The 126,065-nt window shown below is 43.3% G+C and overlaps 1 protein-coding gene and 1 pseudogene across 2 annotated transcripts; both read left to right on the top strand.

Moving 5' to 3' along the window:
* Positions 1–16,791: 16,791 nt before the first annotated feature.
* On the top strand, positions 16,792–59,145 carry LOC122544390 (polyunsaturated fatty acid 5-lipoxygenase-like). 2 transcript variants are annotated; one of them, XM_087982810.1, is made up of 14 exons: positions 16,792–16,981; positions 27,750–27,945; positions 29,042–29,120; positions 32,715–32,837; positions 37,200–37,303; positions 39,115–39,284; positions 41,057–41,200; positions 47,650–47,853; positions 48,659–48,745; positions 49,897–50,066; positions 53,807–53,928; positions 55,691–55,791; positions 57,033–57,203; positions 58,035–59,145. In XM_087982810.1, exons 1-14 carry the CDS (start codon positions 16,832–16,834, stop codon positions 58,215–58,217), a joined length of 2,004 nt encoding a protein of 667 aa, XP_087838936.1. In that variant the 5' UTR covers positions 16,792–16,831; the 3' UTR covers positions 58,218–59,145. The 2 variants fall into 2 exon arrangements, with proteins under 2 accessions (XP_087838936.1, XP_087838937.1); XM_087982811.1 differs by lacking the exon at positions 16,792–16,981 and adding an exon at positions 24,713–24,949.
* Positions 59,146–90,096: 30,951 nt separating this feature from the next.
* Positions 90,097–123,987, top strand: LOC122544391 (polyunsaturated fatty acid 5-lipoxygenase-like; annotated as a pseudogene).
* The last annotated feature ends 2,078 nt before the right edge of the window (positions 123,988–126,065 follow it).

Genomic DNA, 126,065 nt, shown 5'->3' with positions numbered 1-126,065 from the left:
CCATCTTGCCATGATTTGTGATGGTACTCCACTGCTGGTCTTACTGCAAATAGGCCTCTTGATGCACACCTTATATCCTCTTCCTCTCAACTCTCATGCTAGAGTACTTCTTGCTGTTAGTTAAGCCACCTCTGTCCCACTTTGCAATGAATTCCTGATAGAACTAAATTTCCAGTTCACTCACTCAGCCTCTCTCAATCGGCTGAAGTCTCCTTCACACAGAGCATGCACCTTGATCTTTCTTCAACGGTAATTTTGCCAGTAGTGTTGTCAGGTGGATTGGTGAACCCAATTTACTTGGCTATGAATGGACATGATTAAAAAAGTGCTTTTTGAGGCCTATTTCCCCCTTCAGGGCAGGGAGAGGCCATCAGCTGATCAAATCTGCACCAGTCCCAGCATTAACCATGGATAACCCACCTGACCTGCACATTGCTGGATACTGTGGGGAAATTTAGCATAGCCAATTCACCTAACTTGCACGCGTTTGGACTGTGGGAGGAAATTGGAGCACCCAGAAGGCAGAGGGAGAATGTGCAAATTCCACACAGTCGCCCCAGGCTGGAATTGAACCCAAGTCCCTGGTTGCCACTGAGCCACCTCACAATGGAATTAGAATCCCTACAATGTGAAAACATATCCTTTGGCCCAACAAGTCCACACCGACCCTCTGAACAGTATCCCACCGAGACCCATTACAGTACGTTTTCCCCTGAATAATCCACCTAACCTACACATCCCTGAACACTATGGCCACTTCAGCTTGGCCAATTCACCCAAGCTGCACATCTTTGGACTGTGGGAGGAAACCAACGCAGACACAGGGAGAATATGCAAACTCCATACAGACAGTTACCCAAGGCTGGAATCGAACCCAGGTCCTTGCCACTATGAGGTAGCAATGCTAACGACTGAGCTTCCATGCCACCCTAGTTTTGCCTTACAGGATAAAGCAGCTATCAGGTGGCTACTGTGGGTGGACAGGATGACATTAACCTTATTCTGAACACAATAGTTTACCATCAGGTGCCAGAACGTGCCAGATTTCTGGAGGAATCAGATCAATGAGTTCCCATTGGTGGAAAGGACCTGCAACATGCCCTGCGCCACCCACGATTCTATCAGTGCTCTAGACCTTGCCTCTCTTCCTTTCAGGAGTGGTCCCATTTCTCAAAATTAGCCACAGGGTGTCCTCCCAGCTCAGTCTCCATTGTCTGCATCCTCCCTTTGTCCTGCATGTAATGCAAATGCAAGTGCATTTCCTAGGCTCCAGCACCCTTTTCAAGAATTCCTGTGACTTTAAATTACAACTTGTAATTAGTGGTGTGCTACAAGGATTAGTGCTGGGGACACATTTACTTACAGTGTACATTGAGCAGAAAGTGAGGACTGCAGATGCTGGAGATCAGAGCTGTAAATGTGTTGCTGGAAAAGCGCAGCAGGTCAGGCAGCATCTAAGGAACAGGAGAATCGACGTTTTGGGCATAAGCCCTTCTTCAGGAAGAAGGGCTTATGCCCGAAATGTCGATTCTCCTGTTCCTTGGATGCTGCCTGACCTGCTGCGCTTTTCCAGCAACACATTTTCAGCTTACAGTGTACATTAACAACTTGGATGAGGAAAGTGAATATACTATCAACAAATTTGTGGATAACACAAAAATTGAAGAGGGAGGGGAAGACGGTGTGTGCAAAGAAGAGAGGATGACATGACAGTCAGCAGAGAGATATACACAGGTAAATGAATGGGCAAAAACTTGGCAGATGGAATCTAAAGTGGGAAAAGGTAAAGTTTGGCACTTTGGCCAGAAGAATACAGGAACTGAATATTATTTAAGTGGAGAAAGATTCCAGAAAGTTACAGAACAAAGGGATTTGGGAGTCCTCGTCCATAAGTCACAAAACAATTAGCAGCTAAACTTTACAGGTACTGGTCAGACCCCAGCTGGAATACTGTGAACAGTTTTGGGCTCCTTATGTAAGGAAAAATAGACTGACGTTGGAGGCAGTCCAGAGAAGGTTCACTTAGTTAATTCCTAGTATGGAGGGATTGTTTTATGAGGAGAGGTTAAGTAGATTGGGCATGTACTCATTGGCTTTTGCAAGAATGAGAGACAACACAAGATTCTTAGCAGACTTGACAGGGTAGATGTGGAAAGACTAGTTTTCCTTGATTCCTGGCAAATATATATCTCTCATCTGATACCACTAACAAAGATAATTGGATCATTATTCTTGGGAGCTCACGATGGATGATTACACTTCAAAATACCTCATTGGTTGTTGACAGGAGCTACTGGTTGCCCTGCTCTAGGAAAGATATTATTAAATTGCAGAGGCTGCAAAAAATATTTGCAAGAATATAGCCAGGATTAGATGGTTTGAGTTATAAGGAGAGGCTGGGACGTTTTTCACTGGAGTGTAGGACACTGAGGGATGACCTTATAGAGGTTTATAAAATCATGAGGTGCACACAATAAGGTGAATAGCAGATTTCTTTTCTCTCGGGTAGGGGAGTTCAAAACTAGAGGGCATAGGTTTAAGCTTAGAGGGGAAAGATGTAAAGGGACCTGAAGGGCAACTTTTTCACACAGAGGGTGGTTGAAATGTGGAATCAATTAGAAGTGGTCGAGATAGGTATGATTATAACATTTCAAAGACGTTTGGACTGATACATGAATAAGAAAGGTTTAGAGGGATATGGGCCAAATGCCAGCAAATGGGACAAGTTCAGTTTAGGAAACCTGGTTGGGAGGGATGAGTTGAACCAAAGGGTCTGTGACTGTGCTGTATGACTCTTATGACCCTGTGGCTTTGAAAGCTGTAGCTGCATTATTTCAATGGGTCGACTTTACCGAGGAGGGGAGGGTGAATGAGGCTCACTATGATTTATGGGGCAGGCATGACTGGTCTTCCAAGATTGGAGAGACCTGGCTCAGTGTTTCTCGGTTTTCACCATTCGAGAGGATTGAGAGTATTTGAGTCTGATAGTCTGAGTCTGAGTGAAGACTCTACAAACGTGACCATAAGCGGTTGGTCACTTGTCCCTCACTGTCCTTAACTCCTGAATGTTCTTTCCCAAAAACCACCAGAATGTATAATATCTCTGAGTAGGATTTACACAAACACAATTAATCTTTACATTCAATCTCTCCTACGTTGTTACGTTTCTCGGCATGGTGGCTCCATAGTTAGCACTGCTGCCTCACAGCACTAGGGATCTAGGTTCAATTCCACCTTTGGCTGACTGTCTGCATGGGTTTCTTCCCACAGTCCAATGACGTGCGGGTTAGGTGAATTGGCCAAGCTAAATTGCCCATAATGTTAGGTGCATTAGTCAGGGGTAAATGTCGGGAAATGGGTCTGGGTGGGTTACTCTTCGGATGGTCAGTGTGGACTTGTTGGGCCAAATGGCATGCTTCCATACTGTAGAGAATCTAACCTAATCTCCCCATTCCAAAGGGGTCATTCTCGTTCTTTGATGCTTCACGCTTATTAAAACGTGTGGAATATTTCCAAGTCTCAAATTTTGTAATGGACCAAACAAGTAAGTTCTATTTTAATTCAATGTCATCTTTCTTCAGTCGGATTCCATGGCCCAACATCCATTGGAGGTCAGTCTTCTCAGTTCCAGGACATCTCTGCAGGGATTTCTCAGGCTAGTCTCTGAGGCCAAACCATCTTCAGCTGCTTCAACAATGACCTTCCCTCCAATGGAAGGTCAGAAGTGAGAGTTTGTCAAAGATTGCACAATGTTCAGCTCCATTTGCGATGCCTCAGTTACTGAAGCAGTCCATGTTCAAATGCAATAAGGTCTGGACATTATCCAGGCTTTGACTGAAAAGCGGCAAGAAACATTCACATCGCGCAAATGCCAGACAATCTCTGATAAGAGACAATCTAACCACTGCCCCTTGTCATTCAATGTTACCATTACTGATTCCCCCAAATAGGGACAAGTCAGGAATGTGATGGAGTACTCCCCACTTGCCTGGATGGGTGAAGCTCCAACAACACTCAGGAAGCTCATCATTCCTAGGAGATTTCAAAACTGGGGACACGTTTTTAACATGACAGAAAGACAAGGGGGCATTTTGATTTTACACAGAGCATGGTTGACCTGTGGAATAAACTCCCTGTGGAAGTGGTAGATGTGGGCACAATTACAATGTTTAAAAGACATTTTGATAAGTACATGAAAAGGAATGGTTTGGAAGGATATGGACCAGGAGCAGGCAAGTGGGAATAATTTAGTTTGAGATTATGTTCAGCATGGGCTGGTTGGATTGAAGGGTCTGTTTCCACGCAATATGACTCTGTGTCCATCTAGGACAAAGCAATCTGCTTGACTGGCATCACATACACACTCATTTACTCCCTCCATCACTGATGCTTAGGAACAGCAGTGTGTACCATCTACAAGATATACTGCCAAAATTCACCAAAGGTTCTTTACAGCCCCTTTCAAACTCACAACGACTTCCATCTAGATGGACAAGGGCACCAGAAACTTGGGAACATCACCACCTGCAGGTTTACCTCCCAGCTGGTCACCATGCTGAGTTGGAATTATAATTGGCTGTTCTTCAGTGTCACTGGGTCAAAATCCTGGAATTCCCTCCCTTAGGGCATTGTGGACTGGAGCAGCTCAAGAAGGCAGCTCACCACTACCCTCTCAACAGTAGTTAGGGATGGGCAATAAATACTGGTCCAGCCAGCGACACACATGTCCCATGAGTAAATCAAGAAAGAACTTCCAGCTTATGTAAAATGGCATCACCAGAGCATAAACAGGCTTATTCAGGACATGCTACCTGGCCTTGTTCAGCTACTTGAGAATGTCATGTATTATAGCACAAGGAAGTTTCTGAACTTCATAAAAATGAACACCTCTTTCTCTTGTAGGGACCCTCTCTCCTTTGTAGCCTTACACATGGAGGAAAAAAACCACCATTTCGACTGGGACAACACATCTATCCTGGGACAGGCTAAGCAAAGACATGCCAGAGAATTCCTAGAGGCCTGGCACTCCAACCACAATGCCATAAACAAACACATAGATCTAGATACCATCCATCAACCCCTCAGAAAATGAACAGGAAATGACATCACCATAAACCCCAGGAACCCCATCCAGGACAAACATATAAATAGAAATCAGGAGACAACAGCTTCGATTCACTTGGAGGTCGCCTCTGATGATGTTACCTAGCCAGGTAATGAAATGTCTGGATATCAAACCTACAGCTCAGAAGCAAACATCCACCCCTTTTTTTCTTGTATCAGGGATTTGCAATCTGTGACTCCTGAATCAACAACAACACCACAGCGACACATGAGTCCACACTCACCAACGATTCCACACTCACCCAGGACTCCAGAGTCACCAACATCTCACTTACAAATCTCTAATTTTGCCTGGTCGATTGCAGTAACATGGAAAAAGACTAAAAAAGATGTCAAGCAAAGTAAAAGCTATGCCTTTATTGTGGGAATAAAAAGTCAGTGAGTTAAAATGAGTTTTTCAAATGAATACTTTAATAGCAAAGATCATATTGCTCTAAATAAATCTATTCATGCAATAAAACTAGACCAAAGTTAGGGTGAAAGAGCAGTCATTAGTATTGCAATGATTATTATTTCTGACATAACTAAGATGATTAATTAATCCGAGTATGCCTTGAGAAACTACCTTTTATCATGTGCAGAGCTAGGAAAGTTGTCTTAATGCTAGCCATCTTACATTAGTAGATAACTACTGACCAAATTGTACATAAGGAAAGACTGCTCTGCCCATCAGATGGTGACGGCTAATCTCAATGTCATCAGGATGCATCTATTCATATTTCAGGGCCCGGTTGTCATCATATTTCTGGATCATACTATCGATTTTCTTCAACTCTTCTTGAAATTTCCCAATGATGTTCTGCACCTGCTCTTTGGTGAAATACTTCTCGTTGTATTCGCCCAGTTTTCTCTGCAAAAAAAGTAAATAGCTTGTGATTAGTTGGGTTCTTGCACTTTCAGAAATGTAAGGTATACGGTTAAAATTGTGCAGAATAAGGGAATAGGTGTTGCTTCTGCAAAAGTTTACATTATAAAATTAGGCTGAGCATGCCAGTATTAAACAATGAGAAGCGAAAACAGGTAGAATTATCTATGACTAATAGGGCAGAGTGACGGTGTAGCAAGATATACCAGTAACAGGAGAATAGTGTGCCAGTCTCAGGAGGGATGTGGCCAACGGATGGAATTTAGTTTGGCAGGATGATCGCACAATGACAGCAAACTATGCCAGGATAGTCACAAGCTTAGAGTAATGGGAGAAGTAAACAGAGGCGGAGAGAAGCTAGACAAAAGTGGAGTGAAGCTAGAGCCTTTGATAGGCTACGCGCTACAGCAAACGTAACCATTGGGGTGAAAGGGGAGGACCGAGAGATGCAGCTGAAGTGCATCAATCAGAATGTAACCCTCAGATCGGGTGGTTACTCGTTAGGAACCTGTTCTTGCAAGTAAGTATCAATACAATTTGCTGCTTCAGAATTTGACTCGGACTGAAATTTATTAATATGTGAGTTTTGCTTCTCACAAGAAATAACTTGGTAAGCTTGACAGTGGAGTTCTCACGCTCTTACCAACCTATGAAATACAAGTGGGCCATTCGGCCCCTCAACCCTGCTCTGCCCTTCATTTCCATCCAACCTAATAACCCTTAATCCCCCCACCTGACAAGAAACTATCCACCTCCTCCTTAAAAACCGTCAAGGGGCTGAGTGGACTACTCTTGTTCCTCTGATGAGGAGATGACAGTGTTGTGGTTGTCTCACCTGACCAATAATTCTCGCAGGACACGGGTTCAAATGCATCACGGTGGCTTCAGAACTGAAATTAAATTAAGAAATCTGGAAACGTACGCTAGTCTCATTAAAGTAAACCCTTGTTCTAAAAGCAGCGTTTGTGTCATTAATGCCCTTTTAGGGAAAGAGCTTTCATAGAGTGGAGCTGAGGGAGAAGCTCGCGAGCAGTTCGGCTCCCGCCGTTTGTGACGGGCACGTGACACGACCGTTGGATTCAAATTTGAACGTGGGCTCGAGGGCAGCGCTTAACGGTCAAGATGGCGGTGAGTGAAGGGAGGGAAATCTGCTGATAATAACAGCGGGTTTGGGCGGCTGATGAACAATCACGGGGTCCTCTCGGTTTAACCGCCGACGTCGAGTCTGGGGGATCCGGCCGGAGTGGCTTTTCGATCTCCCATCGCGGGGTGAGGCTTCGGCCTGGAGCAAATCTGGACAATTGAAATAAAACGAAGGGTCGGTCGGTCGGTCAAAGGGAGGTAGGCGCCAGAAATTGGGCAGCACCGGTCGCTGTTCCTTAAAGCAGGTGAGCCAGATTCTGGCTCTCTTTCTCGTCTCCGATGGGACGGATTGAAAGAGACTGATGTCTTTCTCCACTTCTCCATTTGTATGGGATTGTGTCAACCGACCCCCAGCAACCCCGCGGGGAGTATGATGGACGATTGAGTGGATTTGAGAAGTGGGGAATCTGGAGCCGAATCTGTCTGTGGGTTATTTTTCTCACATGCACACACAGGAGAAAGTCTTTGAGCCAAGCCCAAGTCCTGAACAGGAATCTGCTGGAAACCGTACATGGCAGATCCACCTGAAAAAGCTGGTGGCACCTGTGCCCTTGAGTCTGAAATGGAGAGGCATTTGAGCTTGCCCAGGCTTAAGGATTGCAATCCCAGGATTGATTTTGTGCACCATGTCTTGGTGGAAGGGCTTGCTGGAAACATTGCCAAGTGAATGTGCTTCATGATCGCTCCAGGATGTCATGTTGAGATTGTACAGGACATTGGTGAGGCACCATTTGGAGCAATTCTGATTGTTCTGTTATAGGAAGGAAGTTGTTAAATTGGAAAGTGTGCAGGAAAGATACTTATCAGGATGTTAATGGGTCTAAAGGGTTTGAGTTTTGTGGGATATAGGTAAAGTATGTTACTTCTGCAATTATAATTACTTATGCAAGGTAAATGAACTCGCACCAGTGTATAATTGTTTCAGCCAAGAGCTGAGTCAACAAGAATGAAAACTATGTGAAAGAAATACATAATTGTTTTTGTATTAGCTGAAATGTGCCTGCAAAGAATGATAGATGTTACAGACAAATAGCTAAGGTGCTGTGAGGGGAGGGGGTTAAGCTAGATATGCCTGTACAAACAGTAGGTATAAGCATCTGTTTTCCGCTTCTGCAAAAACAAGAACAAACCACAATCAAGAAGTCATAAGGTCATAACAAGTAAGGGAGAATATACCTAACAATGGCCCACAGCAGGATGTGGTCAAACGGCCTTGTGAGGTCAGAAATAAGCATTTTGTCACAGACAAGGCCGGATAAGGTAAGAGATGAACCAGAGTAATGGGCGCCGGTCTTAGGTGGGAGATGTCAACAGGGGAGGAGCAATGGGATGAAAGAATAGGAACCAAATTACATAAATGTTGTGTACTACTTGAATTCAGTGTGTGTGTGTCCTGCCTTGTGGACAGTGGACACCACACCGTCTTGCAAGAGTAAAATAAATGACACCACTGATTCAGATCTTGTCTCGGACTGAAATTATTGAAGTGAGTGAGCTTTGTTTCACACAATTGGGGGCCGTCCGGGATGTTCTTCCATCGCCGGGGGGGGGGGGTATGGCTGGCCCTGGACACTGGGAAGACACGTCCCGTTCCCGATTGTGGAGTGGTCTCGTGTCCCGGTTTGGTCCGCTCCCTTGGGCGACTGGTACGAATCCCACAAGGGAGACATCTGAATCTGACAGTGAAAGGAGGTTGTTAGGAAATACAGCAAAAAGGAGCCAGGCAACTCTGTGCACAGACCAGGGTAAGAAAATTGACTTTTAAGTACTGCTTTGGTGGCCGGGATTGAGTTTTAGTAGTTAATAAGGGATTAATGAAGGAACTCAATATGGGCTGTGCCGTGGGTAAGGAAATAGCCTCCGGGAGAACAAAAGAAGACAAAGGCAATGGAAATGGAGGCGGGATCCCTTACAACATACCTCCAGGAAGTCCGTTGGGCAGGATGTTGTGGAATTGGAAAAATAATACTTGTACAAGGGAAAAAGATGATTAAATATTGTTGCTTTGTATGGACTAAGGAATCCATTCTTTGTCCCGCCGTCTTCTGGCCAAAGAACGGGTCGGATGAAGACTGGGTTGGTAAATATTTGAATTTATATGTCAATGAAAAACAGCCTTACAGTCAGGAGGAATCTGGTTATGCTTCCATTTGGAAGGGCTAGTGGCTGAAGGGCTACTGAGGGTACACTTTGTAACTAAATCATGGTCAGACATCCAGAAAAATATTCAAAAGATAGAGGGCTGAAGCGAGGAGCACCCAGAGGTGTTGTTGCGGGAAGCTCAGAAAGTGTCTATGAGATATGGTGTGTGAGAGAGACAGAATGAAAAGAGCTGTACAGTTGGTAGAAAGTTTAACCCTTTGTGATTTGGTTTGAATGCACATTTGTTTGTTGGTGATTGAATGTTTGCGCTTTATTCCCTGAAGCTTGAGTTCCAGGACTGTTTTGAATCTGATTTTTATTATGGAAACTTAACATGATTTCTTTTAAGGTTAAGGATTCTATAGTGATTATAAAAAAAAGATAACTCCTGTTCTTTTTACAGGTCATGACTGCTTTACTATCAGTTTCTAACTAATCTCTTTTATCCTTACATAAAAGCGATTTATGGAGGACAGTTGAAGTTTCAGTTCAATATTAGATTGTAGTAAAAGCAAAATCCTACGTTTAATATCTGTGACATTGGATTCGGCCATTGTTCATGCATTAGAAGTTTCATTTTTAACTTGAATAGACAAATTCTTTTAAGGCAGCTCCGATTATTTCACGATCTATAGTATTGTAATTGAGCAATGATTGGTCAGGACTACTTAAGAAAACTAATTTTCCTGGGCTGGACACTGCCGCAGGACATAGCGAGCAGGGTAGAGGTAGACGTCCGGTACATGGCCACCACCATCCGACCCCTTAAAACGGTGGTGCTCGGACCCGACGTAGTGCACCAGTTGGAGGACGCTCAGGTGTGCGGTGGGATCCCGTCCGCGCTCACCCCAGCCCGGACGGAATTTCACATTGGCCCCAAGGTCCCGTACTTCCCGCGGGAGCCTGTGCCCCACAACCTGAGCCACCTCTGGAATTTTAATTTTGTTCCCTTTCAGGGGGTAAAAAGGTGGGCCCTGTATAGACTGCTGCTGCACACCGTCCACCTCTTCTCCCTCATCCACCGTCCGCACACGCCTTGGCGTGCCCATTTGCCACCGGGCGGTGGGGATCCCCAGTGGAGGGCTCTCGACGCGGGAGTTCTCCCCCTTTCTCTCGGGGATCTGGGGTGGAGGGTGCTGCACGCAGCAGTCCCCTGCAACCGCAGATTGCGGTGGTTCACGGACTCTCAGTCTAACTGCTTGTTCTGTGGCGCTATGAAGTCAGTGGACCACGTGTATATTGGGTGTGGGCGTTTGCACTCCCTTTTTGATTTTCTTAAAAACCTCTTCCTCTGCTTTTGATTGCACTTCAGTCCCACGCTCCTGATCTTCGGGCACCCGGTACAGAGGAGGGAGGGCAGGTCCGAAGACCTCCTCGTGGGTCTGCTCCTGGGCCTGGCCAAACTGGCCATCAACAGGTCCAGGCAGCGGGCCATGGAGGGGATCGTTAGGGCCGAATGCCTGCCCCTCTTCCGCGGTTACGTTAGGGCCCGGGTGTCCTTGGAGAAGGAGCACGCGGTGTCCACCAACACCCTAGAGTTGTTCAGGGAGAGGTAGGCGCCGCAGGGTGTGGAGTGCATTATTTCCCCCTCCAACTCTATTTTGATTTAGTCCCTACCCTCCCCTTCACTGTTTGATCACACAGCATTGCCTTTTGTGAAGGGTACTGCTTGTCACTGGCCACCCGGGTGTTTTCCAATCTTCCTGGTGGTGGAAATTGAATAAAGATTTGTGCACCTTGTGTCTCTCACTGTGTCTCACACCTGCACACACACACCATGGGTGCTGGGGAAAAAATAAGCACTGCTGCAGTTAGGCGGTAGTGTGGGGGTTAAATATTAAAAAAGAAAAGAAAAGAGGAAAAAAAAGAAAAAATATAAACAGGGGAGTGGCCACGCGGGGAAAAAAAAACAAACTAATTTTGGATTTAAATTAAGGGACTAAAACTGGGTAATTATAGGTGGATTTCAAAGTTGGGAACTGTATGCATTTTACATTTTAAATATTGAATACTGAATCAATGAATATAAATATATTTACAAGTTAGGAACAGGCTTTAAAGTTAGTCAAGCATAAATTGATGAATTGGTATTTGAAGTTATGGGGAGCAAGAAATATTGCAATATTTCTTTAAAAAATTCTCAAGTTTTAAATAAAACATTGGGTGATGAAGAACGGCCATTAGGTGGCCCTAAGGCTGTTCAGTTGGTTAAATCGGGTCAGCAATTGATCTGGCAACGTAACATGAGAAGTGGAAACATAAGGCAAAAATAATGATAGCCACGGTTGATGAGATAATAAAGAAAAGGACAAAACTAAAAGGAGAAAGAAACCGGAATGGTCAGGGAGGAGATGTTAAGGGGTCTAGTGGACAGGAACCAGGATCGAAGTGGAAATCTCCACAGGTGGGATGTTATTACTGTGAAAGGACGGGTCACTTTAAGAGAGAGTGTCCAGATTTGAAAAAGGAAGTGAAGACAGTACCGTTTATGAACCTTGATGAAAAATAGAGGTGTCAGGAGTTCCTGCCCCCAGGGACCCACCAGGAACCCTTGATAAATTTAAAGGTGGGACTTTATAAAGAGGACGGAGTTTTCCTAGTCAATACAGGGGCAGCAAGGTCATCCTTAAAATTTAAGACCAAGACGGGGAACGAAAGAGTTAATTGGATTATGGTGACAGTTTTGTGATGAGAGGCACGAAGCATCAGTTTTGCGCTCATGACAAAATACTGCCACCAAATTGGGACTGAAGTAACTGCAAATGGTGCTATGAAATCTGTTGAGGTTCTTAAAAATGAATGTACTTGAGCAAAACAATTACAGAAACAGAATGAGAAAGCACAAGTGACTGGTAAATAAATAGAACTGCGCAATTACAGTTTTAAAAATGTTTTGGTCATTTGTTGCGTTTCCACCCTGAATTACAGATAATTTTTATATTTATATAATATATAATTAATATTTACAATAAATCGATTGTGGTGCTAGCCTGAATCAATATTAATTGGCAGGATCCCTTCACGCAGTCTCAGTGACCTGTCATATTTATTCAAGGTTAATTTAAAACATGACTGCATTAATTCATTGTTAATTAAAGAATGGAAAGCTACATTACTGGCTGATGAGGTAACGAAAGAAGCAGCTCTGAATCCACAGGAAATGGAGGTTTATTCCCTAATATCTACTGTCCCAGGTCCTCGGGAAGTTCCTATCTCTGGCCACCTTAAGGGGATTGACTACCTTAGCTGAGGAACTGGCTGAGAAGTCAGGAGTAGACACATCTCTCACAGGATGGCTTGAGTCATGTTTTGGAAAATTGAAGGGGGTGATGGTTTCCATCATTACTTCCCTGAGAGTAGTAGCAGAGGTATTGGTAGCCATTGGCTGTTGAATCATACCCTGTATACGAGGGCTAACCCAGAGACTGATTGTGACGACCTTAATGAAACAAATGCCCCGAAAGAGCATTCGGAGATTACATTTTTAGATTACATTACATTACAGTGTGGAAACAGGCCCTTCGGCCCAACAAGTCCACACCGACCCGCCGAAGCGCAACCCACCCATACCCTTACCCCAACATTTACATTTACCCCTTACATAACACTACAGGCAATTTAGTATGGCCAATTCACCTGACCTGCACATCTTTGGACTGTGGGAGGAAACCGGAGCACCCGGAGGAAACCCACGCAGACACGGGGAGAACGTGCAAACTCCACACAGTCGCCTGAGGTGGGAATTGAACCCGGGTCTCTGGCGCTGTGAGGCAGCAGTGCTTGCCACCGTGCATTGAAGGAATAAGTGACCTCAGGGAGATTTCCAAAATAAATGAATTTTAAGGTAAGATGCTCGTCAATTTGGAAGTGACATCAGAAAAATGCAGAAGGTAACAAATGATAATTAAAGAAAAAAGGGGAAATTGTGGGATATAGGTAAAGTAGTGTTATTTCTGCAATTATGATTACTTATGCAAGGTAAATGAACTCGCACCAGTGTATAATTGTTTCAGCCAAGGGCTGAGTCAACAAGAATGAAAACTATGTGAAAGAAATACATAATTGTTTTTGTATTTGCTGAAATGTGCCTGCAAAGAATGATAGATGTTACAGACAAATAGCTAAGGTGCTGTGAGGGGAGGGGGTTAAGCTAGATATGCCTGTACAAACAGTAGTTATAAGCATCTTTCCCGCTTCTGCAAAAACAAGAACAAACCACAATCAAGAAGTCGTGAGGTCATAAGGTCATAACAAGTAAGGGAGAATGGCCCACAGCAGGATGTGGTCAAATGGCCTTGTGAGGCCATAAATAAGCATTTTGTCACAGACAAGACCAGATAAGGCAAGAGATGAACAAGAGTAATGGGAGCCGGTCTTAGGTGGGAGATGTAAACAGGGGAGGAGCAATGGGATGAAAGAATAGGAACCAAATTACATAAATGTTGTGTACTACTTGAATTCAGTGTGTGTGTGTCCCTGCCTTGTGGACAGTGGACACCTCACCGTCTTGCAAGAGTAAAATAAATGACACTACTGATTCAGATCTTGTCTCGGACTGAAATTATTGAAGTGAGTGATCTTTGTTTCTCACAAGTTATAAGGAGAGGCTGAATAGGCTGGGGCTTTTTTCACTTAAGTGTAGGAGACTGAGGGGTGATCTCAAATAGGTTTTGGGGGCATAGATAAGGTGAATAGCAAAGATCTTCCCCAGGATAGGGGAACCCAAAATTGGAGGGCTTCAGTTTAAGATGAGATTGGAAAGATTTAAGAGGGACCTGAGGGGCAATGTTTTGTTACAGAGGGTGATTTGTGTATGGAACGAGCTGCCAGGGGAAGTGGTTGATGCAGCTACATTTACAACATTTAAAAGATAGCTACATGCCTGGGAAAGGTTTAGAGGGATATAGGCCAATTGTAGACAAATGGGACTGGTTTAGTTGAGGGAAATTGGTCAGCATGGATGAATTGGACAGTCAGCATGGATGAATTGTTTCTTTGCTGTATGACTCTATGACCCAGCCTCCACCATTCCATGGAAGAAAAAATATCAGAAATCCTGAATGAGAAATGGTTTTTTCCTTGTCACTATCCTGAAAGTTTGACCACTCCTACTGAATTTTAAGGCAGTGCGCCCAGGTCTGGAATGACCCACAGTGGGAAATATCCTTTCACTCTTCTAACCTCTAGTGGAAACAAGCCAGCCTGTCTGACCTAACCTCATAAGACAACCCAGGCATTCCAGGTTCAATCCAGGAAACCTGCCCAATCTCTACCTCTGATGCTGTTATGTTCTTCCTTAAATAAGGAGAACAAAACTGCATACAATATTCATTCATAAAAAGTTGGAGTGAAACTGCCAAGCTCTCAATTGACAGTCAAGAGGACTGTTGGGCTAGGTCATTAAGCATACTCTAGGCTGAGACAGACAGATTTTCAGTCAGAAGGAATCAAGAGTTTTGGGAAAAAGCAGGAAATTTGAGTTGATTATCAGATTGGCCATGATGTCATTGAATAGGGAGCTGACTCAATGGGATAAATGGCCCACTTATGTTTCTGTGCCTTGCATTGTTTAGCCATGCAGGGATCTTGCATCCAACCGGACCAGATTATTTGCAGCTTTGGGGTCATGCTCAAGCCCGTGATGACCTCTTGAGCTGGTCATCATTGTAATTATCCATATCTAACTCTGTATCATCACCAGCTAAGCCCCTGTCTCAGCTCATCGACTGCTGTAACCTTCATCCTTACTTTTCTTTCTTTTAGACTTGAGTATTCCAAACCCACCTAAACTTGAGATCATCCAAAACCCTCCTTCCAACTTGCACCAAGTCCCTTTCACCCACCACCCCTGATGTTCGCTGACCCACACTGACCCATTGCATTGACCCCACCACAACCTCACTTCCTTTGGAACCTCCCCCAAGTCTGACAATTCTCTGAAGTCTCTGTGCAACTCCAAATCCTGCCTCTTGTGCATTCCTGATTTCATTGGTTGCACCAAAGGTGTGTCTTTGACTATGACCCCAACCTCCTAACTCTCTGAGGAACAGCCTCAGCATGTGCTCCACAAAGAATGTGCATGTTTCATCCTTCTGAAGAACAGAGAGGATAGATCTCTTTGATGCAATCACTCCTCTGCAGTCAACGCTCTCATCTCTGTAGTCAATGCAGTGAGCGTTAAGATTTCATTTTGGATTCCTAATTGAACTCAACTGCCTTTTACTTCAGAAATAGATAGTACCTTGACATTACTCATCAATTCCTTACCATCTTCCACTGCAGGTGATTTAAGGATCTAGAGAAGTGCCATCTGTAGGCAGGACTGATGGAGAGACGGCAGTGAGACCATGATGTGCTCCATGGTCACAATCCCTTTGGTACTGGGAGGAGGCTTCCTCGTGGAGCAGGGTGAATTAGGAACTTGGGCACCCCAATCATACTGTTTGTGAAAAGGAAATCTAATTCAGTCAGGCAGAAATATGGAAAGGACTTTTTTTTACTGCTGCATCTCTTCCTGCCTCAAAATGCTTCACAGCTTCTCAATCCATCTGGAATTCTCTCAGAACAGGAGACAGTCTTGCAGGACAACCAATCTGATGGGGCATTGCTGCTCACAGCAACAGGGGTACAGTTCCTTGCCCATAAGCTTAGGTATCTCACCACTGTAGCAGATTTGAATTTACACCCTGTGTTTATTTAGGAAAACTAAAATGAGTGGTTGAAGAAGGCAGCTCATCTGCAGCTTCTCAAGGGTAACTAGGGATGAGGTGACGTCCATAAGTCACAACAGAATAAAAGAAACTTGCCTCATTAGGCTCCTACCTTACTCAATACACAAAACATGCTAGACATCTGGAAAACTCAATATGGAAATCAGAGCAGGTACCTGGCAGATTCAGTTCTCAGCTTGCTGTGGGGGGAAAAAGATCTGTGATGTCTACAGCCAAATTGTAACTCTGGTCACAATCTATGAGCATAGCCATGTGGATCTGCCTTCCATTGACATTGGCATACAGTAGACAGCAACACCTCATAACCATGCTGGCACTACTCTGGAAGCACAGGTCTGTACTGTAGGGCTCACTGGAATTAGCATTGAAAATCTGCAGTGGGAACACTTTGTGTTCAGGCACCCTGCTCACAGTTCAGACTGGGCTGCATGTCAGCACTGTTCACTTGCCCTGTTAGTGCATATACATTTAGCACCGATGTTTGGTGCTCAGAGCATCGGCATTTGCACTGGGCATAGAGCTGTATAGATTTCCTTGCCACTTTGACTTAGTCACTATTAATTATTTTCTTAGTATTATCTCTTTTTAATAAGGGTATGGAATTTGAACCAAAGTTTCCTCTAATCTCTAAATGTGAAAGATTGAATCTAAGGTAAAAATCGCAGGCCTGTCAAGACCTGTATCATAAATGGAATTTTCTATCAGATTATAAGTCAGCTGGTTTCCCAGAAAAATCACTTTTTTTCTTCATGTATAAACATTGCATCCGCTTCCTTGTCAGTCAGTTTTGCCACAATCAAAGATCTGAATTTCTCCCACTGCTAAAATGAATGCCTACAAAGTGACCATTGAGACTGGGACAATTGGGGGTGCAGGAACCCAGAGTTATGTTTACTGCACCTTGATTGGAGAGAAGGGAGTGAGCCACAAGGCCAGCGTCAACAGATGGCTGCATTGTGATCTGAAGCAAGGATCTGTGAGTATACATTCGACAAGGGGTTTGAGAATCTTAGAGACAGCAGCATTGTACTGTAGGCAGGATGTTATTAAATTGGAAAGGGTGCAAAAAAGATTTACAAGGATGTAACTGGAGGGGGGACAGGGAGCAGTTTCAGTTATCACGAGAAGCTGAAGAGGCTGGGACTTTTCTCCATGGAGTGAAGAAGGCTGTGGAGTGACATTGTAGAGCTTTATAAAATCATGAGGGCATAGATAAGGTGAATAACAAGATCTTTTTCCCAGGGTTGGAGTCCAAAACCAGAGGGCATAGGTTTAAGGTGAGGGGGGTATAATTCACAAGGGATCTAAGGAGCAACTTTTTCTTACAAACAGGGGAACAAGCTGCCAAAGGAAGTGGTTGAGATGGGTACAATGACAACATTTAAAAGACATTTGGACTGGAACATAAATTTGAGTTATATGGGCTAAATGCAGGCTGTTGAGGCTAGTTCCAGTTAGGAAACCTGGTTGGCGTGGACAAGTTGGGTTGAAGGCTCTGTTTCCATACTGTATGACTCTGACTTTAGCAGCCTATTGTAATTGACATTACATTAGGTTGTGCCAGTACATTGGAGAAATTATTTCAAAGATAAATACATGCATTTACACTACATGTTAAGCGGCAATTGGATAGATACATGGATAGGTGCTTAAGCTAGGACAAATGTTCGGCACAACATCGTGGGCCGAATGGCCTGTTCTGTGCTGTGTTGTTCTATGTTCTATGTTCTACGTTCTAAATGCTTAACATCTAATGAAGTTTACACTGCCGAAACGTCGATTCTCCTGTTCCTTGGATGCTGCCTGACCTGCTGCGCTTTTCCAGCAACACATTTTCAACTATGCAATAGCACTGGAATTACAGACAAAATTGCATGCTCAATAAAAGCCTGGGTGTGGGTTTCCTTCCATCAGCATGAAATACTAACATTGTGGCAAATCCAAAAATGCTCAGGCAATCTGGGGCAGTAAAGGTCGAGGTTGGTGTTGTGATGTTGATTGAAGGATGAACACACTGACCAGGGCATTAAGGAGATCCTGCTTGCTGATCTCCAAAATAATGCCAGAGGAGGTTTCACATCCATCCATGCAGGAATGGGGGCCTCTGTTTATCATTTCATCTGGGAGGCAGCAGCACTAACAACACAGCTCTCCCTCAATGCTGTACTGTAGTTCCAGCCTTGGTTTTTCTGCTTCAGTTTTGTAGTACAAAGTGAATGCAGAATCTTGTAACTTTAAGATAACCATGCTACCAATAAATTAGCCAGAACTTATACTTTGGTCTGATGAAAGGCCAATTTAAAAAAATATAGTTATTTTCTCTTACAGTGACGAATGTTGGTCATGCCAGTGAACATAACAATTCAATCTCAACAACTGCATCCCAATCTTTATATTTGTCCCACGCTCTTGACTTTGATTCTGTTGCCTTTTCTTCTTTCAAATTCTGTTGTGTTGGAAACTCCTACCACTTAAGAATTTTGTGAAGTTGTTTCTGTATTGTTGCCGGTCTTTATCCATTATGTAGAGGTACCACGGAATTTTCTGCCCTACTTTGATCGGTGTTAGACACTTATTCAAAAGATTGCAAAAGAAAATCTTGTTTGTGGTTTTAAACATATGAGCATCTGGGAAATGGGGGCAAATACTTGCCAAGCCAGTAACATCCATATTCAGCAGAGTACGGTAATAGGATAGTTAAGAAGGCATATGGGACACTTAGTTTCATCAGTTGCGGCATAGGATACAACAGCAAGGAGGTAATGTCAGAGTTGTACAGAGTGTTGGTCAGACTGCAACTGAAGTACCGTGTGCAGTCCCGATCACCTCCCTATAGGAAGAATGTGAGAGCGCGAGAGGGGGTACAGAAGAGGTTCACCAGGATGTTGCCTGGAATTGAGAAATTGAGCTATAAGGAGAGACTAGATAGGCTTGGATTGTCTTCTTCAGAGCAGTGAAGACTGAGGGAGGGACAGGATTGAGGTGTATACGATTGAATGGTATGGACAGGGTGAACAGAAAGCAGCTGTTCCCTTTAAGTTGATGGGTCAATCACGAGGGGCATAACTTTAGGATAAGGGGCAGGGGATTCAGAGGGGATTTGGGAAAAGTCCTTTTCACTCAGCAGATGGTGGGAATCTGGAATGCAATGCCCACAAAAGTAGTGGAGACTGGAAACCTTAAAACCTTATAAAAAAATTTGGATCAGTACTTCAAATATCATAACATTTAAGGATCTGGAACGAATGCAGGAAATTGGGTTGCCAGCTTTCCAGTGAAAACCATTCCAGTCTTTTTAACCTTTCCTCACAGCCAATGCCCTCGAGACCAGGCAACATGGTGGTGAACCTTCTGTGCTCTCTCTCCAAAGAGGCGAAGGAGTATTGCTCCGAAAGCTTGTGATTTCAGATAAACCTGTTGGGCTATACCTGATGTCGTGTGATTTGTGACTTTGTCCTCCCCAGTCCAACACCAGCATCTCCACACCATGGCAATCATATGCAGTGAAAGTGAAAGACCAGATATAAATCATGGCCACAGGAACATATGCATAACTGGAGAGGTTGTACCTCAAGGCCAGGTGACTGAGCAAGATGTGAATTCACCACCCGCACAGACACAAGTCAGCCACTGATACAGGGGTCTACTGTATATTTCCATTAATGGAAATGGAAAAACAACAGCTAACACAGCAGTAACAAATGATGTAGGAATGACACTTCCCAGGGAAGAAACATTACTCTAATGAACATCCAATAACAAAGTGCACGCTTACACTATCTGGCCAACCAGATAACGGGCAGCAGATTTAAAACAGAGATTAGGAGGAATTACTTCTCTCAAAGAGTCGTGAACCTGTGGAATTCACTCCCCCAGAGTGTGGTGGCTGCTGGGACATGGAGTAAATTTAAGGAGAAGATAAACAGTTAGTAATGGGTTAAGAGGAGCGAGCAGGAAAGTGGAGTTGAGGCTGGAATGAGATCACCATGATTGTAATAATTGTGGGGCTGTAATCAGATCAGCCACGGCCTTATCAAATGGTGGATCAGGCTGAATGGCCTTCTCCTGTTCCCAGCTCTTACATTGCTATGTGCTCTGTTGTTCTATGCATACGTTGTTAAACTTGAGAGGGTGCAGAAAACATTTACAAGGATGTTGCCGGATATGCAGGGTTAGAGTCAGAGATAGAGGCTGAATTGGCGGGCTTTATTTTCCCTGGAAGATTGGAAGCTGAGGGGTGACATTATACAATCATGAGGGTCAAGACAAGGTGCATAGCCAAGGTCTTTTTCATAGGGTAGGAGAGACCAAAATTAGAAGGCACAGGGTTAAGGTGAGAGAGAAAAGATTTAAAAGGGACCTTAAAAACAACTTTTTCACTGAGAGAGTGGTGTGTGTGTGGAATGGGCTGTCAGAGAAAGTGGTGGAGGCTGGTACAATTACAACATTTAAAAGGCATCTGGATGGGTATATGAATAAGAAGGGTTTAGAGGGATTTGGGTCAAGTGCTGGCAAATGGAACTAGATTAATTTAGGATATCTGGTTGGCATGGACGAGGTGGACCAAAGCATCTGTTTCTATGCTGTACATCTCGTGACTATTTCTCCTGCCCACACCAGAGATGACAGAGCTGCCATCAATCCTTCCCTTTCTTGGATTGTGAGAGAATTAGACAGGACGGCCATTGGGATGTCAAACATTCAGCACTGCACCCGCTATGAGAAAATGCCCAGGGACCATGGCAGGTCCTGTGGAGACCCAGAAACTTCCATGTCACAGCAAAGCAGCAAGAAACATTATTTATTGAGCTCTGACATGGTGTCATCTCAGATTCGAGACGTTAACTCTTGTTTTCTCTCTCTTCCACATACTCACAGTTGACCTTGGCTGGGATAGGAATCGAATCTGTGCTGCTTGTTTCATTCTGTGCTATAAATCAGCCATCCAGCCAACTGAACTAACTGCTCACTGCCAGTTACTGCTACTGGGAATGTATTCTTAACATGCCAGAACCTCCACCTCTTGTATACCGTTAGACTCCAGCACGTATGGGTGGCATGAGCACAGATTGTATAGTAAACGACCACTCTCCCAGATTGAGAGGCTCTGAAATGTATGTGAATTGGCCAAGGGAGAGGAGAGGCAGTAAACAAAACAGATTGAATGGAATCAGCATGTAAAGGATTGTGATGGAAGGTGCTGAATAACTGTGTAAAAACCTGAAGGGGAAAGTGAGAACATTGTAACCCAACGGTCTCGTGGCACTGCTCTGCTTCACAGTCATTTTTCTGCAAGAAAAAGTAAGAAATGGGAACAGAAAGTCGACATAGAAGAGACTTTCCAAGAAACGACAGTCCCTGGACAAAGACCAGATGATCACAAGTTATCAAAGGCTGATCTTAGTGTATTTTTGCACAATTTCTGACAATGACCACTGTACCAGTTAGAATCATAGAATCTTAGACAGGACATTCAGACCATTGAATTTACACCGACCGTCCAAAGAGCATCTTATCCAAGCCCATCACTGCATTTCCCATCTGTGGTTAGCATTGCTGCCTCACAGCACCAGGGACCCTGCCTCTGGTGACAGTCTGTGTGGAGTCTGCATATTCTCCCCATTTCTGTGTGGGTTTCCTCTGGATGCTCTGCAAATGTACATGTTCCCTCTTCAGAAATGGTGCGATTTTGCTGTGATGAGAGACTGGATAAGCTCGAGTTGTTTTCTTTAAAGCAGAGAAAGCTGAGAGGAGACCTGATAGAGGGTCAATCGTGAGGGTGCTTTAATTTAAGGTGAAGGCCCCTCCTGCTCCCCCATCTGATCTATATAAACCTTCACCTCCCTACTTTACCTGTATTGAGTAAACATATCAGGTTAGTAGTTCAAACTGTCAGTGACTTCCCAACTCCGTATTACCCCTTTTCCTTCAATGCTCTACCATCCACCCCACCTTATATTTTGTTGCCCACCCTTGACAACTGTAATATCCCCTGCATCCCAGCATGGTATTTCCAATCGCCACCAAATCAGGACAGGTCTTATACACTCAATGGTAAGGTCCTCGGGAGTGTTGCTGAACAAAGAGACCTTGGGGTGCAGGTTCATGGTTCCTTGGTGGAGCCACCGGTAGACAAGGTGGTGAAGAAGGCATTTAGTTTGCTTGCCCTTATTGGTCAGTGCATTGAGTACAGGAGTTGGGAGGTCATGTTGTGGCTGTACAGGACTTTGGTCAGACCACGTTTGGAATACTTGCGACATGAAGGATGTTGTTAAACTTGAAAAGGTGCAGAAAAAAATGTTTCTGGGGTTGGAGGGTTTGCGCAACAGAGAGAGGCTACCTCAGGCTATTTTCCCTGGAGTGTTGGAGGTTGAAGGGTTACCTTATAGAAGTTTATAAAATCATGAGGGGCATGGATAGAGTGAATGGCCAAGATCTTTTTCCCAGGGTGGGGGAGTCCAAATCTAGAGGGCATAGGTTTAAGGTGAGAGGGGAAAGATTTAAAATGGACCTAAGGGGCAACTTTTTAACACAGAAGGCGGTGGGTGTGTGAAATAAGCTGCCAGAGGAACTGGTAAATGTGGTTACAGCTGCAACGTCTAAAATACACTTGGTCAAGTATGTGAATAGGAAAAGTTGAGAGGGATATGGGCACAATGCTGGCAAATGGGACCAGTTTAGATTGGGAAATCTAGTCAACATGGATTAGTTGGGCCTAAGGCTCTGATTCTGTGCTGTATGACTCTGTGGCCACTCCCCTCAGATTTTGAGACATGACCATTTTCTAAAAGCATGTGCAGTTTGTTTGCCACGTAGATGCAAGTGCGGGAAGGAATTGAAGGATATGGTGGCGAATGAGATGAAAGGGGTGTGAGGTGAGGTTGGTGAGGGTATCCCCCAATGGAAAACCCCATAAAATTGGTGAAGGCACCAACCTAATTTTGTACACTTCAAAATGGAGGATCAGTCCCTTCATTTCCAAACATTACTGCTCTCTCCCTCTGGGCCACCATCGACTGGTTGGGAGTGGCGCAGTGTCTCAGTGGTTAGCACTGTTGCCTCAGTGTGCAAGAGACCCAGGTTTAATTCCATCCTCGGGGATTGTCTCTGTGTGGAGTTTGCACGCTCTCCTTGTGTCCGTGTGGGTTTCCTTCCACAGTCCGAAGATGTGTGGGTTAGCTGGATTGGCCACGCTAAATTGCCCATTGTGTCCAGGATGTTCAGGCTCGGAGGATTAATCATTGGAAATGTAGGGTTATAGGGCGGAGGGATGAATCTGGGAGAGACCCTGTTTGGAGGGTTGGTATGGACTCGATGGGTGGAATTGCCTGCTTCAACATTGTGGGGATTCTATGATGGGGCTGGTGTGAGATGAATATAGCCTGAAATCCTATAGCAACATGTCCACCCTCTTGACTGATACATTGCCTGTTGTTGTGTCTATGCTAAAGTGCCAGGCACAACAGAAACACCGTTAGTCTTTTAGCTCAGGCTGGGTGACACCAGAGCAAGGATAGGCAAGGAGGAGATTGTAAGAGAATCTAGGTAATGCATAATCTAGGTAAGGAGTGAGTGCCAAGAGGAACCCTGAGCTGCAGCCTGGTCCAGGAGCTGGGTGCCACTCCCTGCCTGCATTGAGAAGAGCTGGTCCAAAGTGCGGCACCGTACATGAATCAGAGAGGTGCCAATCAGGATGCATTTAGACTGGTAGCTGCCTGATGCCAGACTCCATGCACATGGGGTATACATGGTCACTGCCTGTGGAGTGTGTCCTGAGATGTTGCTAGTGGGTATCCAAGCTGGAGGACTGTAGGAGCAGGCAGTTGCCCAGTGACCATTCCTGGCTTTCACAAGGAGTTCTCAACCTCTAGTTTCCTGGTGGTGGGCGGTTGAATGGGCAACTGCAAATCAATGAAGTGAGATTGATCAATATTGAGGATGGTAATGCAAGACAATTAATGCAAATAGGTCTCTCGCCACTCACTAGCAAGAATCTGATTGGAAATCAGAACTTTATACTCTTAACAATGAGAAGCTCATTGTTGGATACTCATCCAATTTTCCCAACTATTTTCCCAACATCGTATCATTCAAGGCTTGTGAAGATTCTGCCCTATCACTCCAAATCCTGATCACTTACTGAAGAGGAGATTTGTCTCACGTTGTTCCTGGCTGTTGGGCCAATTTCCTTATATTTGCAACCTTGGATTATCGGACCCTCAACTGATTATTCGCAGGGGCAAGTGTGATGCAGTGGTAGGGTCCTTACTTCTGAGAGTTCCAATGGTGGTGGTTTAGCCTGAGGGTCACCATGCCAAGGGCAAGATTGAGAAGGTGGGACCTTTGTATTGATATGTGATTATTATGGCTCAGAGACAGGGTCCTGGTGGTAGTGCCCATGACTCTGAGCCAGGAGGTCCAGGTGCAAGACCTGTGCATGATATCCTTGAACAGGCAGACTAGGGGAAAAAGATCGATTCTCAAAACAGTGATGGTGGGATAGGAGGGCGAGATTCAGAAAGCAAATGTGGAGAAGACAATGATAAAGGAAGGGGCAGGGTCCTACCCACATTTGAGGGGCACTCCAATATCGAACGCACAACGTGAACCACCTCTACTCTGTCCCTCCTCCCTGCCTGATGTCGAAACAGTTAGAACAGAATTTCCTGTGAGATGGCATGTCAGCTGTTTCCCCAGAAAAATCCCTGGTTTCCTTTTCTGTTTCATATATAAACACTGCATCTGCTTTCCTTGCCACACCGTCAGAGGTTGGAAGTTCTGCCAGTGCTAGAATATGATCACTTACAAAGTCATGATTGAGACTGGGACAGGCTTGTATGCAGGAACCGAGAGTTATGTCTTCTGCACCCTGATCGGAGAGAGGGAGAAGAGTCACAAGGCTAGTGTGAACAGATGGCTGCACAATGACTTGAAGCAGGAAACTGTGAGTATATATTCCAGCAGAAATCAGCAGCTTGTTGCGATCAATATCATTCGGTGCTTCGATTGGAGAAATAATTTTGAATTGAAAGATTTGCATGTGTGTCACAATAGTCCTTAGATGCAATGAAATTCTAAGGTGAGAGGAGAAAGATTTAAAAGGGACCCGAAGGGCAATTTTTTTCAGAGAGGGTAGTTCCTATGTGGAATGATCTGCCAGAGGAGGTGATAGAGGTGGGTACAATTCCAACATTTAAAAGACATTTGACAGGTACATGAAGAGGGAATGTTTAGAAGGCTATGGATTAAATTCAGGCAAATGGGACTAGTTTAGTTTGGGAAACTAGCATTGACATGGATGTGCTCAACTGACCTACACGAAGAAATATGTTTCCTCATCCACATTAACAAGACCGTTTAGTATCTTATACCCTTCAATCAAGTCAACCCTCACTCTTCTATATCTCAGCCTGTCCTCATAACATGAGAACAGAGAGGCTTAGGGGTGCAATTACGTCATTCCGCGAAAGTGGTGTCACAGGTTGATAGAGTGGTGAAGAAGGTGTTTGGCACATTTGACTTCATCGTTCAGAGCACCGAGAACAGGGGTTGAGATGTCAGATTACCACTGCACAAGACATTGGTGAGGTTTTTATTTGGAGCACTGCACATAATTCTGGTCACCCCCTACAGGAAGGGTGTTATCAAACTGGAATGACTGCAAAAAAGGTTAACAAGGGTGTGACAGAAACTGGAAGTTTTGAGTTATAAGGAGAGGCTGGATAGGCCAGGACTTTTCTCACTAGAGGTTGGAGGCTGACGAGTGACCACATCCAGGTTTATAAAATCATGAGGGGCATTTTTAAGGTAAATCGCCAAGGTCTTTTTTGAAGGGTAGGGGAGTTCAAAACTAGAGAGCACAGGTTTAATGTGAGAGGTGAAAGATTTAAAAATGCGTGAGGGGCCTAAATGGAACAAGCTTCCAGAGGAAGTGGTAGAGATGAGTACAACTGCTATATTTAAATGACAATTGGACAGGTACATAGATAAGAAGAATTTAGAGGGATATGGGCCAAACTCAGGCAAATGAGACTAGTTTAGTTTAGGAAACCTGGTCAGCATGAATGAGTTGGATGGAACTAATTCATCCCATGTATCAATCTAGTAGATCCCTTCTGAACTGTCTTCAATATATTTACATCCTTCCCTAAATAAGAAGGAACAGTGGTCCGAAAGCTAGTGCTTCCAAATAAACCTGTTGGACTATAACCTAGTGTTGTATGATTTTTAACTTTGTCCACCCCAGTCCAACACCAGCACCTCCACATCATGTAATTTCCTGGTTCATCTTTACTACCTCTCTTAAAAAGTGGAACAACATTAGCTGTTTTTCAGTCCTCTGGCACCTTCCTTGCGGCCAGAGAGGAATTAAAAAATTTGTGTCAGAACCCCTCCAATATCCTGCCTCACCTTCCACAGCAGTCTGTGAAACAATTCATCCAGGTCAGGATGATTTTAAGGCCGACAGTGCCTCCAATACATCTCCACATCCTAAGTTAAACTGTGTATGTTCCTCACAGTTCCTTTTTCTGAATTCCATACCTACGTTCTCCTCTTCTAGAGTGAGGACCAAAGAGAAGTATTCATTCAACCCCCTTCTAATATACAGTGGTTTCACACAGGTTGCCCACTTGGTCCCTAATGGGTCCTACTCTTTCCTTGGTTAACTTCTTTCCTTTAATGTATTTATAAAACATTTTCTTTTCTCCCTAATCCCGTTAGTAAGTCTTTTATCATGCCCCCTTCTTGCTCTTCTAATTGCTTTCTTAAATTCTCTCCTGCACTTCCTGCATTCCTCTAGGGCCACAGCTGAATTGTTCCCTTTGGACTTGCTACGAGCCCTACTTTTCTTTGTCCAGTCCTGAATTGTCCTAGAACTTACTGCTCATGCATTTCCCTTTAAAGGACCTGTATACACCCCACCTCCTTTTTGAATGCCTCCTCTCCTCCCACCATAGCTCCACTGTAGACTTATCTGCAAGGAGCTGTTCCCAGTCTTCCGTGGTCAGATCCTGCTTTAATTCAATGAAACCTACCCTCCCCCAATCTAAAGCCATCTTTTGCAGACCTCCTTTTTTTCAGAACAAATTTGAACCTTGCCATGTTGTGGTCGCTATCACTTAAATGTTCTCCTGCTGCCACACCAAACATTTTTCTGGCTTCTTTCCCCAGAACCAGATCCAGCACTGCGCTGTCCCTTGTTGGGCCTTCTATGTGTTGATGCAAAAAACTCTCTGGATACATTTCAAGAAATATGCCCCCTCTAAACCCTCTACATTATGACAATCCCAATTTATGTTGGGGAAAGTTGAAATCCCCTTGTATAATTACCTGGTTATTACTCTTAACTAAAGAATCCCCTATCACAATTGCCCTTCCTTTCTCCTTCCTCCCACCCTGTGCAGTCAAGCCGTTTGTGCTCCCAGAAGCTTGGCTCTGACTGCATTACTCCGAGTTACCAGCGCCCTCATCAGCTTCCAAAATGGAATAGTGGTTAGTGTGTGGGACCCCAGGAGACTCCTGCACTACCTACCTGTTCTTTCCGGACTGTCTGCATGAAAGAGGTAAATATCTTTCCAGCACTCCTTGTGAGTGAAGAGAAACAGACAGCTGGTCCCAGCATCCCAATTTCTTCCGTATAATCAGAACCAACCTCACGACGGAATACCAACCCGACAATCAGAATCCAATTTGTGACTGGAGCTTCTTGACATGCTATTCGCTTCCTCACCCTCACTTTCCAGGTGGATCACTATGAAATTGCAAGTGACTGGGACCTTGGGAGCATTAATTTTGTGGAGCTGCAAGTAACTCCATTCTACTTCCAAGATTACTGGTTCTGCTGCTGTGTGACGGTGGAGACCCCCGAGGGAAACACCTTCCATTTCCCCTGCTACAAGTGGCTGGCCAACTGTACCATAAGCCTCCGGGAAGGAACAGGTAAGTCGGAAAATCCAGGGATTGTTGAGGAGAAGCAAAGCATGGAAGTAACATGCATCCTCATAGAGCCCTTCCCAAAACAATTTACACACAGCATGTTCCTCAGGGAGAGAATGACCAGACAATCATTCTTTTGTTGATTCTGGTGGAATAATAGATATTGACAGGATGCCAAAGAGAACTCCCCTGCTCTTCATAGATGTAGCACCATGGGACCTATCACACCCATGTGACATAACTTTGGTTTAAAGCCTTATCAGAAGGGCAACACCTTTGAAGGCAAATCTTCCATTCCAGGCATGTTACAGGACATTTTCTCTACACCACCTAAAGTAAGCTCCTGGGCCTGAAATTTATTCCAAAGGTGTGCAACTTTATTTGTCACATTTCTCTACAAGTGCAGCTCCCCTGAGTAGTGGCACCGATTTGCCAACACATTCAATTGGTATAATTCCATTGTTTGACTGCCTCACGAAATTGGAGTTTGTATGTAACCCATTCCAAACCCATGATTAGATTCGGTTTGCCACTCTACATTCCCATTGCCGGGGAGGTGGTGCTGTAATGGTCATGTCACTGGCCTAGTAATTCAGAACCTCCACTACCGAAAGGGTCAAATCTCTCAAAGGTGGACGAGGAAATTTAAATTCAATCAAAATCTTAAGCACAAAGCTAGCGTTATGGGGACCACTGTTGTTCCTTAAAAAAAGCATCTGATTCACCAATGCCTTTTAAGGAAGGAAATCTGCTGTCCTTACTTGGTCTGGGCTACATGTGACTCCAGACCCAATGTGCTTAACTCCTAACCGCCCTCTGGGCATTTAGGGATGGTTAATAAATGCTGGCCTATCTGACAATACCCATGAATTTTTAAATAAAGTTTCTGAAATGAACCATTCAGTTGGCTTTAGTCTGTAACTCATTCCCGAGTGTCCATTATTCTGTGTATAAACAGTCTAAACATCTGAATTAGATTTAAAGTCATAACACCTTCCTAAAATCCATGATTCTCTTTGTATAGTAGTTAAACTTCCCAAGTTCTCAGTCTTCCTTGGTTATTGCCTTTTGTAATTAACATATGCATGTTCTGTTTCAGCTAAAAGAATCTATGATGATGGACCCGTGTTCCAGTGTCATCGTAAGAATGAACTACGGGAGAAACAACAGCTCTATCGGTAATAGAACATAGAACATAGAAAAGTACAGCACAGAACAGGCCCTTTGGCCCACGAAGTTGTGCCGAGGGTTAATCCTAATGTAAAATAAAATAACTTAACCGAAGCACCCCTCAACTCACTGCTATCCATGTGCATGTCCAGCAGTCACTTAAATGTCCTTAATGACTCTGCTTCCACCACCACTGGCAACGCATTCCATGCATTCACAACTCTGCATAAAGAACCTTCCTCTGACGTCTCCTCTATACCTTTCTCCTAATATCTTAAAACTATGACCCCTCGTACCAGTCAATCCTGCACTGGGGAAAAGTCTCTGCTATTGACTTTATCCGTTCCTCTCATTATCTTGTATGCCTCGGTCAGGTCACCTCTCTTCCTCCTCCTCTCCAGAGAGAAAAGTCTGAGCTTATTCAACCTCTCTTTATAAGGCAAGCCCTCCAGTCCAGGCAGCATCCTGGTAAACCTTCTTTGTACCCTCGCCAAAGCCTCTGTATCTTTCCTATAGTAGGGCTACCAGAACTGGACACAATATTCCAAGTATGGTCTCGCCAAGGACTTGTAGAGCTGTAGCAAAACCTTGCAGCTCTTAAACTTGATCCCCCTGTTAATGAAAGCCAAAACACCATATGCTTTCTTAACAACCCTATCCACTTGGGTGGCAACTTTGAGGGATCTATGTACTTGCACACCAAGATTCCTCTGTGCCTCCACACTGCCAAGAATCCTGCCTTCAATCCTATATTCAGCATTTAAGTTCGACCTTCAAAAATGCATCACTTCGCATTTATCCAGGTTGAATTCCAGCTGCCATTTCTCAGTCCAGCTCTGCAACCTGTCTGTGTCGCGCTGTAGCCTACAGTAGCCCTCGATACTATCCCGGCACCTCCAACCTTTGCGTCATCTAACTCACCCTTTGACCTCATCAGCCAAGTCATTATAAAAACTACAAAGAGCAGAGGCCCAAGAACAGAGCCCTGCAGGACCCCACTCAACACTGACCTCCAGGCAGAATACTTTCCATTTACAACCATTCTCTGCCTTCTGTCAGCCAACTAATTCTGAATCCAGACAGCCAAATCTCTCTGTATATCATACTTCCTGACTTTATGAATAAGCCTACCATAGGGAACCTTATCAAGTGCCTTGCTGAAATCCATATACACCTCATCCACTGCTCGACCTTCGTCGACCTGTCTTGTCACCTCCTCAAAGAACGAGCCAAATAAAAGCACAACACTGTGAATGCTGAAGATCTGAAATTAAAAGAATTGCAGAAGTGCTAAGGAAACTCAGCAGCCACCAGTGGCTATTCATTCTCCTAGAATTCATCCTTCTGGAACATTGGAGGCGGTGGGGTGACCTTATGGAAGTTTATAAAATCATGAGGGGCACGGATAGGATGAATACTCTAGGTTTTTTTCCCCAGGGTAGGGGAATCCAAAACTGGAGGGCATAGGTTTAAGATGAGAGGGGAAAGAATTAAAAGGGATCAAAGAGGCAATCTTATCGTGCAGAGGGTGGTGTGTGTATGGAATGAGCTAGAATTAGAATTCCTACAGTGTGGAAACAGGTCCTTCGGCCCAACAGGTCCACGCCGACCCTCCGAAGAGTAACCCTCCCAGACCTATTCCCCTATTTGCCCCTGACTAATGCACCTAACCTACACATCCCTAAGAGTAACTTAGCATGGCCAATTGACCTAACCTGCATATCTTTGGACTGTGGGAAGAAACCAGAGCACCCGGAGAAAAGCCACGCAGACATGGGGAGAATGTGCAAACACCACGTAGACAGTCACCCGAGATTGGAATCGAAAGTGGGTCCCTGGCACTGTGAGGCAGCAGTGCTAACCGCTGAGCCACCATGCAACCCCAGAGGGTGGAGGCTGGTACAATTACAACATTTAAAAGGCGTCTAGAATAGTATATGAATGTGAAGAATTTAGAGGGATAGGGGCTAAATGCTGGGTTTTGGGACTAGTTTAATATATCTGGTCAGCATGGACAAGTTGGACCTAAGCGTCCATTTCCGTGCTGCACATCTCTATGACTCTGTTTTTCTGTCTCATTATGCTCTATCTCCCCCTATAATATACTCTTCCCCCTTCCCAACATCTATCTTCTTCAGGAAAAGCATGCTTTTCTTCGCTACCATCAGCTCTGAAGAAGGGTCACTGGAAGTGAAAAGTTAACTCTGATTTCTCTCCACAAATGCTGCCAGTCCTGCTGCAACTTTCCAGCAACCTCTATTTTTGTTAAAGGACATTGGAACTGTTTGGTCATTTAATAGAATATGGATGATGGATACAACTGAGTTAACATTGTGCATATTGAAGCAATATTCTCATTCTATGATTCAGTTCTATTCAAGTTATCATCAAGGATAAGCACCGATATAAATGAATCTCAATGCAATTAAGAATTCATTAGAAAGCGGTTAAAACAATAAATCTCACAGGAAAGCAATGTAATCAGAGTATAACCAATAATCCTGAGAAACAATTTGAATTTCCGAGCAATGGAGTGGGAACATTGGTTCCTGGTGTTTTTCCTCTACCATTATACACCAATTATACCTAGTCAAAGAAAGAGGAATGGGGGGAGCAAACTGCCCTAACCACAAGGTAGCAGCATTGGCTTTGCAACACATGCAACAGTCTCTAGACAGAATCTTGGAATTATTATACAGTGCAGAAGGAGGCCATTTGGCCCCTCCTACCTGTACTGGCTCTATTATCTAGTCTGGCTTGATTACCTTGTGCCAATCCCTTTATTCCTTTTCCCTTTATTCCTGAACATTATTACTATCCAAATAACCATCCAATGCCCCTCATGAATGCCTCAATTGAACTTTCCTCCACCACATTTCCAGGGAGTGCATTCCAGATCCTTACTACTTGTAATGTTACCAAGTCTTTTCTCACATTCCTCTTGCTTTGTTTGCCCATCACTTTAAATCCATGCCCTCTCACTCTTACAAGAGGGAACATTTACTCAGTCTAGCCTGCTCTTGCTTTTGGAGACCTTAATCAGATCTCTTCTCAGCCTTCTACTACTCAGGGAGAAATGTCTGTCTTCTTCAAAACTCCCAACTTCTTCAATCTATCCTCATATCTGAAGTTTCTGTTTCCCGGAGCTCTCTGCACTCTGCACTCTTTCTCCATTGCATTCGCTTCTTTCATATGCCGTAGTACTCACAGCTATACACAATACTCCGACTGAGTTAACTGAATTAGACTTAATCAAGCCAAGTGATTGAACCAAATAATTGGGCTCAGAGTGTTGTAGTCTCATTGTAAGAAAAGTTTAAGAAAGAATGTGAAAGTGAATGGACAGGTGAACTTTTTAATAGATAACAATGATTAAATAGGATGAAAAACTTAACTTTATATAGAAGTAATAATGTCTGTTATAATTTAAAATGTGTTCATTGGCTTCAGTTCCCTGGGACTTGCTATTGCCAGAAAGTGTTTTCCATTTAATTTTAAACCTTTATTAACGCTACCGAATCCTGGTCTAAATTCGATAATTTGATATTTATACAAACATGTCTCCGCCTCATGATTGAATGGTTCCTCCCTTTGTGTTCTAGGTGGAGGGAATTACCCTCGATATTGCCAAAGTGTATTGATGCTCGATCAGTGGATGATCTCCATATGGATTTGAGGTTCAGTTGTGTGAAAGAACTCGGTTTTGAATTCTCCGTGATAGAGAGGTAAGTATCACAGTCTGGATGAAAGGCAGCATAGAATCCTTACAGTTTGAAAGCAGGTCATTCAGCCCATTGAGTCCACACTGACCCTCCAAAGAGGATCCCACCGACCTACACTATCATCGTAAACCTGCATTTCCCATGGCTAATCCACCTAGCCTGCACATCCCTGGACACTGCGGGGCAATTATAGCAAGACCAATCCACTTAACCTGCACATTTTTGGACTGCAGGAGGAAACTGGAGCACCCGGAGGAAACACAAACACAGGTAGGATGTGGCTCGAATCAAGCCCTGGCGCTGTGAGGCAGCACTGCTAGCCACTGAGCCACCGTGCCAAGCCACCATGGAAAGCACTTTATGTTAGGGGGGTGGAGAACAAGATCAAAGAGATTACATTGAGCTTGTTTAAGACACTAATTCAGCCTCAACTGAAATATTATGTCCAGTATTGGCCACTGGAGAAGGTCCAGTAAGATTCGCAAGAATGATTCCAGGGACAATTAACTTCAATGATGTGGATAGATTAGATTACTTACAGTGTGGAAACAGGCCCTTCAGCCCAACAAGTCCACACCAACCCTCCTTTCCCCTAAATTTACCCCTTCACCTAACACTACGGGCAATTTAGCATAGCCAATTCACCTAACCTGAACATTTTTGGACTGTTGGAGGAAATCCACACAGACACAGAGAGAATGTGCAAACTCCACACAGACAGTTGCCCGAGGTGGGAATTGAACCCAGGTCTCTGGCGCTGTAAGGCAGCAATGCTAACCATTGTGCCACCATGCCACCCCTAGTTTGGAGAAGTTGAGACTGTTTTCCTTAGAGAAGGTTGAGAAGAGATTTGATAGAGACGTTCAACATCAGGAGAGGTATTGAATAGGGTGGATAAGGAAACACTCCATGAAAGGAGCAGGAATCAGAGGGCATGGAATTAATGTATTGGCAAAATAAGCAAAACACACAGCGAGTGGTTAGGATCTGGAATGTGCTGCCTGAGAGTGTGGTGCAAGCAGTTTCAACTGGAGATTTCAAAAAGGAGTTAGACAGTTAACATGAGAAAGAGGAATGTGCAGGATTACAGGGAGAAGGCAGGGGAATGTCACCTCCTTCTGCGCTGTAACGATTCTGCGATTCTGTGATGACAGGTTTACTGCTGCAAATTTAGCACCGAAACCAATGGTCAGTAAAATGTGACCTGGTACTGACTGATGTGCCCTATAATCGCTGGAAATGGACTTGGTACTGGGCCCAGTATTCAATAGACAATAGACAATAGGTGCAGGAGTAGGCAATTCTGCCCTTCGAGTCTGCACCACCATTCAATATGATCATGGTTGATCATTCTTAATCAATATCCTGTTCCTGCCTTATCTCCATAACCCTTGATTCCACTATCCTTGAGAGCTCTAGCCAACTCTTTCTTAAATGAATCCAGACACTAGGCCTCCACTGCCCTCTGGGGCAGAGCATTCCACACAGCCACCACTCTCTGGGTGAAGAAGTTTCTCCTCATCTCTGTCCTAAATGGTCCACCCCGTATTTTTAAGCTGTGTCCTCTGGTTCGGCACTCACCCATCAGCGGAAACATGATTGCTGCCTCCAGAGTGTCCAATCCTTTAATAATCTTCTATATCTCAATCAGATCCCCTCTCAGTCTTCTAAACTCAAGGGTATACAAGCCCAGTCGCTCCAGTCTTTCAGCGTAAGGTAGTCCTGCCATTCCAGGAATTGATCCCGTGAACCTACGCTGCACTCCCTCAATAGCCAGAATGCCTTACCTCAAATTTGGAGACCAGAACGGTACACAATACTCCAGGTGTGGTCTCACCAGGGCCCTGTACAGCTGCAGAAGAACCTCTTTGCTTCTATACTCAATTCCTCTTGTTATGAAGGCCAGCATGCTATTAGCCTTCTTCACGACCTGCTGTACCTGCATGCTTACATTCATTGACTGGTATACAAGAACACCTAGGTCTCTTTGTACTGCCCCTTTACCTAAATTGATTCCATTTAGATAGTAATCTGCCTTCCTGTTCTTGCCACCAAAGTGGATAACCATACATTTATCCATATTAAACTGCATCTGCCATGCATCTGATCGCTCACCTAACCTGTCTAGGTCACCCTGTAATCTCCTAACATTCTCCTCACATTTCACCCTGCCACCCAGCTTAGTATCATCAGCAAATTTATGTTACTACTGTTACTACTGCCACCAAATCCTGTTACTACTATTCCTGAGTTCTCAGTCAGTCAGGGTCTGATACTGGATACCTTTGTAAACCCGCATTCACTTTATACAGCATTCCCAGATCAAATCCCAAGGAAGATACCCAATAAAGATAGATCAATAATCAGAGTAATATCGAAACTGAAGTAGTTATTCAGCCTGTTGTGTCTGTGCTAGCCCTTTGAAGGAACAGTCATTCTCAGTCTCACACACTCGGATTGTGTCCAAATCAGTTTTAAAACCATTTATGAAATCTGCTTTTGCTACATTTGTACATTCTAGAATGCAACAACTCCCTGAGTGAAATCAATTTTCCTCATCCCCTTTGCAAATCAATTTAAATCTGTTAAATGCCCCGGTTCTTAGCTCAGTCACCAATGAATCATTTTCCTGTCCACAAAACCTCCCACCATCTTGAAATCCTCTATTTTGTCAATGTTTAAACTTTGTCTGTTGTGTTTGTTTTAATATAATCCCAGCGGCTGGTAACAATACACAAGTCAGATTTGTTTTGCAATTTGTTTACAGTGTTGGTCAGTCATTGAGAATATTCGCATGAGGCTGCCAGTGTACTTTTAACAAAAGCACATCAAAGTTTATTACACAAAAATAAATGCTCGTGAATTACCAAAGGTAGGCATTTTTAGACTGACATGAGAAGAAAGTTGGCGGCACAGTGGCTAGAGCTGCTGCCTTACAGCACCAGGGACCCGGGTTCAATTCTCAACCTTGGGCGACTGTGTTTGTGCAATCTCCCTGTGTGTGTGTGGGTTTCCTCTGGGTGCTCTGGTTTCCACCCACAATCCAAAGATGTGCAGTTTATGTTGGATTGGCCATGCTAAATTGCCCATAATGTTCAGAGATGTATCGGTTAGACGCATTAGTCAGGGGTAAATGTAGAGTAATAGGGGAATTGTTCTGGGTAGGATACTCTTTGGAGGAGTGGTGTGGATTTGTTGGGCTGAAAGACCAGTTTCCACACTGTAGGGATTTTGAAAAAAAAAGGTTTTTACTCAGAGAGTGGTGAGCCTATGGAATTCTCTGCCACAGAATGTGGTTGAAACCAAAACATTGCATATTTTCAAGGAGTTAGACATAACTGTTAGGGATAACGGGATCAAAGGGATGGGGGAGAAAGCATGAACAGGATACTGAGTTAGATGACCACTATGATCATATTGAGTAGTGAAATAGGCTAGAAGGGCCAATATGGCCTCCTTCTCCTCCTATGTTCTAATTTTCCATGTTTCTTTAAGAAAAAAAAAACAGTTATATATCTATAAGACTCTTTGGAAAGATCTTTTCATGAACAGCAACAATAAAGGTTTAACTCTTTTCCCGGAAATGTTCATAATAGATACTCAACCCCCATAAATTATTACTCTTATGTTAACTCTTCAAACTTACTTCCTCACATATTACTGAAAGAAAAACACATCTTGTCAAAGCTTTTTGTCTTGCATTCATTATGTCAATGATCAAGGAGCCAATTTATGTGGAAAATTAATACTAATACCGATACTGAATGAGAAGAGAGTTCTGATTGGTTGGCAAGTGCATTTTGATGCCATGGACAATAGACCTTTTTATTCCTACTTAACCTACTTCCTGCACATTCACCAAATGTGATTTTTTTCTTTCTCTCCCAGAGATACATAAATATAGATGAACTCACAACTCTTTCAAGCTGCCCTGATTGGACTACTGAAACAGCTTAAGATTTATTTCCAGCACTGATAGACTGGAGATTTCTATCCAATTCCGACAACTTGGAGATTCTTAGAGCCTGGAGACATCTAGAAATTAAAACCGACATTCTGATTGTATGACATCTGAATTCAACTTACTGGTAGCACTGACTGTTCATTTCGCTAGATGATAAAACTCAACAAATGATCTGCAATTAACTCCCCAATATAGCAGATTGAGTCATTTAGCTTAAGTCTCTTTCTTGGAAAGATTGCCTTTATTTCACAGTTTAAGGCGACTTTCTGACCCTTTCTTGAAAGTTACAAGTCACCTTCACGGAGCGGAAAACTCAGATTCATTTTTCTCCACTTTTGAATTCAAATTGCAAAGTAATGATAATAATATACTACAAATAGCTCTTATCACAATTTCTTTAGCCTTTCAGAACTCACGCTGAAGGAGAAAGTGAACAAGTTGGAATGCTCTTGGACCACCGTTGAGGACTTTAATCACATTTTTTGTGTCAACCCTTCTAATGCAGGTAATGGAAATTGGCAATATTTAGGAGAGGGGAGGTTGAGCTTGTCATTGCAGGTAGTACCACTAAAGTATCAACAGTACACTTATGATGAGCAAGTGACCAAATAGAAAGAAAGAACCTACGTTGCTGTGGAACCTTTAATTACCTCCTGATTTTATTGCCAATTAAATATTCTTTAGAGTAGCCATTGTTGGAAAAGAGGTACTGGGCAGGTTTACACGCACTGATGACCATATCTTTCTGGCTTTGTACCGTGTATTGTTTCCCCTCCAAAACATACCTCATTCATAAAATTCATAAAAATACATTATAAAACATTTTGAATAGAAAATTATGGAATGCAGTCAAATTCAACTTGTCTCCATTCAGCTTTGCCAGTCTCAGGTGCCTCCATACAATTGAAATACTCTTGACATTTACATTGTACACTTACTGTACTGTAGCTTCGTAGTTGGCACTGCTGCCTCACAGCACCATGGATCCAGCTTTGATTCTACCCTCAGACTACTGCCTGGGTGGAGTTTGCATGTTCTGCCCATGCCTGTGTGGGTACTCTGGTTTCCTCCTACAGTCAAAAAGATGTGTGGGCTAGGTGGGTTAACGATAGGAAATGTAGGGTTACAGGGAAGGGGGTAGACTGGGTAGGATGTTCTCCAGAGGTTAGTGTGGACTCGGTGGGCCAAATGGCCTGCTTCCACGCTGTGGAATTCAATGATTCTATGTCAAAAATACAGACAGACTAAGGGCAAAACATTTCAAACACAAAACTAAGACCCCATTTGCCCTCTCAGATGGATGCATAAGATCCCATTGAACTGATTCAAAGGATATTTAAAAGTCATTTGGGTAAGTTCATGCATAGGAAATGTTCGGAGGGATATGAACCAGAAGCAGACAGTTTGGGATTATGTTTGGAATGGACTTGTTAGACCGAAGGGTCTATTTCCATGCTGTATGATTCTGCGATGTTGAAGGTGACGACGAGAGCAAGGGAGTTGTTCAGAAGGTCACAAGATCATAAGAAATAGGAGCAGGGAAAGTCCATTTAGCCTATCAAGCATACTGCATAAGATCATCGCTGATCTTTGGTCTCAACCCCAGATTCCTGCATGCCTAACTCCTCCAGAACTGTAGACTCCCTTGTTGACTCTATAATTCAGCCTTGAATATGCTGAACTATTTATCTTCCACTGCTCACGAGGTAGGGAGTGTGGGGTAGGGGGGGTGGGCGTCAGCTTCAAAAGGCTCAATAGCCTTCTCCTGTCCCAACTTTCTCTGCTTTTATGAGTGCAAGACCAAACAGTTTGACACGTTGTGTCTTTTTTTACGGATACTCAAGTTCTGTATTACGAAACAACTAGATTAAAAACAGTTGAGTTCCCAATACTGATTCCCATGGGATTCCACTCGTTGACCTAGATTCTAGCATTTCCCAATGGCGAATGTCTGTGTGGAGTTTGCACATTCTCCCTGTCTCAGTGTAGGTTTCCTCTGGGTCCTCCAGTTTCCTTCCACAGTCTAAAGATGTGCAGATGAAGTGGATTAGCCATGGGAAATGTAGGCTTCCAGGGATAGGGTAAGGGTTGGGTTGGGATGCTCTTCAGGGGGTTGGTAAGGACTTGTTGGGCTGAATACATTGTAGGGATTCTATGATTAATATTGACTTGTAGGGCTGGTTGTTGAGGAGAGAATGACTACGTTCACTTGGACTTCTACAGGGTTGGCTTTAAGTTGTTGTTAACGGCATCTTGCTATTTCTGCACTACCAGCTCTTTATGTTCTACCCCCACCCCCTGTTCCGTCATTTGCAGTGTTTGCCAAGCATCATTGGAAGGAGGATTGGTTCTTCGGTAACCAGTTTTTGAATGGCTTCAACCCAGTCCTGATAGAGAAATGCGACAAAATCCCACCAAACTTCCCTGTGACAGATGACATGGTCAGGACATCTCTCAGGAACTCCACACTGAAGCAAGAGATAGAGGTACATTGGTGTTTTACTCCTTCACATTGAGTACTAGAGATTGAACCAGGAAATGTAAAATTCTTGCTGAGCACAGCGTAGAAATTTGACTCTTTCCCTACAGCTTCTGAGAAATTTGATATCCAAAGAGGAACGTAAATTTCGGAATACCTTATTTGAGTGCCATGTTAGCTCATGACAAATTGGAAGGAGGTAGTATTATGCTGATGTCACTCAGCTAGCAATCCAGAATCTCAGGCTAATGTACTGGGGGCAGGGGTTTGAATCTCACCAGGACACAGGGTGAAATTTGAATCCAATAAAATGTGATCTTAGAAAGCTCACTCACATGGTGATCACTGTTGATTGACATTAAGGTTCATCTGGGTCACTAATTCCTTTCAGGAAAGGATATCGACTGTCCTATACAAGGTGACTCTATGATCAAAGGATTAGGTAGGATGGACAGTGAGAGCCTTTTTCCTTGGATGGTGATGGCTAGCATGTGGGGAAATAGCTTTGAATTGAAGGGTGATAGATCTAGAACAAATGTCAGAGGGTAGGGTCTTCACTCAGAGAGTAGTCGGGGTGTGGAATGCCCTGCCTGTAACAGTATTAGACTCACCAACTTTAAGGGCATTTAAATGGTCATTGGATAAACATATTGTTGGAGAAATTAGCCCAATAAAACAGAGATCACAAAACACAGATCGAAGTGAAATTAACTGTTTATTAACACAGCGATATTGCGGAAGAGAAATTGGCTAAGCTAAAACAGCACAGACAGTCTGTCTGGGTAGCCGGAATTCTCTTCCTCGAGCTGAAAATCAAGCCAGGTTTTATAGGAATCTTGTCCAATGAAGTTAATTAAAAATAGGGAAAATGCAATGTATTTGATAATTAAGTAATCCAGTTATAATGGTGATCACTGCAAAGCAGTTATCAGAAGAATGTCCTGATTGTAGATACAATGAAGCATCCTGGCAGCATCACACAGTTTTTAACGGGATCAGGAGATTCCAGCTCTCTTTGAGGGTAGGTGAGAATGTTCCTTTTAAAGCAGCAAGTTGTTTCCATTGTTTCCCTCCTGTGAGCGAGGTATTCTGATGCCTCTCTGTCTGACCTGTCCTTTGTGTGACTTTGGTATCACTGGGGTATGAGATTGCCCTTAGGGCTTTGGGACAGCTGTGTTGATTGGGTCCAAGAAGCTTATTGTTAGTTTGTCTTGGGAAGGGTATTCCCTGGTCTGTGAGTGACTATGGTCATGTCTGGTTTCCCTTGTCAGCTTGTTTGGTCAAGGCTGAGGTATTCTGGATGTTACTTGTATGGTTTAGACAGGCTTGATTTCCTATGTTCCCTGTGGCCATGCTGTGGGTAGGCAGGGTGGCAGATCTTTTCCCACACATTTGGATGATCATTGAATAGTATAGGTTAGATGGGCTTCAGATTGGTTTCACAGGTCGGCACAACATCGAGGGCTGAAGGGCCTGTGTTGTGCTGTAATGTTCTATGTCCTTACCTGGTCTGGCCTACACTTGACTGCAGACCCACAACTATGTGATTGAATTTTAATTTCAGAGGACATGGCTGGAGGCCAAACAGAACTCAAGAGATGGTGGTGAGTGACTTGGTGTAAGTGTAAATAAAGCAAGGCTTTGGGTTGAATTTTTATTGATGGAACTTGAGGCCAGGCAGAACAGCATTGGGATTCAGCAATTATAAGATGATCCACATTGATATTGTATTCAGACAGTGCCTGATTGTATAACCATTCCTGTTTGTGCTTGTTTCAGAATGAAAATATCTATATTGTCAATTATGAGATCTTGGATGGAATTCCTGCCAATGTAATTGAAGGTGTGCAGCAGTACACTGCAGCACCTATTTGCCTGCTTTACCGTAATGAACAGAACTACATGATACCCATTGCTATCCAGGTAGGATCTGTAGACTCACATTACTTCTTATTTTATGAGCAATTACCACTGTAGACCACCATATTGTGTGAGAAATCCTAACCGCTATCACTATGTTGTATGAGGCTGACTTCCCATTTTTGTTGACCTTGGGCTGAGTATGCTGGTATTCATCAAAGATCTTCACCTTCCAAATCCATGACCACTACCACCTAGAAGGACAAGGGCAGGAGATTCATGGGAACTCCACCACCAACTTCAAGTTCCCCTCCAAGCTACCCACCATCCTGACTTGGAAGTATATTGCCATTCCTTCATTGTCACTGGATCAAAATCCTGGAATTCCCTCCCTAATGGCATTGTGGGGTAACCCAAAGCAGGTGGACTATACCTGTTCAAGAAGGTAGCTTACCACCATCTTCTCAAAAGCAACTAGGAATGGGCAATAAATGTTGGCCAGCCAGTGACACCCATATTCCACAAAATCAATAATTAAAAAATAATCGACAGTGTCCACTTGGTCTTGTGTGGCAGAAGAAAACTATTTTGTTGTCTAACTAAGAGAGATTCTTGGCTTTAACAAGATGAAATTTATTCCATGTTAGCAAATAAGTATGAAAAGTACAATAGACATTTAAAAGGCATCTGGATGGATACATGATAAGGGTTTAAAAGCATAAATTGCTGGGAAAGCTCAGCAGGTCTCGCAGCATTGTGGAGAGAAATCAGAGTCAACATTTCGGGTCAAGTGACCCTTCTGAGGATCTGTTTCTGTTTTGGATTTTGTTTCTGATTTATAGCATCCATAGTTCTTTTGGATTTTATTGAGAATTTAGAGGGATATGGGCCAAATGATGGCAAATGGGACTAGATTGGTTTGGGATATCCGTTCAGCGTGTACCAAAGACCAAAGGGTCTGTTTCTGTGCTGTGCAACTCTATGGCTCTATGGTTTCAACCAACAGAGATCTGCCTCTGGATGTTTCCAGGATTCAGTCCTTCTGCAGTGTTGTTCTTTGAAATTCTGCTGTTGAGTTGTTCTGGTGTTGGATTCTTGCACAGTTTTCTCCCTTTCAAGTTTGCAGTGTAACATTATTGATACCCTTTAGATTCTTTCACCCCCAACATTGAATACACCTTCAGAGACTTGAAATCTGCAGCTTGCCTTCTTATTAAAAATAGCTCCTTTATTCCTTGTTATAAAGCTTTCCGTTTAAAACACAGCTTTTCTTTCTGCAATTAACCCCTTTACTTCAGAACATTACTTCTGCAGGCATTTGACATGAGGCAGCAGATTATCAAATAGGTGTTGTCTCCTCTCTCCCTGGAAACAGTTTGTGTTGTTTTTGTAGCTTCTTCATCCCCAGGAATGGTTAATTCACATGTTGCTGCAACTTCTTTTTATAAATAATTTCTCAATATTCCGTTCATCTCAAGAAACAGTTTAACCAAAAAGGAGTTATTGCTGCTTCTTTCAATCAATGTGTAGTAGTTTTTGTTTGATAATTCTTTCCAATCCATGAACAGTTATAAAAAGTTTGAAGTGTATATTGTCACAGTCCCTTTCGTTATGATGTTCCTCGTTGGGTTCATCTCAGTCAGGCAGTGGTAGATAATTGATCCACATTAAGTTCTAGTTTCAGGGGTTACCTCATACACCTCCTTAGGGTGTGTGAACAATATAAGATCACTGCTGGTCTGCAGCTCCTCGAATGACCATATGTTTCTTGCTAAGATCTTCTATCCACACTTGTTGGCTTGCACACAAGTATGTCAATCATATCTCATGGTGACGCCTACTGTAGTGTGATGCATGCATTGAAATTGTTCCTCCCCACATACAGATTGGTAGTCCAAAGAGCACATCTGCGGAGATTTGGTTGTATCGGGAACTGACTCTTTGACTTGCTGCCCACCAGCAACTCTGGTGGTGATAGGCTAATTGGAGTGGGATGGCTTGGTAACATAACAATGCTGTGTCAAAGTCAGCATTTCTTTTCAAAAGTGACCTGATTGTTTGGAGCCCACCTGTTTGTTTGTGGTTATTTCAGTGGGCTCATGTGACACTCAGATTCAGAACTGGCAGCAGACTGGCTGAAGCACACATTAGCAAAATGTGTTCTATCAATGTGCTTTGCAAATACTTCCTGCAAGACCCTGATGATCACATCCATGGTGGTGGTACATAACATCCTCACCTCAATCCATTAATTAATCAATAGTTACAAGACAAGACTTCCAATTAAAAATGAATAGGTCTGTGCTCATAAATGCCTATGGTCTTGCAGGGCAAATGCCAGGTATTACTGTCTCTCATTGCTGTGGCTTGTGACTAATTCAAACTTCTCAGTCTGCTCTGAGATCTTCCAACTCTTTGGAGATCTCGGAACACCATGCTGCTGACTGCACTTGGTAATCCCCAATAGTCTCTGGCAAAGTTCCTGTCGAAGTGAGGGTGGAACAACCACCCGCTCACTACAAATGAGTAAGATGGCCAAGATCATGAAATGCTGTCGGTGCTCAACATACGTTTCCATGGCCAACCCAGTAGACATTTAGTTTGTCCAACTTCTTTTCAGTGAATGGTAACATACTCTTGATCTCTCATCCCCATATTCAGTGGCTGCCAATTGAAGCAAAAGTTTGGTTTACCATTCATAAAAATATTTGTAAGTCACAAACTGACTTCAGAGTAGTACATGCCTTGTTTTGCCTTTGGTTTTCCATAAGTCTGCCATTATTCTATTGTTGTTGACAACGAGTGCCAAGATGTGAACTGAAGAATGTCTTTGAAGAGTTCATACTTGTATTGTTGTGAATGAGGCTTTCTGCCTACGTGTATTTTAAGAATGTGTCTACACTCTGATGATGCTTCTCCACTGTTTACCCATGTACCACCATGTCATCCAAATGGTATGTCTCTTCTTGAAGACCTTGCAAAAGACTGCATGTAGTCTTTTGAAACATCTCTGGAGGTGAGGCAATCCCAAATGGTGATCTGTTGAAGCTGAAACTCCCAAATGCAGTAACAAAAATGGCACAAGCCGAAACTAATGCTTACATTGTGTTTCTGAAAGGGTCTACATTTAAATAATTTAGCCAACTTTTCTTTTAAATTCACTCATAGAATGCGGGTGCCCTTCCCTACAGTGTGGAAACAGGCCATTTGGCCCAACAGGTCCACACTGACCTTCCGAAGAGTAACCCACCCAGACCCATTTCCCTACTTCTATCCTGACTAATACACCTGACATTATGGGCAATTTAGCATGGCCAATTCACCTGACCTGCACCTCCCCCCTGACTGTGGGAGGAAACTGGAGCAAACCCACGGGGAGAATGTGCAAACTCCATACAGACAGGCACCCAAAGTGGGAATCAAACCCGGGTTCCTGGTGTGGTGAGGCAGCAGTGCTAACCACTGAGCCACCGTGCCGCCCAGCATTGATTGCCAATCCCTACTTGCACAGAGGGCAGTTAAGAGTCAACCACATTAGTGTGGGTCTAGAGTCACGTGTAGGCCAAACAGGATCAGAATAGCAGATTTCCTTCCCAAACAGATATCATTGAGCAAGAAAGATTTTTCCAATAATCAGCAATGATCTCATGTTCATCATTACACCTTCAATTCCAGGTTCTTTATTGAATTCAAGGTCCACCATCTGCCATGGTAGGATTTGAATCCAGGTCCCCAGTAATAATAGCCTAGTGATAGTACCACTAAGTCATTGGCTCCTCTTCATTTTCCAGTCTCACCGACAGTAGACATAGGATAGATGTGTCTGAACACCACCCCATTGAGCTGTGATGTCAACATGAATTTGGATGGATCCGTTGGATTTGGGTATAGTCATTGTCCTTGAGCATCAACTGATTGGGTTCCTAAATAGGGTCTATGCCATATCCATTCTAAACATCCATTCTAATTCTTGCATGCTATGTCTCAATTTTCTTTCATTAATGGATGTGGAATGTTCCTGGGTCCATCAGTGTGATGCTGCATTCAAGGGTTTGAAGGGATATGGGCTGGGTGCTGGCAGGTGGGACTAGATTGGGTTGGGGTATCTGGTCGGCATGGACGGGATATCTGGTCGGGTTGGACCGTAGGGTCTGTTTCCGTGCAGTACATCTCTATGACTCAATGTTCAATTATTTTGGGTATTCCTGTTAAAAAAAATCTCAACTCTGTTTGAGTAGGGTATTTGGTCCTCTGAGCCTGCTCCGCCATTCAACAGGATCTCAATTGATCATCTAACCCAACTGTTCCCTGTTCCCACTTTTCTCTTATACCTTGTGATCCTGTTAGCTCTAAGAGCTAACTTTCTTCTTCTGTTAGACCTTGTCTGCTTCTGCTTCAAACTTGCCTCTTTACTAATTTAATTCAGGCTTCTGCTTCTGTTTTTTTATTGCCCTCACTATAAATGTAATTTCCCTTACTGTGGCTGTCCCTATGGCATAGATACGTGAACTTATGCTGTAGGTACTGTTCTTAACTTTAAGCTTTCCCAGTCTGTAATTCTGCATAATTTTTTTTAAAAAATTCCCTTGCCCACCAATATTTTTAACTTTACTCACAAACTCTGAGATGTCTCTTTACTCCCCAGCTGAAAGGTGATTTGGAAGGCTTCTATAGATTACTGGTATTTGATGCCATCTGTAACTGCATTGGATTGACTAATACTCCAGCTCCAAGGAGTTCCTAATTCTCCTGCTTCTGTGCTTCTCTTACTAGGTCTGAACTTTCTGTAATCCTTTCAAACACTTATAACTATATAAACCAATTCCTAATCCATCATCTTCCCCTTTCGTTGTCCTTGTTCACCCATGTTCATGTAACTGTCTGGAAAGCAGAGCAACATCTCTACTTCCTCAGGTGGCTAAGGAAATTTGGCATGTCCATAAAGACTTACCAATTTTCATAATGCACCATGGAAAACATTCTATCCAGATACACCATGGCTTGGAATGGCAACTGCTGTATCCTGGACTGTAAGAAACTACGAGGAGAAAGTGAGGTCTGCAGATGCTGGAGATCAGAGCTGAAAATGTGTTGCTGGAAAAGCGCAGCAGGTCAGGCAGCATCCAGGGAACAGGAGAATCGACGTTTCGGGCATAAGCCCTTCTTCAGGAAAGGTCTGAAGAAGGGCTTATGCCCGAAACGTCGATTCTCCTGTTCCCTGGATGCTGCCTGACCTGCTGCGCTTTTCCAGCAACACATTTTCAGCTGTAAGAAACTACAGAGAGTTGTAAACACAACCCAGACCATCAGACAAGACAATCGTCCATCCATTGACTCCATCTACACTTCCCGTTGCCTCAGAAAGGCAGCCAACATCATCAAAGAGCCCTCCAATTCCGGTTATAATCTCTTCCAAACCTCTTCCATTAGGCAGAAGATATAAAAGCTTAAACACATTTACCAACAGATTCAAGAACAGCTTCTTCCCTGTTATTATCAGATGTCTGAATGGACCTCTCAAAGTTTAAATTTACTGTCGGTCTCACTCTTTGTGTACCTTCTCTGCAGCCATAACATTGTATTTCTTGCTCTATCCTATTACTCTTATGCATTTTGTATAGCATGACCTGCCTGTGCTGCATGCAAAACAAAACTGTACTGTGTACCTAGGTACATGTGACAATAGTAAATCAAATCAAATCAAAATTCTTTCATATGTCTAGCAGTATAGCTTTGATAACTGTGCTTCTTCAATTCTAACCTTTTATATTCCTGGTTTTAACGTTTACATTATATTCCATGCAACAAATTTATAGATAAACTAAGAATTGATAATATGCATGAGCAGATCCCCCAAAAGACCTGTAGCTCCATGAGTTGGGTTTGGAAGATAAGACACAAAGTCACTCAATGAGGCATTAGAAATGGCTTTAGAGATATACTAGTACATTCTGCTTAAAAACAGACAACTACCACTACAAATCATTGGTTCAGTTCCTCAGACATTTGCTGCTGTACAAACGGCACAGATTATCACCTGTAAGAACTGACTCATTGTTGGTGCCCTGTGTGAACAATGTCTGTGACTTAGAATTCACACCCATGATATAATCAACTCCTTTTGAAAAATATGTCCTGCCAAATTTGTTGATCATTACTTCACATTAGCTAACATATTTCATCTGTTTAGTGACATATCTCAGACACCATTTGCTTCTTACAAACACGCCTGATGAACGATCTGGTGCAACATCAACTTTAACAGTTTCATCCTTGTTTCTAATAGCCTCATGCTTTCCTATTACTGTAACCTTATCCAGCCTTCAAGATCTCCATTGTTCTCCAACTCTGGCCTCATTTGCATCCCTGATTTCGCATACCCACTGCAGGCCATTCTGCCTGGATCCCAAGCTCTGAAATTCCCACCTTAAAATCCATCCACCTTTCCATACCATAATGTATGATACATAAGCTTCCTGATGCTCCATATTCATCTTTCTTGTTGCTTACAGCTGAAGCAGACCCCGGGAGAAGACAATCCCATTTTCCTTCCCTCGGATGCTGAGCTCGACTGGATGCTGGCCAAGATGTGGGTGCGGAGCTGTGATTTTCAACATTTTGAGTTGGTCTCCCACCTTCTGAAAACTCACCTGATTGCTGAGACATTCAGCATGGCCACTCTCAGGCAACTGCCGTCCGTGCACCCCATTTACAAGGTACAAAGCATGAGGAAGAATGTGACTCCATTTTAATCCAGGGAAATTGCAGCTGGTGATAGCGGCTAAACTGATGGTGGGAATGTCATCGAATCCTGATCTGTGCACCGTAGAATCAAAGGAATTTACAGCAGGGAATGGGGCCATTTGGCCCATTGTGTCCTTTCCATCCGATAAGGAGCCATCAAACCTAATCCTACTTTCCAGCTCTTGGTCTCTAACCATGTTGGTTAGGGCTCTTCATGTGGATATCCTAATACTTGTTGAATGTTATGAACATTTCTGCCTCTACTACCCTTTTAAGCAGTGAATTCCAGACCCTGCAGCGAAACATTTCCCCTTGAAATCACTGTGACTCACTGACTACTTATCTTAAAACCATGGCCCCTTTTTATTGACCCTTTAACCATGGGGAACAGGCCTTTCCAATCCCTTCAATCTTGGTCCAACAGAGTTTTTAGACTTCAGAGTAGGATTTCTCCAGCCTCTTCTATTCCAAAAAAAAATCAAGCCTAGACTATGCAAGCTTTCTTCATCACTGAAATTCTCCAGTCCAATCAATATTTGTGTAAAATCTCCTCTACACTACTTCAAGCTTTTAAACATTTATTCTTCTGATCTTAGCATTGTCGGCTAGGTCAGCATTTATTGCACACTCTTAATTGCATTGTAAAAAATAGTGGTTAGCTGCTTTCTTGAACCGCTGCAGACTGTGTGGTATACCTATGTTCTTATCTCCCAGGCTGTGAATTGCAAACATTCACTACCATTTTTGGATATTACAAATGTTATGTTTCCATTTTAGCTGCTGGCTCCTCATGTGAAGTACACGATGCATATCAACACCGTTGCTAGAATAAAACTGATAGGCAATAATGGATATATCAGCCAAGTGAGTTCTGATTTATGTAATCTCTCAGTTCTGAGTCTTTAATTGCAACTCACATAAATTCTAATTCATTTGTGCTTATTCAAGTGAAAGATATTAAGCTAAGGCTTGGATTAGCGATGTTTGAGTTTCGCTGTAACTAATCCAGTGAAAATGTAATGTGCAGAATTTTCACATGGTTATGGCTTTGTCTAGTGTTTTAATGGGACTTGCATTAGCTCTGGAATCTCAGGCCTGTTTGTGCATGGGTGCATGTCAATGATTGAGTTAAAAGTGTTATTCTGGAACACCAAAGATAACTCACCTGCTCTTCTCTAAAATCATAGCCATGGGATATTCTACATCCTCTGGAGAGGCAGATACAACCTGAGTTCAATATTTCACCTGAAAGATGGTGCCGTTATGTTGAACATTCAGCACTCTCTCAGTTCTGTGATCTGGGAATGTCAGCCTATATGCAAACCTCTGGAGTAAGACTTAACCTCATCACTGTTTGATTCAGACCAAGTGTTCCCCATTGAGCCATGGCTGACTCACCATCACAGGTTTCTTCCTTTTTTCTCAGCTTTGTATTTGGGTTAGAAACATACCCTGTGATGAAGCAGATGATAAGTAACAAAATCAGAAATTGCTGGAAAAACTCAGCAGGGTCTGGAAGCATCTGGAGAGAGAAAGCAGAGTTAATGTTTATAGTACAGTGACAATAGCAATGAGGTGGCCTTCAGTTATGAAGAAGGGTCACTGGACATGAAACATTGACTCTGCTTTCTCTATCCACAGATGCTAGCAGACCTGCTGAGTTTCTCCAGCAATTTCGGTTTTTGTTCCTGATTTCCAGCATTTTCAGTTCTTTGGTTGTTCACATAGTAAGTGATCCTATTATGTATGAGTGCCTTGTGACTGTTAGCTTTCCGTTTTGCCTTTGTGACAGTGTGCAACGTAGGTACAAGTTTGTTGAATGCTAAATCGCTTTCAATATGTCTTCTGCTTATTTAAACCAGGCCACCTCTTGTTGTCATCTTTAGGCTTACACGTCACTTTCTCAGAAACATAATCCAAACAAACCTTAGAGGCCAGTGTCTATCCAGGAGCTGCGTTAATCAATGCTGGTTCTGCCAATAAATGGGATTTAATCTGTCTCTTATTTTCCAAAGATGTTTGGTGTCAAAGAAGATGATTTTCATTTGCTGTGTTCAAAAGCCTTTCAAAGGCTAACATACCGGTCACTGTGTCTGCCAGAAAACCTGAAGGACCGTGGAGTCACAGAACTCAAAGGGTATTGTTACATGGATGATGGCCTGCTCCTGTGGAGAGCGATTCATGAGTAAGTGATCATTTTGATTGTTCTAGTGACGGGAATGCTCTCAGGGTAGTGTCTCATCAATCTTCTGGCACATGCAAAACCCCTCGACAATCAGTAACCCTGTTGAACACATCAGAGTCAAATCTCCAGGAACAGTTCCAGCTTAGAAGTGTAGGTGGCCTGAAATAACTCTGTTTATGTCTGTCAGCCAAGGCTCCCTGATTGGCCCAGGTTAACAACCCCAATCAGGGATCTACATCTACATCAGATGCTACATCAGTTCCTTCAGCAGATGGTGGTGCAGTTTGAGTAATTTTATGTCAGTCACTGCAGCTCCAGAGGCCAAAGTGCGAAGATATATCTGGTTCGTAGTGGTCACGTTCACATTGGCTCATTTACCTGTTCACTTCAATAGACACTCTTGAGTCCGTGGAAACATCTTTGATTGAAACAGTACTTTTCTCAACAGAGTGTCTTGGAGTTTAGCAAATCATATTACATGTCCCAGTACATTTTCAATTTCAGCAGCCTCAGCATCACTGTGAAGAGAAAGTGTGTCTGTGTTCAACATCACATTCCATCTGCCATGGCCTTGCCTACTCACTTGGCCTGTTGATATTCCCTTGAAATGTCTTTGCAACAATTCACACTCCCTGTCCAATTTTGTGTCATCATCAGATTTGGAAATCTTACATTTGCTCCCTTCATCTGAATCATCAATATAGATTATGAACATTCTGGATCAAATCACTAATCTTTATATTAACCAACTGGTTACAGCCTGCCAACTGAGAATATACTTTTTATTTCAACTTTCTGTTTTTTTGCCCATTAATCAATTCTCAGACTGTATCATTAATCCTATGTGCTCTAATGTTGCTTACTAATCTCTCGTGTGGACCCTTGTTTAAAAACTTCCAAAAATCCAAATAAAAATCTAAATTGTGCTAAAAGATTTACCAGGATGTTACTGGAACTGGAGGGTTTAAATTATAAGGAGAGGCTGTATAGGCTGAGACATTTTCTCCTGCGACATCGGAGGGTGAGGGGTGACCTTATAGAGGTTTATAAAGTCATGAGGGCACTCGATAAGATGAATAGCCAAGGTCTTTTCCCCAGGTTGGGGGAGACTCTAAAATTAGCGGACATAGGTTTAAGGTGAGGGGGGAAAGATTTAAGAGGGACCTCAGGGAAAACCTTTTCACACAGAGAACGGTGCATGTATGGAATGAGCTGCCAGGGGAAGTGATAGAGGCAGGTACAATTACAACATTTAAAAGACATTTGGACAGGGACATGGATAGGGAAGGTTTAGAGGGATATAGGCCAAACAAATATTAGAATATTTTCTCTACTACTGCAGTCAGGCTAACTGGTCTCTGGTTCCTTGTTTTCTCTCTTAAATAGTGGGGTGACACTTGCACCTTCTGAGCTGCAGGAAACAATCTGTGCTCCTTCTGGGTTCTACCAGGATTACTCAGTTCTTGACCTCATTATGGCTTCAGTTCAAACATGGACAACAGAGCTGAATTCCAGAGGTGAGGTGAGGTGACAGTGACAACCCTTGACATCAAGATCACATTTGAACAAATGTGATTTTGAGGAGAACTAACAAAACTAGAGTTAATGGGAATCAGGGAGGGACATTTTCTGCTGGTTGGTGTCATACTTGACACAAAGGAAGATGGTCGTGGTTGTTGGAGGTCAGTCATCTCAGCTCCAGGATGTCACTGCCAGAGTTCCTCAGGAGAAGGTACTAGATCTATCCATCATCCATGGCTTAATCAATAACCTTCTCTCCATCATAAGGTCAAAAGTGGGGACGTTTGCTGATGACTGCACAATGTTCAGCACCATTCATGATCCATAGATACTGAAACAGTCGATGTTCAAGTGCAGCAAGACTTGAACGATATCTATGTTTGGGCTGATAAGTGACAAGTGACATTTTAGATTACAGGAATTAGATTAAAAATCACACAACACCAGGTTATAGTCCAACAGGTTTAATTGGAAGCACACTAGCTTTCAGAGCGATGCTCCTTCATCAGTCGTGTGATTTTTAACTTTGTACACCCCAGTCCAACACTGGCATCTCCAAATCGGGATTGATTACTTACAGTGTGGAAACAGGCCCTTCGGCCCAACAAGTCCACACCGACCCTCCGAAGAGCAGACCCATTCCCCTACACCTAACACTACAGGCAATTTAGCATGGCCAATTCACCTAAACTGCGCATTTTTAGACTGTGGGAGGAAACCTAAGCACCCAGAGGAAACCCACGCAGACACGGGGAGAATGTGTAAATTCCATACAGACAGTTGCCTGAGGTGGGAACTGAACCCAGGTCTCTGGCGTTGTGAGGCAGCAGTGCTAACCACTGTGCCACCGTGCTGGCCTTATTGGAGATAGTCAGGTAAAGATTATCTCCAACAAGGGAGAATCTAACAATCACCACTTGATATTCACCACTTGAGCATCATCAGAATCTCCGTATTCTGTGGGGGGGGGGGGGTGTGGGGTTTAACCATTGACCAGAAACTAAACTTAATGACCCATGTTAATTTAATGGCTCGGAGAGGAGGTCAGAAGCTAGGAATTCTGCACATCCTGGCTCCCCTGTCACCATCTACAAGGCACAAGTCAGAAGTGTGATTACATACTCCCCACTTGTGTGAATGGGTGCAGTTCCAACAAATCTCAAGAAGCTCTCACCACAAAGCAGCTCCCGCTTAATTGACACCATGTCCATAAACATTGACAGCCTTCACCTCAGTTGCAGCAGTGCGTACCATCTGCAAGATACACTGCAGAAATTCACCAAAGATACTCAGACAGCTCCTTCCAAACCTATAACAGCTACTGTCTAGAAGGACAAGGGCAGCAGATGCATGGGAACAGAACTTCCTGCCTACTCCCCTTTAAGCCTCTCACCGTACTGACCTACTGTTGTCAGTAGAACGATGGTCATTTTTCAATTTGATGGTTGATCAGATAGATTTAAGTCTTCTCTTAGATTAGAATTCTTTTTTAAGTTTTTTGGCTTTTCTATATTTTCACTCAGTAGAAGGGAGAAAGACGTTTTCTACTTTCTGACTCTGAATGGTTCTCGCCGCACTGCTCCTACCAGTCAGCAGCAAATTGCAGCTGGGTCAGTCAGAGGCTGTCATCAGGCAGTTTTCCTTTAACTTAATGATACCGAGTGGTCCTCTGACTCAATAATCTGACAATGTCATTGCTCTAAAAAGCAAGATAGATATGCTCATCTAAAATTGGGCACCATTTGATTTATAGTTTATAGTCCAAAACGGAAAAATGTATGATCCTTTTTCGCACACCTTGTGGTAAAAATGTTCAACTTTGAGATGGTCATTGTATCTTTTAAGCAACTTTCTTAAAAGGCATAAAATACATTTCAGGGACTGCAGGTGAGTCTCAATATTATCACTTTCAGGATCCCTTCCAACTCTCACATTAACCTGAGCTGGGATAAAGATCCTTCCTTATAATCGCTGGATTAAAATCCTTAAACTCCTTAATTAGAACAGTACTAGGGGAGACACGATCACCACATAGTCCTCTGTGGCTCAAACAGACTGTCCACCAGCACCTACATGGAAGATCTGAGGGGTCAAATGTCAAAAAATGGACCTTTCCATTTGTTCATACATCTCGAATAAGAATTCATAAGGCCTGACAGACTACATCTTTTAACACTTTTTCATTCCTGATCCTTAACATATTTGAAAATAACTTTCAGGTTTGTCACTGGAATTGTCATGTATTACTATAAGGAAGACAGTGAAATTCAAGATGACTCTGAGCTTCAGGCCTGGATCAAGGACCTCACTGAAGTTGGACTTGAAGGTATTGGAGACTCTGGTAAGTGCGTAATACGTTTGAGGCAACATGGTGGCTCAGTAGTTAACACTACTACCTCACAAGCTCCAGCGATCCAAGTTTGATTCCAGCCTCGGATGTCTGTGGAGTTTGCACATTCTCCCCATGTCTGCATGGGTTTCCATGGGTGCTCCAGTTCCCTCCCACATTCCAAAGATGTACCGGTCAGGTGGATTGGCCATGTTAAACTGTCCGAGGGTATGCAGGCTAGGCAGATTAGCTAAGGGAAATGTAGGATTATGGGAGTAAGTGGAGGTTGGGTCTGGATGAGATCATCTTCAGACGATCAGTGCAGTCTTAATGGGCCAAATGGCCTCATAGAGATTCTAAGAATGCAAGCTCATACAGTACAAGGAAAATTGATAGGTCTATATAAATAGCCTCTTCACTGCCTGACCAAAGTAGCAGTGCAAACAGCACTTATAATGAGATTCACCAACTTGCTTTAAAAAAGTGCAGCAATTTCATCCACAACCTTTGATTTGCAAACAATCCTTTTCTCATTTCAGTCCACAATAAAACAATATAGAAAAATAAAAAGATTTGGTCTTTACACTGTTGTAAAGTGAAAGCTAGGGTACTGGGGTAGAGGGGGCAGGGCAGGAATGACCTGATAGAGGTCCTGAAAACTATGGAAGAATTTGAAAAAAATAAATAGACTGTTTCCGTTGGTCAAAAGAACAAAGGTAGTACTCATCACTATAAGACAGTCAGCAACAAATCACCCACTGTCAGAATTCTGGGAGTTACCACTGACCAGAAATTCAACACAAAGGCCACAAGAGCAGGTCAGAGGCTAGGTATACTGCAGCAAAAATTCACCTCCTGACTCCCCAAAGCCTGTCCACCATCTACAAGGCACATGTCAGAAGTGTGATGAAATACTTACCTGGATGGGTGCAGCTCCAGCAACACTCAAAAAGCTTGACACTATCCAGGAACAAAGCAGCTGCTTGATTGACACCACATCCATAAACATCCACTGATGTTCAGTAGCAGCAGAGTGTACCATCTACAAGACGCACTGCAGAAATTCACCAAGGTAGCACCTTCCAAATCTATGTCTAGATTAGAGTGGTGCTGGAAAAGCACAGCAGGTCAGGCAGCATCCGAGGAGCAGGAAAATTGACGTTTCAGGCAAAAGCCATTCATCAGGAATAGACCACTTCCATCTAGAACAGCAAGGTTAGCAGATGCATTGGAACACCACCTGCTGGGAGTTCCCCTCCAAGCTATTCACCATTCTGAATCAAAATATATTGCCATTTCTTCAGCGTTGCTGGGTCAAAATCCTGAAATTCCCTCTCTTGGGGCATTGTGCATCTATCTACAGCACATGGCAACTGATGCTGTATCAATTGTAGATTTTAAATGAAGATTGAAATATTTGTGTTTCCAAGTGAAATGGATAAGTATGGCTATATGGAGATGTGGATCAGTCTCAATCTCATTGAATGGTGAAGCTGACAAGAGCTGAATGGCCACCTGTGGTCCTACAAAAGTGGAGTTGAGGTGTGGAGCAGACTTGAAGGGACATAGGACCTACTCTTGCTTCTAACATCTTGCTTCTAACATGTAAAAACTGAGAGCTTTGATGTACTCTTGTGCTCATGAAAGTGGGAGATGTTTGAGCTGGCGAAGGGGGTCACCTCTTTCTCAGCTTTCCTGGTGCAAGCATCATCCCACATAAAGCTCCTTCGATTTGCTCCCCGATACATCCTGTGAAACGGTGTTTGTCTTTCAGAATTTCCGACATCATTCCACACCCGGGACGACCTGTGCACATTCCTCACCATGATTATCTTCACATGCAGTGCCCAACATGCAGCCCTGAATAATGCACAGGTAACCACCACACAGACAGGACAGGGAGACAGAAAGTGGGGGGGGGCGGGGGGGGGGAAGAGAGAGAGAGAGAGAAAAGTAGCTAAGGGAAGAACAAGAGTGGGTGAGATAAAATCAAGAAGAGAGAGCAAAACAGACAAGGAGAGAGAGAGCAGCGAGAGAAAGATGGAAAGCAGAGAGACATGGGAACAGAGCAAGAGCAAAGAATGACAAGAGAGACAAGGAGATAGAGATAAGGAGAGAAAGAGAGAAAAGGGATTAGATAAGAGAGTTAAAGATAGAAAGAGAGCGAGAGAAGGGAAGAGAGGGAGAGGGGCCAGGAAATAAGAAATACAAGAAGAGGGAGCGAGGGAAAAAGAGAGATAGAGAGACAAGGGGGAGAGAGAGAGAAAAAAAGACTGGGGAGGTAGATGAAGAGAAAGAGAGAGAGAGAAGAGGAGGAAAGGAGAGTGAGAGAAAAAGAGAAAGAAGAAAGAGAAAAAGACAGTTGTAAAGAAGAGGAAATTGAGAGTGAGAAACAGAGACTGAGGCAGAAGGGGTGTCATAGAGGATTGTGGAGAGAGACAGTCTTGCACATTATTACAGGGACAGTATTACACATGGGTAGTCATCTGCAGTCTGGCTCAGTTTTTATTGAATCTGGCTCAACATTACTGAGATAACAGGTTCCCTGACTGAGGTCAGGCAGCACACAGACTGAACCCGGCACGTTTTGATGTATACAAGCTCAGTATTTTAACAGGCCGTGCCTTTGCCTAAGCCTCTGGAGTAAGAGTTCCTGTTCCTAGCTTCCATTTCGAAGTAGACAAGAAGAGTTAGTCCAGTATGTCTAATTTGCCAGTTTTCCGGTTTCCCCCCTGGAGTACCAAAAGAGTGCTGCTCTATCAGAGGGGCTGGTCTTTCAGCTGAAATGTAAAACAGGGGATAACATTCATCTTTGGGTGAATAGAAAGATCCAGTGGTGTGACTGAAAGAAGGACAATGGGTTTCTATTGGCCTATTTCAGTTTTTCACTTTTAAATAGACACCAAGTGTAAATTCAAATTTGCTAGAGTGGGCAAGATGCCCACTGGACTGTATCCTAGTGCTGTGAGCAGCAAATGCCAAGGAGATTGGTCTCCTGATCTAAATGGATTACGAAGCCATGAAGCATTTTGAGGTAGGGGAAATGCAGTTGTAAATGAAAGTCTTTTCCTTCTTTCTACCCGACTGAATTCGATTTCCTTTCCTTTCTTGAACAGTATGATTGGGGTGCCTGGGTCCCCAACTCACCCTGCTCCATGAGGAAGCCTCCTCCCACTACCAAAGGGATCATGACCATGGAGCACATCATGGAATCACTACCATCTCTGCACCAGTCTTGCCTACAAATGGCAATTCTCTGGATCCTTAATCAGAAGCCATGGGAGATGGTAAGGAATTGATGAACAAACTCAACATCTTCCCCATTTCTGAAGGAAGGGGGGGAATGAGTCCAACCAGGAATGGAAAGTGGAATTTGAAGGCACACTGCATTGACTCCAGAGATGGTAGCATTGACTTAGGAGCAGAGGTTGAATCAAACAGATCTATCCTCCCTGGTGCTCAGAAGAATGAAATGTATATGTATATTGTGGGGCACACCCTGAGAGGCCATTTCTCAAAGAGTTAGCAGGTTGGGATCATTGTCAACTCCACCTCCCCCCCCAACTCTGCCAAGGACATGCAAGTCCTGGGCCTCCTCCACTACCAAATTCTAGCCACCCGAAGCCGAGAGGAAAAACACCTCATCTCCAACCACACTGAATCAATGTTGATTTCACCAGTTTCCTGATCTCCCCTCCCCCACCTTATCCCAGGTCCTACTTTCCAACTCGACACCACCTTCTTGAACTGTCCTACCTGTCCATCTTCTTTCCCACCTACCTGCTCCATCTCCCACTCCGAACTATCACCATTACTTCCCACCTCCATCTGCCTATTACATTCCCAGCTACCTTCCCTGTTCCCACCAACCACCCACCCCCCCCCCCCCCCCCCCACTCCACATCCCACCCAGCCAGGGGGTAGTGAACTGTTGTAAATGAGGGGAATTCTTTCTCTCAGAGGGTTGTGTGACTTTGGAACACTCTCCCTAAGTAGCCAAATGGTCTGCTTCTGCTCCTATTTCATATATCCATCAGAGCATGGGCCCTCTAATATCAAGTTCACCAAGTTATTACTGAAGTGCCTGAATTCAACTAAAAATATTCCATATTTTGCAGAGGAAACTTGGCGATTACAATGAGAAATATTTCACTGAAGAGAACGTGAAGACAATCATTGGGAGATTTCAAGACAAGTTGAAAGAAATTGCTTATCTAGTCTGTGATGAACATGATGAGAAGCTGCTCCTGAGATATGACTACCTGTGTCCGAAGAACATTGAGAACAGCATCACCATCTGAAGGCCCTCATTAGCAGGATATTCCTAACATTATACTCCATTCCCTTTGAAATAAAGGATCACATACCATTTGCCTTTCTTATCACCCCTTGAACTTGGATGATAGTTGTTTATGATTTATCAATGAAGACTCCCAAATCCTTCTGTTCTTAGCTTTCTGCAGTCTTTTCCCACTTCAATAATATTCAACTCCTGGATTCTTGCTGCTGAAGTACATTACCTCTCATTTCCCTACATTATATTCCACGTCAATTTTTTTTTATCCACACACTTAACCAGTTTATATCTCTCCTGCAGACACTGAGTCATCTTCACCACTTGCCCCCTCACCGATGTCAGTGTTGCATACTTGGCAATAGTACATTCACTTTCCTCATCCAAGTCATTAATACGTTTTGATGATACAATGGCCTTCAGAGGTGCATATGTCCTGTTGTTTTTTGATGAGAGGTTTTAAGGCAGGGATGAAAGAAAGTCCACCACAGCCATGAGAGTAAACAGCTAGTGATGCTTTGAACTTGTTTTTAATGTTGGAAAAATAGAAGCAATCCAAATGGGTGTGGTCAAGCTCTCACACAACCAGGATTTTCAGTTAATTTTTTTTTGTTTTCAGTCACAGCACTTGTTGCTGGCGTCTCAGCAGGATTGGAAACTGCAGTAAATCTCCTCTGGCTGCTACACTCTCTCAGAATTTTCTCTTGCTGCTTCTTTCCTCCTGGGCTCCTGGAGTTGGGTGCGCCACAATCTATTTTCCGATTTTGCCTTTTTACAAGAGTCTGTTTATGGGATGTTGCCACCTTGGAACAGTTAATTAGTGATAGTTACTGTACCTACTATTCTGTTAGGTTTTCCAGTAGAGTTAAATTATTCCAATTCCCTCTTTCTTTTGTTGAATTTTAACAATAGTGGAAGAATAAACTATATTTTGCTTTAAATCCAGTAGTTTGATCAATCTAATTTCACCTGAAATGCAACACCTTACATTTACCTTTAAAATAAGAAAGTCTAGACTATCTTCTGAATATTTTGAGGGGGTTTGGTTTGTTCTGTAACCATAGAAATTGTAGCAGTTTAGGCAGCAGACGAGGAGCAGGAGAAGCGACATTTCGGGCATAAGCCCTTCATCAGGAATATGGAGGTCGGGAAGGGGGCTAAGAGATAAATGGGAGGGGGTGGTGGGGCTGGGCAGAATTTAGCTGGAAAGGTGATAGGTAGATACAGATGGGGGGCCGATGGTAATAAGTCGAAAGCAGAGGGTGGAGTCGATAGGTGGGAAGGAAGGTGGACAGGTAGGACAGTTCAAGAGGGTGGTGCCGAGTTGGAGGGTTGGATCTGGGATGAGGTGAGGGGAGGGGAGATGATGAAGCTGGTGAAATCGACATTGATGTCATGTGGTTGGAGGATCCTAAGGCAGAAGATGAGGTGTTCTTCCTCCAGATGTCGGGTGGCTAGGATTTGGCAGTGCAGGAGGCCCAGCACTTACATGTCCTTGGCTGGGGGGGAGGGAGAGTTGAAGTGGTGGGCCACAGAGGGTGGGGTTGTTTGGTATGCATGTCCCAGCGATGTTTTCTGAAATGTTCCATGAGTTGGCATCCTGACTCCCCAATGTAGAGGGGACCACATTGAGAGAAATGGACACATTAGATGATGTGCAGAAAATGATGTTGGAGATGTGCAGGAGATGATGTTTGGATGTGCAGAAAAATTTCTGCCAAATATGGAAGGATGTAGCCTTCGGTACTCACATTCATGGCTGCAGAAAACATTATCTATCCCACCCAATTACCCCCTTGTCCCCTTCTATCACTACATTCCCATTTCCTTCTCCCACTTGAATGGCTTCCTGTGCTATGGTGTCAGTTTGCTCATCTTCCCTTCAGTCCACACTCTCATCTGCACAGCATACAAGAACCTCTTCACTGTTTGCACATTCTCCCCATGTCTGCATGGGTTTCCTCTGGGTGTTCCGGTTTCCTTCCACAGTTCCAAAGATGTGCAGTTTAGGTGGATTGCCCATGGGAAAATGGCCTGTAGGTGGCTTAGTCATGGAAAATGCAGGATTACAGGGATAGGTCTGGGTGGGATGCTTTTCGGATGTTGGCCCAGACTCGACGAGTCGAATGACCTGTTTCCACACTGTAGGGATTCTGTGTTGGAAAATTGGAGGGGCTGAAACTCCTCGAAAGCAACCTCCTGGTTCCACAGTCACACCCCCCTTCTTGCAATCACAGACCAATCCTGGATAATCAAATCTGAGGGGGTGTGACTGCACTCTGGTGCAAAGGGTCAGGTCAGACTCCAGCTTTTCATTTTGGATCCCAAGTTCCTCGAACTGCAAATGCACTACAGCAGTGTTGCCCTGGATCGCGTTGGTGTCCAGCAGGTTCCATATGCTGCAGCAGCAACACATCACAACACTCATCCTGTCACCAATATCATACTTGATTTATTTTGTAAATTAATTACTGCAGATTCTATGGTCTTTATATTTTTCATTAAAAAAAAAACACCAGTATTGATCTTTTACTTCACCAGCTTTTATAGAAGAGGAAAAAGAAATCCTTTGGTAACATAAATAAAAATTGAAGATCTTACTTTTACCTTGTAGACTAGAAATATTCACCAAACTGACTTACCAGTTGGTCTCTTTCCCCATCTTGCCATGATTTGTGATGGTACTCCACTGCTGGTCTTACTGCAAATAGGCCTCTTGATGCACACCTTATATCCTCTTCCTCTCAACTCTCATGCTAGAGTACTTCTTGCTGTTAGTTAAGCCACCTCTGTCCCACTTTGCAATGAATTCCTGATAGAACTAAATTTCCAGTTCACTCACTCAGCCTCTCTCAATCGGCTGAAGTCTCCTTCACACAGAGCATGCACCTTGATCTTTCTTCAACGGTAATTTTGCCAGTAGTGTTGTCAGGTGGATTGGTGAACCCAATTTACTTGGCTATGAATGGACATGATTAAAAAAGTGCTTTTTGAGGCCTATTTCCCCCTTCAGGGCAGGGAGAGGCCATCAGCTGATCAAATCTGCACCAGTCCCAGCATTAACCATGGATAACCCACCTGACCTGCACATTGCTGGATACTGTGGGGAAATTTAGCATAGCCAATTCACCTAACTTGCACGCGTTTGGACTGTGGGAGGAAATTGGAGCACCCAGAAGGCAGAGGGAGAATGTGCAAATTCCACACAGTCGCCCCAGGCTGGAATTGAACCCAAGTCCCTGGTTGCCACTGAGCCACCTCACAATGGAATTAGAATCCCTACAATGTGAAAACATATCCTTTGGCCCAACAAGTCCACACCGACCCTCTGAACAGTATCCCACCGAGACCCATTACAGTACGTTTTCCCCTGAATAATCCACCTAACCTACACATCCCTGAACACTATGGCCACTTCAGCTTGGCCAATTCACCCAAGCTGCACATCTTTGGACTGTGGGAGGAAACCAACGCAGACACAGGGAGAATATGCAAACTCCATACAGACAGTTACCCAAGGCTGGAATCGAACCCAGGTCCTTGCCACTATGAGGTAGCAATGCTAACGACTGAGCTTCCATGCCACCCTAGTTTTGCCTTACAGGATAAAGCAGCTATCAGGTGGCTACTGTGGGTGGACAGGATGACATTAACCTTATTCTGAACACAATAGTTTACCATCAGGTGCCAGAACGTGCCAGATTTCTGGAGGAATCAGATCAATGAGTTCCCATTGGTGGAAAGGACCTGCAACATGCCCTGCGCCACCCACGATTCTATCAGTGCTCTAGACCTTGCCTCTCTTCCTTTCAGGAGTGGTCCCATTTCTCAAAATTAGCCACAGGGTGTCCTCCCAGCTCAGTCTCCATTGTCTGCATCCTCCCTTTGTCCTGCATGTAATGCAAATGCAAGTGCATTTCCTAGGCTCCAGCACCCTTTTCAAGAATTCCTGTGACTTTAAATTACAACTTGTAATTAGTGGTGTGCTACAAGGATTAGTGCTGGGGACACATTTACTTACAGTGTACATTGAGCAGAAAGTGAGGACTGCAGATGCTGGAGATCAGAGCTGTAAATGTGTTGCTGGAAAAGCGCAGCAGGTCAGGCAGCATCTAAGGAACAGGAGAATCGACGTTTTGGGCATAAGCCCTTCTTCAGGAAGAAGGGCTTATGCCCGAAATGTCGATTCTCCTGTTCCTTGGATGCTGCCTGACCTGCTGCGCTTTTCCAGCAACACATTTTCAGCTTACAGTGTACATTAACAACTTGGATGAGGAAAGTGAATATACTATCAACAAATTTGTGGATAACACAAAAATTGAAGAGGGAGGGGAAGACGGTGTGTGCAAAGAAGAGAGGATGACATGACAGTCAGCAGAGAGATATACACAGGTAAATGAATGGGCAAAAACTTGGCAGATGGAATCTAAAGTGGGAAAAGGTAAAGTTTGGCACTTTGGCCAGAAGAATACAGGAACTGAATATTATTTAAGTGGAGAAAGATTCCAGAAAGTTACAGAACAAAGGGATTTGGGAGTCCTCGTCCATAAGTCACAAAACAATTAGCAGCTAAATTTTACAGGTACTGGTCAGACCCCAGCTGGAATACTGTGAACAGTTTTGGGCTCCTTATGTAAGGAAAAATAGACTGACGTTGGAGGCAGTCCAGAGAAGGTTCACTTAGTTAATTCCTAGTATGGAGGGATTGTTTTATGAGGAGAGGTTAAGTAGATTGGGCATGTACTCATTGGCTTTTGCAAGAATGAGAGACAACACAAGATTCTTAGCAGACTTGACAGGGTAGATGTGGAAAGACTAGTTTTCCTTGATTCCTGGCAAATATATATCTCTCATCTGATACCACTAACAAAGATAATTGGATCATTATTCTTGGGAGCTCACGATGGATGATTACACTTCAAAATACCTCATTGGTTGTTGACAGGAGCTACTGGTTGCCCTGCTCTAGGAAAGATATTATTAAATTGCAGAGGCTGCAAAAAATATTTGCAAGAATATAGCCAGGATTAGATGGTTTGAGTTATAAGGAGAGGCTGGGACGTTTTTCACTGGAGTGTAGGACACTGAGGGATGACCTTATAGAGGTTTATAAAATCATGAGGTGCACACAATAAGGTGAATAGCAGATTTCTTTTCTCTCGGGTAGGGGAGTTCAAAACTAGAGGGCATAGGTTTAAGCTTAGAGGGGAAAGATGTAAAGGGACCTGAAGGGCAACTTTTTCACACAGAGGGTGGTTGAAATGTGGAATCAATTAGAAGTGGTCGAGATAGGTATGATTATAACATTTCAAAGACGTTTGGACTGATACATGAATAAGAAAGGTTTAGAGGGATATGGGCCAAATGCCAGCAAATGGGACAAGTTCAGTTTAGGAAACCTGGTTGGGAGGGATGAGTTGAACCAAAGGGTCTGTGACTGTGCTGTATGACTCTTATGACCCTGTGGCTTTGAAAGCTGTAGCTGCATTATTTCAATGGGTCGACTTTACCGAGGAGGGGAGGGTGAATGAGGCTCACTATGATTTATGGGGCAGGCATGACTGGTCTTCCAAGATTGGAGAGACCTGGCTCAGTGTTTCTCGGTTTTCACCATTCGAGAGGATTGAGAGTATTTGAGTCTGATAGTCTGAGTCTGAGTGAAGACTCTACAAACGTGACCATAAGCGGTTGGTCACTTGTCCCTCACTGTCCTTAACTCCTGAATGTTCTTTCCCAAAAACCACCAGAATGTATAATATCTCTGAGTAGGATTTACACAAACACAATTAATCTTTACATTCAATCTCTCCTACGTTGTTACGTTTCTCGGCATGGTGGCTCCATAGTTAGCACTGCTGCCTCACAGCACTAGGGATCTAGGTTCAATTCCACCTTTGGCTGACTGTCTGCATGGGTTTCTTCCCACAGTCCAATGACGTGCGGGTTAGGTGAATTGGCCAAGCTAAATTGCCCATAATGTTAGGTGCATTAGTCAGGGGTAAATGTCGGGAAATGGGTCTGGGTGGGTTACTCTTCGGATGGTCAGTGTGGACTTGTTGGGCCAAATGGCATGCTTCCATACTGTAGAGAATCTAACCTAATCTCCTCATTCCAAAGGGGTCATTCTCGTTCTTTGATGCTTCACGCTTATTAAAACGTGTGGAATATTTCCAAGTCTCAAATTTTGTAATGGACCAAACAAGTAAGTTCTATTTTAATTCAATGTCATCTTTCTTCAGTCGGATTCCATGGCCCAACATCCATTGGAGGTCAGTCTTCTCAGTTCCAGGACATCTCTGCAGGGATTTCTCAGGCTAGTCTCTGAGGCCAAACCATCTTCAGCTGCTTCAACAATGACCTTCCCTCCAATGGAAGGTCAGAAGTGAGAGTTTGTCAAAGATTGCACAATGTTCAGCTCCATTTGCGATGCCTCAGTTACTGAAGCAGTCCATGTTCAAATGCAATAAGGTCTGGACATTATCCAGGCTTTGACTGAAAAGCGGCAAGAAACATTCACATCGCGCAAATGCCAGACAATCTCTGATAAGAGACAATCTAACCACTGCCCCTTGTCATTCAATGTTACCATTACTGATTCCCCCAAATAGGGACAAGTCAGGAATGTGATGGAGTACTCCCCACTTGCCTGGATGGGTGAAGCTCCAACAACACTCAGGAAGCTCATCATTCCTAGGAGATTTCAAAACTGGGGACACGTTTTTAACATGACAGAAAGACAAGGGGGCATTTTGATTTTACACAGAGCATGGTTGACCTGTGGAATAAACTCCCTGTGGAAGTGGTAGATGTGGGCACAATTACAATGTTTAAAAGACATTTTGATAAGTACATGAAAAGGAATGGTTTGGAAGGATATGGACCAGGAGCAGGCAAGTGGGAATAATTTAGTTTGAGATTATGTTCAGCATGGGCTGGTTGGATTGAAGGGTCTGTTTCCACGCAATATGACTCTGTGTCCATCTAGGACAAAGCAATCTGCTTGACTGGCATCACATACACACTCATTTACTCCCTCCATCACTGATGCTTAGGAACAGCAGTGTGTACCATCTACAAGATATACTGCCAAAATTCACCAAAGGTTCTTTACAGCCCCTTTCAAACTCACAACGATTTCCATCTAGATGGACAAGGGCACCAGAAACTTGGGAACATCACCACCTGCAGGTTTACCTCCCAGCTGGTCACCATGCTGAGTTGGAATTATAATTGGCTGTTCTTCAGTGTCACTGGGTCAAAATCCTGGAATTCCCTCCCTTAGGGCATTGTGAACTGGAGCAGCTCAAGAAGGCAGCTCACCACTACCCTCTCAACAGTAGTTAGGGATGGGCAATAAATACTGGTCCAGCCAGCGACACACATGTCCCATGAGTAAATCAAGAAAGAACTTCCAGCTTATGTAAAATGGCATCACCAGAGCATAAACAGGCTTATTCAGGACATGCTACCTGGCCTTGTTCAGCTACTTGAGAATGTCATGTATTATAGCACAAGGAAGTTTCTGAACTTCATAAAAATGAACACCTCTTTCTCTTGTAGGGACCCTCTCTCCTTTGTAGCCTTACACATGGAGGAAAAAAACCACCATTTCGACTGGGACAACACATCTATCCTGGGACAGGCTAAGCAAAGACATGCCAGAGAATTCCTAGAGGCCTGGCACTCCAACCACAATGCCATAAACAAACACATAGATCTAGATACCATCCATCAACCCCTCAGAAAATGAACAGGAAATGACATCACCATAAACCCCAGGAACCCCATCCAGGACAAACATATAAATAGAAATCAGGAGACAACAGCTTCGATTCACTTGGAGGTCGCCTCTGATGATGTTACCTAGCCAGGTAATGAAATGTCTGGATATCAAACCTACAGCTCAGAAGCAAACATCCACCCCTTTTTTTCTTGTATCAGGGATTTGCAATCTGTGACTCCTGAATCAACAACAACACCACAGCGACACATGAGTCCACACTCACCAACGATTCCACACTCACCCAGGACTCCAGAGTCACCAACATCTCACTTACAAATCTCTAATTTTGCCTGGTCGATTGCAGTAACATGGAAAAAGACTAAAAAAGATGTCAAGCAAAGTAAAAGCTATGCCTTTATTGTGGGAATAAAAAGTCAGTGAGTTAAAATGAGTTTTTCAAATGAATACTTTAATAGCAAAGATCATATTGCTCTAAATAAATCTATTCATGCAATAAAACTAGACCAAAGTTAGGGTGAAAGAGCAGTCATTAGTATTGCAATGATTATTATTTCTGACATAACTAAGATGATTAATTAATCCGAGTATGCCTTGAGAAACTACCTTTTATCATGTGCAGAGCTAGGAAAGTTGTCTTAATGCTACCCATCTTACATTAGTAGATAACTACTGACCAAATTGTACATAAGGAAAGATTGCTCTGCCCATCAGATGGTGACGCTAATCTCAATGTCATCAGGATGCATCTATTCATATTTCAGGGCCCGGTTGTCATCATATTTCTGGATCATACTATCGATTTTCTTCAACTCTTCTTGAAATTTCCCAATGATGTTCTGCACCTTCTCTTCGGTGAAATACTTCTCGTTGTATTCGCCCAGTTTTCTCTGCAAAATAGTAAATAGCTTGTGATTAGTTGGGTTCTTGCACTTTCAGAAATGTAAGGTATAGGGTTAAAATTGTGCAGAATAAGGGAATAGGTGTTGCTTCTGCAAAAGTTTACATTATAAAATTAGGCTGAGCATGCCAGTATTAAACAATGAGAAGCGAAAACAGGTAGAATTATCTATGACTAATAGGGCAGAGTGACGGTGTAGCAAGATATACCAGTAACAGGAGAATAGTGTGCCAGTCTCAGGAGGGATGTGGCCAACGGATGGAATTTAGTTTGGCAGGATGATCGCACGATGACAGCAAACTATGCCAGGATAGTCACAAGCTTAGAGTAATGGGAGAAGTAAACAGAGGCGGAGAGAAGCTAGACAAAAGTGGAGTGAAGCTAGAGCCTTTGATAGGCTACGCGCTACAGCAAACATAACCATTGGGGTGAAAGGGGAGGACCGAGAGATGCAGCTGAAGAGCATCAATCAGAATGTAACCCTCAGATCGGGTGGTTACTCGTTAGGAACCTGTTCTTGCAAGTAAGTATCAGTACAATTTGCTGCTTCAGAATTTGACTCAGACTGAAATTTATTAATATGTGAGTTTTGCTTCTCACAAGAAATAACTTGGTAAGCTTGACAGTGGAGTTCTCACGCTCTTACCAACCTATGAAATAGAAGTGGGCCATTCGGCCCCTCAACCCTGCTCTGCCCTTCATTTCCATCCAACCTAATAACCCTTAATCCCCCCCACCTGACAAGAAACTATCCACCTCCTCCTTAAAAACCGTCAAGGGGCTGAGTGGACTACTCTTGTTCCTCTGATGAGGAGATGACAGTGTTGTGGTTGTCTCACCTGACCAATAATTCTCGCAGGACACGGGTTCAAATGCATCACGGTGGCTTCAGAACTGAAATTAAATTAAGAAATCTGGAAACGTACGCTAGTCTCATTAAAGTAAACCCTTGTTCTAAAAGCAGCGTTTGTGTCATTAATGCCCTTTTAGGGAAAGAGCTTTCATAGAGTGGAGCTGAGGGAGAAGCTCGCGAGCGGTTCGGCTCCCGCCGTTTGTGACGGGCACGTGACACGACCGTTGGATTCAAATTTGAACGTGGGCTCGAGGGCAGCGCTTAACGGTCAAGATGGCGGTGAGTGAAGGGAGGGAAATCTGCTGATAATAACAGCGGGTTTGGGCGGCTGATGAACAATCACGGGGTCCTCTCGGTTTAACCGCCGACGTCGAGTCTGGGGGATCCGGCCGGAGTGGCTTTTCGATCTCCCATCGCGGGGTGAGGCTTCGGCCTGGAGCAAATCTGGACAATTGAAATAAAACGAAGGGTCGGTCGGTCGGTCAAAGGGAGGTAGGCGCCAGAAATTGGGCAGCACCGGTCGCTGTTCCTTAAAGCAGGTGAGCCAGATTCTGGCTCTCTTTCTCGTCTCCGATGGGACGGATTGAAAGAGACTGATGTCTTTCTCCACTTCTCCATTTGTATGGGATTGTGTCAACCGACCCCCAGCAACCCCGCGGGGAGTATGATGGACGATTGAGTGGATTTGAGAAGTGGGGAATCTGGAGCCGAATCTGTCTGTGGGTTATTTTTCTCACATGCACACACAGGAGAAAGTCTTTGAGCCAAGCCCAAGTCCTGAACAGGAATCTGCTGGAAACCGTACATGGCAGATCCACCTGAAAAAGCTGGTGGCACCTGTGCCCTTGAGTCTGAAATGGAGAGGCATTTGAGCTTGCCCAGGCTTAAGGATTGCAATCCCAGGATTGATTTTGTGCACCATGTCTTGGTGGAAGGGCTTGCTGGAAACATTGCCAAGTGAATGTGCTTCATGATCGCTCCAGGATGTCATGTTGAGATTGTACAGGACATTGGTGAGGCACATTTGGAGCAATTCTGATTGCTCTGTTATAGGAAGGAAGTTGTTAAATTGGAAAGTGTGCAGGAAAGATACTTAACAGGATGTTAATGGGTCTAAAGGGTTTGAGTTTTGTAGGATATAGGTAAAGTAGTGTTACTTCTGCAATTATAATTACTTATGCAAGGTAAATGAACTCGCACCAGTGTATAATTGTTTCAGCCAAGAGCTGAGTCAACAAGAATGAAAACTATGTGAAAGAAATACCTAATTGTTTTTGTATTAGCTGAAATGTGCCTGCAAAGAATGATAGATGTTACAGACAAATAGCTAAGGTGTTGAGGGGAGGGGGTTAAGCTAGATATGCCTGTACAAACAGTAGGTATAAGCATCTGTTTCCCGCTTCTGCAAAAACAAGAACAAACCACAATCAAGAAGTCATAAGGTCATAACAAGTAAGGGAGAATATACCTAACAATGGCCCACAGCAGGATGTGGTCAAACGGCCTTGTGAGGTCAGAAATAAGTATTTTGTCACAGACAAGGCCGGATAAGGTAAGAGATGAACCAGAGTAATGGGCGCCGGTCTTAGGTGGGAGATGTAAACAGGGGAGGAGCAATGGGATGAAAGAATAGGAACCAAATTACATAAATGTTGTGTACTACTTGAATTCAGTGTGTGTGTGTCCTGCCTTGTGGACAGTGGACACCACACCGTCTTGCAAGAGTAAAATAAATGACACCACTGATTCAGATCTTGTCTCGGACTGAAATTATTGAAGTGAGTGATCTTTGTTTCTCACAATTGGGGGCCGTCCGGGATGTTCTTCCATCGCCGGGGGAGGGGGGGGGGGGGGGGGGGTATGGCTGGCCCTGGACACTGGGAAGACACGTCCCGTTCCCGATTGTGGAGTGGTCTCGTGTCCCGGTTTGGTCCGCTCCCTTGGGCGACTGGTACGAATCCCACAAGGGAGACATCTGAATCTGACAGTGAAAGGAGGTTGTTAGGAAATACAGCAAAAAGGGGCCAGGCAACTCTGTGCACAGACCAGGGTAAGAAAATTGACTTTTAAGAACTGCTTTGGTGGCCGGGATTGAGTTTTAGTAGTTAATAAGGGATTAATGAAGGAACTCAATATGGGCTGTGCCGTGGGTAAGGAAATAGCCTCCGGGAGAACAAAAGAAGACAAAGGCAATGGAAATGGAGGCGGGATCCCTTACAACATACCTCCAGGAAGTCCGTTGGGCAGGATGTTGTGGAATTGGAAAAATAATACTTGTACAAGGGAAAAAGATGATTAAATATTGTTGCTTTGTATGGACTAAGGAATCCATTCTTTGTCCCGCCGTCTTCTGGCCAAAGAACGGGTCGGACGAAGACTGGGTTTGTAAATATTTGAATTTGTATGTCAATGAAAAACAACCTTAGAGTCAGGAGGAATCTGGTTATGCTTCCATTTGGAAGGGCTAGTGGCTGAAGGGCTACTGAGGGTACACTTTGTAACTAAATCATGGTCAGACATCCAGAAAAATATTCAAAAGATAGAGGGCTGAAGCGAGGAGCACCCAGAGGTGTTGTTGCGGGAAGCTCAGAAAGGGTCTATGAGATATGGTGTGTGAGAGAGACAGAATGAAAAGAGCTGTACAGCTGGTAGAAAGTTTAACCCTTTGTGATTTGGTTTGAATGCACATTTGTTTGTTGGTGATTGAATGTTTGCGCTTTATTCCCTGAAGCTTGAGTTCCAGGACTGTTTTGAATCTGATTTTTATTATGGAAACTTAACATGATTTCTTTTAAGGTTAAGGATTCTATAGTGATTATAAAAAAAAGATAACTCCTGTTCTTTTTACAGGTCATGACTGCTTTACTATCAGTTTCTAACTAATCTCTTTTATCCTTACATAAAAGCGATTTATGCAGGACAGTTGAAGTTTCAGTTCAATATTAGATTGTAGTAAAAGCAAAATCCTACGTTTAATATCTGTGACATTGGATTCGGCCATTGTTCATGCATTAGAAGTTTCATTTTTAACTTGAATAGACAAATTCTTTTAAGGCAGCTCCGATTATTTCACGATCTATAGTATTGTAATTGAGCAATGATTGGTCAGGACTACTTAAGAAAACTAATTTTCCTGGGCTGGACGCTGCCGCAGGACATAGCGAGCAGGGTAGAGGTAGACGTCCGGTACATGGCCACCACCATCCGACCCCTTAAAACGGTGGTGCTCGGACCCGACGTAGTGCACCAGTTAGAGGACGCTCAGGTGTGCGGTGGGATCCCGTCCGCGCTCACCCCAGCCCGGACGGAATTTCACATTGGCCCCAAGGTCCCGTACTTCCCGCGGGAGCCTGTGCCCCACAACCTGAGCCACCTCTGGAATTTTAATTTTGTTCCCTTTCAGGGGGTAAAAAGGTGGGCCCTGTATAGACTGCTGCTGCACACCGTCCACCTCTTCTCCCTCATCCACCGTCCGCACACGCCTTGGCGTGCCCATTTGCCACCGGGCGGTGGAGATCCCCAGTGGAGGGCTCTCGACGCGGGAGTCCTCCCCCTTTCTCTCGGGGATCTGGGGTGGAGGGTGCTGCACGCAGCAGTCCCCTGCAACCACAGATTGCGGTGGTTCACGGACTCTCAGTCTAACTGCTTGTTCTGTGGCGCTATGAAGTCAGTGGACCACGTGTATATTGGGTGTGGGCGTTTGCACTCCCTTTTTGATTTTCTTAAAAACCTCCTCCTCTGCTTTTGATTGCTCTTCAGTCCCACGCTCCTGATCTTCGGGCACCCGGTACAGAGGAGGGAGGGCAGGTCCGAAGACCTCCTCGTGGGTCTGCTCCTGGGCCTGGCCAAACTGGCCATCAACAGGTCCAGGCAGCGGGCCATGGAGGGGATCGTTAGGGCCGAATGCCTGCCCCTCTTCCGCGGTTACGTTAGGGCCCGGGTGTCCTTGGAGAAGGAGCACGCGGTGTCCACCAACACCCTAGAGTTGTTCAGGGAGAGGTGGGCGCCGCAGGGTGTGGAGTGCATTATTTCCCCCTCCAACTCTATTTTGATTTAGTCCCTACCCTCCCCTTCACTGTTTGATCACACAGCATTGCCTTTTGTGAAGGGTACTGCTTGTCACTGGCCACCCGGGTGTTTTCCAATCTTCCTGGTGGTGGAAATTGAATAAAGATTTGTGCACCTTGTGTCTCTCACTGTGTCTCACACCTGCACCAACACACCATGGGTGCTGGGGAAAAAATAAGCACTGCTGCAGTTAGGCGGTAGTGTGGGGGTTAAATATTTAAAAAGAAAAGAAAAGAGAAAAAAAAAGAAAAAATATAAACAGGGGAGTGGCCACGCGGGAAAAAAAACAAACTAATTTTGGATTTAAATTAAGGGACTAAAACTGGGTAATTATAGGTGGATTTCAAAGTTGGGAACTGTATGCATTTTACATTTTAAATATTGAATACTGAATCAATGAATATAAATATATTTACAAGTTAGGAACAGGCTTTAAAGTTAGTCAAGCATAAATTGATGAATTGGTATTTGAAGTTATGGGGAGCAAGAAATATTGCAATATTTCTTTAAAAAATTCTCAAGTTTTAAATAAAACATTGGGTGATGAAGAATGGCCATTAGGTGGCCCTAAGGCTGTTCAGTTGGTTAAATCGGGTCAGCAATTGATCTGGCAACGTAACATGAGAAGTGGAAACATAAGGCAAAAATAATGATAGCCACGGTTGATGAGATAATAAAGAAAAGGACAAAACTAAAAGGAGAAAGAAACCGGAATGGTCAGGGAGGAGATGTTAAGGGGTCTTGTGGACAGGAACCAGGATTGAAGTGGAAATCTCCACAGGTGGGATGTTATTACTGTGAAAGGACGGGTCACTTTAAGAGAGAGTGTCCAGATTTGAAAAAGGAAGTGAAGACAGTACCGTTTATGAACCTTGATGAAAAATAGAGGTGTCAGGAGTTCCTGCCCCCAGGGACCCACCAGGAACCCTTGATAAATTTAAAGGTGGGACTTTATAAAGGGGACGGAGTTTTCCTAGTCAATACAGGGGCAGCAAGGTCATCCTTAAAATTTAAGCCCAAGATGGGGAACGAAAGAGTTAATTGGATTATGGTGACAGTTTTGTGATGAGAGGCACGAAGCATCAGTTTTGCGCTCATGACAAAATACTGCCACCAAATTGGGACTGAAGTAACTGCAAATGGTGCTATGAAATCTGTTGAGGTTCTTAAAAATGAATGTACTTGAGCAAAACAATTACAGAAACAGAATGAGAAAGCACAAGTGACTGGTAAATAAATAGAACTGCGCAATTACAGTTTTAAAAATGTTTTGGTCATTTGCGTTTCCACCCTGAATTACAGATAATTTTTATTTATATAATATATAATTAATATTTACAATAAATCGATTGTGCTAGCCTGAATCAATATTAATTGGCAGGATCCCTTCACGCAGTCTCAGTGACCTGTCATATTGATTCAAGGTTAATTTAAAACATGACTGCATTAATTCATTGTTAATTAAAGAATGGAAAGCTACATTACTGGCTGATGAGGTAATGAAAGAAGCAGCTCTGAATCCACAGGAAATGGAGGTTTATTCCCTAATATCTACTGTCCCAGGTCCTCGGGAAGTTCCTATCTCTGGCCACCTTAAGGGGATTGACTACCTTAGCTGAGGAACTGGCTGAGAAGTCAGGAGTAGACACATCTCTCACAGGATGGCTTGAATCATGTTTTGGAAAATTGAAGGGGGTGATGGTTTCCATCATTACTTCCCTGAGAGTAGTAGCAGAGGTATTGGTAGCCATTGGCTGTTGAATCATACCCTGTATATGAGGGCTAACCCAGAGACTGATTGTGACGACTTAATGAAACAAATGCCCCTAAAGAGCATTCGGAGATTACATTTTTAGATTACATTACATTACAGTGTGGAAACAGGCCCTTCGGCCCAACAAGTCCACACCGACCCGCCGAAGCGCAACCCACCCATACCCTTACCCCAACATTTACATTTACCCCTTACATAACACTACAGGCAATTTAGTATGGCCAATTCACCTGACCTGCACATCTTTGGACTGTGGGAGGAAACCGGAGCACCCGGAGGAAACCCACGCAGACACGGGGAGAACGTGCAAACTCCACACAGTCAGTCGCCTGAGGTGGGAATTGAACTCGGGTCTCTGGCGCTGTGAGGCAGCAGTGCTTGCCACCGTGCATTGAAGGAATAAGTGACCTCAGGGAGATTTCCAAAATAAATGAATTTTTAGGTAAGATGCTCGTCAATTTGGAAGTGACATCAGAAAAATGCAGAAGGTAACAAATGATAATTAAAGAAAAAAGGGGAAATTGTGGGATATAGGTAAAGTAGTGTTATTTCTGCAATTATGATTACTTATGCAAGGTAAATGAACTCGCACCAGTGTATAATTGTTTCAGCCAAGGGCTGAGTCAGCAAGAATGAAAACTATGTGAAAGAAATACATAATTGTTTTTGTATTAGCTGAAATGTGCCTGCAAAGAATGATAGATGTTACAGACAAATAGCTAAGGTGCTGTGAGGGGAGGGGGTTAAGCTAGATATGCCTGTACAAACAGTAGTTATAAGCATCTTTCCCGCTTCTGCAAAAACAAGAACAAACCACAATCAAGAAGTCGTGAGGTCATAAGGTCATAACAAGTAAGGGAGAATGGCCCACAGCAGGATGTGGTCAAATGGCCTTGTGAGGCCATAAATAAGCATTTTGTCACAGACAACACCGGATAAGGCAAGAGATGAACAAGAGTAATGGGCGCCGGTCTTAGGTGGGAGATGTAAACAGGGGAGGAGCAATGGGATGAAAGAATAGGAACCAAATTACATAAATGTTGTGTACTACTTGAATTCAGTGTGTGTGTGTCCCTGCCTTGTGGACAGTGGACACCTCACCGTCTTGCAAGAGTAAAATAAATGACACTACTGATTCAGATCTTGTCTCGGACTGAAATTATTGAAGTGAGTGATCTTTGTTTCTCACAAGTTATAAGGAGAGGCTGAATAGGCTGGGGCTTTTTTCACTGAAATGTAGGAGACTGAGGGGTGATCTCAAATAGGTTTTGGGGGCATAGATAAGGTGAATAGCAAAGATCTTCCCCAGGATAGGGGAACCCAAAATTGGAGGGCTTCAGTTTAAGATGACATTGGAAAGATTTAAGAGGGACCTGAGGGGCAATGTTTTGTTACAGAGGGTGATTTGTGTATGGAACGAGCTGCCAGGGGAAGTGGTTGATGCAGCTACATTTACAACATTTAAAAGATAGCTACATGCCTGGGAAAGGTTTAGAGGGATATGGGCCAATTGTAGACAAATGGGACTGGTTTAGTTGAGGGAAATTGGTCAGCATGGATGAATTGGACAGTCAGCATGGATGAATTGTTTCTTTGCTGTATGACTCTATGACCCAGCCTCCACCATTCCATGGAAGAAAAAAGATCAGAAATCCTGAGTGAGAAATGGTTTTTTTCCTTGTCACTATCCTGAAAGTTTGACCACTCCTACTGAATTTTAAGGCAGTGCGCCCAGGTCTGGAATGACCCACAGTGGGAAATATCCTTTCACTCTTCTAACCTCTAGTGGAAACAAGCCAGCCTGTCTGACCTAACCTCATAAGACAACCCAGGCATTCCAGGTTCAATCCAGGAAACCTGCCCAATCTCTACCTCTGATGCTGTTATGTTCTTCCTTAAATAAGGAGAACAAAACTGCATACAATATTCATTCATAAAAAGTTGGAGTGAAACTGCCAAGCTCTCAATTGACAGTCAAGAGGACTGTTGGGCTAGGTCATTAAGCACACTCTAGGCTGAGACAGACAGATTTTCAGTCAGAAGGAATCAAGAGTTTTGGGAAAAAGCAGGAAATTTGAGTTGATTATCAGATTGGCCATGATGTCATTGAATAGGGAGCTGACTCAATGGGATAAATGGCCCACTTATGTTTCTGTGCCTTGCATTGTTTAGCCATGCAGGGATCTTGCATCCAACCGGACCAGATTATTTGCAGCTTTGGGGTCGTGCTCAAGCCCGTGATGACCTCTTGAGCTGGTCATCATTGTAATTATCCATATCTAACTCTGTATCATCACCAGCTAAGCCCCTGTCTCAGCTCATCGACTGCTGTAACCTTCATCCTTACTTTTCTTTCTTTTAGACTTGAGTATTCCAAACCCACCTAAACTTGAAATCATCCAAAACCCTCCTTCCAACTTGCACCAAGTCCCTTTCACCCACCACCCCTGATGTTCGCTGACCCACACTGACCCATTGCATTGACCCCACCACAACCTCACTTCCTTTGGAACCTCCCCCAAGTCTGACAATTCTCTGAAGTCTCTGTGCAACTCCAAATCCTGCCTCTTGTGCATTCCTGATTTCATTGGTTGCACCAAAGGTGTGTCTTTGACTATGACCCCAACCTCCTAACTCTCTGAGGAACAGCCTCAGCATGTGCTCCACAAAGAATGTGCATGTTTCATCCTTCTGAAGAACAGAGAGGATAGATCTCTTTGATGCAATCACTCCTCTGCAGTCAACGCTCTCATCTCTGTAGTCAATGCAGTGAGCGTTAAGATTTCATTTTGGATTCCTAATTGAACTCAACTGCCTTTTACTTCAGAAATAGATAGTACCTTGACATTACTCATCAATTCCTTACCATCTTCCACTGCAGGTGATTTAAGGATCTAGAGAAGTGCCATCTGTAGGCAGGACTGATGGAGAGACGGCAGTGAGACCATGATGTGCTCCATGGTCACAATCCCTTTGGTACTGGGAGGAGGCTTCCTCGTGGAGCAGGGTGAATTAGGAACTTGGGCACCCCAATCATACTGTTTGTGAAAAGGAAATCTAATTCAGTCAGGCAGAAATATGGAAAGGACTTTTTTTTACTGCTGCATCTCTTCCTGCCTCAAAATGCTTCACAGCTTCTCAATCCATCTGGAATTCTCTCAGAACAGGAGACAGTCTTGCAGGACAACCAATCTGATGGGGCATTGCTGCTCACAGCAACAGGGGTACAGTTCCTTGCCCATAAGCTTAGGTATCTCACCACTGTAGCAGATTTGAATTTACACCCTGTGTTTATTTAGGAAAACTAAAATGAGTGGTTGAAGAAGGCAGCTCATCTGCAGCTTCTCAAGGGTAACTAGGGATGAGGTGACGTCCATAAGTCATAACAGAATAAAAGAAACTTGCCTCATTAGGCTCCTACCTTACTCAATACACAAAACAAGCTAGACATCTGGAAAACTCAATATGGAAATCAGAGCAGGTACCTGGCAGATTCAGTTCTCAGCTTGCTGTGGGGGGAAAAAGAACTGTGATGTCTACAGCCAAATTGTAACTCTGGTCACAATCTATGAGCATAGCCATGTGGATCTGCCTTCCATTGACATTGGCATACAGTAGACAGCAACACCTCATAACCATGCTGGCACTACTCTGGAAGCACAGGTCTGTACTGTAGGGCTCACTGGAATTAGCATTGAAAATCTGCAGTGGGAACACTTTGTGGTCAGGCACCCTGCTCACAGTTCAGACTGGGCTGCATGTCAGCACTGTTCACTTGCCCTGTTAGTGTATATTCATTTAGCATCGATGTTTGGTGTTCAGAGCATCGTCATTTGCACTGGGCATAGAGTCGTATAGATTTCCTTGCCACTTTGACTTAGTCACTATTAATTATTTTCTTAGTATTATCTCTTTTTAATAAGGGTATGGAATTTGAACCAAAGTTTCCTCCAATCTCTAAATATGAAAAATTGAATCGAAGGTAAAAAAAACTCAGGTCTGTCAAGACCTGTGTCATAAATGGAATTTTCTATCAGATTATAAGTCAGCTGGTTTCCCAGAAAAATCACTTTTTTTCTTCATGTATAAACATTGCATCCGCTTCCTTGTCAGTCAGTTTTGCCACAATCAAAGATCTGAATTTCTCCCACTGCTTAAATGAATGCCTATAAAGTGACCATTGAGACTGGGACAATTGGGGGTGCAGGAACCCAGAGTTATGTTTACTGCACCTTGATCGGAGAGAAGGGAGTGAGCCACAAGGCCAGCGTCAACAGATGGCTGCATTGTGATCAGTAGCAAGGATCTGTGAGTAAAGATACGACAAGGGGTTTGAGAATCTTAGAGACAGCAGCATTGTACTGTAGGCAGGATGTTATTAAATTGGAAAGGGTGCAAAAAAGATTTACAAGGATGTAACTGGAGGGGGGACAGGGAGCAGTTTCAGTTATCACGAGAAGCTGAAGAGGCTAGGACTTTTCTCCATGGAGTGAAGAAGGCTATGGAGTGACATTGTAGAGTTTTATAAAATGATGAGGGCATAGATAAGGTGAATAACAAGATCTTTTTCCCAGGGTTGGAGTCCAAAACCAGAGGGCATAGGTTTAAGGTGAGGGGGGTATAATTCACAAGGGATCTGAGGAGCAACTTTTTCTTACAAATAGGGGAACAAGCTGCCAAAGGAAGTGGTTGAGGTGGGTACAATGACAACATTTAAAAGACATTTGGACTGGAACATAAATTTGAGTTATATGGGCTAAATGCAGGCTGTTGAGGCTAGTTCCAGTTAGGAAACCTGGTTGGCGTGGACAAGTTGGGTTGAAGGCTCTGTTTCCATACTGTATGACTCTGACTTTAGCAGCCTATTGTAATTGACATTACATTAGGTTGTGCCAGTACATTGGAGAAATTATTTCAAAGATAAATACATGCATTTACACTACATGTTAAGCGGCAATTGGATAGGTACATGGATAGGTGCTTAAGCTAGGACAAATGTTCGGCATAACATCGTGGGCCGAATGGCCTGTTCTGTGCTGTATTGTTCTATGTTCTATGTTCTACGTTCTAAATGCTTAACACCTAATGAAGTTTACACTGCCGAAACGTCGATTCTCCTGTTCCTTGGATGCTGCCTGACCTGCTGCGCTTTTCCAGCAACACATTTTCAACTATGCAATAGCACTGGAATTACAGACAAAATTGCATGCTCAATAAAAGCCTGGGTGTGGGTTTCCTTCCATCAGCATGAAATACTAACATTGTGGCAAATCCAAAAATGCTCAGGCAATCTGGGGCAGTAAAGGTCGAGGTTGGTGTTGTGATGTTGATTGAAGGATGAACACACTGATCAGGGCATTAAGGAGATCCTGCTTGCTGATCTCCAAAATAATGCCAGAGGAGGTTTCACATCCATCCATGCAGGAATGGGGGCCTCTGTTTATCATTTCATCTGGGAGGCAGCAGCACTAACAACACAGCTCTCCCTCAATGCTGTACTGTAGTTCCAGCCTTGGTTTTTCTGCTTCAGTTTTGTAGTACAAAGTGAATGCAGAATCTTGTAACTTTAAGATAACCATGCTACCAATAAATTAGCCAGAACTTATACTTTGGTATGATGAAAGGCCAATTTAAAAAAATATAGTTATTTTCTCTTACAGTGACGAATGTTGGTCATGCCAGTGAACATAACAATTCAATCTCAACAACTGCATCCCAATCTTTATATTTGTCCCACGCTCTTGTCTTTGATTCTGTTGCCTTTTCTTCTTTCAAATTCTGTTGTGTTGGAAACTCCTACCACTTAAGAATTTTGTGAAGTATTTTCTGTATTGTTGCCGGTCTTTATCCATTATGTAGAGGTACCACAGAATTTTCTGCCCTACTTTGATTGGTGTTAGACACTTATTCAAAAGATTGCAAAAGAAAATCTTGTTTGTGGTATTAAACATACGAGCATCTGGGAAATGGGGGCAAATACTTGCCAAGCCAGTAACATTCATATTCAGCAGAGTACGGGAATAGGATTGTTAAGAAGGCATGTGGGACACTTAGTTTCATCAGTTGCGGCATAGGATACAACAGCAAGGAGGTAATGTCAGAGTTGTACAGAGTGTTGGTCAGACTGCAACTGAAGTACCGTGTGCAGTCCCGATCACCTCACTATAGGAAGAATGTGAGAGCGCGAGAGGGGGTACAGAAGAGGTTCATCAGGATGTTGCCTGGAATTGAGAAATTGAGCTATAAGGAGAGACTAGATAGGCTTGGATTGTCTTCTTCAGAGCAGTGAAGACTGAGGGAGGGACAGGATTGAGGTGTATAAGATTGAATGGTATGGACAGGGTGAACAGAAAGCAGCTGTTCCCTTTAAGTTGATGGGTCAATCACGAGGGGCATAGCTTTAGGATAAGGGGCAGGGGATTCAGAGGGGATTTTGGGAAAAATCCTTTTCACTCAGCAGATGGTGGGAATCTGGAATGCAATGCCCACAAAAGTAGTGGAGACTGGAAACCTTAAAACCTTATAAAAAAATTTGGATCAGTACTTCAAATATCATAACATTTAAGGATATGGAACGAATGCAGGAAATTGGTTGCCAGCTTTCCAGTGAAAACCATTCCAGTCTTTTTAACCTTTCCTCACAGCCAATGCCCTTGAGACCAGGCAACATGGTGGTGAACCTTCTGTACTCTCTCTCCAAAGAGGCGAAGGAGTATTGCTCCGAAAGCTTGTGATTTCAGATAAATCTGTTGGGCTATACCTGATGTCGTGTGATTTGTGACTTTGTCCTCCCCAGTCCAACACCAGCATCTCCACACCATGGCAATCATATGCAGTGAAAGTGAAAGACCAGATATAAATCATGGCCACAGGAACATACACATAACTGGAGAGGTTGTACCTCAAGGCCAGGTGACTGAGCAAGATGTAAATTCACCACCTGCACAGACACAAGTCAGCCACCAGATACAGGGGTCTACTGTATATTTCCATTAATGGAAATGGAAAAACAACAGGTAACACAGCAGTAACAAATGATGTAGGAATGACACACCCCAGGGAAGAAACATTACTCTAATGAACATCCAATAACAAAGTGCACGCTTACACTATCTGGCCAACCTGATTTAGAGATCATAATGCTTACAGTGCAGAAAGAGGCCATTCAGCCCTTTGAATGTACACTGACCCTCCAAAGAACATGCCACTCAGAACCACCTCACTACCCCATCCCTGCATGGGGTTTCTCCCATGGCTAGCTCACCTAACATGCAGATCCCTGGACACTATGGAACAATATTTAGCATGGCTGATCCACCTAATAAAAGGCTATGTGGCACTAGAACAAACTGGCTATGGGCATGCAGCGTTCTGGAGCATTTAACTTCAATAAATTGCTGGTATATTGGAAGGGACAATAGCCTTTACAATATCAGTGCTTTCAGCCATTCCTTGATATCATGTGGAGTGAAACAATTTGGTTGGAAACTGGCATCTGTGACACTGGCTACCTTCAGAGGAGGTTGAGATGGTCATCTGTTTGGCAATTAAGATTGAAGAATGTTGCAGCATTATCTTTCGTATGACATGCTGGACTTCCTCGTCATTGTGACTTGCTTAGTTGTCCACCATTCACGCAGGACTGCAGAACTTCTATCTGTACCTTCAGCAGGTTGACACTTTTTTCAGGTATACCTGGTGCTACTTCTGATGTGCCTTCTTGAACTTTTCATTGAACCTGGGTTAATCCCTGGTTAAATGGTAATGATAGAATGGGGATTTTGTCAGGCCATGAGGTTACTGGTTGCAGATTGTGTTGGAGTACAATTCTGCTGCTGCTCATGGCCTACAGCATCTGATGAATACCCAATCTTGAGCCACTAGATCTGTTTGAAATCTGTCCCACAACACAATGGAAGCTACTCTCAATACAAAGAGATTTTGCCCAAAATAACTGGTAATCCCAGCCTAAAAGGAGGTTGGTGGCAGCAAATCTATCCTTCAGCAAATTGATCATCATACAACATGGTGAACAGCAATGCAGATTCCTCTAAGCTCTGAAGAACTCTGCATGTACAGCTTTCAAAAGGTTGCTTGTACAAACTGGGAAAATCGAATATTTGAGAACCCTACAGTAGAACCATGATGGCCAAATGCAGTGTGGCAATAGAAAAAAAATTCAGAACTGGTAAGATTGACACTGAATCAAATGTGAACTAGAAGTTAGAAATGAGTTACACTGGCAGTTCTAGATTGTATTCGATGCTGTTAAACCGTAGGACCAGTACCCAGTTGAGCCTCAGTTGCAGAGTGAATAGACATTGGAAGCTCTACGAGCATATTGGAAATCCCTGTTGGGCAAGGGATAGTTACAGACCAAAAAAGCTAGTGGAACACCCACAGCTCACAGTGGACATTACCACCAATGTTGGTGGGCACATGAGATACTGCAACAGTGAGGAAAATCAAAGGCAATGGAACAAAGTTTAAAAAAATAGGTTGAAACACAAAAAATGTTAGGAAGTCTAAGTTAAAGGGCAACTGGGGACTGGCAGTAAATGCTCGCCAGCCAACTCTGCCCACGTCCCATAAATGAAGAAAGAAAAACTGTCTACATTAAACAACATCAGGGCAATTCACAAGCCAAATGTCCATCAGAAAAAGAGATTTAAGAAACCATCTTACTAACAATATCTGGCATAGGGTGTAGGTTTGCTCGCTGAGCTGTAGATTTGATATCCAGACGTTTCATTACTTGGCTAGGTAGCATCATCAGTGGCAACCTCCAAGTGAAGTGAAGGTGTTGTCTCCTGCTTTCTATTTATATGTTTGTCCTGGATAGGGTTCCTGGGGTTTGTGGTGATGTCATTTCCTGTTCGTTTTCTGAGGGGTTGATAGATGGTATCTAGATCTATGTGTTTGTTTATGGCGTTGTAGTTGGAGTGCCAGGCCTCTAGGAATTCCGAGGGGTCTTAGTAGACTGGCTGTCATTTCTGAGACTTCTTTGATGTATGGTAAGGTGGTTAGGGTTTCTGGCTGTGTTAGTCCGCTTGTCGTGGTTTGTTCCTGAGGAATCTGCGGACTGTATTTTTTGAGTATCCGTTCTTCTTGAATACGTTGTATAGGTTGTTCTCCTCTGTTTTTGTCCGTGCTGCAGTGTGTGGTGGCTCATTGGAATAGTGTTCTGATACAGCTTCGTTTGTGTGTGTTGGGATGGTTGCTGGTGTAGTTAAGTATTTGATCAGTGTTTGTCGGTTTTCTGTGTACGCAGGTTTGTAGTTGTCCTTTGTCCTTTCTTTCGACTGTGACGTCCAGGAATGCGAATTTGTTGTCGGTTTCTTCCTCCTTGGTGAACCTTATGCCTGTGAGGGTGTTGTTGATGATGTTAAATGTCTCTTCTATCTTGTTTCATTTTGTGATGACAAAGGTGTCATCTACGTAGCGGACCCAGATTTTTAGTTTGATGGTTGGTAGGGCTGTTTGTTCTAGTCTTTGCATTACCACTTCTGCTATGAATTCTGATAGCAGAGATCCCATGGGTGTGTCGTTGGTTTGTTTGTAGATTATGTTGTGGAAGGTGAAGTGGGTGGTGAGGCATCTACGCCAAGTCTCCACCAAGGTGACTGATAAGGATTTCACAGTTCCTTTCCCTGGCTATTGTTAGGCAAGGGTTTCACTCTCTCATGCATCAGCAGTTTCTCTCATTATTTAACAAAAACAGCAATTGGTATAAATGCTCAGCAGGTCTGGCAGCATCTGTGGAGACAAATCAGAGTTGACATTTCAGGTCCAATGACTCTTCCTCAGAAATGGTGGTAGCTATGAAAACAATAGTTTTTTTATACAGAAAGTGGGATGGCGATAGGGTGAGAGTAAACAATAGGTGGAGATAAAGCCCAAAGAAAGAAAAACAGCTGAACAGACAAAGGAGTGGTTAAAAGTCTCATCAGTGTAGTGGAGATCACATTATGAACAATGAATACAGTAGACTAGATTGAGTGAAGTGCAGGTAAAGTGTTGCTTCACTTGGAAGGTGTGTTTTGGGGCCTTGGATAGTGGGAAAGAAGTAAACAGGCAGGTATTACACCTTCTGGAATTGCAGGGGAAGGTGTCGTCATTCTTTATCTCCGTTTAAAGTCCACTTGAAGCTAGTTGGGTTTCTTGGGCCTCAAAGCCAGGCAAGTAAATGGAAGTGAGACCACTGCTTGAAAGAGGTCTTTCGCACTGCTTGTGGGTCACGAGAAAAAGAAGTTTTGACCCCATCCTCCTTACTTCTCTCTGATGAAGGGCTTATGCCCAAAGCTTCGATTATCCTGCTCCTCGGATGCTGCCTGACCTGCTGTGCTTTTCCAGCACCACACTCTCGACTCCTTACTTCTCTTGCCTATGCTTGCAACCAACCTGACAATAGGATGCCAGTTCCACAATCAGGACCTTCCAGCCTAATTGAAACTTGTAAACATCTCCCTCACTTTGAATAATTGAACTTATGTTTCCCATATTGCGGTCTAATTAATCCTTCTGGCGTAATTTACTTTCCAGGTGGGTCACGACGAAATTGCAAGTAATCGGGACCTTGGGACCATTTATTTTGTGGAGCTGCAAGTAATTCCGTTCATCGGTCAAGATTGCTGGTTCTGCTGCTGTGCGATGGTGGAGATTCCTGAGGGAAACCTCTTCCATTTCCCCTGCTACAAGTGGCTAGCAGACAATAACATAGACCTCCGGGAAGGAACCGGTAAGGCGGAAAAGCCAGAGGTTGCTGGGGAGCAGCAAAGCTGACCCACAGAAGTAACATGCATCCACACAGAACCCTTCCCAAAGCATTTGACCAGCAGTGAATTGATGAAGTGTAATATAATGGTTGTAGAAAATTCAGCAGCCAGTTTACACACAAGAAGGTCCTCAAATGTCAAGGAGCAATAGATAGTGGCAGGATGCCAAAGAGAACTCCTTTGCTCTTCCACGAAAAGGAGCATATGATCTTTCACACTCCTCTGACATGGTTTTGGTTTAATGCCACATCAGACAGACAACACCTTTCAAGACAAATCTTCCATTCCCAGCACATAACAGCACTTTGCTCCACATAGGGCAAGTGGACATATGAAGCTCCTGTACCTGAAGCTTATAGCAAAATTTTTCAAGTTTTACTACAAGTCCATCTCTTCAGATAGATTAGATTAGGTTAGATTATTTACAGTGTGGAAACAGGCCCTTTGGCCCAACAAGACCACACAACCCTCCGAAGAGCAACCCACTCAGATCCATTCCCTTACATTTACCCCTTCACCTAACACTACAGGCAATTTAGCATGGCCAATTCACCTAACCTGCACACTTTTGGACTGTGGGAGGAAACTGGAGCTACATAGATGTGCCAGAGCATTGCATTAGCATAGTTTCTAGAACAAAATTGAAGTTTATATGACCCCACTCTAATCCCATGATTAGATTCAGCTTGTGTGGATTGAGTGTTGCTCAGCTGAATCATTCAAATTAATATTCAAACCTTTTACCCAGGTATTCTTCCCTTGTGTGACAGACAAAAGACAGGGAATTTAATTAATCAAGCCCGTCTTTATTTAATCCTTTAAGTGTCAATACTTAATATAAAACACGCATCTTTATTTAATCCTTTAAGTGTCAATACTTAATATAAAACATGCATTCAATGAAACATTTGCTTTTCACTTATCTGAACTTCAACTTTAACTCACTCTATTTAACTTCATTTTACCTTACTTTACTTAATCCACATTTGACTCAGTGATTAGTACCGCTACCCCACAGCTCCAAGGACCTGTGTTCACTTCCAGCCTTGGGCAGCTATTTGCATGGAGTTTGCACCTTCTCCCTGAGTCTACATGGGTTTCTGCTGGGTGCTACAGTTTGCTCCAAAGTCCAAAGATGTGCAGGCTAGCTGGCTTAGCCATGGGGAATGTAGGGTTCCAGTAGGGGGTGCGTCTGGGTGGGACACTCTTTGGAGGGTTAGTGTGGACTTAATGGGCTGAATAGCCTGCTTTCCCACTGTATAGGGATTCTAACTAAAAGTTTGGCTTGGATCAAATACAACTTGATTCAACTTCCCTAACTTTATTCTCCATGTAGATCTTTGTCACGTGGTTTTTTTTTTGGTCTTCTCTCTGAAGATTTATCTGGGGACAGACTTGATTAGATTCCCTACAGTGTGGAAACAGGCCCTTCGGCCCAACAAGTCCACACCGACCCTCCAAAGAGCAACCTACCCAGATCCATTCCCCTACACCTAATACTACGGGTAGTTTAACATTATTAATTCACCGAACCTGCACATCTTTGGATTGTGGGAGGAAACCGGAGCTCCCAGGGGGAGCTCACGCAGACATGGGGAGAATGTGCAAACTCCAGTTTGAACTCCAGAATTGAACCCGGGTCCCTGGCGCTGTGAGGCAGCAGTGCTAACCACTGAGCCACCATGCTGCCCTTAAATCCCAAGAAAATCTCTTTGCTCTGTTAACTTATCTGAAAATGTGTTTCTGTTTAGAAACATCTCTGCCCCTCAGCCAGTGAATTGATCAAGGAGCAAATTACTGGTGTTAGTACTGAAAACAAAAAATGCTGGTGATCACAGTGCGTCAGGCAGTATCGATGGAGAAATAGCAAGCTAATGTTTGGAGTCTGGATGACTGTTTATCAGTGCTGATGTGAAGTGTGGAGGGGGCAGCATTTATGCAGTAGTGGTGGGTGGGGGCAAAGCCTGATCATATCATTCAATTCCAGCCAATGGAATTTAGTGGTAAAAAACACTCCCAAATATTTACAGCAAGTCATAAACAGCACATTCCATACTCCAAATAAGGTAATAATAGTGACAGCACGTCTACAGACCACCATAACACTTCCCTAATTTGTTCAACACAGGGAAGCAAAGGTTGCAACATATCCTGGCTACAGTTTAGCTGATGTCAGAGTTTCAACTAGCTTGACCAAATTTCCAGCATGCTTGATTGTAGCTCTTAAACAGTCTAGTAGTCAGTTCTGCTGCGCCCACCTGACCACAAAATGCCTTCATCATGTTCAGCATACAGCTGATACATGAACTTCCATCATTCTTACCATAAACAATCTAAACCCCTGAATTTGACTTCCAGGTGCAATGCATTCCCATGTATCTATGATCTTGTAATATAAAAACCTCCAAGCTCCTCAATCAACTCATAATTCACCATTGGGTATCATATTCTGTATATAACGTGCATCTAACTTTACAGCGAAGAGATTCCACGATGATTCTATGGTGTCCCAGCTCCAGTTGCATCGCCAAGCTGAACTGTGGGAGAAACAGCTGCACTGCCGGTAATAGCCAAATATCTCAAATAAATGCAAAATACTGCAGATGCTGGAAATCTTAAGTTTAAAACAAAACCCAGAAAGTGCTGGTGAAAGTCAGCAGGTTTAGCAGGAACTGTGGAGAAAGAAACAGTCATAATAGATCCTTTCTGAAAGAGTCATACTGGATTCGAAACACTAATTCTGTTTAGCAGGTGCAGCCAGACCTGCTGAGTATTTTCAGAAATTCCTGTTGTTGTCAACGCCCATTGAATATCATGGGGCAAATGTTAGATTATTTTCTTGCAGTTGTGTGGTGCAAATGTTACTTGCATTATAGTCCATCTATATATTAAAGAATGTACATGCAAATCATGTCGGCAAATCTAAAACAGAGTCATGCAGTCACTTGCTTCCAGATTGAGACTTTCATTTGATTTGATTCAATCTTATCAGATCATTAGGCCTCCAGTGTTGGACCCTTATCAAAAGAGAATGTTTAGGAAAGAATGTGAAATTATATTGAAAGGATGCAAGAACTGGCCAGGACACCATCTTGAGTAGATATCATGATTGGACTGCATGAAGGCCTCAATTTTATATTAAAGAGACAATATTGAGTCTGTTTTAAAATCTGATAACTAATTTCAATTTCTTGGGAACAACAAAAATGTTTTTCCCATCGAATTTTTAATCTTCATTGATGTAAACAATTCCTGTTCTAATTCAGTGATTTAATTTTTACACAGAGATGTCTCTGACTCATGATTGAATGGTTTCTCCCTTTGTGTCCTAGGTGGAGGAAATTACCCTCAAAAATGCTAAAGTGTATTGATACTCGATCGTTGGTGAGCTCCCTGTGGATTTGAGGTTCAGTTGTGAGAAAGATCTCTGTTTGAACTCTCTGTGGCAGAGAGGTTAGTATCACATTCTTGGAAGAAAGGCTCCATAGAAACCATGTGATGATGGAGGGGATATGGAGTACAAGTGCAAAAGAGATATTTGCACTTAAATGAAATGTTGTCCATTTCTGGGTAATGCACTTTAGAGGTACTGGAGAGGTTGCAGAAAAGATTCACGAGAATTGTTTTGGGGAAGAGGAACTTCAGTGACATGGGTAGATTGGAGACGTTTGCATTGTTTTCCTTGATTAAGAGAAGGTTGAGAGGAGATTTCATCAAAGTGCTCAAAATCATGATGGGATCTGGACAGAGTTGACAGAGAGAAACAGTTCCCATCCATAAAAGGATCAAGAGTGAGAGGGCACAAATTTACAGTCATTTTGCAAAAGAAGCAAAAGCACTTTAACGTAAAAATTTCCTCACGTAATTTTTGCTGAAGATCAGGAATACACAGCCTGGGTGTGTAGTGGAGGCAAGCTCAGTTTATGCTTTCAAAGAGACTTGAATTGTTATCTAAACAAAGAAGAATGTTCAGGGTTGTGAGGAGAAGGCAGGGGAAAGACAGAAAGTGAATTACTCATTCAGAAAGCTGGTGCAGAAATGACAGGCTGAATGGCCACCTTCTGCACTGCAGTAATTCTGTGATTTTTGATGACAGGTATACTTGCAAATTTAGTACCAAAACCAATGCTCAGTAAGTTGTGACCTAGTTCTGACTAATGTTCTGTATAGTTGCTGGGAATGGACTTGTTACAGGGCCAGGTATTCCTGAGTTCTCAGTCAGTCAGCGTCTGATACTGTGTGAAATAACCCCACGAAGGCCGGTATTCTGTCACCGTGTCACCCTTCATTTACACATCAATTGTACAAGACACTGACCCAGCTAGCTCAGAGCTGGCTCCTAGAGTGGCCAGGACCCTCTGACACTCCTGCTTATATCAGCCAGGGCTCCCTGATTGGACCAGGTTAACAGCCCCAGTCAGGGAACCTATATTCTGAGGTCCGCCTGGCTGATCTCCATTCCGATCAAGAAATCCTCGCCCACTCTTAAGTCCTGACAGTAGGCCCATTCTTTTTCCTGTAGCTTCTCCTGGGGCATTCTTGCAATGGATCTGGTTCTTTCAACTCTGCCTCAGTTACTGGTGATGTGTACCAGACCATAGCTGGCATTTTGCACCTGGAGCGCCTTGGAAGAAAATCATCATCTTCAGATGGTAACAGCATCGACGCTGTGATACCTGCCATGTCCATCTCATCCTCCGCGATTTCATTGATGCTAGGCAGAGGGGGAGAAGTCAGGGATTTTGACAGCCTTGCCGGAGATTCTGAGAGGCCAAGTATGTTTCACTACTGCCCCATTTCCGAGGTTGCAGCTTTCACGTGGTCTGCATACTTGTTCAGGGCCACCTCTCCTAAGTGAACTTTGTACATCATGAAACCCTACGTCGCATTAACATGCCTCTTACCCATTCTCATGATTGCAACACCAAACTTTGCCCCCTGAAGTAAACTGCCTCTTTCAGTTAGAGGAGTCTTGTGACTGGCATTCGGGGTTCCTGATGCTGTTGAATCCTTTGCCCGCCAGGTCTGGGAAGATCAGTTTTAACCTGGTGTGGAGTCTTCTCCCCATTAGCAACTCTGCTGGAGCTGTCCCTGTAGTTCATTGAGGGTGGCCTGATAATCAAACAGGAACCAAGACGTTTTGGCATCGAGTGAAACTGTAGGCTGTTTCTTTAAGTCTGCCTTCTAAGTTTGGACTGCTCTTTCCGCCAGACCATTGGATGATGGATGGTAACGATGCTCGCGTCTTTTCAATTGTTGTCACCATGTTTGACAAATGAACTCTATGCGCATCCAATCAATTTGAATGGGTGTCCACAATGACTGAGAACATACAGCCGATGAAAGGACCAGTGTAGTAACAGAGTCCAGGTTTTACCCAGCCATTCTTGTGAATGTGGGAGGGCTGCTGACAGTAAACTTTGTCCTTTTCGGCACTTCAGACACTGCCTGGCCAAAGTGGTCATGTCAGCATCTAATCCTGGCTACCAGACATCACTTGTCAATATCTTCATTTTGGAAACACTCAAGTGACCCTGGTGGAGTTCAGGCAGTGTCTGGCGGCGACCTTTATTCAGGACATTCACTCTTACTCCTCATAAAAATATGCAATCCTCTGTGATGATCTGGTCTTCTTGGGTTCTGAGCAGTTTCAGTTCTGGTTGCGTTGGCCCCCACCACCGGCTGCTTTAGTTTTGCTAGGACAGATCTTTTCTTGTCCACGGTCTGATATTGTCAGCAGTGACTGGAAGTGTGTCCAGAAAGGATTCTTCGAAATGGCAGCTCCACCAGTGGTGTATCTGCCAGTAGGAGGTGGTTCAAAGTATCTGCATTTGTTACTTGGACTCCCAGACAATTTTCCAGTTTGTAATTGTACTCAAATTAAGAGTCTATGGCTGTGTATGGCCTGAAGCTATGGGCAGCATGGTCCTATCCTCTTTAAGTAGTCCTAGCAGGGGTTTGTGGTTCATTACTATTACAAACTTATTGGTGGAACTTTCTCACACCAAAGATGACTGCCAAACCTTCCTTCTCTATCTGGCTATATTTTCATTATGCATCAGCCAATATCTGGGAGGCATATACTATTGGGCATTCCTCTCTGCCGAGCCACCGGTGAGCCAACACAACCCTGACACCACATGGGGAGGCATTGCATGTCACCTTACATGATGATAGCTTTTTCTTCACTTTCCTAATGGTTATATCTTGGTTAATGAGACCATTTCCAGGCTGACGATTTTCCTATACACGTGTAAGGTTGCCACATGTGACAATTAACTTAGCAGGTAGTTGCTTCAGTACTTAGCTGAAGTCACATGCTCTCTTAGAAAGGCTAGTCCACTATTTCAAATGATTTTCTGACCCTTGCTTAAAATTAAACAAGTCATCTTCACAGAACTAAAAGCTAACATCCACATTTCCTTCATTTTCAAATTCCTGAATAATAACATGTTTCATAAACCTTAATCACAATTTGTTTAGTTTTGCAGAAGTGGGACTGAAGGAGATTGTGAAAAATTTAGAACACCCTTGGACCTCTGTTGAGCACTTTGATCACATCTTTTGGAAAGTCAACAATCCCATTGCAGGTAATGGAGATTTGCAAACAAAGTGTTTTTAAAAAATTCTAACATAGGATTTGGGTGTCACTGGTTTGTTATCCATCCTTAATTCCCCCTTGAGAATATGGTGGTGAGCTGCCTTTTTGAACTACTACAGTCATGGGATATAGGCCACAATGCTGTTAGGGAGGGAGTTCCAGTATTTTGACCTATTACCACTGCTGAACAGCAATACATTTCCAAGTTGGCATTATGAGTGGATTGAAGGGGGTGGTGTTCCTATTGTTAGAAACAAAATTCAATAAATTTTAGACGAGACCACCAAAGCTGGAAACAAGACAATTTATTCTATGATCTTGCAAGAAAGGACTCCAATTGCAGAAAGCAATTGAAGTGATGATTATTCAAACTACTACGCAGTTATACTTTTGAGCTGCGTGAGGTCACCTCTCCCGACTCCTGCATTACCCAATCTCTCTTAGTATTTTGCCTCTGCCCATCTATGCTCCATGCCCATTGCCCCCTTCCCCAGGTTGGCAACCTTCCTCTCTGTAAGTGCTGACACACACATTATTTTGTCGACAGTACATCAAGATCTGGTTTAACATTTTGTATCAATTCTGCTGGTACATTCCATCCTCGGACATTTCATTAACTTGTATCATTTTGTATAGCCCAAGCATTTCGGTTATCTCAGCTTTTTGCTGAAAACCTAATTTTTAAAAAGAACTTATTTGCTATAATAATTACACACCAAAGTTAGTATTTAATTAACCACAATTATACACTGAAAGGTAGAGATACTCTTCCCTAAATATCTGCAGAGTTAATAGTTCTCTTGCTATACCCCTTTTCTGTACGCTTTTTCTATATCTGCAAAACAACACTTTTCCCCATTTCTAACACTATGTATGTGCTGCCCTTGACCTTTTAGGTGATAGCAGTCTTCGAGGAGAAAGTGAGGTCTGCAGATGCTGGAGATCAAAGTTGAAACTTTATTGCTGGAACAGCACAGCAGGTCAGGCAGCATCCAGGGAACAGGAGATTCGACGTTTCGGGCCAAGACTCCCATCCAATGTCTGCCATCCCCAAAGCTTCCTCCAGGTGTTATTCATCATACAGGAGGACAGATTCATCAGTTGAGAAGTTGTGACTAATCAATGGGAGATTTCTTGACATGTTGAATCTGATGCCATGAGATTTCTTTGGATCTGGAGTAAGTGGACTCCAAGGGCAATTTGCTCTCAATTGAATACCATTGTAGCACCACCTTTGCTGTATACCAGTGGGAAAGCTGTGTAGCCAGGTCTGTAGCTGAGCAGTTCAGTCCAGAACTAGCTGGGGAGTTCAGCTAAGGGCTTTGTGGAAACAGTCTGCTAAAATCTCTTCTTCTGCCCTTCTAACTTCAACCTGTAAGCCTTTGTTTCATTTTTTTGCTCTGTGTGTAAGGGGTTTGCTTATTGCGACTTTTGTGTATATTTGGAACAGCATAATTAAGTCTAGTTTGGATAGGCTGAGTTCTGTAGTGGTTCTTTATTCTGTTCTTTGTGTTTCATTGTGTAATCTTGTGAATAAACTTTTGGCGTAGCATGTTTTGAGAAGATTTGTAGCTCAGGCTCTGGATGTAGATTCGCTTGCTGAGCTGCGAGGTTCATTTCCAGACATTTCATAACCCTTCTGGGTAACGTCTTCAGTGGGCCTCAGGTGAAGCAGTGTACATGATTCCTGCTTTCTATTTTTAGGTTTGGGTTTCTTTGGGTTGGTGATGTCATTTCCTGTGGGGATGTCTCTGTTTGGAGTGTCCTAAGATGGATGTGTTGTCCCAATCGATGTGGTGTCCTTCCTTATCTGTATGTAAGGATACTAGTGAGAGAGAGTCATGTCGTTTTGTGGTTAGTTGGTGTTCATGTATCCTGGTGGCTAGTTTTCTGCCTGTTTGTCCAACGTAGTGTTAGTTGCAGTTCTTGCACGGTATTTTGTAAATGATATTAGTTTTACTTGTTGTCTGTATAGGGTCTTTCAAGTTCATTAGCTGCTGTTTTAGTGTGTTTGTGGGTTTGTGGATTACCATGATGCCAAGGGGTCTGAGTAGTCTTTGATGTAGAGGAGAGTGGCTAGGGTTTCTGGACGTGTTTTGTCTGCTTGTTTGGGTTTGTTGCTGAGAAATCACACTGTTTTCATTGGGTACCCATTTTTTTTTTATTAGATTAGATTACTTACAGTGTGGAAACAGGCTCTTCGGCCCAACAAGTCCACACCGACCCGACGAAGCGCAACCCACTCAGACCCTTTGAATACACTGTATAGGTGATTTTCCTCTGCTCTGCATAGTTCCTCTGTGCTGCAGTGTGTGTTGGCTCATTGAAATAATGTTCTGATGCATCCATCTTAGGACAATCCAAACAGAGACACTCCCGAGAATTCCTAGAAGCATGGCATTCCAACCGGAACTCTATCAACAAACACATCTAGTTAGACCCCATCTACCACCCCCTGAGAAAAAGAACCGGAAATGACATTACCACAAGAAATGACATTACCAACCCAAATAAACCCAAACATATAAATAGAAAACAGGAATCATGTACACTGCTTCGCCAGAGGCCTACTGAAGATGTTACCTAGTAAGGTGACGAAACGTCTGGAAATGAACCTCCCAGCTCAGTGAGCGAACCTACATCCAATTTTTTGTCTGTTTTAAAACCTGCTAGTCAACCTTGCTAACTTATTCCGGATAATTTTCACTGTACACTTACCGCAACAAATGGTCTGGGCTGCCTGCTTAAGAATGTTTTGAGTGGTCTGGCCTCGTCTATAACACACTAGCAGTGGAGTTGTTGGTGTCTAGGATTTTGTCTATAACTATATCAGGCTGTTACTTTCCATACCTGTAAGACAACTGTCCAAATTTTAACCCTAGCTCCCAGTTGTTAGAAAGGGTGACTTTGCAGCAGGGCTGAGTTTGCCATTGTTGTTTCTAGTGCCTTCATCAATGCCAGGTGGTCTGTCTGGTTTTTATTTCTTTTTTTGAGAGGCAGCTAAGAGTTAACCATGTAGGTCAGACCAGATAAGGAGGACGGTTTCCTTCCCTAAAGAACATTAGTGAACCAGATGTGTTTTTGCAATAGCCTACAATAGTTTCATGCTCATCATTAGCCTTTTTTAATTCCAGCTATTTATTGAATTTTAATTATAATATCTACCATAGCAGGATTTGAATCCTGGCACCAGAAAATTGCATGAGTCTCTGGAATTAATAACCCAGTGACTCTACCACTAAGTCATTCCCTCCCAAATTAGGAGAGCTCATACTCTGAGATAGTATTACAAAAATTTCAACAATACAATATTTATTACACCAGTGAAACCAATTAGAAAGAAAGAATCTGCATTGCTATAGGACTGTTAATGACCTCATGATTTCTCAAGGTACTTTATAGATAATGAAATATTTTTGAATGAAATTGGAATGTAGAAAACGAGATGTGTAGGAAGTTACCATAACTGATGATGTGCTAATGAGCATATTTATCAGCTTTCTTGCCAAGAATATTTGATTCTTTTGCTCCAAAAATGCACTTTATTGATAACAGTTTTGAAAGTGCATAACAAAACATTGTGATTTGTGAACTGCAGAGATTACAATCAAATTGAACTTGTCTCCATAGAGCATGTAGGAGAAAGTGAGGATTGCAGATGCTGGAGATCAAAGTCGAGTTTGGTGCTGGAAAAGCAGAGCAGGTCAGGCAGCATCCGAGGAGCAGGAGAATCTGTTCCTCTGATGCTGCCTATCCTGCTCTGCTTTTCCAGTACCACAATCTCGACTCCATAGAGCATGTGCCACTCTGAGGTGACTCAGTACAACTTCAACTCTCCTGATATTAACAATGAATATTCCATGTCAGGTATGCAGTTTGAGTGGTTCCGCACAGTTTCCCCACCTGTCCAGCAACCTCAGAGGTATCAATTCAAGTCTTGAGTGTGGTTGTCTTCCAGAGGAATCTCTTTGCGCTGATCCTTCCTGGTTGACATCCAGTAAGGCACTGGCCACTGAGAAATTTATGTTAATAGTAATCTGTTTTAGTATTCTTTTTGTCAAAGTAAAACACCTAACATTTTCCCACATTATACTCCATTTACCATCATTTTTGACACTAACTTTATCTATGGCCCTTTGTATACTCTTTTTAAACCCCGCACAACTTGCCTCCCTGAAAATCTTTGTATCATCAGCAAATGTGGTTACAATACAATTGTTTGACCCCCTAATCCAACTTATTAATATTAATAAGTTTCTAAACATTTAAGTAAATGTCATTCTCAGACAGAAAGAGCATATATTGCACTGAGGGGAAAGAGGAGATTCACCCGGAATTTGCCTGGACAGGAGTATTTTAACAATGAAGAGAGGCTGAATAAGCTCGGGTTGTTTCTTTTTGATGCAGAGAAGTTTGAGCTTTGCAGGGTCCTGATTGTAATGGAAAGATAGTGATTAGTATGGACAGTGTGGATGGCATCCCTTCGTTGAAGGGTCATTAACAAGGTGGCATAACTTTTAAGGTGAAAGGCAGGAAGTTTAGAGGGGATTTGAAGAAATGGTTTTCATCCACAGGATGGTGGGAATCTGAAAAAGTGGCTTTGGAGGGTAATTGAGATGGGAAACTTCACAACCTTTAAAAAGTGTTTGAATGTCATAACATTCAAGAATAAAGGCAACTGCTGAAAGGTGGGATTAGTTTGGATATGATGGGTCCAAGGGCTTGTTCTGTACTATATGATTCTATGCTTCTGTGTACGGGATAAGGACCTGTTTCAGGTCAACAAAATAGTTGACAACTTCTTACTGGTTCCTTTCTCAGGAGAATGCCTTGACCAAGGAAAGTCAACTTGCTTGATTTAAAACTTAAAATTTGGCAGATCACTGCCAATCATCATTACTTTTGCATTCTCTATCACAACAACTCTACTAATCAGAGTCCACTTGCCAACCAATAAGTCCTCCATCTCATACATTTAATGATATTCTTATGAATTGTCCTGATGAGTGCAAGATGAAAAGCCTTGCTGAAATGTCTTTTTTCAGCAATAATCAAGTTCTGTTCTACCAAATCGCTGCATAGTTGAGGTCCTAAACTGATCCATGTGGGACTCCATCTATTATGATTTACTAACCTAAAAATAACCATTTATCCCGACCCTTTATTTCCCATTAGTGAATTAATCTTTTAACATATCACCCCAACACCATGAACTCAGATCTTGTAAGGCAACCTTTTATGTGTCACATTATCAGAAGTCTTCTGGAAAGCAAATGATGCAGTATCCTTTGATTTCCCCATTCAGCGATTTCTTTTTTTTTGTATTCTTGCATTAGATGTGGGTACAGGCAAAGCTGGCATTCATTACCCATCTCTAATTATTTTTGAACTGATTAGCTCTCTATACCATTTCAGAGTCAACCACATCACTATGAGTCTGGAGTCACATGTAGGTTAGACCAGGTAATGATGGCAGATTCCTTTCCTGAAAAGACATTAGCTAACCAGATAGGCTTTTGTAACAATCAACAATGTGTTCACTTTTAATGTGAGATTTTATTGAATTCAAATTTTGCTAGCTGCCATGGTGAGATTTAAACTCATGTCCCTACAACACTAACCTGGGACTCTAGATTGCCAGTCCAGTGGTGTTCCCTCTATGTCACCACCTCCCGTGCTTGTTACACCTTCAAAGAACACCTATAAATTTATCAAACATAATTGCCCTTTCAAAAACCATGTTCACCCTGCCTGTATTATGATTTTCTCATAATCATGCTACTACTTCCTTAGTAATGCATTATAATATTTTTCAATGGCAGATATTAAGCTAAGTGGCCTGTACTTTGCTGCTTTCTGACTATCTCCTTCCTTGAATTGAGGTGTTCAGCCCAATATTTGTCCTTCAAACAACTTTTAAAAACATAGATAATCTTGTTATTATCACACTGCTGTTTGTGGGAATGACCTTTGTGCAAAGTGGCAGTCTCATTTCCTTTGTTATATCCCTTCAAAACAACACAATGTATAAATACAAATATTGGCTTTTTTTCATAGGAATAAGGAATTAAATAATCATCAGATACTATCAATGAAATGTAGCTTTAATGCAACCAAGAGATTTTCATGTAACTCGAATGTAATGTAACTAGCTATGAAGTATAAACCTAATGTGTTAAATAAGACAGAGTCTTTCTTCTGCTGAAGATGTGTGCTTCTTTCCCTCTTGTTATCAGTAAGTCTGGCTGATACCGATAAGTAGGATTGCTGACAGTGAATCTATCCAACGCATCTCAGATGGTTCCAGCGGAGAGGACCACAGCATTTGCAGTAAATTTCAAAATTCTTCAGACAGCACAAGATAGAACATGAAACTGAAAAGTTGCTCTCTGCACTAGGTTGTGCTGAATCCTTATTCTCGATATCAATCAAGCCTCTTCTATTAATGACAAAAAGTGCCCACTGTTTACTCAAAACATATTGCTGTGTACCAGAGGAGAAAAGAGTTTGACTATTAATATTGAGTCACAGAGTTCTTGTCTGGTGTGGAGGGATTGCCTGTGTTCACCAAGCCTTCTACTGAGTTAGCTTTAAATTGTTGTTAACAGGACCTTGGTATTTCTGGAATATTAACTTTTTTTTTCTCTTTCTCAGTATTTGCAAAAGATCATTGGAAGGAGGATTGGTTCTTTGAAAACCAGTTCTTGAACGGCTTCAACCCAGTCCTGATAGAGAAATGCAACAAAATCCCATCGAGCTTCTGTGTGACAGATGAAATGGTCAGGATGTCTCTCAGGAACTCCACGCTGAAGCAAGTAATGGAGATACATTTATTTTCAATCTATCACAGAATTGACAAAGTGTTATGGTACTGATGGAGGTCATTCTGCCCATCATGTCTGCACCGGCTCTTCAAATAACCATCATTACCAAGTGTCAATCTGCTTTTTTCCGCATCTTTGTACATTATTTCTATACAGATAATCATCCAATGCCCTCTTGTAACTTATTGGAACCTTTCTTCGCCACACCCATACCCAAACCACTCACTGAGAAAAAAACGTTTTTCTCATGTTATATTCGCACCTTTTGCAACTCATTTTAAATCTATACCCTCTTCTTCTCATTCCTTTCACAAATGGGAACGGTTTGTCCCTATCTACTCAATCCAGCTGCTCATGGTTTTGAAAGTCTCTGTCCGATTTACTGTTTTTTTCTCCAGGGAGGATAGTCCTAATTCCTTCAATCTATTTTCATATTGAAGTTCCTCATCCCTGAAAGATACAGTTGCTTTAGAAGAAATTAGGAGAAGATCCATATGACTCATTCCTGAGTTGGAAGTCTTATCTTACGATCAGAGTTTTGAAACGGTTTGGCCTAAACCCACTGGAGATTAGCACAGGCAATTTTATTGAAACACACAAGAGCTTGAGTGGAGTGGAGGATGTTTCCTCTTGTAGTCTCCTCCTACAACTAGGGAAAATAGTTTAAAAATGGGGAGGTGGAGTGGTGGTACTGTCTCTGGATGAGGATCAGGTTAAAGCGCTGGGGACACAGGTTCAAATTCCACCTCCACAGGTGGTGAAATTTAAATTCAATTAATACATCTGGAATTGAAAGTAGTTTCAGTAACAATCATCATGTTTTTATACACAGTTATAAAAATTCATTAGTTCATTAATATTCTTTAGGGGAAGGAAATCTGGTGCCTTTATCTAGTCTGGCCTAAGCTTGACTCTAGACTCACAGCCAATGTGGTTGACTCTTTACTGCTGTCTGAAATGGCCCAGAAAGATGCTACTTTCAAAGACTTTAAATATCAATCTGCCTAGAGACCTGTAACTAGATGAAATGTGGGTTCCAGCAGTCTTGCTAAGAGAATAAGGCCTTAAATTTGAACAAACAACAATAGACTTTGATGTGCATCAGAACAGTGATACAGTCCAAATGCACAACATATATTTTAACAAGTAGAATTGACGTGGTAAATATGGGTAAACTGTGATTGAACACCCAACAGTGCACATTAAACAGTATGTGCCTTTAAGAGGGTGTCAGAAGACAGGAACCTGGGAATCGTGTGCATAAATCACTAAAGGCGACAGCAAAATTGGGGTCCAAGGCTTTATAAATAGAAACAGAAAATGAAATCAAGGAAGATATGGTGAACCTTCAGCGAACACTGGCTTTGCCTGAAATGGAGTATTCTCAGTCCTAGACTTTAGCAGGGATGTGAAAACACAAGTGAAGTTGGCAAAAAGATTTCCAAGAATTTACAAGACATCTATCCTTTCCCAGGATGAGGAACTTCAGTGACGTAGATAGAGTAGAGAACTATGGACTACTTCCCTTTGACAAGAGAAGGCTGAGAGGAGATTGATTCAGGATGTTCCAAATCAGATGGGGCCTGGACAGTGTAGACAGGGACAAACTGCTCCCATTGATGGGAGGATCGAGAACCAAGCGGCCACAGATTTAATATGAAAGGCAAAAGAAGTAATTGCAACAAGAGCAAGATCTGTATGAAACAGAAGTGCTTAGGATCTGGAATGCATTGCCTGAGAGTGTGAGGTAAATAGATTCATTTGTGGCTCTCAGCAGGGAATTGGATCATTACATAAAGACAAAAGATTATGGGACGAGAGCAGGAAGTTGTGGGGAGTGTGACAAGGTGACTTGCTTTTGTAGAGTCAGCACAGGAAACAGACTGAATGGCTTTTATCTGTGCTGTAACTGTCCTATGAAGTTTTGGGATGTAGGATGATCAGTCTGACAACATAACTAACAATGGCATTTAGGTACCATTTTCACATTCCAAAGAGCCGTGCACCCAAGAAGTTACTTTTGGAGGTGCAATCTCAGTTGCCTTGTAGGCAAATAATGCATTTTAATTTCGCATGGCAGTGCCATATAGATTAGCAATGAAAGAAAGATCAGTTAATCTGTTGCTATTGCTCTTCATTAGAGGTTAAGTATCAGCAAGAAAAGCAGGGAGAATTCCACTGTCTGTCTTCACACAGAGCCATGGAAATCTTGTACATTCACCCACATGGTCACAGCCATACAGTATGATAGCGCAAAAATAATTCTTCAGTCCATTGTGTCCACCCCAATCATCAAGCACCTATCTACTTTAATCCCATTTCCCAGCACTTAGCCGTTAGCCTTGTATGCCATGACTTTACAAGCTTTAAAATAAATACTTCCTAAATGTTATGATGGTTCCTGCACCTACAACCTTTTCAGGCAATGAGTTTGAGATCCCCATCATCCTCTGTGTGAAATAATTTCTTCATGAATCCCTTATAAACCTACCATTCCTTACCTTAAAACTATGCTGCCTGGTTATTGACCCCTCTACTGAAGGGAGATGCTTCTCCTTATCTACTCTGTCAATGCCCCTCAGAAGTTTGCACACCTCAAGGAACACTTTAGGCTTTTCTACTATTATACACTATTTTGCCTCATTAATCTCTTTGTTCAGCTTCTGATTTTGTGGGGAATTTGGAGGCAATTTTGTATATTAAGAATTATTTTTCTTCAAGATATTCAACTCTGTTTTATTTGGCTCATGCCTGAAGTTAAATCTTCCTGGCAATATTATATCTGACACTGTATCTTCGTAATATGATTATATTCTTGGTTCAAAAGATTTTTAATGTTTTGGAGGTGCTGGTGTTGGACTGGGCTGGACAAAGTTAAAATTCCAGGTTATAGTCCAGCAGGTTTATTTGGAAGCACTAGCTTTCGAGCACTGCTCCTTCATTAGGTAGTTACTTGCACTAGCCACCTGATGAAGGAGCACCACTGCAAAAGCTTGTACTTCCAAATAAACCTGTTGGACTATAACCTGGAGTTATGTGATTTTTAACTTTGTCCAACACCGACACCTCCACATCATGAATAAATGTGAAGTTATCCATTTTCGTAGGACTAACAGTAAAATGGGCTACTATTTGAATGGTAAAAAGTTGCAGCATGCAGCTATGCAGATGGACCTGGGTGTCCTTGTGTATGAATCACAGAAGGTTGGTCTGCAGGTGCCACAGGTAATTAAGAGGGCAAATGGAATCATGTCCTTTATTGTTAAAAGGATTGATATCAAGAAACAGTTGGAGGTACTGGATATTGCAAAGGCTACAGGCCTTGACAACATTCTGGCAGTAGTGCTAGAGATTTGTGCTCCGAACGTTTTGCTCCCCTAGCCAAGCTGTTCCAGTACAGTTACACCACTGGCATCTACCCAACAATGTGGAAAATACCCAGGATTGTCCTGTATGTAAAAAGTAAAACAAGTTCAACTCTACCAATTACTGCCCCATGTGTCTGCTCTTGATCATCAGTCAAGTGGTGGAAGGTATCATCAATAGTGCTATCAAGCAGCACTTGCGAAGTGACACCCAGATTGGGTTCCAGCAGGGCCATGCAGCTCCTGACCTCAATACAGCCTTGGTTGAAATATGGACAAAAGAGCTGAATTCCACAGGTTAGGTGACAGTGACACCACTTGACACTAAGGCTGCATTTGATTGAGTGTGGCATCAAGAAGCCCAAGCAAAACTGAAATCAGTGGGTATCAGGGGCAAACTCTCCAGTGGCTGGAGTCATATCTGGCACATAGAAAGATGATTGTGGTTGTTGGAGGTCAGTCATCCCAGCTTTAGGACATCTCTCCAGGAGTTCCTCAGGTTAGTGTCTTAGGCCCACACACACACACACCATCATAAAGTCAGAAGTGGAGATGGTTGCCGATGATTGTGCAATGTTCAGCACCATTCACAACTCATCAGAATGTGAAGCAGTACATGTTCAAATGCAGTAAGATCTGGACAATTTCCAGGTTTGGGCTGACAAGTGGCAAGTAATATTCATGCCACACAAAGACCAGGCTATGACCATCACCAATAAGAGACAATCTAACCGCTGACCCTTGACATTCAATGGTGTTACCATCACTGAATCCCCCACTATCAACATCCTGGGGGTTATCATTGACTAGAAACTCAACTGAAATCACCACATGAACACAGTGGCTACAAGAGCAAGTCAGAGGCTGGGAATATTGTGGCGAATCACCTCCTGTCTCCCAAAATCTTGCCCACCATCTACAAGGCACAAGTCAGGAGTGGGATGGAATACTCCTCACTTGCCTGGATGTGTGCAACTCCAACAACACTGCAGAAGCTTGACACCATCCAGGTCAAAGCAGCTTGCGTAATTGGCACTAGGTGCACAAAGTATCCACTCCCTCCATAACTGACACTCAGTAGCAGCAGTGTGTACCATCTACAAGATGCACTGTAGAAATTCAACAAGGATCTTCAGACAGCACCTTCTAAACTCATGACCACTTCCATCTAGGAGAACAAGGGTAGCAGATATACGTACCCCTTCAGTACACCTTCAAGCCACTCACCATCCTGACTGGGAAATATATCGCCATTCTTTCATTGTTGCTGGGTCAAAATCCTAGAATTCCCTCCTAAACAGCATTGTGGGTCAAACCACAGCAGATGGTTTGCCCATGCTAAATTGCCCATAGTGTTCTGGGATGTATAGGTTAGCTGCATTATTCAGGGGTAAATGTGGGATGGTGGGATGGGGTAGTGGGTCTGGCTAGGATGCTGTTCAGACGGTTGTTGAGGACTTGTTGGACCGAAGGGCCTGTTTCCACTCTGTAGGATTCTATTTCTAATTCGAGATGGACTGCAATGGATCAAGAAGGCAGCTCAACACCACTTTCTCAAGGGCAACTCGGGACAGGCAATACATTCCGATCAGCCAAAGATGCCCACTTGAATTTTTTTTTTAAATTACAGTTGTTTATATTAAAATCCATTAGCCACACCTTTGCCCATACACCTCATTGATCGATATATGTGTAGTTTTATGTGTTGTCAATGCTGCCCAGTTTTGTGGTCAGTAAATTTGGGTCCTTGACTTTAATGCCATTATCCAAGTCATTGATGAATATTATGAAAAACTAAGGCCTGCCAATTCAAGTGTTTAGCCATTATTCCAATTCCCTATTTCTTGCCACTCAACAGGTATACCATTTTGGATACGGCTTACTGGGGGAGGGCAGCAGTTGCCAAGATCATGGCACCATGGCGGTCACTGCTGTTCAGAAGGGCAGGAAAAAGACTCATAGGGCCATAGTCATAGAGATTCCACTGTAAGGGGAGTAGATAGGTGGTCCTGTGGCCGAAAACAGGACTCTCGGATGGTATGTTATCTCCCAGGTGGTCAGGTCAGGGATGTCACCAATCAGCTGCAGAGCATTCTAAAAGGGGAGGGTGAACAGCTAGTTGTCTTGGTGCATATAGGCACCAACGATATAAGTAAAAAACGAAATGAGATGCTGAAACCAGAATTCAGGGAGCTAGGAGGGAAGTTAAAAAGAAGGACCTCAAAAGTAGTGATCTCCGGATCAGTGCCACATGCTAGCCAGCGTAGAAATGAAAGAATAGGCAGGATGAACACGTGGCTTGAGGGATGGTGTAGAAGGGAGGGGGTTCAGAATTGTTGGACATTGGGACCGGCTCTGGGGAAGGTGGGACTATTACAAATTGGATGGTCGACACCTGAACCAGACTGGAACTAATGTCCTTGGGGGAGTTTTTGCTACTGCTGTTGGGGGAGGTTTTAAACTAATGTGGCAGGGGGCTGGGAACCAGAAGAGAAGACAAGTAGACAGCGAAGTGGAAACTGGAGAAAGTAAGAATCATGAAATTAGCGTTAATAATGGGAAGAATAGGCAGAGAGCAGATGAATGCAAAAGAACTGGGTGGCCTGAAGTGCATACACTTTAATGCAAGGAATATAGTGGACAAGGCAGATGAACCCGGGGCTTGAATTGATGCCTGGGAGTATGACTTTATTGCAACCACAGAGACTTGGCTGAAGGAAGGGCATGATTGGCAACTAAATGTTCCAGGCTATAGATGCTTCAGACAAGACAGGGAGGGAAGTAAAAGGGGGGGGGGGGGGGGGGGAGGTGTTGCATTGCTGATCAGGGATGATATCACTGCTGTGCTAAAGGAGGGCACTATGGAGGGCTTCAGTAGTGAGGCATTATGGGTAGAGCTGAGAACTAAGAAGGGTGCAGTTACATTGTTGGGGCTGTAACACAAGTCTCCCAACAGTGAGCATGAGCTGGAAGAACAAATAGGTAAACAGATTATGGGAAGATGTAGAGGCAACAGGGTGGTGGTGATGGGAGATTTTAATTTTCCCAACATTGACTGGGATACACAACCCTATGCCTCATTAGTTTAAAACCTCCCCAACAGCAGTAGCAAAAACTCCAGAGGTCTGGATGGGGAAGGATTTGTAAGAAGCGTCCAGGAGAGTTTCCTAGAGCAGTGTGTCAATAGTCTGACGAGGGAAAGGGCGATATTGGACCTGGTGTTGGGGAATGAGCCAGGCCAGGTGGTAGGAGCTGCAGTGGGGGATTTCTTTGGGAATACTGACCACAATTCTATAAGTTTTAGAATACTCTTAGTCAAAGATGAGAGTGGCCCTAAGGGAAAAGTACTAAATTGTGCCAGGGCAAATAATATCAAAATTAGACAGGAGCTGGGTAATGTGGATTGGGAGCAACTATTTGAAGGGAAGTCCACATTTGATATGTGGGAGGCTTTCAAAGATAGGTTGAAGAAAGTGCAGGATAGGCATGTCCCGTTGAAAGCAAAGGATAGGAAAGTCAAAATTCGTGAACCGTGGATGACAGGAGAAATCATACGTCAAGCCAAGAGGAAAAGGGAAGCGTACATAAGGTCCAGGCAGCTAAGAACAGAATGGACCCTGGAGGAATATCGGGAGAGTAGGACAAGTCTTAAACGTGGAATCAAGCAGGCTAAAAGGGATCATGAAATAGCTTTAGTGAGCAGAATTAAGGAGTATTCCAAAGCCTTTTATTCTTATGTAAGAAGCAAGCTGGTAACTAGAGAAAGGATTGGTCCACTAAAGGATAAGGAAGGAAGGCTGTGTGTCGAACCTGAGAAAATGGGTGAGATTCTGAATGGTTACTTTGCATCAGTGTTCACTGAGGAAAGGGAAATGATGAATGCTGAGATTAGAGATCGAAGTTTGATTACTCTGGATCACGTTGACATAAGTAGGGAAGATGTGTTGGGTAGGCTAAAGGTTATTAAAGGACAAATCCCCAGGACTGGATGCTAAGAGAGGCGAGAGAGGAAATAGCTGGGGCCCTGACAGGTATCTTTGTAGCATCCTTAAATACAGGTGAGGTGCGGGAGAGCTGGAGGGTTGCTCATGTTGACCCCCGTACAAGAAGGGTAGTAGGGATCTTCCAGGTAACTACAGACCCAGTGAGCCTGACGTCAGTGGTGGGAAAGTTGCTGGAGAAGGTACTGAGGGATAAAATCTATTTATATTCGGAAAAGAATGGGCTTATCAGTGATAGGCAACATTGTTTTGTGCGGGGGAGATCGTGCCTTACCAAGTTAATGGAGTTCTTTGAGGAAGTGACCAAGTTGATAGATGAAGGAAGGGCAGTAGATGGCATATATATGGACTTTAGTAAGACGTTTGATAAGGTTTCCCATGGTAAACTAATGGAGAAAGTGAAGTCATATGGTGTGCAGTGTGTTCTAGCTAGGTGGATAAAGACTGGTTGAGCAACAGGAGACAGAGAGTAGTAGTTGAAGGGAGTTTCTCAAAATGGAGAAAGGTGACTAGTGGTGTTCCACAGGGGTCAGTGCTGGGGCCACTGTTGTCTGTGATATACATAAATGATCTGGAAGAGGGCACTGTTGGTATAACCAGCAAGTTTGCAGATGACACGAAGGTTGGTGGCGTAGCAGAAAGGATAGGGGACTGTCAAAAAATACAGGAGAATGTAGATAGACTGGAGAGTTGGGCGGAGAAGTGACAGATGGAGTTCAATCCAGGCAAATGTGAGGTAATGCATTTTGGGACGTGTAATTCTAGAGTGAATTATACAGTAAATGGAAGAGCATTGGGAAAAGTTGATGGGCAGAGAGATCTGGGAGTTCAGGTCCATTGTACCCTAAAGGTCGCTGCACAGGTGGGTAGAGTGGTCAAGAAGGCATATGGTAAGCTTGCCTTCATCGGACGGGGTATTGAGTATAAGAGCTGGCAGGTCATGTTAAAATTGTACAAGACATTGATTTGGCCGCATTTGGAATACTGTGTACAGTTCTGGTCGCCATATTACCAAAAGGATGTGGACGCTTTGGAGAGGGTGCAGAGAAAGTTTACGAGGATGTTGCCTGGTGTGGAAGGTGCTAGCTATGAAGAGAGGTTGAGTAGGTTAGGATTGTTGTCATTAGAAAAAAGGAGATTGGGGGAACCTGGCTGAGGACTACAAACTCTTGAAGGATATAGACAGGGTGAATAGAGATAAGCTTTTTCCCAGGGTGATGGATTCAATAACGAGAGGTCACTCTTTCAAGGTGAGAAGTGAAAAGTTTAAGGGGGATACACATAGCAAGTACTTTACACAGAGGGTGGTAGGTGCCTGGAATGCGTTGCCAGCAGAGGTAGTAGAGGCAGGTACAGTAGATTAATTTAAGATGCGTCTGGACAGATGCGTGAGTAGGTGAGGAGCAGAGAGATACAGATGCTTAGGAATTGGGCGACAGGTTTAGACGGTAGATTTGGATTGGCTCACGGCCAAAGGGTCTGTTCCTGGGCTGGAAATTTTCTTTGTTCTTTGTTCTTTTTAACCAATTTCCTATCCACATCAGTAATTTACCCTAACTTCTGTGGGCTTCCACCTCGGCTAACTGTGTCTGTTAAGTGGCACTTTATCAGAAGCCTTCTGGAAGTCCACATAACCAACATTCTTTGACTCACCTCTGTCCACCACTTTTGTCACCTCTTCAAAACATCTGTCAGGTTTGTCAGGCCTGACCTACCCTTCCTGAATCCATGCTGACTCTCCCTGACTAAATTGAACTTTTTTAAGATGATCAGGTACCCTATCCTTGATTACAGACTCCAACAATTTCCCCACCACAGATGTTAGGCTAACTGGTCTGTAACTCCTTGGTTTCTCTCTGTCACCTTTCTTAAAAAGTGCATGACATGTGCAATTTTCAAATCTGTGGTCAATGTATGAGTCATCAGAAGTAGCGTTAGAGAGTTAGAAGTATGTTCTACTTAAAAACAGACATCAGGATAAAGCATTGGTTCAATTCCTCAGAGAGCAAATGTACATTTGTTGCTGTACAAACTGAATAGAACAATCAAGTACAAGGACTGATACATTGTTGGTGCCCTGTGTGTGAAAAGTACCCTGACTTTTCACAACTGTGATAATAACCAACTCCTTTTGGAAAAGCATCCTTCCAAAGTTGTTCTCAATCAACTTAATTTAGTTAACGTGTTTTGTCTGTTTAGTTACACATCAATGTCCCAACTCACACCGAGTCCTGTTCACCCATTACAACACCATCATGGTCAATCTGATGAAACCTCAACGTTAAAGTTCTTATCCTTGTTTCCAATAGCCTTGTGTCTCCCTATCATTGTAACCTCATCCAGCCTAGAAGCATTCAAGATCTCCATTGTTCTCCAACTCTGGCCTCAGCTGCATCTCTGATTTAGCTTACCTACAGAAGGCCATTCTGTCTGGATCCCAAGCTCTGGAATTCCCATCTTAAAACCAACCAACATTCCCTTCTCTGCTAATGCATGTATACAGGAGCTTCCTGATGCTCCATATTAATCATTCTTGTTGCTTACAGCTGAAGCAGACCCCGGGAGAAGACAATCCCATTTTCCTTCCCTCGGACGCTGAGCTCGACTGGATGCTGGCCAAGATGTGGGTGCGGAGCTGTGACTTTCAACACTTTAAGTTGGTCTCCCACCTTCTGAAGACTTACCTGATTGCTGAGACATTCAGCATGGCCACTCTGAGGCAACTGCCGTCTTTGCACCCCATTTACAAGGTACGAAGCGTGAGGAAAAATGTAGCTCCATTTTAATTCAGGGAAATTGCAGCTGGTGACAGTGGCTGAACTGATGGTGGGAATCTGTGCATCGTAGAATCAAAAGAATTTACAGTAAGGAAAGGAGCCATTCGGCCCATTGTGTCCTTTCTATCCGATAAGGAGCCATCCAGTCTAATCCCACCTTTCAGCTCGTGGTTTGTAATCATGTGGGTTAGGGCACTTCACTTGATTATCCTAATACTTGTTAAATGTTATGAACATTTCTGCCTCTACTATCCTTTTAAGCAGTAAATTCCAGACACCATAACGTGACGTTTCCCCTTGAAATCACTGTAACTCACTGACATCTCACCTTAAAACCACGTCCCTTCCTTACTGCCCCTTCAGCCATGACGAACAAGCCTTTCCTATCCATTTTATCTAGGTTCCTCATCCTTTTTATACATCAAACTGGATTCCCCCCTCCTATCCTCCTCTGGTCCAAGGAAAACAACCCCTGCCCATCCAATTTTTCCCCAACATTAAAATTCTCCAGTCCAGGCAACATCGTGGTAAATTTCATCTGCACTACTTCAAGATTTTAAAATTCATTTATAGGAAATGAGCATATCTGGCTAAGCCAGCCTTTACTGTCCATCCCTATTTACTCTTAGTGACCTGCTTTCTTGAACTGATGCAGTCTTTGGGGTGAGTTCAGCGTCCGAGGGAAGGAAAATGGGTATTAGGATGGTCTTAGGATGGGAGTTCCAAGATTTTGACCCAATGACAGTGAAGGAATGGCGATATATTTGCAGAGTTAAAAATCACACAATGCCAGGTTATAGTCCAACAGGTTTATTTGGAAACACTAGCTTTTGGAGCGCAGCTCCTTCAATCAGGTAGCTAGTGGGGCAGGTTCATAAGAGACAAAATTTATGGCACAAAATCATAGTGTCACGCAACTGATACGATATATTGAACAAACCTAGATTGTTGTTAAGTCTTTCATCTTTTAAAGTGGATTGCAGGTTTCGGTTCATTAATATGTAAATCCCAGAACTTCTGAACTTCTTTCAAGTTACATTCCTGAGATAACTTAAGGTTTTATAAAAAAAAGTGACATCTCTGCTCAGGCAATGCATTAAATGTGTGAGGTTAGAGTCTGTCTGTATTTCAATCTTGAGTCAGACTGGTTCTATTTTCAAAGCAGGAATTTATAAAATGTCACATAAAGTGACTGCCTGCAGATTGTGTGCTTTTTGAGCAAAATAGAATGTATCTGTAAATACAATTCTGCAAATGCAAATTCACCCCATAGACTTATATGCGTGTAAGGGAGGGGAGATTGGGGGGGAAAGAGAGAGAGAGAGAGAGGGAATGTGTGTGGAGTGGGAGAGAGTGAGTGTGTGTGTGCATGTGTTTGGTAGAGTTTGTGTGTGTGTGAGACAGAGTATAAGCCTGCAAAAGGGTGTGCTCGTGGGTGTGAGTGTGTGTGTGTACCTCGCATGTGTGTGAATGAAAGAGAGAGTGTATAGGGTAGTGGGGCCACCTGTAGTGTGACATGAACCCCAGGTCTTGGTTGAGGCCATCCTTATGAGTACCGAACTTGGCTCTCAGCCTCTCCGAGCAGAGTCAAATTTCTTGAGTTTTGTTAGAGCTGCACTCGTCCAGACAAGTCAGGTGCCTTGTATTTAGTGGTCAGGCTTTGGGAAGTGAGTTAGTTGCTGCTGAGTTCCCAGCCTTCTGACCTGTTCTTGTAGCTACGTTATTTATATACCTCATCCGGTTCAGTTTCTGGTCAGAGCTAACTACTAACATGCTGATAATGGAGGGATTCATTCAAATATAATGCTATTGATTGTCAGGGGTGAGAGTGATTTGAAGGTGCTGGTTTTGGACTAGGTTGGACAAAGTCAAAAATCAGACAACACCAAAATAGTGCAGAGGAGAAGTGTTCACATTTCTGGATCATTGGAATCTCTTCTGGGATCGAAGTGACCTGCACAAGCAGGACAGATTGCACCTGAATTGGAGGGGGACAGGTGTGCTGGCAGAGAGATTTGCTGGAGCTGCTTGGGAGGATTTGAACCAGTAAGGTGGGGGGTGGGCATGGGGCCCAAGGAGATAGTGGGGAGGGAGATGGTCTGAGGCTGGTGCAGTTGGGAAAGGAAACCTGTTGAATGTTGGCGTGGGCAAGAACATGGCAGAGAACAGGATAGGACTGATGAATTGGACTGCATTGTTTCAATGTGACAAACCTGTCAGGGAGGGAAGATGAACTCAGGAAATGGTTGGGAGCACAGGACTGGGATATCATGGCAGTTGCAGAGATGTGGTTTAGGGATGGACAGGATTGGTGGCTTGGTGTTCCAGAATACGGATGCTTTGGGGTGATTGGGGAGGTGGTAGTGCAGGAGAGGAGGGGGGAGTGTCACTTTTGATGGGTGCTGTGCTTGGGAGGATACTCCTGGGAAAACATCCAGGGAAGTTGTTTGGGTGGAGCTGAGAAATGGGAGGGGGAAGATCACCTTGTTGGGATTGTATTATGGACCCCCTAGTGATCAGTAGGAAGTTGAGAGATAAATCTGTGGGGAGATTTCAGGTGTCTGTTCGAGTGGTGGGGTGGTTATGGTAGGGGAATTTTGCTTTCCAGATATGGACTGAGACTGCCAAAGTTTTGGGAGTTTGGATGGAGAGGAGTTTGTTGAATGTGTACAAGAAAAGTTTCTGATTCGGTATGTGGATGTATCTACTAGATAAGGTGCAAAACTTGACCTACTCTTGGGAAATGGGGCAGGGCAAGTGACTGGGATGTCGTGGGGGAGAACTTTAGGGTCAGCGACCATAATTCCATTAGTTCTGGAACAGTGATAGAGAAGGATGGACCAGATCTGAAGCTTGCATTTCTGAATTGGAGGAAGGCCAATTTTGACGGTATTGGGGAGGAACTTTCAGGAGCTGATTGGGGGCAGATGTTCGCAGGTAAGGGGATGGAGGATGTGAAGCCTTCAAAAGTGACATGGTAGAGACAGTATATTCCTGTTAGGGTGAAAGGAAAGGCTGATAGGTGTAGGGAATGCTGGATGAATGGAAAAATTGAGGTTTTGGTTAAGAAAAAGAAATGTCAGGTATGGACAGTAGAGATCAAGTGAATCCTTAGAAGAGTATAAAGGCAGTAGGAGTTTACATAAGTGTACCCTAAAATTCTGTGAGAAACTAGGGAAGTGATTGCTAGGCCTCTTGCTGAGATATTTGTATCATCGAATGGTCACAGGTGAGGTGCTGAAAGACTGGAGATTGGCTAACATGATACCACTATTTAAGAAAGGTGATAAGGAAAAGCCAGGGAACTATAGACCAGTAAGCCTGACCTCAGTGGTGGGCAAGTTGTTGGAGGGAATCCTGAGGGACAGGATTTACATGTATTTGGAAAGGTAAGGACTGATTAGGGATGACAACATGGCTTTGTGCATAGGAAATAATGTCTCATGAACTTGATTGAGTTTTTTGAAGAAGTACCAAAGAGGATTGATGAGGAAAGAGCGGTGGATGTGATCTACATGGACTTCAGTAAGGCATTCGACAAGGTTCCTCACGGTAGACTGGTTAGCAAGGTTAGATCTCATGGAACGCAGGGATAGCTAGCCATTTGGATACAGAACTGTCTCAAAGGTGGATGACACAGGGTGGTGGTGGTGGTGGGTTGCTTTTCAGGCCTGTGACACGTGGAGTGCCACAAGGATTGGTGCTGGGTCCACTGCTTTATATAAATGACTTGGATGTGAACATAGGAGGTATAGTTAGTAAGTTTGCAGATGACACCAAAATTGGAGGTGTAGTGGAACTCAAAGTACAACGGGATCTTGATAAGATGGGCCAGTTGGCTGAGGAGTAGCAGGTGGAGTTTAATTTAGATAAATGCAAGGTGCTGCATTTTGGAAAAGCAAATCAGTGCAGGACTTGTATACTTAATGGTAAGGTCCTATGGAGTGTTACTGAATAAAGAGACCTTGGAATGCAGGTTCATAGTTCCTTGAAAGTAGAGTTGCATCTTGATAGCACAGTGAAGAAGGTTTTGGTATGTTTTCCTTTATTGGTCAGAGTATTGAGTATAGGAGTTAGAAAGTCATGTTGCGGCTGTACAGGACATTGGTGAGGCCACTTTTGGAATATTGCATGCAATTCTGGTCTCCCTCCTGTCAGGAGGATGTTGTGAAACTTGAAAGGTTTCAGAAAAGATTTACAAGGATTTTGCCAGGGTTGGACGATTTGAGTCAAGATTAGAGTGGTGCTGGAAAAGCACAGCAGGTCAGGCAGCATCCAAGGAGCAGGAAAAGCAGGAGAGGCTGAATAGGCTGGGGCTGTTTTCCCTGGAGCATTGGAGGCTGAGGGGTGACCTTACAGAGGTTTATAAAATCATGAGGGGCATGGATAGGATAAATAGACAGGGTCTTTTCCCTGGGGTGGGGGAGTCCAGAACTAGAGGGCATAGGTTTAGCGTGAGAGGGGAAAATATAAAAAAGACCTAAGGAGCAACTTTTTCACGCAAAGGGTAGTGCGTGTATGGAATGAGCTGCCAGAGGAACTGGTGGAGGCTGGTACAATTACAGCATTTAAAAGGCATCTAGATGGGTATATGAATAGGAAGGGTTTAGAGGGATATGGGCCAAGTGCTGGCAAATGGGACAAGATTAGTTTAGGATATCAGGTCAGCATGGATGAGTTGGAGCAAAGGATCTGTTTCCGTACTGTACATCTCTATGACTGTATGACTCTACGACTTTGAAGACTTTATTACATTTTTACATATTGTTCCTTTATTATTCCCAATTTCTTTTGAATTGGATCTATAAATATCACGTTTATTTCTAGGTGAATTGAAAATTTCATCAATCAACATCTTAATTGTTGCAGCCATCACTATAATTTAATTTAGGATTGATCCTTATCATAAAATATTATTAAGTGGTCATTGTAAGAGTTGTGGATTCACGCTTAATGCCTAAAAACGCACAAACAAAATATTCTCCAAAATTCTTTAATGAGAAATTGTCTGGAATGAGCTACCAGAGGTAGTGGTGGAGGCTAGTACAATTGCAACACTTAAGAGGCATTGGGATGGGTATATGAATAGGAAGGGTTTGGAGGGATATGGGCCGGGTGCTGGCAGGTAGGACTAGATTGGGTTGGGATTTCTGATCGGCATGGACGGGTTGGACCGAAGGGTCTGTTTCCATGCTGTACATCTCTATGACTCTATGACTGTATGTCCTGAGATTGTTTAACTCAAGGGAATCGTTTTTGCTATAGTCTACTGAGTAAGTACATTTTAATCTGAGATATTTCTGGTGGTCTGAAAACTTCCAGGAGTGAGGACCCTTTAATTTAGAACCAAGTCTATGAAGTTAAAGTAAAAGTCTCCAAAGTCCCACTTTTACATTAGAGAGAGACAACTGGTGGGGGTTTAACCTGAGGGTCACCACACCTCAGGCAAGGGGCGAGGTTGAGAAGATGGGACCTTCGTGGTGACCTTAGCTGATACAGGACTTGATATGATTTGATTTGATTTATCATCACATGTACCTAGATAAAGTGAAAAGTTTCATTTTGCATGCAGTACAGGCAGATCGTACATATAAAGTCATTAGGGTAATAGAACAAAGAATACAATGTTACAGCTGCAGAGAAGGTCCACAAAGAGTTGAGATCAATATTAAATTTAAAATTTGAGAGGTCCACTCATAAGTCTAATAACAGCGGGGAAGAAACAGTTTTTGACTTTGTTGGTGTGTATTTTGTATCTTCCGCATGACGGAAGAGATTGGAAAAGATTGTAACTGGGGTGGGAGGGCTCTATGATTATGTTGGCTGCCTTCCTGAGTGTAGATGGAGTCAATGGAAGGGAGGTTGGAGATGGACTGGGCTATGTTCACAACTGTCTGTAGTTTCTTACAGACCTGGGCAGAGCTGTTGTCATGCTAAGTCGTGACACATCCAGATTGAATGCTTTCTATGGTGCATCTATGAAAATTGCTAAGGGTCTTTATGGACATGCCAGATTTCCTTAGTCTCCTGAGGAAGTAGAGGTTTTGTTGTGCTTTTGTGATAGCTGCATCAACATGGGTGGACCAGGGCAGATCATTGGTGAAGGTTATCCCTGGGAACTTGACACTCACGACCATCACCACCTCAGCATCATTGATGTTACAGGGATGTGCCCTCCACCTTGCTTCTTGAAGTCAATGACCAGATCTTTGGTTTTGCTGACTTTGAAGAAGAGATTGTTATCTTTTCATCACACCACCAAGCATGCTATCATTTTTCTGTATTCTATCCTGTCACTGTTTGAGGTCTGACCTACAACGATGGAGTTAAAACCCACACTGTTGCCATCACAAACCAATAGCTCAGTCGACTGGACCAAGTCTGTGTGCACTAAGGATATATACGATTTCAAATCACTCTGAGCTGAGGGCTCGAGTGAACGATAAATTCAACTGGTTAAATTAACCTGGTCAGGTAACACACAATTGATGGTCTGCTATTTGGGAAGTACGTGTGACATCAAATTCACACCCTTTGGAAAACATTAGGTTGACAAACTTCTCAACAATATTTCACATGTTATTATTCAGTGATGTGGCACGGTGACTCAGTGGTTTGCACTGCTGCCTCACAGTGCCAAGGACTCAGGTTCAATTCCTACCTTAGGGGACTGCCTGTGTGGAGTTTGCACATTCACCAAGTGTCTGCGTGGGATTGCTCTGGTTTCCATCTGCAATCCACAATGTGCAGGGCAGGTGAATTGGCTATGCTAAATTGCCCCATGGTGTTAGGTACATTGGTCAGAGGTAAATGTAGAGAAATAGTTCTGGATGGGTTACTCTTTGGAGGGTTATGTGGACTTGTTGGGCCAAATGGTCTGTTTCCACGCTGTAGGGAATCTAATCTGATTTGTAGAGAATCTAATCCGTTTATTTACAGATCGCAGATTACCTCTAACCTAACTCGCAGAGTTCTATTCACCCATCACCCTTCATGGTCACTGTTTTCACATTTGCAATTTTAAAATTTGCATCCTGTTTTCCAGCCCTGCATGATCTGATACCTCCATCTCCCTGGAACCTCCTCCAGTGCGGAAAACATTGAAAATTTCTGAGCTCCTGCAACTCCCGTCTCAGGTAGATCCCAATTTCAAATATTTATTCATTGGAGGCAGTACCTCCTTCTGCTTAGACTCAAAACTTGGCAATTCTCTTACTAACACCCTTTCCATTCCTCTCCTCTGTTAAAATGCTTCCTAAAATCTATTTCTTTGACCACGCTTCAAGACCTGCCCTAACATCTCCATATGTGAATCATGCTCAAATGTTTGATTGGTAAGCAGTCCAGTGAGGGTAGCTGGGGACATTTTACCTCATTTGCCGGTGTTACATAAATGCAGTTTGTTTTTTGCATGACACCGAGTGTCTTTTATTCTCCATATTAATCTTTCTTGTTGCTTACAGCTGAAGCAGACCCCGGGAGAAGAAAATCCCATTTTCCTTCCCTTGGACGCTGAGCTCGACTGAGACCATTTGGCCCAACAAGTCCACATAACCCTCCAAAGAGTAACCCATCCAGACCTATTTCTCTACATTTACCTCTGACCAATGTACCTAACACCATGGGGCAATTTAGCATAGCCAATTCACCTGCCCTGCACATTGTGGATTGCAGATGGAAACCAGAGCAATCCCAAGCAGACACTTGGTGAATGTGCAAACTCCACACAGGCAGTCCCCTAAGGTAGGAATTGAACCTGAGTCCTTGGCACTGTGAGGCAGCAGTGCAAACCACTGAGTCACCGTGCCACATCACTGAATAATAACATGTGAAATATTGTTGAGAAGTTTGTCAACCTAATGTTTTCCAAAGGGTGTGAATTTGATGTCACAGGTACTTCCCAAATAGCAGACCATCAATTGTGTGTTACCTGACCAGGTTAATTTAACCAGTTGAACTTATCGTTCACTCGAGCCCTCAGCTCAGAGTGATTTGAAATCGTATATATCCTTAGTGCACACAGACTTGGTCCAGTCGACTGAGCTATTGGTTTGTGATGGCAACAGTGTGGGTGCGGAGCTGTGATTTTCAACATTTTGAGCTGGTCTCCCACCTTCTGAAAACTCAGCTGATCGCTGAGACATTCAGCTTGGCCACTCTGAGGCAACTGCCGTCCTTGCACCCCATTTCCAAGGTATGCAGCATGAGGAAGAATGTAGCTTCATTTTAATTCAGGGAAATTGCAGCTGGTGATAGCGGCTGAACTGATGGTGGGAATGTCATCGAATCCTGATCTGTGCATCATAGAATCAAAAGCATTTACAGTAGGGAAAGGGGCCATTCAGCCCATTGTGTCCTTTCCATCAGATAAGGAGCCATCCAGTCTAATCCCACTTTTCAGCTCTTGGTTTGCAATCATGTGGGTTAGGGCAGTTCACTTGGTTATCCCATTACTTGTTAAATGTTAGGAACATTTCTGCTCCCACCAGCCTTTAAGCAGTGAATTCCAGAACGTGCAACAAAATGTTTCCCCTTGAATCCCCCCAAAGCCAGCAAGCTCTTGCTCTAAATTAATGCTCTCTCTTTATTGACCCTTCAGCCATGGGGGAATAGGTCATGTGAACATCACATTGAGATGGGAATAGGCCATTCAGCCCCTTGAACCCACTTGGCCATTCACTAAGATTGTGGCCTTAACCCCATGTTCCCACCTACCCTTTCCTAGCCAAGTAATAGCAAAATGCTATGACTACTGGTATCTGAGACAAACACAGGGAATGCTGTGGAAACTCAGCAGGTCTGGCAGCAGCTTTGGAGAGAGAAAACAGTTAACGGCTATCCATTCTCTCTCGATCCCTCAATTTTTCGCACTTCCATTTGTTCTGCTCTTTGTCACCTCTATTCCAAGGATAACGCAAATCCATCAAACTTTTCCTCATTACTAAAATTCCCCAGTCCAGACAACATCTTGGTAAATCTCCTCTTCAACCATATCAAGTGCGCTCCACATGTTTCCTATAGTGCAGCAGTCCAGATGTGGCTTGACCATGTTTTATAAATTTCCCATACAACGTCCCAGCTCTTATACTCTCGGACATGGCTAATTAAGGAAAATATTCTGCACATCTTGTTGACCACCTTATCCAGCTACCAGGCTACTTTGAGTAATCTGAGGACATTCTCTCCTATGTTTTTCTGTTGCTGTATACTTCCCAGTCTCTCACTATTTGTCATGTATTTCCTGCCTATTCAGCATTCTCCAAACAATTTAACTCACACATCTGTGGACTGAACACTGCTTGTACTGTTTAGCTGACTTATCTCTTTCAGTCTACATCTTAGAAACGTAGAAAATAGGAACAGGATTAGATCTTTTGGCCCTTCAAGTCTGCACTGCTATTCGTTATGATCAGGGCTGGTTATCCAATTCAGTACCCAGTTCCGCTATCTCCCAGTACCCTTTGACCCCCTTTAGCCCTAAGGATTGTATCTAATTTTTTTCTTGAAAACATTCAATGTTTTGGCCTCAACTATTTTCTATGGCAGAGAATTCCACAGGCTCCCTACTCTCTGGGTGAAGACATTTCTCTTCATCTCACTCCCTGAATCTTTAGATGTAACCACATTTCTGGACTCCCTGGTCATTGAGAACGTCTTTCCTGTTTATATCCTGTTTAGTCCGGTTAGAATTTTACACTCCGCAGGGACTGTTCCTTCCAGGACACCCTGGTCAGCTCTTCCTTCACTCCCAACAGCCCCCCACAGCCGCAAGGTATCTCCCCCTGTAACCACCAAAGAATAGCACCTGCCCAATTACCTTCTCCCAAACACACCTTTCAGGTGAAGCAGCACTTTACCTACATTTCAGACAATCTAGTCTCCTGTATTCACTGCTCATAATGTGGTCTCCTGTACACTGAAATGAATCAGAGGCTGGGTGACCACTTTGCAGAACACCCACTTTCTGCCCGCAAAAAAGACCCTGAACTTCCAGTTACCTGCCACTTTAAGACAACACCCTGTTCCCTGGTCAACATCTCTATCTCAGGCTTGCTGCAGTGCTCCAGCAAAGCTCAGCGCAAGTTGCAAGAACAACACCTTATTTTCCACATGGGAACACTGCAGCCCTCTGGACTCAATGTTGAGTTCAATAATTTTAGGGCCTGAAATGTCCTAGCCTCCAACCTCACACACCAGACCTTGTTATCGTGTAGTCTGCCATTACACACTATCTATTGGTAACCACAAACGGTCTCCATTAACAGCTTTTCACCTTTCCAGCCAGATCATTATCAACCCCTTTGTGTGTCCAACTGTTCTCTCTCTTTGGGCTCTATCTCCACTTATCATTTACTTATTACCCCTACCTCCACCCCATCTTCTGCATATAAACTGACATTTTCCATCAGTTCTAAGGAAGAGTCAACAGACCTGAAATGTTAACTCTAACTTTTTTTCACAGATGCTGCCAGACCTGCTGAGCTTTTCCAGCAACTTCTGTTTTTATTTAGAATTTTATAGGCTTCTATGAGATCCCTCCCCACATTCTTCTAAACTCCAGTAAACCTAATCCTAACCGATCCAATCCCTTTTCATACATCAGTTGGCCTAGTGGTATTATTGATAGACCATTAATCCAGAAATCCAGGTAATGTTCTGAGACCCTGGCTTGGAATCCCACCATGGTAGATAGTCAAGTTTAAATTCAACCACTGCTGAAAATGTGTTGCTGGAAAAGCGCAGCAGGTCAGGCAGCATCCAAGCAGCCCGAAACGTCGATTCTCCTGCTCCTTGGATGCTGCCTGACCTGCTGCGCTTTTCCAGCAAAACATTTTCAGCTTTGATCTCCAGCATCTGCAGTCCTCACTTTCTCCTCTTTTGAATTCAACCAAACAAGTATATGGAATTAAAAGTCTAATCATGACCAAGAAACCATTGTTAATTGTCAAGAAAAAACCCATCTGGTTCATTAATGTCCTTTCATTCCTTTCCAAAGGAAACTACCATCTTCACCCAATCTGGCCTACATGGACTCCAGACCCACAGCAATGTGGTTGATTCTAACTGTCCCCTAGGCAATTAGGGATGGGCAATAAAAGCTGGCCTCGCCAATGGCACCCACATCCCATGAATGAATAAAATTAATAGCCCTGCATTTGAAGAATGAAGAAACTGACCAACAATTTTTGTTTGATCAGCAAATACATGAAAAAGATCAGCTGTTTCAAGTATTTTTTTTAGTCTCAAAATTATACATAGAGATTTTTTTTTCTTAGATTCCCTACAGTGTGTAAACAGGCCCTTCAGCCCAACAAGTCCACACCGGCCATCTGAAGAGCAACCCACCCAGACCCCTTCCCTTACATTTACATTTACCTCCGCACCTAACACTATGGGCAATTTAGCATGGTTAATTCACCTAACCTGCACATCTTTGGATCGTGGGAGGAAACCCACACAGACACGGGGAGAATGTGCAAACTCCACAGAGGTGGGAATTGAACCCGGGTCCCTGGTGCTGTGAGGCAGCAGTGCTAAACACTGAGCCGCCGTGCGGCCCCTATATACACACAGTCACTGAAGCAGATTGGTTCTGTACAATAGCATCTGGGGAAACAAACAGACCTTGGAGTTTGACTCTATCCAGCAAACAAACCCAAGATATTTCTTTGCAAGATTACATTTACACATGCTGGAGGCACTGGGAGGATCCAACTACTGAATGGACCCCCATTTAATTTCGATAGAAAGACCTTCGATGACAGACTTTCCCCACTACGTCTTGGCAGCAGCTGCCCCAAAGTTTAGTTACAACAGCAGATTTGCTGTTTCTGGGAAGAGTGTGGGATGTTAGCAATTTTAACTGCCCATCTGATTTCCAATGCCTGGTGTGGTTACAACTGCAATGTGTTTCTCTGGCAGTCAGTTAGTCCAGTTGATTGGTTGGGCTTCTGCTTGTTTCTTTCGCTAAGGTGATAAATGGTTTCAGCTTTGAGCCCCCAGCTCTATCCTACCAGGGATCATTTGCAATCTGGCTGCAGAGCATATTTTTATTCACTTACGGGATTTGGGTGACTCAAACTAGGTCCCAGCATCCTGATGAAGGGCTTTTGCCCGAAACGTCGATTTTGCTGAAGCTCCTCGGATGCTGCCTGAACTGCTGTGCTCTTCCAGCACCATTGATCCAGCATTTATTGCCCATCCCTAATTGCCCAGAGGGCAGTTACGAATCAACCACGTTGCTGTGGGCCTGGAGTCATATGTAGGTCAGATCGGGTCAGGGCAGCAGAGTTCCTTCCCTAAAGGACATTAATGAACCAGATTGGTTTTTCAGACAATCAGTAGTGGCTCTGTGGTCACCATTAGACCCTTAATTCAGATTATTTTTATTAGATTAGATTACTTACAGTGTGGAAACAGCCCTTCGGCCCAACAAGTCCACACCAACCTGCCGAAGCGCAACCCGCCCAGACCCATTCCCCCACATTTACCCCTTCACCTAACATTACGGGCAATTTAGCATGGCCAATTCACCTAATCTGCACGTTTTTGGACTGTGGGAGGAAACCGGAGCACCCGGAGGAAACCCACGCAGACACGGGGGGGATGTGCAAACTCCACACAGTCAGTCGCCTGAGGCGGGAATTGAACTCGGGTCTCTGGCGCTGTGAGGCAGCAGTGCTAACTGCTGTGCCACCATGCCTGCCCCTTATTGAATTCACTTTCTGCCATGGCAGGCTTGAATCCCACGTCTCCAGAACATTAGCCGAGTTTCTGAATTAATAGTCCAGAGATAATGCCACTAGACTATTGCCTCCTAAAGTAAGATTCTATGTTGGCTTGAAAAGACAATTCAATAATCACCAGCAGCTGTATAGGACATTGGTTAGGCCATTTTTGGAATACTGTGTGCAATTCTGGCCTCCTGCTGATAGAAAGGATGTTGTGAAACTTGAAAGAGATTTACAAGGATGTAGCCAAGGTTGGAGGATTTGAACTACAGCGAGAAGCTGAACAGGCTGGGATTGTTTTCTCTGCAGCCTCAGAAGCTGAGGGGTGATCTTATTGAGGTTTATAAAATCATGAGGGGTATGGATAGGATAAATAGACCGGGTCTTTTCTCTGGGGTGGGGGAGTCCAAAACTAGAGGGCATAGGTTTAAGGGGAGAGTGGAAATATTTTAAAGGGACCTAAGGGGCAACTTTTTCGCACAGTGGGTGATGCGTGTATGAATTGAGCTGCCAGAGGAAGTGGTGGAGGCTAGTACCAGTAAAATATTTAAAAGGCATCTGTATATGAATAGGAAGAGTTTAGAGGGATATGGGCCAAGTGCTGGGAAATGGGACTAGATTTATCCAGGATATCTGGTCGGCATGGACGAGTTGAACTGAAAGGTTTGTTTCTGTGCTGTGCTGTGTCTCTATGACTCACTATGTAATTCTTGTGACACAGTGCTGACATCCCTACCTCTGAGCCAGAACATGCAGGTTTCTGTCCCAGCTGTCTGAATAGATTGATTCAAAATAATTATAATGAAATTACCCTGAACACAGCAGTCTTGATTGGAGAACATCAGGATCCAAACCCAATCCAAGCACAGTGACTCTAAATCTAAACTGAACACAGCAGTCCCACTGAACTCACACAACACCCCGCTATAACTCCAAATGCTGGTTATTGAATTCTGATATATTCGTCCTGTCCTGGGCCCTGGCAGTGGGAACAGGAGTGAATGTTGAGGGTTGGTGGATGTACAGCCAATCAAGCGGGCTGCTTCATCCTAGACAGTGTTGAGTTTCTTGTGTGTTGTTGGGGTTGCACTCATCCAGGCACACTCCTGACTTGTGTCTTGTAGATGATAGACAGTCTTTAGGGAGTCAGGAGGTAAGTTACTCTGTGCAACACTCATATTCTCTGACCTGCTTTCGAAGCCAGTGTTTATGTGGGGGGTCCAGTTGAGTTTCTGGTCAATGGTGATGTCCCAGGATGTTGACAGTGGGAGATTCAGTGACAGCAATGCCACTGAATGGCAAGGGGTCATATTCTGCCATTTGGAGACTTTCTTTGCCTGACACTTGGGCGGCGGTAATAATACTCAACACTTATCAACTCAGGATGTTTTCATCGTTCATTCATAGAATTTGGGTGTTTCTGGCTAGTTCAGCATTCTTGCCCATCCCAAAGACCAGTTCAGTGTCAACCACATTGCTGTAGATCTGGAGTCAGATTAGACCAGACTGTGCAGATCTCCTTCCCTAAATGAGTATGCTGAACCAGATGGTTTTATCCAACAATAGACTGTGGTTATGTGGTCACCATTAGGCTAATTTAAAATAAAAAATTGATATCATGATGGAATCCGAACCCATATCCCAGACTGTTAGCCTGTTGTTCAGGATTAATACTCCAGTGAGATTAATACTGTGCCACCATCTCTCCCTCTTTCTCTAAAACTGCAGAGGGGCAGAGCCAAGTATGCACAAGGGTGTGCTGTACAATGCAGTCCAGAGGGCTCGTAAACAAAGAAAAGTCAGAGGGGATGGTGCCTCTGACTACAGCCAAGACCGCATTTGCATTTTGACCATAGAATCATGACACACTTCCAGTTAATGGAGATACATGGAATGTAGTAGTTCCACAAGGCAGCTCACAACATTTTAGAGGGGCAATTAGGGATGGTCAGTACATGGTTTCTAGTTGGTGATGTCCATCTCCTGTAAATGAATAAAAAAATTAGTTGTCAGCTGATCCATGCCTTCAATCAGCTGAATGCACCAAATACAATTATGAATTGCCATCATCCCAGTAAACCAATTTTACGAGGTAATGTGTATGTAAGTTCATAAGAAACATGAGTAGGAGTAGTCCATTCAGCCCCTTTAGCCTCCCCTGCCATTCAGTAAGATCATGGTCGATCTTCTATTCCACCTTCCCACTCTATCACCATATCCCTTGATTGTCCTAGAGCCCAAAGGTCTATGGATCTCAGCCTTGGGTTTACTCAGTGACCAAACACCTGGCAGATTGGGAATTCCAAAGATTAATCACAATATTTCAATATTATAAATATTATGTTTCAGCTTCTGGCTCCTCATGTGAAGTACATGATGCACATCAACAACCCATGCGAGATTGAAACTGATAGGCGATGGTGGATTTATCTGCCAAGTAAGTTCTGCTTTACATAATCTCCCTTATGACTCCTTAATTGTATTTCAAATGTATTCAAATTCATTTAGTGCTCACTAAGATGATTTTCTAATCAATGATGTTTCACTTTAAGTGTAACCTGTGGTATAATAAGATTTATGTAAATCGTGATGATATAACTGATGATATCACTCTGATATCAGTAAGTGAGAGACTCAAGTCTAGAATGAACTTGTGAGGGGGGAAGTCTTAGACACTAGACAGCTGTATTTGAGAAACCCACTAAATGCAGATGTAAATAAAGGAGTGTTACATCAAGTGATAAAGTGCTTCATTGACGAAAAAAGAGAAAGCAGACTCAGGGATGATGAATGTACAGACACATCCCATCACACTGGGATCTCAAAATGGAGGTAGCAGTATTGGCCTAAAGCACAAGCTAAATGATTAACTCAACGTAAAAGTGCTGTGCAGAATCGTCATATAATTCTGGCTTCGTCCAGAGTTTTAATAGGACTTAGAATAGCCCCAGGAATTCAGGCCTGTTTGAGCATGGGTGCATGTCAATGACTGAGTTATTAGCATTATCCCGAACACCAAGGTTAAATCACCTGCTTTTCTCAAAAATCATGGTCATGGGATCTTCGACAGCCACTGACAGGGCAGGTGCAACCTGAGTTTAATATTTCATCTAAAAGATTGTACTGGTATGTCGGACATTCCAGCACTCCCTCAGTTCTGGGAACTGGGAGAGTCTGCCTAGAATTTTATATCCAAACCTCTGGAGTGAGATTTAACCCATCACTGTCTGATTCAGGTGCTCGTGCTACCCACTGAGCCATGGCTGACTCACCATCACAGGTTTCTGCCCCTTTATTTCTCAGCTTTATAATCAGGTTAAGTTACCCTGTGACGAAGCAGATGATAAGCGATTGGGTTACGCGTGAGTGCCTTGTACCATTTCTGTTTGCCTTCGTGGCTACAGTGTGTGATATAGGTACAAGGTTGTTTCATGCTAAATCGTTTTTTTTAGATTACTTACAGTGTGGAAACAGGCCCTTCGGCCCACAAGTCCACACCGACGCGCAACCCACCCAGACCCATTCCCCCACACCTAACGCTATGGGCAATTTAGCATGGCCAATTCACCTAACCTGCACATTTTTGGATTGTGAGAGGAAACCGGAGCACCCACAGGAAACCCACACAGACATTGGGAGAATGTGCAAACTCTACACAGAGAGTCGCCTGAGGTGGGAATTGAACCCAGGTCTCTGGCGCTGTGAAGCAGCAATGCTAACCACTGTGCCACTGTGCCACCGTGCCTGCCCCATCTCTTTCACTATATCTTCTGCATTTATCTTCTCATGCTATTGTCTTCATTCTTGCAATTTCCCAGGAAAATGATCCAAACAATCCTTCATCACTCCTGGTGCTGCCAATAAATGGGATTTAATCTGTCTCTTGTTTTCTAAAGATGTTTGGTGTCAAAGAAGACTATTTTCATTTGCTGTGTTCAAAATCCTTCCAAAGGCTGACCTACCGGTCGCTGTGTCTGCCAGAAAACCTGAAGGACTGTGGAGTCACAGAACTGAAGGGGTACTATTTACAAGAATGATGGCCTGCTCTGAGAGAGAGTGATTCACAAGTAAGTAATAACTTAGGTTCTTCCAGTGTGGGAAATACTCTCGTCAATACTCTGGCACACTCAAATCCCCTCAATGATCACTAATTCTGCTGAACGCAACAAAGTCAGTTCTCTTATGCTCAACTCCCATGTGGAATGTCAGGCGACCTGACCGTGTGGTACATTTTCTTTTCAATTCTAACTCCTGACCTGAAGCCATTGCAGCCAGGGGAGGCGATGGCCTAAGTGGTATTATCACTGGACTGATAATCCGGAGACCCAGATAATGTCCAGGTGGACCTGGATTTGAATCCTGCCACGGCAGGCAGTGGAATTTGAATTCAATAAAAAATCTGGAATTAAGAGTCTAATGATGACCATGAATCCATTAACAATTGTAGGAAAAACCCATCTGGATCACTAATGCCCTTCAGGGAAGAAAGCTGCCATCCTTACCTGGTCTGGCCTACGTGTGACTCCAGACCCAAAGCAGTGTAGTTAACTCTTAACTGCCCCCTGGGCAATAAATGCTGGCCTAGTCAGTGACGTCCTCACCCCGTGAATGAATTTTTAAAAAATCTTGACTAATTTCCCTCAACTTTAGAGGGAGCTAGATTCCTGGACATGGAATGTGGACCTACAGAGTCCAAAAAGACCATCACCTAAAGGAAGAAGGCCAGACATGGATATTCTTCTAGATAGTGTAAAATACAACTGGCTTTTTAAACTAGGTTATAATTTTCCTGGATATTGTTAAGAGTCCAGCTGAAACTCCTAAGACATATTGCCCCCAAAGGGAATAATTTGCTGTTTGACATAGAAGATAAGATGAGACAGCCTAAATTTTGAGTAAATATATAAATTGAATAATATAAGAAAACATAGAATTTTGGTGGTTATACAAAGAAAAACACTTGCAGAGCTAAGTAAATTAGTACACAGAGGAACTTCGATTATCCTGCATTCAATTATCCATATATCAGATTATTTGGCAAGATCGCAAGGTCCCGTTGCTCGGCTAAACTATGTTATCTGGCATTCGATTATCCGGAATTCAATCAACCAAATGAAATATTGCCCGCCCGTGTCCTTCGGATAATCGAGGTTCCTCTGTAGTTGTAAAAATTGAAAGGAATATGAAAATAAGGAGGTCTTGCGAAAGCGATACAAGGCAGACAAAATTTTGAATACTGAGAATAGTTTTGGTCCCCTTATCTAAGGAAATATGGGAGGCAGTCCAAAGAAAGTTCACCAAATTAATCATGAATGTAGAGGGGTTTTCCTAATTGAAGAGATTGAGCAGGTTGGGCTTGTGCTCATTGCACAGTGAATGTAATCTTCCTCAGCAATTTCACATGAGTTGTTGAAACAACTCTGTGGAGGTCGTTATCCTGTCAC

The sequence above is a fragment of the Chiloscyllium plagiosum genome, unplaced genomic scaffold, assembly GCF_037043375.1.
Source record: "Chiloscyllium plagiosum isolate Xiang-an unplaced genomic scaffold, Cpla_swu_hap1 HiC_scaffold_44, whole genome shotgun sequence".
NCBI lineage: Eukaryota > Metazoa > Chordata > Chondrichthyes > Orectolobiformes > Hemiscylliidae > Chiloscyllium > Chiloscyllium plagiosum.
Note: the sequence above shows the minus strand (reverse complement) of the source record. Positions and strands in the feature narration are given on the sequence as shown.

Coding starts and splice junctions, on each gene's coding strand:
- LOC122544390 (XM_087982810.1), top strand. CDS start 16,832: ATGAATGCCTACAAAGTGACCATTGAGACTGGGACAATTGGGGGTGCA. Junction 50,067..53,806: donor CTGTGGAGAGCGATTCATGA/GTAAGTGATCAT, acceptor AATAACTTTCAG/GTTTGTCACTGGAATTGTCA. Junction 57,204..58,034: donor ATCAGAAGCCATGGGAGATG/GTAAGGAATTGA, acceptor CATATTTTGCAG/AGGAAACTTGGCGATTACAA.